Raw genomic sequence first — 144,179 nt, 5'->3', positions numbered from 1 at the left:
ATCTAGACTCAATCTCGTAGTTGAATTCAGATTGGAATCTGTTTTCTGCACTGTTTAGTAAAATAGGCATAACTTTCTCATACAACGTCCGTTTTTGCTCCGCGGGTACTCAAATGAAATCTATCTAGACTCAATCTTGTAGTTGAATTCGGATTGGAATCTGTTTTGTGCATTGTTTAGTAAAATAGGCATAACTTTCTCATACGACGTCCGTTTTTGCTCCGCAGGTACTCAAATGAAATCTAGCGACGAGACGCACCTGAATAGTTGCAAAAGCTAGTTCAATATTTGGCGTCTCAAAATCGGCTTCTAAATAGGTCTTTTTGCATTTCGAAGTACGCACATACAGTTTGTTCCAGTTTTTCAGGCCAGTTTCAGAACTCTTTAACTCCTCATATCATTTCTGAATTGAGTGATTCTTTTTGCATAGGAAAGCTTGAGTTAGTATCATTATTTGAAAAAAATTATCAGAAACTTGGCCTAAACTTTTCAAGAGGAAAATTGGAGAGAGAGTTGTTGTATATCCTGCTTGGCAGTTGTTTTTCATCATTATCTTTACTGCTGTTGTGATCTTCACTTATATCTTGTTGTCCAGAGCTACTTAATATCCTTCATTGATGCTAGTTGTGCTACGCCGTGACCTCATTAGTGTTCTAGGCTCGCGTCTCTAGTCCGGTCTAGCCTAGGACCAGCACAGTACCGTCGTTGAGCGTTTATTCAACATTGCATCTTTGAATTGATTATTGCTAAAAAAAATTGCTACCATATATAGCCAACCCATCTCTACATATTGCTACACCGTGTATACATACGTTCCGCTGGCAATCACTTTACACAATCTTCGGAGTTAGTTGACACCGCTGGTTGCCTGTCACCACCTGCTGCATGGTAAGAACTTGTAAGATATTGATATTTGCTATACTATGAGTGTTTTACCATCACATCCTAGTAGTTCATAGGAACATTATTCTCGGATTTTGTTTCTTGTTTTCTACTAACTATGGCAGGTTTCGGAGTTGTTAGTTCTTGGGCTTCATCTATCGTGGGAGATTTGCCATCACCTAAGAAAATACAACAACCATCACAAGAGGAGCAACAACATCAGAATGCACATGAGGTTAATGTTTCAATGCCACCATTTACTGATCATTTTAGGCCTGATTTATATACTGAATGGGAGTACGAAATAAATGTTCTATTTGCTTCCCACACTTTTGATGAGCATGGAAAATTTCAAGTTGCGGTTAGTACTTTCAGTAGCTTCGCTTTAGTTTGGTGGAGTGAATAATGTCGGTTAAACCATGATTATATACCTACTACTTGGTATTGTTTAAAACATGTCATGAGAGATAGATTCGTCGATGTTTATTATACTCGTGGCATGATTAAAAAACTAGAACATTTAAAACAAGGTAGTGACACTGTAACAAAATATTACGATGATTTACAAACTACCTTGTTGCACTCATTTTTAGAAGAAAGTGAAGACGATTTTATGCATAGATTTTGGAGAGGATTAAACCGTGATATTCAAGAGATACTAATTCATGAAGAGTGTTATCCTATGGACCATTTGTTTCGTCTTGCTTGCAAAGTTAAACAGGAAATAAAACCACGTGTTGCCCAAAAGGAGAACAAGCGCACGGTGCACATTCCAAGTCTGGATACAGATGTTTCTTCAACTACTAGGCATACTATGACAACCTCATTTGTTGTTGCGATGACTACATCATCTCCACCATGTGACACATCACCACCGAGAGTGCCTACGTCATCTGAGTTGATCATAAGAGGTAATGACAAAGGTACGAATTTTCCACTTTCACATGAGAATGATGCATGCCTAGTTAACTTGAATACATCATGTGTTGAGTTACCTATTGATTTTGGCACACCACCTATTTTAGAGAATTGTGTTACTGTAATGAATGCGTCATGTGATCAAACAACTAAAATACCAACAATTTTGAGTGCACCCATTGAATTAAGTGTTGATGCAAAAGAACCAATGTTTAATCATTTTGATATGACCTCTAATCTTGGTGATGATTCCGTCAACAATGACTTATTGCAAGTTTGCTTATTTAAGCATGTTGTAGCATGTAAATTTGATGCAAGTAAGGTTTATTCACCAATGTTAGGATGGTTTAATGATGAATATTGTCAACCTTTTGAGATGAATAAGAGCTTCTCTTATATGTGCAAACTGAGTTACAATGTTTTCATGCCTTCTATTTCTTGTGATAATATTTTGGCTTTAGATTTTATGAACTATGAAGGTTACTCATGTATACATGTGTCATATATGCAAAAACCAAGGGAAGTAAAAATGGATGACATATACATATACAATATATACACATTGTCTCTTTTGTTAGCCACATTTCAGATTAAGCAACGCCGAGGATGGCTTTGTTTTCAAGAAGGGGAGGATGATGAGGACATGACGACCATGGATAAGACCAAAAATATTGCATACATGTGTATTTGTGAGGTGATTTCTAATGCAAACTATGAAATAATTTATTTATGTCATCCAGGACAAAAATACTTCACAAACCTTTATGTCATTTCCAATTGCAGGTGTATGGTACATTTGTACAATCCTCATATGAAGATAAGGGGAAAAGAGATGTTTAAGTGTTGTTCAAAAAGTCCTCTCACGTCACTTTTGGGCCAAGAGAAGATAGAGTCCAAGTCTCTCACGTTCTGGATTCAGATTCGGACTGCACATACACACGTGATTTAAAACGTCAATAAATCTTTCATACGGACTCCAAATTGGGTGATTCTTTTTTTGTTGAAAAGTAGATTTCGTGCTCTTTCCAACCCAATTGGAATCACCTTAAAATACATCCGGAGCGTTGAGTTATCAACGAAATAATATGACGCTGCAGCAGAATCCGAGTCAAACTACAAGTCCAAAGGTGTTGCATCACCTCCACTTGGGCCCATGAGCCTTGTACGACCTAGAATTAGTTTTAGGCTGCCTTGGGACGTCCTCCCACCTCCTTGGCCGCCCCCCTACTCCTGTATAAGTAGATCCATCTAGTAGCTTTCCCCTTGGGATTTGTTTAGTTAAAAGTTAGACATTGCAACTTCGTGTACTTCGTTTGTGTCCAACGACCAGACCAAGACCGCTTACGGATCCCCACCTTTATCAATACTTTATATATACTCGCAATATTCAGATTGCTTTTATCATATTCTTGCTTGTTCTTCGATTGCTTGCAGGAATAGACCTTCGTGGTCAGGTTGATTTTCTCCGGCATGGTCAATAACCTCTCGGAATTGGTTTAGCGATTGCCAAGGCGCAATGTCGTGCACGTTTGTAGTCGGATCGTCAAAGTCATCTTCACCAAATCGATAGTTATCATCTCATCGAAAGATCGGGACACCTCTGCCTCTATCACATGTGTTGTCATTTGATGAACGGGATCACATCATTAGAGAATGATGTGATGGACAAGACCCATCCGTTAGCTTAGCATTATGATCGTTACAGTTTTATTGCTACTACTTTCTTCATGACTTATACATGTTCCTCTGACTATGAGATTATGCAACTCCCGAATACCGGAGGAACACCTTTTGTGCTATCAAACATCACAACGTAACTGGGTGATTATAAAGATGCTCTACAGGTGTCTTTGAAGGTGTTTGTTGGGTTGGCATAGATCGAGATTAGGATTTACCACTCCGTGTATCAGAGAGGTATCTCTGGGCTCTCTCGATAATGCTCATCACTATAAGCCTTGCAAGCAATGTGAATAATGAGTTAGTTGCAGAATGAAGCATTACAGAACGAATAAAGAGAGTTGCCAGTGACGAGATTGAACTAGGTATGATGATACCGACGATCGAATCTCGGGCAAGTAACATACCGATGACAAAGGGAACAACGTATGTTGTTGTGCGGTTTGACCGATAAAGATCTTCATAGAATAAGTAGGAGCCAATATGAGCATCCACGTTCCGCTATTGGTTACTGATCGAGATGTGTCTCGATCATGTCTACATAGTTCTCGAAACCGTAGGGTCCGCACGCTTAACGTTCGATGACGATTTGTATTATGAGTTATGTGTTTTTGATGACCGAAGTTTGTTTGAAGTCCCGGATGAGATCACGGACATGACGAGGAGTCTCAAAATGGCCGAGACATAAAGAATGATATATTGTATGATGTTATTCAGACACCGGAAGAGTTCCGAGAGGTACCGGGTAAAAACGGAGTGCCGAAGGGGTTATCGGAACCCCCCGGGGAAGCAATGGGCCATCATGGGCCATAGGGGAAAGAGAGGACAACCCACAAGGGGGTGGCGCCCCCCATGGGGAGTCCGAATAGGACTAGGGGAGGGGGCGCGGCCCCCCTTTATCTCTCCCTCTCCCTTCCTTCTTCCCCCTTCCACCCAAGGGAATCCTACTAGGACTTGGAGTCCTAGTAGGACTCTTCTCTCTTGGCGCGCCCTACAGGGGCCGGCCGGCCTCCCCCTCTCCTCCTTTATATACGGGGGCAGGGGGCACCCCAAAGCACATCGATTGTTCTCTTTGCCGTGTGCGGTGCCCCTCTCCACAGTTTAGTCGTCCGGTCATAACATCGTAGTGCTTAGGCGAAGCCCTGCACGGATCACATCATCAACACCGTCGCCACGCCGTCGTGCTGACGGAACTCTCCCTCGACCATCTACTAGATCAAGAGTTCGAGGGACGTCATCGAGTTGAACGTGTGCTGAACATGGAGGTGCCGTACGTTCGGTACTTGGATCGGTTAGATCAAGAAGACGTTCGACTACATCAACTGCGTTAACTAACACTTCCGCTTTCGGTCTACGAGGGTAGGTGGTACACTCCCCCTCTCGTTGCTATGCATCTCCTAGATAGATCTTGCGTGATCGTAGGATTTTTTTTAAATTACATGCTACATTTCCCAACATGAGGTGCGTTTAATCTTGAGACGGATATGAAAGTAGGTGGGTTTGTTCGTCGGCCACCCATAACAGTACGTAGTGAGAGGTCGATGAAGACGGCAGGATGGCGATGCAAAAGCCGGCACAAATCAGTGAGGGGCCGACGTGGACGATTCGTTGCGTCGCGAGCACCCTGGCCCGCGCCAGGCGGCGGCTCGGGCGCGATGGACGGGCTCGGCGGCGGCTCCCGCGGTGAAGGGGCTCCCGCGGCGGCTCGGGCGCGATGGACGGGCTCGGCGGCGGCCCCTGCGGCGAAGGGCGTGGCGGACGGTTCCGGCGGCTAACGGCTGCGGGAGGAATGGCATGGGAGGAGGACGAGTGGGCGAGAGGTCGAGGTCGTGCAGGCGGGGCGAGAGGACGTGGGGTGTGCGTTGTTTTCTTTTTTCTGAACGGCGGAGCGGTGGTTGAACAGAGGACGTGCGGGGTGAGATGAAGCGGGGTTTAGCGTTTCGTTAACTAAGACTATTTTGTTAATGACGTATTTAGGCCGTTGATGATGTGATTAGACAGTTTAGATATTAAGTTGGATCTGCCATCTCTTCCTTTTATAGGGTATATATAGTACGGAAATGCCTTTTGGAGGCCGAGCACCATGCAGGCCGTAATCTGGCTCGTTAGTCGTTGTGGGATCAGCTGCCGTCCCGTATTATTCCGATGTATTTTAATCTGACACCTTTTTACACCACACAGTATCCTTAAATTATGCACAGTGTTATCCCATGCATCGTCTCACACATCTTGTCCACACAGTGCAAGGAGTTGACGAACATGGGCAGGATTTATATGTCAGTCTACTATGTGTGAGACGCTAGAACATAGGCAACAACTGCACCATCTAGTGATGTGCCAATTAATCTTGCTAGCCGCTTTACGAACGTTATAATTTATGCCCAGAATTACTTGAGTCCACCAATTAAGTTATTCATTACTGCCGGATGAACGTCGGGTTTATGCCCAGAATTACTAGAATGGAACATGTGAATCTTTTTTTAAAATATGAACCAGTTGTTCTCAAACCAGTTATGCTATTAGTTTGACTCTTGCTAAAAAATATTCTGATTGTCCAAAAGAAAAGTCCATGTATTTAAAAAAATAATTTGTTCATTTGTGTAATAAAATCTTGATCTATTTTTCAATAATGTTCTTCTCCGTGAAAAACTGTTCATGTGTTTCAACAAAAAAAAAATGTTCGCTCGTAATGTACTAACATGCGTTACAACAAAAATGTTCATTTTTATTAATTTTTCCCATTTTGTTTCTTTTATTTTTTTCGTTCTTTCACCTCTTTTTATGCATATTTTAAAAATGCTCATGGTGTTTTAGAAAATGTATGGCTTGAATTTCTAAAATGTTCGTCTCACACTTTTACAAAATGTTCATTTTGTTGTTAAAAGTATTCATTTTTGTGGCAAAAAATGTACATCGCATTTTTCAAAAAAATTCAACATGTATTTTTAAAAATGGTTCATCTTGTATTGAAAAAAGAAATTGAACGCATTTTGAAAAATGTTCATTTTGCAGTTTGAAAAATGGTCATCACATTCTTAATAATTGTTTACTGTGTATTTAGAATAATGTATAGCATCAAGAAATTGTTAACTGTGTACACAGTGTTCATAGTGTATTTTAGTAATATGTGACCAATTCTTCAAAATTTGAAGAATAACATCATATATACTCAACACTTTTATCCTTGTGATATGTGTCCGTCTTCAAATTTTGAAGAATAACTAGTGAAATGTTTTTTCTACAAAAGATATATATGGGAAAGAAATTTATACAAGCACATTTTCCCCCCTTTTCACTTGTGCACATATACACGTGTGGTGTGCTACGAGAAATAAAAACAGCACATTTCCCATAAAAAAAGAGAAACAGAGCGAACTCAGAAAAGAACAGAACAGAAACAACATATGGTGTGCTATTTTTTTTACCAGCTTATGGTGTGTTAGTAGGCGCTGAAGATTCTAAAAGAAAATTAGTTAGGCGCTAACGTGAGGCGCGGCGAACAACAAATGTAAGTAGAGATTCTAAAAAAAATGTAAGCGGAACGTTCTCCAAATGCGCCCAGAAAGCACATGATGTTCATGTAAACATCAGCCGTAATGGAGGCCCACGTAGAAATCAAGAACAGGAAAGACTGGCACGGGTGTATTTCTCCTAAATACCTGGGTATAGCGCTTGAATAGTCTGAAGACACGGATCCTAACGTGACAATGCTCGATCCAGATAACGGCCACCATGCAGCTCGGCCACCAAAACATCTCTCTCATATATAGTAGATAGATAGATAGAAAGATAGATAGGGGTAATAGATACGAAACCTCCTACATGCCGCCCATTGCAGCAAGGAGTCGTCCTTTGGGATTCGAACACGCGACCACAAAGCAGGTTGCTCATCGAGCTAGCCACTGCGACAGACAGATTGTCATGTTGGATTAGCAACGCCACACTTCACCAAGAAATAAAAGCTAGAGGGAAATCTTAAACACCCAATAGCACAAATTCGAATAAACGAGAGTATGTTTGAGGGATTGAACCCAGGACCTATTGCTACACACACCGAGGCCCTATAGCCACCTAAGTACCGAGATAAGGTGTCCAAAATGGCAGCCAAGTGTGTATGAACTATCAAACGCAAACATGTTAAACCTGATTTCATTTTGAAAAAAGTAAAATATTTTTTGAAACACGAACATTTTCTAATTTCTGAACAAACTTCGAAAAAGTAGAACATTTTTTGAAACCCAAAGATTTTCTGAAAAACGAAGAAAATTTCAAAGGAAGAACATTTTTTTAGATTACGATTTTTTTTTGAAACGTAAACTTTTTTGACAAACAAGAACAAAAATTAATATTGCATTTTTTTCCAAATTATTAACAATTTTCTGAAAATGCAAACTCTTTTTGACAAACAAGAAAAAAATGAATAATGCAAACATTTTTTGAAATTACGAACAAATTTTTCAAAATGCAAACACTTCCTGAAATTCCCTGAACTTTTTCTGAATTCATAAACACATTTTGAAAACATGAATTTTTTATTCATGAACATATTTGGAAAGTAAAATTCCAGAACATTTTTTAAATTTTCGAACAAAAAATGCAAGGGGAACATTTTTTAGATCACCTGAACATTTTTTGATTTTGCGAAAGAATTTTGAAAATATGATTTTTTTTGAATTTGTGATTCTTTTTTTGAAAATCCCACACATTTCCAGAATTTGTAAACCAAAAATTAAAATGTGACCATTTTTGAAATTTGAAATTCTAAACTTTTTTTTCAATTTTGGAAAGCTTGTTGCAAATTGAGATTTTTTTAAAATTCTAGGATTTTTGAGAGTATGTAAAAAAACTTCAAAACAGGAACATTTTGGAAAAAAGGAACAATTTTTTGAAAATACGAACATTTTTAAATTTCTGAAGATTTGTTGAAGAAAAAACGAAATTAAAAAGGAAAGAAAAGAGGAAATGAAACAAATAAATAAAAACGAAAAAAGAAAAACCAAAAAAGGATAGAAAAGAAAAAAAGAAACGGAAAAAAAACTAAACCGAAAAAAAGACCTAAAACCTGTCCAGGAACTTCCCTTACGTTCTAGAAGGTTCCTAAAACCAGAAAGCCCGACTGGAATCTCCTAGAATCTTTACTAATTTAGAATATTTAAATATATTACGTATTCAAATATATTACGCATTAGAGAAAACAAAATCAAATATATTACAAAAAAACTTTACGTAAAAAATTAGAATAAAAATATTAAGCAAGCATTTATAAAATGTTAAATATGTATACAGAAAATGTTTCTAGTGTATACAAAAAATATACAATGTGTGTGAAAAAAGTTGATCATGTATTTAAAAAATATTAATAAACATTTTTATTTTTTAATAAAAGTCATTTGGAAATGTTAATCAAGAATTTTAAAATAAGAAATATGTATGGTTAAATTTTGAACATTTCATCATAAAAATGTTGAACATTTTATTAAAAAACTGTTAATCATGCATTTTAAAAACTGTTAATCATGCGTTTTTAAAACAGTTAATCAAGCATATGAAAAATCATAAGTTTATAGAAAAACTGTTCACCATGTATCAAAGAAAATGTTAATCTTGTATCTAAATTTTTTAATCAAGCATTCGCAAAAGGTTATAGATGTGTATAAATATTGATCATATATTAAAAAATTAATATTTTATTTGAAAATGCTATTCAAAGCATTTGGAAAATGTTAAAATGTGTATAAAAATATGAAACATGTATTAAAAAAACCTTGTATTTTGAAAGGTAAAATATGTGTAGAAAAAATGTTGACTATGTACTAAAAAATTATTAAATTTGATTTAGAAAATGGTAAACATGTATTAGAAAAAAGTTCTTGACGTATACAGTATATGTAGTATGAAAACCAAAGTAAATATTAGACATGTGTTGAAAGAAAAAATTATGAGAACTGAGAAAAGAACATAAAGAAAACCAAGAAACAACAAAAGCAAACCGAAGCATAAAGAAGAAAATCGGTAAAAACAAAGAAAAATAGAAAACTGAAGACAACTAATAAAGAAACCTAGAAAACCGGAGAAGATACAAATAATGAAGAGGAAAGGAAAACCGCAGCAAATACAAGCAGCGGGAAATCCCTATTGGACGCTCGATGCGTCATAATGTCGAGCAAACGCACACAGGCATCGAGCGGGATCGCTGCACTGGGCTGGCCCAATTATACGTGATTCGGTTTTAGGAACCTTCTAGCAGTTCTGTCTGGTTTATGCGTTTTGGGAACCTTCCAGAAGGTTCTCTGAACCGGTTTTTGTCTTTTTTTTCCTTTTTACACTTGTGTTTTCTTTTTTGTTTTTCCCTTTTATGTTTCTCTTTTAATTTTCTTTTTCAACAAATGTTCAGAAATTTGAAAAATGTTCGCATTTTAAGTTTTTGTTCACAAATTTCAGAAATTTGGGAAATTTCAAAAAATGTTCCTGTTTAGAAAAGTTGTTTGCAAATTTTGAATATGTTCATATTTTGGAAATTTGTCCGCAATTTCAAAAAATGTTCAGAAACTTGAGAAAATGTTCCGGGTTTGTAATTTCATTCTAGAGTTTCTAAATTGCTCATGTTTTGAAAATTCATTCTGACACTCAAAATAGTATGAGAATTTAAAAAATGTTTGCATTTTTCATAAATCTAAAAAATCTTTGGGAATTTCAGTTAATGTTTCAGCCTTCCAAATTTGTTCACAAATTAAAAATATCACGTTTTCAAATTTTGTTCGCAAACTCAAAAAATGTTCGTGATTTGGCGAAAATGTTTGTTGTTCTAAAAAATGTTCACAATTTGGATACAAATTGTTCGTTATTCTCAAAAAGTGTTCAACTTTTCAAGTCTTTTCCCGTTTTTAAAAAAATGTTCACCTTTCGAAAAAAATGTTCATAAAGTCAGAAAATGTTAATTTATTATATTTTGTTTCTCTTTCTTCAAAAAATATTGGTGTTGCTGGAGAAATTTATTTTTTCGAAGAAATCACGTAGGAAATTTGAAAATAAGTTGAAATCTATGGCGGCTCATTGTTCACATCAACTCGGATGCTATCTTGGACACGAAGTTGAATGTATTATAGTGGCTAGGGATGGAGTAAGTTGTTGCAAGGTCCTGGGTTCGATCCCTTGCGTGCGCTTATTACGTTTTTTGGAATTGTCACATGTGTTCCCTCGTACTTGCTCTAAGCTGGGCTGGACCAGTAGGGTGACCCTCCTGTGCGGCGCGCTTCTGTTGGACGCAACGAGCGTCACGTAGGAGGTCCCTAACCAGCGAACCAAAGAAAACCGCAGCAAATACCTACCACAAGCGAACGAACGAACGCGCAACCAGCGAATACGTGCTCAGAGAATGGGCCGGCCAAGTACTGTGCGAACGCAGGAAATTGTCTTCAGCGAGACGGAAATGTAGCCTCGCTACATTATGGATCTTCTTCTTAAAAAGGAAAGGAAGCAAGATATAGATCTGGCGCACTTGGCCCGTAACGTACACGCTGCTGCAATGCATCGCCGTGTGTAAACTGAAAATCCCTGCATTCTCAATAATAAAAAAAAACTGAAAACCCGTTGCAATTTGCGAGTGAATATTTAAAGTCAACAGAGATCCTCGCTTTCACGGAAGAATTTGGCTGTTCAGTACTCTCGACACTGATGACTAGCTAGCTTAATTATATCAAACGGTGCTTTTCATGAGGGTACTCTCAGCTTTGTTTTAGTATATTTATTTACACGGTGATTAGTCTGTACGTCAGCTTCCGTTATCTTTTTTTTTTCCGAAACGGAGGCACCTCATGCATTAATTAAGCAGAAGAGAATTGCCCAGTTAATCAACGGAAAACCGGGCGAAAACCGTCACAAACCGCTGAGCGGCACACCAAGATATCCCACGCACACCTTTACAAGAGTGCCTCGTCAAGCTAGCACACAAGCGTCATCGTTATCGCTTCTCCCCAAACAGGCGTCATCGCCATCCCTAATCCCCGAGCAAGCGACTTCGACTTCTCCGTGGACGAACGTCGAACCAACACTCACCGCAGGGGCTGTGTAGGAAAACATGCAGATCCATGCCAGAACTCAACCACCCGCATCGAGGGCTACGCAGCTCCGACTCTGAAGCAAAGATCCAAAAGAGAACTATGCAAGACTGGCGTCGTGGAAGACCACCGAACGGACCACGTGCTGCCTGTCATCGTTGCCACAGGGGCCCCGCCGCCGCAGCTTCGACTTCACCGCAACAACCAAACCGAGGTAATCCCACGAACACGCCGAAGAAGAGCCGACTACCACTGCAATGTCTTCGACTTCACTTGCCCTGTCGTCGTTGCCACAGAAGCCTCGATGCCACACCAATGCATACCACCAACCTCCCAACACACCAGCTGGTCCCTCTGACCGGATTGAACTCCAAAATCGATGCCCTCGAGAGGGAAACGACGCCAACACGCCGCCAACGACTGACCCTCCGGGTCTGGGGTTTCCCCCGGAGCTGTCCCTCGCAGAGGAAGAGAGAGCATCCTGACGACGCCTTCAAGAAGGTTACGGCGTCCACAAACGCCACCGTCACAGGCTCCGGCCATGGCCAGAGACGGGTTTTCACCCAGCCCTCGTGATCCTCCGGTCGACAGCCAAACCGGCAGCCCAACTTCCCTCGCTGCATCTCCACACGTCCTCCACCTTGGCAGCCAAAAACTGCAGCCTCTTCACCACATCAGGAAGAGATACCTCGTCTGTAGGTCGCTGCCTAGAGCCGCCGGACCTGATGCAGAGAGGCCGACGGAGTCCGCCCCTAGCCGCCAGCCCAAAATGCGCGCCTGTCGCATCCGCACCTCGCCTCGCCGGCGCCCTTGCCAGAGCGCCTGAAACCGCGCCGCCGCCAACGCGCACTGCGCGACCTCGCCACACCTGCGCCGCGAACCGCCGCCCCTTGTCACATCGCACGATCCGCGCGGCAGCCTCTGTAGATCTGCGTGCACCACGCTTTGGCGCCTCCGTCGCGGCCTCGAGTGACCACGACGCTCCTGCCGTCGTCAGATCGACGAACCCCTTGACGGCGTCCCTGAATGCCAGATCCCGCGTTGCTTGAGGCCCCCACGAGCCAACCGACGCGCCGCCCCTCCGCTCGGACCACCGGAGCCTCGTCAGCCCGCGCAGGAACTTCGCCAGCCCGCGCCGGAGCCACGCTCGCCCGCCCGCCCAAGGCCGCCACGCCAGATGCGCCCTTGCGCCTTGAGGAGAGATGCCCCGCCGCCGCCCTCCCTGGAGCCTGACCGGGCTTTGCCGGCGGCCTCCTCAGGCGGCGGCGAGGTGAGGGGCTGGAGGGAGGTGGGAAGGAGGCGGCGGCAGAGGGGTTCCCCCGTGCCGCTAGAGAGAGGCGACGCGGAGGAGAAATTTTGGTTTTTAGCTTCCGTTATCTTAAGCTCCAACCTCCTGCTTTTTAGTTAGCAGCAGAGTTATCAACCGTTCAAGTCGTAAAGTAACCTTTAACCATGTTTCACTATCTTCTGAGCTATACGCACGCTCTCGTGATGGCATAACCGAGGAATTTTTGGATGGCAAGCTGTGTGCTCCTTTTCTGCATATGTGCTCCGTCGGCTCCTCCTTTACACTTCCACTACTTCCTTCCTTGTCCTCGAAATGGAACTTTTGGCATTTAGATTAGGACATGCTCCTACCTTGTCTTCCTTGTAGAAAAAACATGTGTGTCTGTCACGTAAAACCATTGCCGTTCCTAGTTTTTTTTTTGTTTTTTTTGAACGTGACTATGCTACTTTCGTCCCAACACCTCGTTGGTTGTATCGAAGGTTGGCTATAGCTATATAGCGAGGCGCAAGCCTGTTTCGTCATCAGTAACGGGACGCATGGATTTGAATCACTCAAAGTACTGGGAGTACTCTTTCAATCTGTACTGCTATTGCAGTAGCAGCAATAAGCTAAAAGAAAAAAAAGGTAGTAACAACAATAGTATGTACTCCTATGTAGACGAAGTTGAAACCTTTTTTTTTCTTTGCGGGGCACGAAGTTGAAAGTTAATTCAACGAACGAACTCAGTGTTAGGCAGATTGAAGAACGAACTGCTAGCTGGTGCATACCTGTACCTGAACAGCCCGAAGGCGCGCCTTACTAGTACACCTATTCAAAGCTACACAAATTGACTATCTTGGCAGAGCAAAAATGCTTTTCATCTACTGCCCGTGTCCAGGGCAGGGCAGGTAGATGCCAAACTAAATTTGGCAAGACGAGGAGACGAAGGAAAGCGAGCAGAAGATGAGAGCATCTACACACGGACTCAAATCCGGACCTTCAGCCCGCGGACGCGCCTGAATGTGTCGGCGCATACTGATCGGACATCCCTTAAATGTTGCGTTGCACATTCACATACTATAAAATTTGATCCTTAAATTCATACAATCCATCCACGTCGATCATATGATACAAACTGTTTTTGAATGTCCAAGTTCGAAACAAATCAAAGCAAATCATAGTTCAACAAACCGGACATGACAAAATGAAACCAATGTCCGAGCGTGACGGATGGCCTTGGTCACTGGTTGGGCGTGTGCTTCGAGCGGAATGCGTCCTGGCCGTCCTACTCCGCCTGCATCCGGGTTGCCTGCTCTGACTGCATCCGGGCTGCATCCTCTGCATCCGGGCTGCAGCCGCCCTCGCCACCTCGTACTTCCTACGGTCGTTGATCTTCATCTTTTTGTCCACAAGCCACTTCTTCAAATGCTCATCATAGAGGGTCTCGTCCACCGAATATGATCCTCGCATCTTTCGCGTCCCGTGCGAGTTGCAACATCTCCTTCTCAAACTCTATGTCGCCAAATGTCTTGGCCTTCTTGAGCTCCCATTTGATCGCTGCTTGTTGCTTCTCCAACTCGATCTTCTCCCGCTCAATTTCCAACTTCTTCTCCATCCTCTTCCGGTCCCACTTCATCCTTTCTTTTTGCGCATCCAACATGAGCTTGTGCCTCTCCTCCTTGTCCCTCACCGGAAAAAATCCCATCCATGTTGACGACATTTTCGTAGCCGCGGCATCACGGGCGGCACGTGCCTTCTCCCACTTGTTTCCCATGACTTGGCGATTGTCCTTTGGCACGATGGCATTTCCATTCTCCACGACAACATCATCCTCTTCATCGTCCAACCCAATTGATTGGTTGGAGCTTGAGCCATCATTCCTCTTCTTGCCGGGCTTGAGGTCGGCCACAACTTGATTCCAGTTCGGCTTGCCCTTTAATATGACCAAACAATGGCTAAAAGCAAATGGCTTCTTCTCCACCTCGTGATACAAAGTGGCCACTACCACCGTCTAGCAAACAACATATGTATGAGCACGAGAATGCAAACATAAGAAGCATATGCAATGGACGACAAGATGAGGCAATCGAGCTTACGTGAGTTGTGACTCCCATCCCGCTTTGAGGGCGTTTGGTCACTTGTGAGTAGTAGCCGCCGTACTTGTTCACTTCCCCTTGAATGACCCCCCAACGATGTTGGAGAGATGACACATTGCGAGCGATCACGATAGGATGCGGCTCCACATACTCCTTTTGCTCGTGATACTCCTTCCAAATCTTGGTCCAATAGGTGTTCCCCTTTTGCTCGGTGCCGCATATTGGATTCATCGTTGTGGCCAACCAAGATTTGACCAACAAGATGTCCTCAAATCTTGAGAATGTTGGACCTCTTGCCTTCGACGTCTTGGTCTTATTCTTCTTGCTCGGACTGGGATCGAATGTTGTCCCAACTTCAAATGCGATGGTGGCCTCATATTCATAGTCCATTTCGGTCAGTTCTTCATTGTCGTCGATCATGTTCGACAAGAATGCTTCCTACATGATTAAGATTTGCAAGCATTCTTCATGAGCGAAATGAACTAGTGGTTTATGCTAAAATATGATCGAACAAGAGTAATGAAAATGCACCGACTCTTGTTCGGTCATTCCGTCGAACATGTTGAGGGCAGCCCGAGCACTGCTGGAGGCCGTGCTCATCCGCGCCCGAACGAGCTGCGGCGAGTCACACACGTCAACCGTCGGCATCTGTGTGGGCAGAAAGCTTTCCGAAATGGCCCTGCCGGTGATCGGATCATCCTGTGTCCCAAGGGGGTCGGTGAAGGAAACATGCCCAAGAGGTAACAATAAAGTTGTTATTTTATATTTACTTATTCATGATAAAGGTTTATTATTCATGCTAGAATCATATTGATCAGAAACTTAAATACATGTGTGAATACATAAACAAATATTGTGTCCCTAGTAAGCCTCAACTAGGCTAGCTCGTTGATCAAAGATGGTTAGGTTTCCTAACCATAGACATGTGTTGTCATTTGATAACGGGATCACATCATTAGGCGAATGATGTGATGGACAAGACCCATCTGTTAGCTTACCATATGATCGTTCAATTTATTGCTACTGCTTTCTTGAATGCCAAATACAATGTTCCTTCAACTATGAGATCATGCAACTCCCGGATACCGGAGGAATACCTGCTGTGCTATCAAGTGTCACACGTAACTGGGTGATCATAGAGATGCTCTACAGGTATCTCCGAAAGTGTTTGTTGAGTTGGCATGGATCGAGATTGGGATTTGTCACTCCGAGTATTGGAGAGGTATTTCTGGGCCCTCTCGGTAATACACATCATTATAAGCCTTGCAAGCAAATGGCTAATGAGTTAGTTATGAGATAATGTATTACAGAACGAGTAAAGAGACTTGCTGGTAACGAGATTGAACTAGGTATGAAGATACGGATGATCGAATCTTGGGTAAGTAGCATACCAATGGATGATACGTCCCCAACATATCTATAATTTATGAAGTATTCATGCTGTTATATTATCATTCTTGAATGTTTTACAATCATTTTTTAGCAACTTTATATCATTTTTTAGGACTCACCTATTAACCCAGTGCCCAGTGCCAGTTGTTGTTTTTTGCTTGGTTTTTACATCGCACGAAATCAATATCAAACGGAGTCCAAACACCGCGAAACTTTTTATGGACCCGAAGACATCCAATGGGCCAGAGCAGCACCTGGGGGGTGCCTTGAGGGGGGCACAACCCACCAGGGCGCGCCTGGGCCCCCAGGCACGCCCCGGTGGGCTGTGTCCTCCTCGGTGGCCTCCCGCACCCCCTCTTCGCCCTATAAATTCTCAAATATTCCAAAAACCCTCAAGGAGAATCTAGATCGGAAGTTCTTCCGCCGCAAGCCTCTATAGCCACTGAAAACTAATCGGGAGCCCGTTCCGGCACCCTGCCGGAGGGGGAGATCATCACCGGTGGTCATCTTCATCATCCTAGCGGCCACCACGATGAGGAGGGAGTAGTCCACCCTCGGGGCTGAGGGTTTGTACCGGTAGCTATGTGTTTAATCTCTCTCTCCCGTGATCTTAAGATGTCACGATCTTGATGTATCATGGGCTTTGTTAACATTGATGGATTGAATTGAATCTTTACCCTTTGAAGTTTTATCTTGTCGGATTGAATGTTCAGATCTGAGAACACATGATGTATGTCTTGCAGTATGAATACTTGAGGTGATAATGGGGTATCATATTGATTCACTTGACGTATGTTATGGCACTCAACTTGCGGATTCCCGAGGTGACATTGGGGTAATCTATGCATAGGGGTTGATGCACATTTTTATTATCTTTTCTCCGATAGAAACTCTGGGGTCTCTTTGTAGTTCTTTGTGTGGATTGAATATTATGATCATGAAGTTGTTTGATGCATATCGTTGAATTAACTCTCGGATACTTGTGGTGACATTGGAGTATCTAGGTGACATTAGAGTTGGTTGATGTGTGTCATATGGTGTTATTTTAGTACGAACTCTTGATAGATCGATTGGAAAGAATAGCTTTGTGCTATTTTAGTACGAACTCTGGAATAGATTGATCAAAAAGAATAACTTTGAGGTAGTTTCGTATCCTACAAACAATTTTTATCTTTCGTTCTTCGCTAATAGGAATTCGGGAGTGATTCTTTATTATACTTTGAGGGATAATCATATGATCCAACTATATTAGCATTGTTGAGAGGTTGCACTAGTGAAAGTATGCACCATAGGCCTCATTTTCCATTATTGCAATATCATTTGTGCTCCGTTTTACTATTTTATTACCTTGTTGTTTTTATTGTTCGCACTACAAAAACTCATATCTACTATTCATACTACACTTTTATCACCATCTCTTCCCCAAACTAGTGCACCTATACAATTTGCCACTGTATTGGGTGTGTTGGGGTCACAAGAGATTCCTTGTATTTGATTGCAGGGTTACTTGAGAGAGACTATCTTCATCCTACGTCTCCCATAGATTGATAAACCTTGGGTCATCCACTTGAGGGAAAATTGCTACTGTCCTACAAAACTCTGCGCTTGGAGGCCCAACACGAGTCTACAAGAATAAAGTTGCGTAGTAGACATCAATGGACAAAGGGAATTACGTATGTTGTCATACGGTTCGACTGATAAAGATCTTTATAGAATATGTAGGAACCAATATGGGCATCCAGGTTCTGCTATTGGTTACTGACCGGAGAGGTGTCTCGGTCATGTCTACATAGTTCTCGAACCCGTAGGGTCCGCACGCTTAACGTCCGTTGACGATATAGTGTTATATGAGTTATATGATTTGATGACCGATGTTGTTCGGTGTCCTGGATGAGATCACGGACATGGCAAGAAGCTTCGGAGATAAAGACTAATATATAGGATGATGATATTCGGACACCGGCAGAGTTTCGGAGTGCACCGACCAGTCAACGGGGCACCGGAAGGGGTTTCAAACACCCACAGGAGGTCTATGGGCCTAATGGGCAAGAGGAAAGACACACAAACCCACAAGGGGCTGGCGCGCCCCTCTCCCTGGCTGCCAGCCCTAGGTAAGGAAAGGGGGAGGGCTAGCCCCTCTTGCCTTCCCTTCCACATGAAAGAAAGGAAAGGGAGGGGGCACCACCCTCCCCCGCTCGCCTAGAAAGGCAAGGCGGGGAGGGGGGCGGCAAGGGGTAGGACCCCAAGTGGGATTTGGCCCCACCTGGGGAGCCTCCTTGGTCGCTCCTCCCTCACCCCAACCTATATATATGTGGGAGGGGCGCCACACAAGACGACGGTAATCTCTTAGCCGTGTGCGGTGCCCCCTCCATAGTTTTGTCCGTCGGTCATATGTAGTACTTAGGTGAAGCCCTGCGGAGATAGCATCACCATCATCGTCACCACGCCGTCGTGCTGCCGGAACTCATCCACTACTTCGTTGTCTTGCTGGATCAAGAACGCGAGGACGTCACCGAGCTGAACGTGTGCGGAACGCGGAGTTGCCGTATGTTCGGTACTTGCTCGGTTGGATCGCGAAGAAGTTCGACTACATCAACCGCGTTACTACACGCTTCCGCTTCGGTCTACGCGAGTACGTAAATACTCTCTCCTCTCGTTGCTATGCATCTCGTTGATAGATCTTGCGTGTGCGTAGATTTTTTTTTGCTTTCCATGCAACGCTTCCCAACAATCGGACAACGTAATCCGCGTAGGCGCTCGGAGGGAAGGGGTGCGGGGATCCGAGTACGGAGGAGGAGACAACTATTCCACCATGTCCGAACCTCCCTGCAATGCCGCCGCCGCCTTCCTCTCTCGCTGTCGTCGTCGCCGCAACTTGCGGGCGACGTTCTTCGCCTTGCAAGTCACCGCCGACGAAATCACGCCTCCGACAGACGAGGAGGATCGCGTCTCCGTCGCGGCGGTGCGGGTCGGGCTGGACGACATCTTCGATGGTGGATCGGGACCAGAGGTGAAGATTGAGAGTAAGGGTGGAGGCTCGCGAGGGTTCCGGACGTGACAATGGTTGGTACAATTTTGGGTGGGGTCGGGTAGTCGGGTCCAACGTGGGGTGTGTCCGAACGCCTCATATCCGTTCCATATTTAGGTTGAATAAAAAGGATGCCGGTCAACCCGAGCATTTTAGGCACATTTGAAGGGCCCGTGTGGGTTAAAAAATCATGACTAAACTGACCGGACAGCCGCATGTATGAGATGAGTTTGAGAGGTCCGGTCGAAGATGCTCTGTCACCCGACCGACATCTCGCCACCTTGGTTCAGGCTTGAGGGAGAGTAAGTCCAAAGCAAAGCCAGCTCCAAAGCCGTGTATCGACCAGCAGAATTGCACGAAACGACTCGAAACCGTGTAGCTTTTTCGGGGGAAATCACAAGGGACGAACCGATCGACGCGCTTTTCTTACCGATAGGCCACAAGGGGCGGTGGAAGGGGGCAGGGCCAGGTGCTGCCGGCCGGAGTCGGAGCCGACCGGTTTGACGCGCGGGCGACACGTTTGGGCACAGCTACTATGTCGGCACGACCCGCCGCGCGTATGGAGATTCACCGGCCTGCATGTTCGTTTTATTCAGATGCCCTGCTCTGCGATCTGCGGCAATGTTCAGTGCATCATCCGTTCGTTGTTAGTCCCATGTTATGCTGGACCTAAATTAATTTTGTCTGATGCATGTGGGTCCATGTGCAATATGCACGTCATAGCTAGGCGCGATGATATTAATACCGAATGGCTTGTCTTTTAAATTTGTCTAAATACCAATATATCTAAATATATTTTAATTTTAGATACATCTGTATCTAGACAAATGTAAAACAAATAATTTGAGACGGAGGTAAATGTTATGGAGCAAATTTAAAGAAACCCAATAACTATTTTTTAGTAACCGATAATTTTCTTTTTTTGTGAAAAGGACGAGATGTATTACAAAAGTGCATCAACAATACAAAGCATCTCAAACATAATAGAAATTACATTAAGATTTCGAGACCACCGAACGATCACTACTGCCGCAACGAGCCACAGACACGCCGCTGACGCCACTCCCCTATCATAGCCGGCTTGACCTTGTCGATGACAGTGGGAAAGTCTTTGTGCACGTTCCCCTAAGGACCGACGCTCTAGAGTTGCAGTCATCCGCTGGACCCTTGCATAGATTTGAAACACCCGACACCAAATCTCGCCACATGACGAGAAATTATAACCTCACCACCCCAAAGAGATATCGGGAATCTACGTCGGATCTCCGTCTATCACGTCTAGACCGACGAACTTGAGGAAGATTGAAGCCCGGAAGACACTCGAAGAAGAAGCTCTGCCATCCACCTGAGCGCAATACCTGCGAGGACTAAAAAACCCTAACCTAAACTGCTTACCGGACCAGAAATACCTGGATTCACCTCTCCGCCACCGATCGTCAAAGCAGTAGGCAGAGGAGAGGCGAATCCACGAGCCCCGGTAAATCTGGAGGTGAGAGTTTGTCCTAGTCGCCTAGGGTTATGAGAGGAAAGCGATGACACACTCTACTCAGTGGTAGCAACTGATGAAGTTAATTGTAACATATCTAATCTAGGACAGTGTTAAAGATCAGAAGGTCAGGGTATCTACAAAGTGACATTCACCTGTCATGTACAATTGTTGACACGGAGGCGAGTTAGGAAAGAGAATCAAATCATATCTACCTAAATAGATGATCCTCGCTACTTTTATTTCAATCCACATGCACACTTGTCAACTCATCAATTTCTTATATTTCTCTCGACATGCATGAGAAATGAATAACATAAGCCTAAATGTCAATCTACTTTGTTTTTTAAGTCGTCACATTTAGTGTAAAAATTCTATGTGGGTAGTCAGATTATGAGGCACACCCATGGTGTGAGTAGTTTTACAATTAGTACGGCTTGACATGGAATACCAAATAGCTACTCACTAACTCTTTTTCTCATGATCCATTTGGTGTAGTCCCTTGTGAATTATAGATATCACAAAAAACAAGGCTTGGTCTTGCAGAAATGATATATTTATTAGGTAGGAAAGATAAGTAACCTAGTGTTTTTATATCAACTGGGATTTTGTATTTAATTGACCAGGAAATTCTATTTGCCAGATCATGCATGATCAACCTAGGTCACTTGATCTCTTGTGTATCATCAAATAGGGCGTTTCGGGGGGGGGGGGGGGGGGGGGGGGGGGGGCACGGTGTCATAACAATATGATCCACAACAAGCGGCGATGACTATCATTGTGCTTGTTGTAAACTTTCCAAACCAAACAAAGAAGTTTGATATGTCGAAAAATGATGTATTTTCATTATAATTTCATTCAATTTATTATCTCAATTGGTACTACTTTACAATAGTAGCCAAATGTGCACAATTTTTTGATTTCCCTTTATGTGATTAGAAACTTCATGGGAATAGGTAATTTAGAGTTTGATAGAGAAAAAGGATTGTGTTAATGGCAATGAGCGAGTCTATCCCTAGATGATAGGTTCCAGGGTTCACCCGTTTGAGTCTCGAAGGGCATATACAAATGAGAAAAATAATATCAAAACATCAAAGTTGATCCCCTCATCCTCAGATAGAAAATATTTATTTAATCATCATCTTTATTTATGAGATCTGCTACTTTCGGGATCCCTAGAGGGAGTGACAGGATTGACTCTAACGCTTCTGTACTTGATGGAGTTGGACGTAATTTCATCCAATATAATATGGACTCTTAAGGAGACATCGCGACAAAAAATGCTTACCATTGACTAGCCCGAAAGCTGACTGTACAGATCGGTTTCAGGTCCATCAATGAGTTAAGGTCAATGGATACCAAATGTTACCATTCACAGGGAAACTCCTCATGTTAGTTGTGACAAATTTTGGAAAAAAGATCACAATGTTGTTTCTAAGTGTTTGTCTTGCGGAGGCCACATCACCCCTCTCAAGCATTTTCGTCGACTGGGGAGGCTTGTTATGGTCGAAGGAAAAGTAGTAGTGAGGGGCATATAGGTACTCGTTAAATCCTCCAACACCGAAGTGTCTTCATCTCCTTGGAATATGCAGTGGCGACCGTTGCTGACTCTCCTCAATCATAAGGAAAAAATCAAGATATTTGATTAATCCAGGAGAAATGGAAGCAAACAACCCTAGCTAAAGAATCGCAAGTGGCAGGGTAGATCATATTAGGTCTACTAAGGAGATTATCCACCACAACTCCTCCTCCTCCTCCTCATCCCCGTGATCCATAGCACTACCACATAGTATTGCCTCAGGTGATGTTTCTTTCCACGTGATGTTCTCTATATTATCCGTCATGACAAACTCAAACTTGAATCGAGGGTTGGCACAGCTGGACAACCAACAATGAACCATGTGACCTGGGCCTCTGTTCGGTAGATTTTAAGTCATGGTGGAATCATGAACATCCCCCACTACTCGATCTTCATCTAGCCTGCAAGCCCCAAGACACTCTTCCTTGTCTTTGTGTTCCATATGATGTGTATCGTGTATGCCCTCTTGAACCCTGCAATGTTTACACACTCTTTGCCACTGTTGGGTCACCTTTATAATCATGGGAAGAGTGTGAGTGGAGGGAGACAAGAGTGGATGCATGATGGTGGATCGTGAGGGGAGCATTCAGGAGGGTTGATTAGGACACAAGGTAAAACTGCTGAGAAACTGGATAGTCAAAATTGATTAAATAAATCTCAACAATGAACTCTCGGTTCAAATGGCCATAGACTTGCATATATGTCCTACATATAGTAGTACCTTCTAATGAGTCTAAAATTGTGACCAACTGTGTACATATGACCTGATTACAAACCATATCAAGGAAAAGCATCAGGCAACCCCAAAATGTTATCCCTTCAACACACAATCTTTCTAATGTAACAAAGGCATGTATACTAGAGGTAAATATGTTGTGTATTATTGAATTGTGTTGGGAACTGGCCATATGTAAACGATTAGTCGATCATTTAGAATTAGAAAAAAGAAAGTTGTGCTTATATAAGGCCCATGTAGCTTCTTGAGGTGGTTCATAATGGACGAGTGCCTCAGATAGGTTCAGCATGCGAGAGTCTGTCAGTAGGCTCACCTCAACCAAGACGAGTCTTTTTTATAGACCAGTCTCAGAAACCCTATCTTTATGATGTGGTCATTTCTCAATGTCTGGTATGGGTATTTGTGGGAAAATATATATTCTTTTGAAATGAATATTTGAGGGAGACCCCAACCATACAATCAAACATGGGCCAAAATTGGAGTTTATCAGGATACAAACTCATGTGAAGAAATGTGGAAATTTTTAAAGTTTGGCGGGCTGGGGTGGTGGTGAGGGATTCCCCAACTATTTTTGTATTTCAAAAGGGGTAGGCCCCAAAGTGGTTTTACAGGAGGGGGAAATGGGGAACATAGATAGGTTTACAATGGCCTCTCACGAAAGTAGCTTGGCCATTGGTTGACCTCGTCCGGTCTAGCAAGCACACGAAGGCGCCTGGTAACCCACAATTATAGGGGATCGCAACAATTTTCGAGGGTACAATATTCAACCCAAATTTATAGATTCAACACAAGGGGAGCCAAAGAATATTTGCAAGTATTAGCAACTGAGTTGTCAATTCAACCACACCTGGAGATTAATTATCTGCAGCAAAGTGACCAGTAACAAAGTAGTATAATAGTTTTGACAGTAGTAGCAACAACAATAGTAACAGTAACAGTGATAGCAATAATTTTGTAGCAAGTGTAATAGTGACAGTAGCAGTAGTAACTTAGGAGAAACAATATAAGATAAATTTGTAGGAATTGGATCGGTGAATTCGTTGGATGATATTCATCATATAAAAGTCATAACCTAGGGTGATACGACACCAGCTCCAGTTCATAAATATAATGTAGGCATGTATTCCGTAAATTGTCATACATGCTTATGGAAAGAACTTGCATGACACCTTTTGTCCTACCCTCTCATGGCAGCGGGGTCCAATTGGAAACTAAGGGATATTAAGGCCTCCTTTTAATAGAGAACTTGAACAAAGCATTAGCACATAGTGAATACATGAACTCCTCAAACTAGGGTCATCACCGGAAAGTATCCCGACTTCTGTCACTCTGGGGTTTGCGGATCATAACACATATTAGGTGACTATAACTTGCAAGATCGGATCTAGAACATAGATATAATGGTGATAACATAAACGGTTCAGATCTGAAATCATGGCACCCGGGCCCAAAGTGACAAGCATTAAGCATGGCAAAGTCATAGAAACATCAATCTCAGAACATAATGGATACTAGGGATCAAGCCCTAACAAAACTAACTCGATTACGTGATGAATCTCATCCAACTCCTCACCAACCAGCGAGCCTACGAAGGAATTACTCACTCCCGGTGGGGAGCATAATGGAATTGGCGATGGAGAAGGGTTGGTGATGACGAAGATCGAAGATCCCCCTCTCCGGAGCACCAAACGGACTCCAGATCTGGCCTCTCGATAAAGAACAAGAGGTGGCGGTGGCTCCATCTCGTGAAACATGATAATTCTTTGTCCCTGATTTTTTTCTCCAAAAATGTGATTTTATAGTATGAGGGTTGAGGTCTGCTGGGCCACCAAGTGGGGACAACCCACCTGGGTGCGCTTGGGGGGGGGGGGCGCCCTGGTGGGTTGTGCCCATCCAGGTGCCCCCCTCCGGTGGTTCTTGGCTCCAGAAATTATCTTTTATTGTATAAAAATTCCTCACAAAGTTTTGTTCCAATCCAAGAACTTTTATTTCTGCACAAAAGCAACACCATGGTCGTTCTGCTGAAAACAGCGTCAGTCCGGGTTAGTTTCATTCAAATCATGCAAATTAGAGTCCAAAACAAGAGGAAAAGCGTTAGGAAAAGTAGATACGACGGAGACGTATCAACTCCCCCAAGCTTAAACCTTTGCTTGTCCTCAAGCAATTCAGTTGATAAACTGAAAGTGAAAAAGAAAAAACTTTTACGAACTCTTTTTCTCTTGTTTACATAAATAAGCTTAACTAGCACCCAAGTTTTCAGCAAAGATTATGGCTAACCATCTTGACAATAACTCTTAAAAATTATATTAACTCATATCGATGGCATAATCAACTAGCGAGCAATAATAAGACATCTCAAATGACAACACTTTGTCAAAACAACCATGATATAATATGACAATAGTGGTATCTCGCTAGCCCTTTTTGAGACCGGAAAACATAAATGCAGAGCACCTCCAAAGTTCAAGCAACGACTAAACATTGTAATTCATGGTAGAGAAGATCCAGTCATGATACACCCAACATTAGCTACACACAATGCATGAGGATGACAATAGTGCTCCCAGGTTCTGGCGCTTATTTGAGAAGGTGATGACACAATATAAAAGTAAATAGATAGTCCCTTCACAGAGGGAAGCAGTGATTTGCAGAGGTGCCAGAGCTCAAGTTTTTAAAACAGAGGTAAATGAAAGTTTGAGAAATGCATCCTTCTTGCTTACTTCGCGACCATTAGTTATTTGTATCTTTCGTTGAGGGAGTCCTGGATAAGGGGGTATCCAGATAGCCGGACTATACAATTTGGCCAGACTGTTGGACTGTGAAGATACAAGACTCAAGACTTCGTCCCGTGTCCGGATGGGACTCTCCTTTGCGTGGAAGACAAGCTTGGCGATCCGGATGTTAGATCTCCTTCTTTGTAACCGACTCTGTATAACCCTAGCCCCCTCCAGTGTCTATATAAACCAGAGGGTTTAGTCCGTAGGACAGGAACAATCATAATCATAGGCTAGCTTCTAGGGTTTAGCCTCTACGAGCTCGTGGTAGATCAACTCTTGTAATACTCATATCATCAAGATCAATCAAGCAGGAAGTAGGGTATTACCTCCATCGAGAGGGCCCGAACCTGGGTAAAACATCGTGTCCCCTGCCTCCTGTTACCATTAGCCTTAGACGCACAGTTCGGGACCCCCTACCCGAGATCCGCCGTTTTGACACCGACATTGGTGCTTTCATTAAGAGTTCCTCTGTGTCATCACAGCAAGGCTCGATGGCTCCTTCAATTATCAACAACAACGCGGTCCGGGGGGATACTTTTCTCCCCGGACAAATCTTCGTGTTCGACGGCTTCACACTGTGGGCCAATTCGCTTGGCCATCTGGAGCAGATCGACAACTGCGCCCCTGGCCATCAGGTCAGGTTCGGAAGCTTGAACTACACGGCCGATATCCATGAAAACTTGATCTTCGACAGATTCGGTCCTACGCCAGGAGCACCGAACAGTCACGACGAGCACGGCTTAGATCTGCTGTCAGACAATATTCGGGATATCACACCTGCAATGGCCCCGGACCTAAATCCAGGGCAGATAGCGTCGTCCGAGGACGGGTGGATGGACCCCGCCCCGGAGGCCGCATACTCATTGGCTGTAAAGCTGAACACAGACTCGACCCCCAATAAGGTCTGTGTCACTGACCCTCGGACTTGTGTCCGACTGTAGGTTCCAGACCGTACTCACCCGGGTGCATCGAATCTGATTGGGCTCCGGTAACGGAGTTCACTGCTGCGGATATCTTTCAGCACCCACCCTTTGGCGACGTGCTAAACTCTTTAAGGTCTCTCTCTTTGTCAGAGGACTCTTGGCCGAACTATGTCCGGCTCAATGGGGATTTGGACGATGAAGAAAATCTCCGCCCACCCACCACCCACTTAATAGACACTGTCGATGACGTAACATACATGCTTGACTTCGACTCCGACGACACCGACGGTATGGACGTCGGCGCAGGGGACGATTTGGAACCACCGCCCACGGGGCGCTGGACTGCCACCTCATCATATGATATATACATGGTGGACACGCCTAAGGTGGACAACGGTGGCAAAAAGGACACAACGGAGGATAAAACCCCCGGACAAAGGCCAAAACGACGGCGCAGACGCCGCTCTAAGTCCAACCATAGCAAAAATAGAGCTAACAGCACTAGAAAAATCGACACCCCAATCAACTCCAAAAGCAACAACGACCATATGGACCCAGCGATGGAGCAGGATGAGCCAGGTCACGCCGAACACAGCCCGAAGCAGACGCCCGATCACAACGATCCTGAGGGCCGAACTCATCAACCTGCCTCGGGAGAAGAGCACAGTCCGGACGACGATGCATTCATCATCCCGGACAAACGTTTGGAACGAGATAACCTCCACAGAAGGCTTCTGGCCACTGCGAGAAGCCTAAAGAAGCAGAAGCAAAGGCTTAAGGCCGTGCAAGAAACACTCAACCACAGATGGAATAACGTGCTAGACACTGAAGAAAAATATGGCGACGAACGCCACACTAAGAGCTGAAACAAGAAAGAAAGTCCGGACAACACGACAGTCAACGCCAGATTCAGGGGCTCTCAACCCGGTCAACAAAAGAAGCCATTTAAAGGCAGCAAAGAGGGACCATCCGGCCTGAACAAAGTCCTGGCCAGATTATGCCAAATTCATGGCACCCCCGAAAAACCTGTGAACCACACTCACAGAGAATGTTGGGTCTTTAAGCAGGCCGGCAAGTTAAATGCCGAACACAAGGGAAGGGAAACACCAAGTGAAGACGAGGATGAGCCTCGCCAGCCGAACACTGGGGGACAGAAAAAATTCCCACCAGAGGTAAAAACAGTAAACATGATCTACGCGACTCACATACCAAAGAGAAGGTGCAAACGCGTGCTCAGAGACGCACACTCTGTAGAGCCCGTCGCCCCCAAACTCAACCCTTGGCCGGCCTGCCCAATCACCTTCGATCAGAAGGACCACCCGACTAGTATCCGGCACGGAGGATCGGCTGCCTTGGTGCTCGACCCAATAATCGATGGATACCATCTCACTCGTGTCCTCATGGACGGTGGCAACAGTCTCAATCTAATATATCAGGACACTATCCGCAAGATGGGGATAGACCCATCCAGAATCAACCAAAGTAACACCAACTTTAAAGGGGCGATACCAGGCGTTGAGGCCCGCTGCAGGGGCTCCCTCGTATTAGAGGTGACATTCGGTTCTCCAGACAACTTCAGAAGCGAAGAATTACTCTTCACCATCGCTCCCCTCCGAAGTGGTTACCATGCATTGCTCGAAAGAACGGCCTTCGCTCGCTTCAACGCAGTACTAATGTCACATCCCTAGTCCTGGTATGCAGTAGGCTAGCCCTTCATGTGTGCATCATGTTTAACTTCTCAAATGAACTCGAAATGGGGGATGTTCAAACCCTAGCACCAGATCAAACCAACTAGGTTCAAATAAAAATATTCTCAATGAACCCAAAATGCTCTTCAAAAAAGTTCATTATTTTTGGGTTGGTCTAGAACCTCTCCCAAAATGGTGCACATTTTTCTAGGCCATTCTGGATTTCTGAATTAAATCTATAGTATTTGCATTTGGGCATTTAAATGCTATTAAATATTTTAAATGCTCAAATAATCATAAACTAAAATGTTTACTGTTGGATATATTCCAAACAGTAGTCATGATTAGTTTCATGATTTTTGGAAATGCCCTGACATTTTTAATAAAGCCCTGAAGTTACAGAAATAATAGAAAACATGAATTAATAAAAAGAAAGGAACTTACCTCGCAAGGCTCACCTGGCCTGGCAGTGTAGCAGCCCAGCTGGGCAAAGCCAGCCCAGCCCACCTGTCCCCTCCCCTGTCGTCTTCCTCGTGACAGAAGGACGCCGGGCGTGTGCCCCGTGCGCGGCGCCACGCGCCCCGGCCACCTCCTGCTTGCCGCTCCCCCTCGATGCTCTGGACGCCCTGGACGTCGACACGCACCCCCGACCCCTCTCACTCTTCCTCGAGGCCCCCCGCCCCTCTGCTCCCTCTCTCTCGCCCGAACCCGAGCGCAGCCATCGCCGCCGACTAGAACCACCGCAGCCACACGCCCTCCCTTGCCTCGCCGACGTGTCCATGGCCTCCGCCTCGACGCCCTCGTCCTCCCCGTCGACTCACTCGACGCCGGACGCCTCAAAACGCCGTCACCGACCTCTTCTTCATCGTCGGCCATCGCGGATCCCCATCGTCGACTCGTCGCCGTCCGGCCTTCCCTGAGCCCGCTTTGACGTCTGCTGCAACCGCCGTGAGCCACCGAACCTTTTCCCCCTCTCTGTTCTCGCTCTCGTGCGCCATAGCCGCCGCACCTTGCTCGCCCGCACGCGCCGCCGCCTGTGACCGTCGCCGACGAGCCTCCGGCCACCTAGCGGTCCGGCCGTCGTGCTCAACTCCCTTCCCGCGCTATGTAGAGCACATAGGTGCCCCGCACGAGCCTCCCCGGCCACCATAGCATCGACCCCGAGCTCACCCGAGCTCCGGCGACCGCCAGGGTCGACGCCGGCGACAACTCCGGCCACCCCAGGCCCAACCGCCACCACCACTCGATGCGCGAGTTCACCAGTAGTCCATAGCGCGTCTCCGCCGTCAATTTGGTCGACGGAGGACCAAATCCGAAGCCCGCCGCCGCATCTGGCCTCGCCGGCGGCTAAACGCCAGCGGGTTGACCACTTTGACCACCGGTGGTTTAGCCCCGGTTGACCAGGGGATTTGACCTCCCCTGGGTCCATGACATGCGGGCCCCGCCCGACTAATTAATCCAGTTAAGTTTAAACTTAATTAGAATGACCCAGGTTAGTACTAACTAAACTAGATTAGTTTAGCTAACCACTAGCACGCGGGCCCCACCAGTAAGATTTGACCTGGACCGGCTCTGTTGACCTGCTGATGTCATACTGACGTCAGGCTGACGCAGTAAATCATTTTCTGGATTTATTCTTTTAGGAAATTCCAGAAAATAGTTAAAACTTCAAAAATTCATATTAATTCAACTGTAACTCAGAATGAAATAATTTATATATGAAAAATGATCAGAAAAATCCAATCTATCCATCTGTACTATTTTCATGCATGTTAGAACAACTTATAGCTACTGTTTAGGACAAATCATATAAATGGCATTTGATTATCCACATATAGAGTTTGAATTTGAATCCTGGATTCAAACCAACTCCATTTAACTTGCTGCTAGTTGCATTAGCTCAAACCACAGCATATTGCCATGTCATGATCATGCATCATATTGTGCATTGCATTGATTGTGTTTCTTCTTTGTTTGTCGGTGCTTGTCCCCTCTCGGTAGACGATGTTCCGACGTTGTGATCGTTGACACTGATGAAGACTCAATGCTATCTTCAGAAGTGACAGGCAAGCAAAACCCCCTTGTTCATTCCAATACAATCCCACTCTCTCGCTCCTGCTCTCTTTTACTGCATTAGGACAACAACAATTCAACTGTTACATGCTGCGGTAGTTGAACCCCTTTCCTCTGCATGACCTGTCATTGCCACAGTAAATAGATGAAACCCACTAGCATGAGTAGGAGTTGTTTGAGCCCTGATGTGCCTACTCATTCATGCTTGTTTGTCATGCCTGCTATTGCTTAGAGTTGTGTCAGGTCTGATTCATCGGGGATGAATTGGAATGTGATGAACATGTCCTACTGTTGAGAGCTAAGTGTGTGAACATGATTTGGTAAAGGTAGCGGTGAGAGGCCATGTAGGAGTACATGGTGGGTTGTCTCATTGCAGCCGTCCTCAGGAACTGAGTCCTGTGTTTGTGATCCATGAACAACTACTACCACACATTGGGATCCTTAATTGACTCTCTCGACTTATTAATCAACTTGATCTCTGTCCAGGAGTTGCAACTAGTTTCTGGTGTTTGTAGGTAGTGTTAGTAGTCTACCAAGTGGCACCCGGTACAGGTGGGCTTGGGACAGACTAGGCACAGTGGCCCGGTGTACCAAGTGGCACCCGGATGGTGGGCTTGGGAACCCTGCACACATCGTTTGGGGCCGTGAGCGACACCCCGGCCGGATCTCCTTGCGGATGGAACCCAAATAGGTGATAAACCTGGACGAGAGACTTATGTGGTTAGTCAGGTCGTGGCCGACACCCTCGCTGGGCTTCCGCTTGAAGGTTGCCGAGTACATGTCGTGTAAACGGCGGTAAGTGGTGAGAGCGTGTGTGAAGAAGTACACCCCTGCAGGGTTAATATGATCTATTCGAATAGCCGCGTCCGCGGTAAAGGACTTCTGGGTTGCCTGTACAGTTCATAGACAAGTGAAAGTGGATACTCTAAAATACGCAAGATAAGCGTGAGTGCTATGGATGGCGTTCTCGTAGGGAGACGGGAACAGATCCATAGTGGTGTATTGATATGGTGAATATGTGGACTCGTGTGCGCTACCCCAAAAGAGTTACTTGCAGTCGTAGTTCAGGATAGCCACCGAGTCAAAGCTGGCTTGCTGCAGTTAAACCCCACCACCCCCTTTGTTGATAATGATGCATATGTAGTTAGTTTTGATGTAAGTCTTGCTGGGTACATTTGTACTCACGTTTGCCTATTTTACGTTTTTGCAGAGAGACTTCAGTCTCACTAGTAGTACCGCGTGGACTTCGATGTTTAGCTTGTTACCTCAGCTACGATCTTGTGCCCTTGGCAGGATCTGGTAGATAGTCAGGCTTCTCAGCCTTTTTCATTTGTAGATGTCTATACTCAGACATGTTAAGCTTCCGCTTGTGCTTTGACTTGTATGCTCTGAATGTTGGGTCGTGATACCCATGTTTGTAATATCTCGCTCCTCGGAGCCTATTGAATAAAATACTTGAGTCGTAGAGTATTGTTGTGATTCCATGTTGTATTTCCACATATCGAGCATATTGTGTGTATGTTATTGAAATGCTTGGTATGTGTGGGATCTGACTATCTAGTTGTTTATCCTTGGTAGCCTCTCTTACCGGGAAATGTCTCCTAGTGCTTCCACTGAGCCCTGGTAGCTTGCTACTGCTCCGAAACACTTAGGTTGGCCGGCATGTGTCCTTCTTCGTTCCTGTGTCTGTCCCTTCAGGGAAATGTCACGCGGTGTCTACCGAAGTCCTGTTAGCCTGCTACAGCCCGGTTTACCAGAGTCCTGCTAGCCCAGTTGCTACAGCCCGGATTCACTCGCTGATGACCGACACGTTCGTTGTTGGGTCATGTATGCCTGTCCGTGTAAGTTAGTGCCACTTTGGGTTCACGACTAGCCATGTCAGCCCGGGTTCTTTGTCATATGGATGCTAGCGGCAATATCATATACGTGAGCCAAAAGGCGCAAACGGTCCCGGACCAGGTAAGGTGGCACCCGTGGGAATACCGTGTGTGAGGCCGCAAAGTGATATGATGTGTTACATGCTAGACCGGTGTGACTTAGGATCGGGGTCCTGACAACTAATACGTCTCCAACATATCTACTTTTCCAAACACTTTTGCCCTTGTTTTGGACTCTAACTTGCATGATTTGAATAAAACTAACCCGGACTGACGCTGTTTTCAGCAGAACTAACATGATGTTGTTTTATGTGTAGAAAGAAAAAGTTTTCGGAATGTCCTGAAAATCCACGGAGGGACTTTTTGGAAAATATAAAAAATACTGGCGAAAGAATCAAGACCAGGGGGCCCACACCCTGTCCATGAGGGTGGGGGGAGCGCCCCCTCCCCCTGGGCGCGCCCCCTATCTCGTGGGCCCCCTGGACCTTCACCGACCCCAACTCCAACTCCATATATTCACGTTCGGGGAGAAAAAAATCAGAGAGAAAGTTTCATCGCGTTTTACGGTACAGAGCCGCCGCCAAACCCTAATATCTCTCGGGAGGGCTGATCTGGAGTCCGTTCGGGGCTCCGGAGAGGGGATTCGTCGCCGTTGTCATCATCAACCATCCTCCATCACCAATTTCATGATGCTCACCGCCGTGCGTGAGTAATTCCATCATAGGCTTGCTGGATAGTGATGGGTTGGATGAGATTTACCATGTAATCAAGTTAGTTTTGTTAGGGTTTGATCCCTAGTATCCACTATGTTCTGAGATTGATGTTGCTATGACTTTGCTATGCTTAATGCTTGTCACTAGGGCCCGTGTGCCATGATTTCAGATATGAACCTATTATGTTTTCATGAATATATGTGTGTTTTTGATCCTATCTTGCAAGTCTATAGTCACCTATTATGTGTTATGATCCGACAACCCCAAAGTGACAATAATCGGGATACTTCTCGGTGATGACCATAGTTTGAGGAGTCCATGTATTCACTATGTGCTAATGCTTTGTTCCAGTTCTCTATTAAAAGGAGGCCTTAATATCCCTTAGTTTCCGCTAGGACCCCGCTGCCACAGGAGGGTCGGCCAAAAGATGTCATGCAAGTTCTTTTCCATAAGCACGTATGACTATTTATGGAATACATGCCTACATTACATTGATTAATTGGAGCTAGTTCTGTGCCACCCTATGTTATTGCTATTACATGAGGAATCGCATCCGACATAATTATCCATCACTGATCCATTGCCTACGAGCTTTTTTGACATCTTGTGTTTCGCTTATTTACTTTTCCGTTGCTACTGTTACAATCACTACAAAACCCAAAAATATTACTTTTGCTACCGTTACCTTTATTATTATACTACTTTGCTACTAAATACTTTGCTGCAGATACTAAGTTATCCAGGTGTGGTTGAATTGACAACTCAACTGCTAATACTCAAGAATACTCTTTGGCTCCCCTTGTGTCGTAAATTTGGGTTGAATACTTTACCCTTGAAAGCTGTTGCGATCCCCTACACTTGTGGGTTATGAAGACTAATTTCTGGCGTCGTTGCCGGGGACCATAGCTCTATTCTCTAAGTCACTTGGGATTTATATCTATTGATCACTATGAATAACTTGAAAGACGGCAAAACTATGATTTTTCCCTCAACTACGAGGGGAGGTGATACGTCTCCAACTTATCTATAATTTTTTATTGTTCCATGCTATTATACTACCCCTTTTGGATGTTTATGGGCTTTATTTTACACATTTATATCATTTTTGGGACTAATCTACTAACCGGAGGCCCACCCCATATTGCTGTTTTTTTGCCTATTTCAGTATTTCGAAGAAAAGGAATAACAGACGGAGTCCAAACGGAATGAAACCTTCAGGAGCATGGTTTTTGGAATGAACATGATCCAGAGGACTTGGAGTGCAAGTCAAGAAGCAGCCGAGGCGGCCACGAGAGGGTAGGGCGCCCCCCCTATAGGGCACGCCCCCTATCTCGTGGGCCCCTTGGGCGGCCACCGACGTATTTCTTCCTCCTATATAAGCCTACGTACCCCGAAAACATCCAGGGAGCCAACGAAACACAATTTCCACCGTCGTAACCTTCTATATCCACGAGATCCCATCTTGGAGCCTTTGCTGGCGCTCCACCGGAGGGGGAATCAACCACGGAGGGCTTCTACATCAACATCATAGCCCCTCCGATGAGTTGTGAGTAGTTTACCATAGACCTTCGGGTCCATAGTAATTAGCTAGATGGCTTCTTCTCTCTTTTTGGATCTCAATACAATGTTCTCCCCCTCTCTTGTGGAGATCTATTCGATGTAAACTCTTTTTGCGGTGTGTTTATCGAGATCCAATGAATTGTGGGTTTATGATCAAGTTTATCTCTGAGAAATATTTGAATCTCCTCTGAATTATTTTATGCATGATTGAGTTATCTTTGCAAGTCTCTTCGAATTATCAGTTTGGTTTGTCCTACTAGATTGATCTTTCTTGCCATGGGAGAAGTGCTTAGCTTTGGGTCCAATCTTGCGGTGTCCTTACCCAGTGACAGAAAGGGTTGCAAGGCACGTAAAAAGATGGGGTTTATATCATATTGCATGAGTTTATCCCTCTACATCATGTCATCTTGCTTAAGGCGTTACTCTGTTCTTATGAACTTAATACTCTAGATGCAGGCAGGAGTTGGTCGATGTGTGGAGTAATAGTAGTAGATGCAGGCAGGAGTCGGTCTACTTGTTGCGGACGTGATGCCTATATACATGATCATGCCTAGATAATCTCATAATTATTCGCTTTTCTATCAATTGCTCGACAGTAATTTGTTCACCCACCGTAATACTTATGCTATCTTGAGAGAAGCCTCTAGTGAAACCTATGGCCCCCGGGTCTATCTCTTATCATATTTGCTTCCAATCTACTTTTATTTGCATCTTTACTTTTTGCATCTATATTATAAAATACCAAAAATATATTTATCTTATCATACTATCTCTATTAGATGTCACTTTCGCAAGTGGTCATGAAGGGATTGACAACCCCATTATTGCGTTGGTTGCGAGTTCTTTGTTTGTTTGTGTAGGTGCGTGGGACTTTTGAGGAGCCTGCTACTGGATTGATACCTTGGTTCTCACAAATTGAGGGAAATACTTACGCTACTATTGCTGCATCACCCTTTTCTCTTCAAGGAAAACCAACGCTGAAAGATCGAGGATGTCGCCTAGAGGGGGGGGGGGGTTGAATAGGCGCTTTAAAATAATTACGGTTTAGGCTTGAACAAATGCGGAATAAACCTAGCGGTTAATTTGTCAAGCACAAAACCTAAAACAACCAGGCTCACCTATGTGCACCAACAAATTATGCTAAGCAAGATAAGAAACTATGTGATAGCAAGATATATGACAAAGAACAATACGGCTATCACAAAGTAAAGTGCATAAGTAAAAGGCTCGGGTAAGAGATAACCGAGGCACACGAAGACGACAATGTATCCCGAAGTTCACACCCTTGCGGATGCTAATCTCTGTTTGGAACAGTGTGGAGGCACAATGCTCCCCAAGAAGCCACTAGGGCCACCGTAATCTCCTCACGCCCTCGCACAATGCAAGATGCCGTGATTCCACTAAGGGACCCTTGAGGGCGGTCACCGAACCCGTACAAATGAAGGGGCGGTCACCGAACCAGTACACTTTGGCAACCCTTGGGGGCGGTCACTGGTACCCATCAAATTGCTCGGGGCGATCTCCACAACCTAATTGGAGACCCCGACGCTTGCCCGGAGCTTTACACCACAATGATTGAGCTCCGAACAACACCAACCGTCTAGGGCGCCAAGGCACCCAAGAGGAACAAGCTCTAGGGTGTCCAAAACACCCAAGAGTAACAAGCTCAAGGGTACCAAGCACCCAAGAGTAATAAGCTTCTCAACTTGTAACTTCCACGTATCACGTGGAGAACTCAAATCGATGCACCAAATGCAATGGCAAGGGCACACAGAGTGCCCAAGTCCTTCTCTCTCAAATCCTACCGAAGCAACTAATGCTAGGGAGGAAGATGAGAGGAATAACAAGAAGGAGAACACCAAGAACTCCAAGATCTAGATCCAAGGGGTTCCCCTCACATAGAGGAGAAAGTGATTGGTGGAAATGTGGATCTAGATCTCCTCTCTCTTTTCCCTCAAAAACTAGCAAGAATACATGAAGGGATTGAGAGTTAGCAAGCTCGAAGAAGGTCAACAATGGGGAAAGAACACGGGATTAAAGGATAAGGTTCATTGGGGAAGAAGACCCCCTTTTATAGGTGGGGAAAAAATCCAACCGTTATGCTCACAGCCCGCACAGAGCGGTACTACCGCTCCAAGGAGCAGTACTACAGCTAGGGCAGTAGTACCCCTTTGAAACACAACAGCGAGGAGGCAAAAAGGCCAGGGGTAGCGGTACTACTACTAAGGGTAGCAGTACTACTGCTTGCGAGCGGTACTAAAAAATTACATCCGGGCCCCACCGCAGGACTTGGGACGAGTTTTTGGTCCGGAGCGGTACTACCGCTGTAGGAGCCGCGGTAGTACCGCTCTGGAGCGGTAGTAAAAAATTACATCCGCTCCAATTCGCGGTAGTACCGCTGCAGCCTTTTCAGAACACCAAAACTGCCACAACTTTTGCAAACGGACTCCGAATTCGATGAAACCAAGTTTGTTGGAAAGCTAGCGACAAGGGCTAACATAATCTTGAAAGAAATATCAATAAGAAGCAAATTAGAAAAGTCCCATAAGAAAATGGTGAGAACCCTTCCTCGGATAAGACCGATAAAACCTCCAACACCGAAAACATCATAGAAGACACATGCGAACTCCGTTTTCGATGAACTCAAGCTTGTCATCAAGATGACCATAAGATCTAAGACTCACAAAGAGAACCAAAGAAGAACCAAGAAACATGATGCAAGGATGCAATGGTTTGAGCTCTCTACTAATGATACGATCAAGCTACCAACTTGAGAGCCCCCCTTGATAGTACGACAAACGATCCTATAACCCGGTCTCCCAACTACCACCATGAGACCGGTAAAATAGAAAACCTATCAAGGGAAAACCTTTGCCTTGCACATGGTCCACTTCAGCTAGATGATGACGATCTTGACTCCCTCAAGTTGGACCACCTTTCTTGATTGCGTTGGCTCGATGAAGACTAAATGATTGCTCCCCCATAGTCCACTATGGGTGAGCCACTCTTCGGCACATCTTCACAAGTCCATTGACACCACAATGGATGGCAAGATTCAAGCACTTGATCTCTTCGTGATGCTCCACTTGAACTTGCACATGGCAATCTTGATGACGATCACCACTTGATGCCATCCTTTCCATGGGTTGTATGATATCTTCCTCTTGACGCAAGCCCATGGACACGTACCTAACCCCACATAGAACTCTCACATAGACCATGGGTTAGTACACAAAGTGCAATGGACAATGCTTACCATACCATGGGATCACTTGACCTCTCTCAGTACATTTTCTACGCTTTGTGAGTTGATCAACTTGATTCACTCTTGACTTAGTCTTGATCAACCTTGAATCTTTCCAACTCTCTTCATTTGGATGATGTCTTGAAGGTAAACATGAATGATCACACAATCTTCTTCTTCAAGACATGCTTGCAATAAGCTCAACACTCACATGACCAATCTTTGGATAATTCCTTAATAGCACCTTGGTCAACTCATAAACTCCTTGAAACCAACACATGGACTTCAAGAAAAGCCTATGGACAAATCCTTAAAATATAACTCAAGACAACCATTAGTCCATAGAGATTGTCATCAATTACTAAAACCGAACATGGGGGCACCGCATGTTCTTTCAAACGCAAGCTCAAGACGTAGCAGGAGGTAAGGAACTGCCATCTAGCTCTGCACTAGATTCTCCTTCTGTTTTGAGTAAGCCTGCGACACCTAAACCTGCTACTGCTATGAATTCTGATATGTCGCATGTTATTGATGATGCCACTTCTGCTATGCATGATACTTATGATGAAACTACTTCTGTGCGTGATACTACTTTTCCATTAGGTGAATTTCTTGATGAACAACTTGCTAGAGTTAGGGGGAATGAAATTATTGAAGATGCTATTATTGATGATAGTGATGATGAAAGTTCTCAAAATGATTATGAATTGCCTGTTGTTCCTGAGAGTTATGTTATGAATGAAGAAGCTGCTAGAGCTATCTTTGCTTGCAATGATAGATATGATCTTAAGAAATTATTAGCTAAATGGAAGTAGTAGTCTCTTAATGCTAGAATGAAACCTGACCCTGCTTTTGCTACTTCACCTATCTGTGTTACTGATAAGGATTATGAATTCTCTGTTGATCCTGAGATTATTACTTTAGTTGAATCTGATCCTTTTTATGGCCTTGAATCTGAAACTATTGTGGCACATCTTACCAAGTTGAATGATATAGCCACCCTGTTCACTCATGATGATTAATCTTGCTATTATTATATCCTTAAGATATTTCCGTTCTCGTTAAAGGGTGATGCTAAGACTTGGTACAATTCTCTTGCTCCTGGTTGTGTGCGTAGTCCCCAGGATATGATTTATTACTTCTCTGCTAAATATTTTCCTGCTCATAAGAAACAAGCTACCTTGCAGGAAATATATAATTTTGTGCAAATCAAAGAAGAGAGTCTCCCACAAGCTTGGGGGAGGCTTCTCCGATTACTTAATGCTTTGACTGATCATCCTCTTAAGAAAAATGAAATACTTGATATCTTTTATAATGGACTAACCGATGCTTCCAAGGACTACTTGGATAATTGTGCTGGTTGTGTTTTCAGGGAAAGAACAGTCGACGAAGCTGAATTACTATTGAATAATATGTTAACTAATGAAAATAATTGGACTCTTCCTGAGCCAGTTCCTGAGGCAATTCCTGAACCAATTAAGCCAACTCCTGAGCCTATTCCTAAACCCACTCCGAAGAAGAGAGGTGTTTTATTTCTTAGTCCTGAATATATGCAAGAGGCAAAGAAATCAATGAAATAAAAAGGTATTAAAGCTGAATATGTTAAGAATTTACCCCCTATTGAAGAAATACATGGTCTTAATATACCGCCTATTGAAGAACCACATTGTCTTGATAACCCGACATAGGTAGTAAAGGTAAACTCTCTCTATAGATATGATAAAGTTGAAATCCCCTCTACTAAATTTCATAGCCCTTGCTTAGATGACTTGGTGACTTTATGGCTAGATAAGAAAGTTTTAATGCTTATGTTGGTAGAGAGTTAAAGAATAATGCTTTCGAGATAGGACGCGTGAGCGATAATATGGCTAGAGTCAAAGGTGAACTAAAACTCGTTAGCAAATATGCTTCTATGGTTGCTACTCAAGATGAGCAAGTACTTAAAGCTCTAAATGATTTGCTTGATGAATTAAATAATAAAAATGACTTTGCTGTTAGAGTGGCTACTAGAACTGGTAGAATGACTCAGGAACCTTTGTATCCTGAAGGCCACCCTAAGAGAATCGAGCAAGATTCTCAGAGAAATAATTTAGAGGCACCTAGTTCTTCCAAAAAGAAGAAAAAGAAAAATGATAGAACTTTGCATGCTTCTAGTGAACCTACTATAGACACACCTGAGAATCCCAATGATATTTCTATTTCTGATGCTGAAACTCAATCAGGTGATGAACATGAACCTAGCGATAATGTTAATGATAATGTTCATGTTGATGCTCAACCTAGCAAAAACAATGAAGTAGAGGTTGAACCTGCTGTTGATCTTGATAACCCACAATCAAAGAATCAACGTTATGATAAGAGAGATTTTGTTGCTAGGAAGCACGGTAGAGAAAGAGAACCATGGGTTCAGAAACCCATGCCCTTTCCTCCTAAACCATCCAAGACAAAGGATGATGAGGATTTTGAGCGTTTTGCTGAAATGATTAGACCTATCTTCTTACGTATGCGCTTAACTGATATGCTCAAAGTAAATCCTTATGCTAAATATATGAAGGATATCATTACAAACAAAAGAAAGATACCGGAAGCTGAAATTTCCACCATGCTTGCTAATTACACTTTTAAGGATGGAATACCAAAGAAACTTGGATATCCGGGTGTACCAACTATATCATGCTCCATTAAAAGAAATTATGTTAGAACTGCTTTATGTGATCTTGGAGCCGGTGTTAGTGTTATGCCTCTCTCTTTATATTGTAGACTTGAATTGAATAAGTTGACACCTACTGAAATATCTTTGCAAATGGCTGATAAATCAACTGCAATACCTGTCGGTATTTGTGAGGATGTGCCTGTTGTGGTTGCAAATGTCACTATCTTAACGGACTTTGTTATTCTTGATATTCCCGAGGATGATAGTATGTCTATTATCCTTGGTAGACCCTTTTTGAATACTGCAGGGGCTGTTATTGATTGCAACAAAGGCAATGTCACTTTTCATGTTAATGGTAATGTGCATACGGTACACTTTCCGAGGAAACAATCTCAAGTTCATTGCATCAATTCTATTGGAAAAGTTCCAACTATCATTATTGGAGGTTTTGAATTTCCTCTCCCTACTGTCAAGAAAAAGTATGATATTCTTATTGTTGGGGATTTTCATATCCCCGTTGAGGTAACTTAGTGTTATTCAAAATTTCTCCGGTTCCGTGTTATTCGGAATGAGTTTGTTAACAAGACTTGATCAACCTTGTTAGTGGATTCATTTTGATGATCATGAGATGGATGAAACTAGAAGGCACAACCTTCTGTACCTTTTTTTTACTTTCTGTTATTTAGAATAAATAATCAAAAATAGTATTATCTGTCTGTTTTCTGAATTATCCATGCATTAAAAAATATCCCGAAAATAAAAGTGCTCCAAATGCCCTGCAAATTTAGTATGATTTTTTATGGAATATTTGAGGATTTTAGGCACTGAAATCACTGCAGGAGGGGCAACCACCAGGCCACGAGAGTGGAGGGCGCGCCCACCCCCCCTGGGCGTGCCCCTGTCTCGTGGGCCCCTGGTGGCCCCCCTCCACTTATGCCAGCATCCACACACTTCATCTTCTACCCAAAAAAAATCCCCATCCAGCTCAAACACGAGTTCTAGCTCTTTTTGCTGCGATTTTCGATCTCCTTGCTCAAAGCTCCATTCACAAAACTGCTTTGGGAGATTGTTGCTTGGTATGTGACTCCTCCATTGGTCCAATTAGTTTTTGTTCTAGTGCTTTATTCATTGCAAATTTTTGCTGCATAGGTGACCATGTTCTTGAGCTTGCATATTAAATTTATGAGGTCCCAAGCAATTATAATGCATGATATAGGCTCTACCAATCTTGTCTAGTTTTATTCACTTTTATTTTGAAGTTACTAAAATTTCAGAAATTTTCAGAAAATGTTAAGGAAACTTTTGAGGGGCTCTTCTAGCCAAGGCTCTCAGGAAAAACAAGCCAAAGAGAAGGAAAAAAGACAAGTATAATCTTCCTCGCTTAGCGGAAGTACGGTCGTGTGAATGACCATGCAATGATTTCTTGAAAGAAGCTGGAATTCATGAAGATTTTTACTCTTTGATCGAGAACGCAGGCCTCACAGGTTTCCTCCACGACCGGATCGATTAGTACCTCTTACTCACCATAACTTTTGTGCAAATTTTTTATTATTATCCCAAGAAGTCACCGCCTGCAGTATCATTTCATTTATATGATGAATTTAGAGAAATGTCTCTACGTAATTTTTGCGCGGTGTGTAGGATACTCTATGAGGGAGAATTAGAGGAACCCCATCGTAAAGATGTGGATGGCTTTGTTAACACTATCGCTGTAGAGGAGCCAAAGAAGGGTTCTGAGGCGAAAATCTCTAGCATACACTTTCCTGATTTACGCTACTTTGCCATATTTGCTAGTAGATGCTTGATTGGTCGTGGAAATAGTGGAAACTTTAGTGTTCCTGATATTATCATTCTTCAACATGCCTTGCTTGGAGATAATAGTTTTAGTATGGGTGCCGTCATTGCTAAACGGCTAGGCCTGAATCATACAAAAGGCCCCATATTTGGAGGTATCTATGCTTCACGTCTTGCTAGAAATTTTCAGATACCTATTAGGCACCATGAGAAAGAGGAGACAAAATTGCCTCCTCACAATATCTCTATTACAAGAGCATGGTAGCACACATGTTTATTGTTGACAACAAAGAGAAGATGCTCTTGTATAACCTTAGATTTAATAAGAAACACAATGAGACTATTATTTTGCCCGCGCCTCTGTTGTTTGATTTGGCTATAGATAATTTTCTTGTTACACCGGAAACAGTATACACTCATCGAGCCCAAGCATCCACTCCGGAACCTGAACCTGAGCCGGAACCTGCACTGGACCCTTATCGTGCATCATCTTTCCAGTGGGATCCGGAGATGACCAGCCAGTGGTATCCTGATTACACCTCCCAGTACACCGGGGAGAGTAGCAGCGGTCCTTGGTATTAGACCAACTTAGGCCAAAATCCTAAGCTTGGGGGAGTACGTATTTCTCACCGACTTTACATTCATGTTCACACACTAGTCGTCGGTGCTCATACTCTTTCATTGTATTATCCATGTTAGTTTAATTTTCTTTTTCACCTTTTTCTTGTGAGTTTGATAAACCTTAAGAAAAACCAAAAAAATTTAGTTAGTTTAATTCCCTTGCCAGTAGTAGAAATTAAAATGAAAACCCAAAAAGATTTCTCGTTCTTCTTCTTACTTATTGGGAGCTTTCCCGTGTAAATAGTTTTATTTTCTTTTCTTTTCTTTGGGGGTCGAGAAGACCATATTGAAAATGTTTAGTGGCTCTCATATGCATGATTGTTTATTTAACTTAGAGCCCATATTACCTGTCTTCTCTCTTGAGTTGAATGCCTGCAGATTCCAGCTTAGTCCAATGCACGCACACTATTATTATTATACACACCGTTCGGTCGTGCAAGTGAAAGGCAATAATGACGAAATATGATGGACTTATTGAGATGAGAAAAGCTGGTATGAACTCGACCTCTCTTCTTTTTGTAAATATGATGAGTTCATCATTTCTGATTCAGCTTATTATGAAGTAAACATATTTGCAATGACATTTAGAGATTATAGTTGCTTGTGCCATGCTTGATTAGCTATGAGTTATAATGGTTTACCTTGCGTGCCAACATGCTATTAGAATGGTTATGATGTGGTATGATGGGATGGTATCCTCCTTTGAATGAATTGAGTGACTCGACTTGGCACATGTTCACGCATGTAGTTGAAACAAATCAACACAGCCTTCATGATATTTATGTTCATGGTGGATTATATCTTACTCATGCTTGTATTCGGTGCGAATTAATTTTAATGCATGTTCATGACTGTTGTCGCTCTCTCAGTTGGTCGCTTCCCAGTCTTTTGCTAGCCTTCACCTGTACTAAGCGGGAATACTGCTTGTGCATCCAAAATCCTTAAACCCCAAAGTTGTTCCATATGAGTCCACCATACCTTCCTATATGCGGTATTTACCTGTCGTTCCAAGTAAATTTGTATGTGCCAAACTCCAAACCTTCAAATAAAATTCTGTTTTGTATGCTCAAGCAGCTCATGTTCCAACTAGGGCTGCCTATATCTTCCATGCTAGGTGGGTTATTCTCAAGAGTAGTGGACTCCGCTCCTCATTCACGAGAAAGGGCCGGTAACTGGGATGCCCAGTCCCATGATCCAAAAAGATCAAAGCAAATCAAAATAACTAAACAAAACTCCACCAGGGCTGTTGTTAGTTGGAGGCACTCGTTGATTCGAGCAAGCCATGGATTGATGCTTGTTGGTGGTTGGGGGAGCATAAACCTTTACCATTCTGTTTGGGAACTGCCTATAATGCATGTAGTATGGAAGATACATCCATCTCATAGTTGTTGCATTGACAGTGAAAGTATGCCGCTCAAAATGTTATTCAGTCTCTATTTTAAAATCGAGCTCTGGCACCTCTACAAATCCCTGCTTCCCTTTGCGAAGGGCCTATCTATTTACTTTTATGTTGAGTCATCACCCTTCTTATTAAAAAGCACCCGCTGGAGAGCACACAGTCATTTGCATTCATTACTATTGATTTATATTGGGTATGACTTGACTAGATCTCTTTTACCATGAATTACAATGTTTAGTCAGTCCTTGATCTTTAAAGGTGCTCTGCATTTATGTTTTGCGGTCTTTTACCATGAGTTTTATTATTATGGCTCGCTAGCTGATTATGCTATTGATATGAGTAATTGTGAGACCTGGGTGTTATTATGAGTATGGTTAGTTCATAATATCTGCTGAAACCTGAATGATGGCTTTGCATGTTTACAACAACAAGAGCAAACAGAGTTTGTAAAAGTTTTTTCTTTATCACTTTCAGTTTATCAACTGAATTGCTTGAGGACAAGCAAAGGTTTGAGCTTGGGGGAGTTGATACGTCTTCAATGTATCTACTTTTCCAAACACTTTTGCCCTTGTTTTGGACTCTACCTTGCATGATTTGAATGAAACTAACCTGGACTGACGTTGTTTTCAGCAGAACTGCCATGATGTTGTTTTATGTGTAGAAAGCAAAAGTTCTCGGAATGTCCTGAAAATCCACGAAGGGACTTTTTGGAAAATATAAAAATACTGGTGAAAGAATAAAGATCAGGGGGCCCACACCTTGTCCACGAGGGTGGGGGGCGCGCCCCCTCCCCCTGGGTGCATCCCCCTGTCTCGTGGGCCCCCTCGACCTCCACCGACCTCAACTCCAACTCCATATATTCACGTTCGGGGAGAAAAAAATCAGAGAGAAAGTTTCATCGCATTTTACGATACGAAGCCGCCGCCAAGCCCTAATCTCTCTCGGGAGGGCTGATCTGGAGTCCGTTCGGGGCTCCGGAGAGGGGGATTCGTCGCTGTCGTCATCATCAACCATCCTCCATCACCAATTTCATGATGCTCACCGCCGTGCGTGAGTACTTCCATCATAGGCTTGCTGGACGGTGATGGGTTGGATGAGATTTACCATGTAATCAAGTTAGTTTTGTTAGGGTTTGGTCCCTAGTATCCACTATATTATGAGATTGATGTTGCTATGACTTTGCTATGTTTAATGCTTGTCACTAGGGCCCGAATGCCATGATTTAAGATCTAAACCTATTATGTTTTCATGAATATATGTGTGTTCTTGATCCTATCTTGCAAGTCTATAGTCACCTATTATGTGTTATGATCCGACAACCCCGAAGTGACAATAATCGGGATACTTCTCGGTGATGACCATAGTTTGAGGAGTCCATGTATTCACTATGTGCTAATGCTTTGTTCCGGTTCTCTATTAAAAGGATGCCTTAATATCCCTTAGTTTCCGCTAGGACCCCGCTGCCACGGGAGGGTAGGACAAAAGATGTCATGCAAGTTCTTTTCCATAAGCACGTATGACTATTTACGGAATACATGCCTACATTACATTGATGAATTGGAACTAGTTCTGTGTCACCCTATGTTATAGCTATTACATGAGGAATCGCACCCGACATAATTATCCATCACTGATCCACTGCCTACGATCTTTTCACATCTTGTGTTTCGCTTATTTACTTTTCCGTTGCTACTGTTACAATCACTACAAAACCCAAAAATATTACTTTTGCTACCGTTACCTTTATTATCATACTACTTTGCTACTAAATACTTCTCTACAGATACTAAGTTATCCAGGTGTGGTTGAATTGACAACTCAACTGCTAATACTCAAGAATACTCTTTGGCTCCCCTTGTGTTGAATCAATAAATTTGGGTTGAATACTTTACCCTCGAAAGCTGTTGCGATCCCCTACACTTGTGGGTTATCAAGTACCGCACTACGCCTACCTTAAACTCAAGATGCCCGGTCCATGTGGCGTCATCACCGTTAGCGGAAATACAGAGTGTTCCTTACGGTCGAAAGAGTATGCGGCAGCTCTAGAAGCCGGACACTAAGCGGCCTCTCCTATCAGAACGCATGATCGGTCGTTAAGACCACGGACACGGTTAGACGAGTCCGACGCACCACCGTCGGTAGCAGCCCAGATAAACCTGAGCTGGGTGCTATACACGAAATCCCATAGAGGGCATCAGGGGCTGCAAACATGCAATAAAGCCCACCTTTTGGCTTGACCTTATTAACAGGCCAATGTCTTACACTTCTACTACCCATTTATAATAACCAAATCTTCGCACGCTTACGCCATATTCTTTTACATGAGTTTTCCTTTTTACAGACACCATTCATGCAACACCCTACTAGGACACGGCACAACAGAGACAAAGGCGCAGACGTGCAGCAGGGCCCTGCTCAAAGGTTTCTCTTTAGGTTAAGCCCCTGTGTAAACCTTTTTATTGTCTCTTGTTGCTTGACATGCCATGGGTACTCAATACACCCACAGGGGATACTGGCGTTATTGGCATTTCACCACGACAAACTAACGCACATACCTGGAAATACAGGGTTCATAATCAAGGGCGCTACTCAGCCCAGTATATGTTATACAGTCCGAATACCTTCGGGAGTGTTCGGCGTCGCGAGTTTGGCCTTATATGCATCAGCTCCGAATCATGTCTTTGGTCAAATGTTGGGTTTGCCCGGCTCCTGGGTTTGCTGCATTACGTTCCGCTTCTATCGGCTAAGGCGGCCAAAGAAGAACTACTGCGATTATGCCCTGGTTATTCCGAATGAGCACCTCAGTAGAGAAAGCCGAAAACTGACTGTCATGATATAGCAAGATACTGGTCAACCACTCGAGGACTCATCGGAATCTTTAGGATTCCTCCGCATTAACGAAGGGCCGTTACCCGGTCATGTACACACGCGCCCATATCCGGATGCATGCGAAGGTACCAGGGGCTACATAGTAGCCCCACCGTCAAACTCCTATGGCTAAGTGAAAGTGTTAAAGCTTTATAGTCTGGTTGCCTAGTTCGACATGCGATCACCTCATTAATGGACCAAGACGTTGGATCAAGTGTGATTACGCACATTTTTCTGAACACCCCCGCATTGTATGCGTGGGGGCTGAAGCCAACAGCTGCTAACTTTCAGGTTATATATACATCAGACGGCCGCACAGGAGGCACAATAACACTTTCAGGCGAAAGTACAAACATAGCCTCTATAATTACAATACAGTTGTTTTTACAATGGAACGATCCGTCACTCGAACATGACACTCTTCAAGCACTGAGCCTCTATTAAACGAGCACCTTCTGTTACCTGCTTGAAATAGTGCTCGGCTGGATCCTGGCTTCCCGCCGGATTCAGAGTTGCAATGATGGTGGCCTCCATATCTGCCCAATATGTTTTGACACGGGCAAGAGCCATCCGCGCACCTTCTATGCACGCCGACGTCCTCATGGCATCGATTCGTGATACATCGCCAAGGAATTGTTGCACTAAACCAAAATAACCGTTCGGCTTCGGTCCCTTCGGCCATAGATGGTCTATTACAGACCTCATTGCAAGACCGGACAACCTATGGAGCTCGGCCATAGCGGCCATCCTTTCACTTAATGGCAACGGGCACATTGGAGCACTGAATTGCGACCAGAAGAACCTTTCTACTTCACTATCTTTTTGATCATCGAAAAACTTGGTCGCATCAGCCGTACTTTTCGCCAGATCCGCGTACGCATCTGCAGCGCTCCAGCTCCGATCTAGAGGAGCATACTTTGGATCTAAGAACTTCATCCGCAACAAATAGTGGCTTCCTGCCGTGATTTCTCCGGCCTGTCGAAGCTCCTCCCGCACATCTCTAATTTTGGAACGCGTCTCCTTCGCCGCATCAAGGGCCTTCTTCAGGTCAGTCGACTTTGCCTGATTCTCCTTTTCAAGGAGCTCATACCGGCCGGCGGCATCTCTCAGCTCCACAGACATCTCGGCTATTTTCTCTTCGCTTTAGCGATGAGCAGCCTGTTCGGCTCTCAAATCTTTGTCCGCCTTTAGGGCAGCTGCATTGCTAGTCTAGGCTTGTTCCTTGGCTAGGGCAAGCTCCGCCCTCAGGTCCTCCACGGCAGCAGCTCTACCTGCAGCCGAAGCATATCAAATTAACATTATGCTCCTCTTAGTATTTCCTGTAACAAATAAGGAAAATAGAGCACATACTCTATGACTCGTTAAGCCCGCTCATTCACAAGCGTGATGTCGGCATCCACAACCTCAATCTGTCACCTTAGTTCGGCGAATTCAGCGGTCCGGTCTACCGCCGGACCCTTAGCCACCTGCGCATGAACGCAGTGTGATCATTAATTAAGAGTGTGATCCTCCGTTTGCCGCCTAGGGCTGGCAACCAGAGTCTTAGGGGCTACTATCTGTACGGAGCACACCTAGCGCGTGCGGTACAACCAAAAAATTATGTATTTCATTACGTACCTCAAAGCCTTTGAGCAGACTCATAAAAGCTTCATTCAACCCGCTTGTGGTGGATGAAATCTTCTCAAGCACCATGCCCATTAATGAACGGCGATCCTCCGAGAGAGAAGCTTGCTCCAGAAGGCCCGTCAGCGTGTCCGGCCGGTCGCCGGACTGTGTTGGACCCTTCTTATTGCCCCCCGTGGGAGCCAAACGCTCTGGGCTCAGGGCGGCCGAAGTATTAACTTCTGGCCTCGGCGAATCTGGACTCCTCCGTGACGACACCTCGGGGTCGCCCGCCCCATGAGGCGGAGAGGCAGGTGGGGTTTCACTCTCCATCATCTCCGGAAGAAGATCCCCCGAAGATGAACTATGTCGAGAAGAGCTACTAGCCGGACAGCAAAGAATGGATCCTGGTTATTGTTCTCGGAGGAGGAAGCAGTAGCTTTGTATTTACGATTAACTTACAGCTCGGCGGAGGTCTGGCCCGTTTGCAGGCATGGCACGGTGAGGACGCCCTTGGGGCAGGGACCCCTGGTGAAGTTTTCTTCCCTTGTCTAGGCACCTCCGTCTCCAAGTCTTCGGAGGCGGCCCTCTTCTTCCCGTGGGGGGAGGAGACCTTAGATTCCCCTCCCCAACTATCCTCCTTCATGAAAATAGCAATTTAAGCTCTGCTTCTCTGTTCTTCCCTTCGTCTTTCCCCGAGGGCACTTGACTTAGCACACGGCTAAGCATCCTGGCTATTGCAGGACTAGGCGAGCCTTCAGGAAGTGATGCCAGACACCCGATTCTCTCCGCCTTGCTGAGCCAATCCTGGCCGCGGATGGTTTTCAGAATAATGTTGTGATAAATATAAACGAAGTGTTCGGTTTCTAGGTTACTTACTTGGGTATTTGGGCAGTTGCAGCTCAGGCCCGCATCCTCGGTGGTGTCCGGACACTTTACTTGTGGTCCGAAGAATAACCTACACATCCCTTCGAGTGTCATGACAAAGAAGTGCTGGATAGTTCGCGGACTTTCCAGGTTGAACTCCCACATCCGGAGAGGCCGACGTTTGCATGGCGAGATCCCTTGGACTAGCATTACCTGAATTACGCTGACAAGACTGATGTCCCTCTCAACAAGCTCTCGAATGCAGCTCTGCAATGTCGGCACATCATTAGCAGGCCCCCAATCCAGCCCCATGTTGGCCCACAACGTTAGTTGAGGCGGAGGGCCCGAGCGGAAGTCAGGGGCAGCCACCCACTTTGTGCCTCTGGGAGCGGTGACGTAGAACCACCTCCGCTGCCATAGATCGGACACCTCCGGGAAGAATCCCTCTAGCCATGGGTCATCGGCGTTTCTTCTTATTGCAGCGCCTCCGCACTCCGCATGTCGCCCCTCAATCTCTTTCGGCTTTACATTGAAGGTCTTGAGCCATAAGCCGAAGTGCAGAGTGATGTGGAGGAAGGCTTCGCACACGATGATAAACGACGAGATGTGAAGGATGGAGTCCAGAGCTAGATCATGAAAATCTAGCCCGTAATAGAACATGAGCCCTCTCACAAAGGGATCGAGGGTGAAGCCTAAGCCACGGAGGAAGTGAGAAACAAATACGACGCTCTCGTCAGGCTCGGGAGTAGGGATGACCTGCCCTGGAGCAGGAAGCATGTGCTTGATGTCAGCGGTCAGATATCTGACCTCCCTAAGCTTCGCAATGTCCTCCTCTGCCATCCACCGGCCTTGAAGGTTGGATCCGGACATGATTGAAGATCCGAAGTGCCTAAGCTTGGGCTTCGGGTGTTGGAACTCGAGATGCGGAAAGGCGCAAGCATGGTAGGAAAGAGGGACAGGCCTCGGTCCCTCTACAAAGGGGGTGAATATCAAGCGTCCTCAGCATAACCGCTTGGAACTTGCCTAAAAACACAGAGTCATACCAACAAGCGTAGTGGGGTTGCCCGCGCCCGTATTGATGGGAATCCCGCAATAAGGGGAACACGATCTCTACTTCGACAAGGCGTGCCAATAAAACCGCCTTGTAGTGCGTGTCATGGCAGGCCGAGAAAAACCGGTTCGTATTGAGCCAGGCCGTGGCGTAATGGCACGCCTTGAAAAATTGTCAGCAGATTAGATTTGTAAAGTGTTATGCTCTCTACGGTGGTGTGCGGAAATTATCTTACAGAGCCGGACACGATCCTTAATCTACTTTGGAGTATTTGGAGATGGAACCCGCCTTGCAATGTCGAAGACAATCTCTACGCGCCGGACTCATCGCCATTGAAGCCTGGTTCAGGGGCTACTGAGGGAGTCCTGGATAAGGGGGTATCCGGACAGCCGGACTATACACTTTGGCCGGACTGTTGGACCGTGAAGATACAAGACTCAAGACTTCGTCCCGTGTCCGGATGTGACTCTCCTTTGCATGGAAGACAAGCTTGGCGATCCGGATGTTAGATCTCCTTCTTTGTAACTGACTCTGTACAACCCTAGCCCCCTCCGGTGTCTATATAAACCGGAGGGTTTAGTCCGTAGGACAGGAACAATCATAATCATAGGCTAGCTTCTAGGGTTTAGCCTCTACGATCTCGTGGTAGATCAACTCTTGTAATACTCATATCATCAAGATCAATCAAGCAGGAAGTAGGGTATTACCTCCATCGAGAGGGCCCGAACCTGGGTAAAACATTGTGTCCCCTGCCTCCTGTTACCATTAGCCTTAGACACACAGTTCGGGAGCCCCTACCCAAGATCCGCCGGTTTTGACACTGACATCCATGCTAAACACATTAGTGGCGGTTCTCAAGCGATAAAAGTAAAAGTGTACTCCCCCTCCACGAACAATCACACTCCATGGCTGGTCCGAAGCAACGGATACCTTCCATACCAACAACAATCCTAGGGGAGTTTTGTTTAATTATTTGCAATTTGAATTCGGGACTGGGAATCCCTATTACCGCCCCTCTCGTGCAAGGACGAGTGAATCAACACTCATCATGAGAATAACCTGCTTAGCCTGGAAGATACTAACTAGCTCCTGTCGCTCTATGAACAATCCAGGCACACAAAAACGGATATTTATGTGAAGTTTTTAGAGGTGGCACATGCAAATTTACTTAGGACGGCCAAGTAATACCGCATATAAGTAGGTATGGTGGACTCATCTGGAATAACTTGGGTTTCAAAATTTTGATGCACAAGCAACAATTCCGCTTAGTACAGGCGAAGGCTAGCAATTAGGTTGAGAAGCGGCCAGCTAGAGAGCGAAAACGGTCATGAACATGCATTATGCGTAAGTAACATTGAATACTAGCATGAGTAGGATATGATCACCATGAACATAAATATCATAGAGGCTATGTTGGTTTCGATTAAACTACATGCATGAACATGTGCCAAGTCAAGCCACTCGAACATTCAGAGGAGGATACCATTTCATCATACTACATCACAATCATTTTAACGCAATGTTGACATCCAAGATAAATCATTATCCACTCCTAGCTACTTAAGCATGGCATGAGAAACTATAATCTCTAAGTGTCATTGCAAACATGTTTAATCATAATAGGATGAATCATGGATACTAGGTTAAACATATTTACAAAAATAGAACAAGTTGAGTTCATATCCGTTTCTCTCTGCCACGACCACTTCATCAAATATCGTCATTATTGCCTTTCACTTGCATGGCCAAATGATATGAAAATGATAATAGTGCAAGAGTGCCATGGACTAAGCTGGAATATCCAAACACTTTATTCTAGAGGAGAAGACAAAGCAATTTGAGCTCTTTGTTAGATCAACAATAATGCATATGAGAGCCACTCAACATTTTCATCGTGGTCTTCTCTTCGGTATGGCTCAGTAAAAATGGAAAAAGAAATTCGGAGAAACACAATGAAATATTTTTGGAGTTTTTAGTTTTTCTAGAAGAAAGCAAACTAAAGAAAGGAGGAAAAACAAAAACGAGAAAAAAAATTTACACGGGAAAGCTCCCAATAAGTAAAATAAGAACAAAAAATCTTTTGGGGTTTTCTTTTAATACTACAACTAATAAAACTAGAAAGAAAAACCAAAAAGAAGCAAGAGATTTTTTTGGATTTTCTCAAAGTTTTTCAAACACACAAGAAGAAAGCGAGAAAATAAATCTAACATGGATAATACAATGAAAAAGTGTGGACACTGACAACTGGAATGAAATGTGTAAACATGAATGTCATGTCGGTGGGAATATGTACTCCCCCAAGCTTAGGCTTTTGTCCTAACTTGGTAATCACCACTCGAAGAAACCGTCAGGTCCCATGTCAAAGTGTTGGGGAGCGAGCACCAGAGGGTCCCACTCCTGAGGCTTCTCCCCTGCTGCCGCCTGGTTGTTCCGGTAGGCGACAATGTCCTTAGGCATGATCCTGTATCTGCCCCTGGCAATAGAGTCAAACAAAGCAGGTGCAGGCAATGGAATAATATCACAAGTGTTCTCACAAAAAACCAGGTTATATGGAATATCAATAATAGTGTTCTCCCTATCAATAAATTAATGGTGTGCCATAGCCTGACGATCTAAGTAAACCTTGGGCAAGGGATAGTCATGATGGCGTATCTGAACATTGAAGTGACTCGCTAAGCGAGTAACATAAATACCACCATGTATTTTACCCTTGGATCTATTATTGTGGAGACGATGTGCCACAATAACTCCCAAGCTATAAGTGTTGTCATCGTAAAGTGCACAATGTAAGACATTGAAGTCTGGGGCACTGAGTGCACCTACCTTTTCTCTAGCAAGCAAACACTTCGCAATAAATAGAGCGAAATAATGCATGACAGGAAAGTGTAAGCTAGTGGCGATGACAGCCGACACGCCTATCTCATCCCTTACCGTCAGAGTGCGGTAAAAACCATCAAACTCTGCGGGCCTAGGCTCTCTCAATTCCTCGTCAGAAGGGATCAAGCATATGTCACAAAATTTAGTAAGTGGTATGTGACGGGTTTCAGCATATAAATTAAACTGCACCTCAGGAGGATTATTCCTACTTATGAAATGAAAACTTTGCACAAAGGAATTTGTGAGGAGATGATATTGTTCACACTCAGCTGCGATGAAATTAGCGAGGCCGACATTAGCAGCATATTGTGCAAACTCTTGACGGATTCCGGCTCTGTCCATGAATGGGGTGTGCGGCCATTCGCACGGTCGTACCTCCACCATCCTCAGGGTGCGGAGGTCATTATCCAACGACTCCCCAATGACTCCCTTAGAGTTCTTATTGGAAGCAAACTTCCTAAAGATACTCATCATTTTCCTAAGAACAAAATTCTGAAATTTTTAGTCCAATTTTTTTTATTATCATCAACAAAGATTCAACCAAAGTAATTAACTTTGGGTCAACAGAGAATTCATAATCCTTATCATCAACAAAGATAGGTGAAGTAGCAAACTTAGGATCACACTTAATTCTAGCATTCAAAGATTTCTCTTTCAGTTTGCATAATAATTTCTTAAGATCATCCCTATCATTGCAAGCAAGAAAGTCGCTACTTGTCTCCTCATCCATAACATAACCTTCCGGTACCTTTGGCAATTCACATCTAGGAGAACTAGGTCTAATAGGTGTTTCAAGATTTTCAGTTTCAAGCTCTTCATCAGTTTCTACAATTTCATCAGTTTTAGCACTCTCAAAAGCTTTAGTTCTAGCAAGTTGTTCATCAAGAAATTCACCTAGTGGCACATTATCATCAAGCAAGGTACTAGCATCATCATGAGTATCATTCATAGCAGAAGTAGCATCATCAATAACTTGCGACATATAAGGATTAATAGCATCTGGTGGTGTTGCAAGTCTACTCATAACATAAGGTGAATCAAGTGCAGAGCTAGATGGTAGTTCCTTACCTCCCCTTGTCTTAGAGGAAAAAAATCTTAGTCTTAGCATCCTTTAGATTCTTCATAGTGATAATTTTATAATAATCCCAAGTGACTCAACAAATATAGCTACGCTCCCCGGAAATGGCGCTAGAAAAAGGTCTTGATAACCCACAAGTATAGGGGATCGCAACCGTTTTCGAGGGTAGAGTATTCAACCCAAATTTATAGATTCGACACAAGGGGAGCCAAAGAGTATTTGCAAGTATTAGCAGCTGATTTTTGATACATCTCCAATGTATATACTTTTCCAAACTCTTTTGCCCTTGTTTTGGACTCTAATTTGCATGATTTGACATTTTGAATGGAACTAACCCGGACTGACGCTGTTTTCAGCAGAACTCCCATGGTGTTATTTTTGTGCAGAAATAAAAGTTCTCAGAATGACATGAAACTTCATGGAGATAACTTTTGGAATAAATAAAATATATTGGCGAAAGAATCAGCCGAAGGGGACCCACACCCTATCCACAAGGGCGGGGGCGTGCCCTACCCCCTGGGCGCGCCTCCTGTCTTGTGGGCCCCCTGGAGCTCCATCGACCTCAACTCCAACTCCATATATTCACGTTCAGGCAGAAAAACATAAGAGAGAAGGATTCATCAAGTTTTACAATACGGAGCGCCGCCAAGCCCTGTTCATCCCCGGGAGGGCAGATCTGGAGCCCATTCAGGGCTCCAGAGAGGGGAATCCGTCGCCATCATCATCATCAACCATCCTCCATCACTAATTTCATGATGCTCACCGCCGTGCGTGCGTAATCCCATCGTAGGCTTGCTGGACGGTGATGGGTTGGATGAGATTTACCATTAATCCAGATAGTTTTGTTAGGGTTTGATCCCTAGTATCCATTATGTTCTAAGACTGATGTTGCTATAACTTTGCCATGCTTAATGCTTGTCACTAGGGATCGAGTGCTATGATTTCAGATCTGAACCTATTATGTTTTCATGAATATATGTGAGTTCTTGATCCTATCTTGCAAGTTATAGTCACCTACTATGTGTTATGATCCGGCAAACCCCGGAGTGACAATAGTCGGGACACTTCCCGGTGATGACCGTAGTTTGAGGAGTTCATGTATTCACTAAGTGCTAATGCTTTGTCCCGGTACTCTATTAAAAGGAGGCATTAACACCCCTTAGTTTCCAATAGGACCTCGCTGCCACGGGAGGATAGGACAAAAGATGTCATGCAAGTTCTTTTCCATAATCTCGCATTACTATATTCAAAATAATTGCCTACATTATATTGATGAATTGGAGCTAGTTCTGTGTCACCCTATGTTATAACAGTTGCATGATGAATGCCATTCGACATAATTATCCATCATTTATCCATTGCCTACGAGCTCATTTCATATTCATCTTTGCTAAGTTACTTTTCCGTTGCCACTGTTATGATAACAACAAAACTGCCACTATTACTACCATACTACTTTGCTACTAAATACTTTGCTGGAGATATTATGTCTTTCAGGTGTGGTTGAATTGACAATTCAGCTTCTAATACTCAGGAATATTCTTTCGCTCCCCTTGTGTCGAATCAATAAATTTGGGTTGAATACTCTACCCTCAAAAACTGTTGCGATCCCCTATACTTGTGGGTTATCATGACCTTTTTCTGGCGCCGTTGCCGGTGAGCATAGCTCTATTCTCTGAGTCACTTGGGATTTATATCTGTTGATAACTATGAGGAATTTGAAAGATCAAAGAACCAAGTTTTTTCCCTCAACTACGAGGGGAGGTAAGGAACTGCCATCTAGCTCCGCACTTGATTCACCTTCTGTTCTGAGTAAACTGCGACACCTACACCTGCTATTGATTCTGATATGTCGCATGTTATTGATGATGCCACTTCTGCTATGCATGATGCTTATGATGATACTACTTCTATGCTTTATAATACTGTGCCACTAGGTCAATTACTAGATGAACAACTTGCTAGGATTAGAGAGAATGAAATTGCTGAAACTGATGATATGATTGAATCTGATGATGATGATTCTCCCCCTAGATATGAATTGCCTTTTGTACCTGAGGGTTATATTATGGATGAAGAAACTGCTAGAGACCTTTTTGCTTGCAATGATAGATATGATCTTAAGAAACTGTTAGCTAAGCCGAAAGAAAAGTCTTTGAATGCTAGAATGCAATATGATCTTGCGTTTGCTACTTCACCTATCTGTGTTACTGATAAGGATTACAAATTCTCTATTGATCCTGAGTTAATTAGGTTTGTTGAATATGATCCTTTCCATGGTTATGAAACTAAAACTATTGTGGCACATCTTACTAAATTGAATGATATAGCCACCCTATTTACTCATGAGAAAAAAATTTGCTATTACTTTATTCTTAAATTGTTTCCTTTCTTGTTAAAGTGTGTTGCTAAGTTATGGTTTAATTCTCTTGCTCCTGGTTGTGTGCGCAGTCCCATGATTCTGCAAAATATTTTCTTGCTCATAAGAAACAAGCTGCCTTAAGGGAAGTATTTAACTTTGTGAAAATTGAAGAAGAGTGTCTCCCACAAGCTTGGGGGAGGCTTCTCCAATTACTCAATGCTTTATCTGATCATCCTCTCAAGAAAAATGAAATACTTGATATCTTTTATAATGGACTAACCGATGCTTCCAGAGACCACCTGGATAGTTGTGCTGGTTGTGTTTTCAGGGAAAGAACTGTTGAGCAAGCTTATTTGCTATTGAATAATATATTGAGTAATGATAATGATTGGATACTTCCTGAACCAACTCCTAAGCCAACTCTGAAGAAAAGGGATATTCTATTTCTCAGTCCTAAACATATGCAAGAGGAAAAGAAATCTATGAAAGAAAAAGGTATTAAAGCTGAAGATGTTAAGAATTTACCACCTATTGAAGAAATACACTGTCTTTATAACCCGAGACAGGTAGTAAAGGTAAATTCTCTCTATAGATTTGATGAAGGAGATATCCCTCATAATAAGTCTGCTAGTCAATTCTTGGATGAGTTTGATAATTTTATTGTTAAACAAGAAAACTTCATTGCTTATGTTTGTAGACAATTGAAACATAATGCTTATATGGCTGAACACTTGAGTGATTATATGTCTAGAGTTAAAAGTGATCTTAAGCTTATTATTAAACATGCTTCCATGGTTACGACTCAAGTAGAACAAGTACTTAAAGCACAAAATGATTTGCTCAATGAGTTGAATAGTAAGAATAATGATAATGCTGTTAGAGTTATGACTAGAGGTGGTAAAATGACTCGGGAACCTCTGTATCCTAAGGGCCATCCTAAGAGAGTTGAGCAAGATTCTCAAAGAATTAATAATGATACACCTAGTCCTTCTAATAAAAAGAAAAAGAACACTTATAGGACTTTGCATGCTTCCCGTGAACCTGTTATAGACACACATGAGAATCCCAATGATATTTCTATTTCTGATGCTAAGACACAATCAGGTGATGAGCATGAACCTAGTGATAATGTTAACGATGATTTTCATGTTGATGCTCAACCTAATAATGATAATGATGTAGATATTGAACCTGCTGTTGATCTCGATAACCCACAATCAAAGAATCAACGTTATGACAAGAGGGACTTAGTTGCTACGAAGCACGATAAAGAAAGAGAACCATTGGTTCATAAACCCATGCCTTTTCCTCCTAAGCCATCCAAGAAAAGGACCATGACGGTTTTGAGCGCTTTGCTGAAATGATTAGACCTATCTTTTTGAGTATGTGTTTGACCGATATGCTTAAAATGCCTCCTTATGCTAAGTATATGATGTCACTAATAAAAGAAAGATACCGGAAGCTGAAATTTCCACCATGCTTGCTAATTATACTTTTAAGGGTGGAATACCAAAGAAACTAGGAGATCCAGGAGTACCAACTATACCATGCTCCATTAAAATAAACTATGTTAAAACTGCTTTATGTGATCTTGGAGCCAGTGTTAGTGTTATGCCTTTCTCTTTATATCGTAGACTTGATTTGAATAAGTTGACACCTACTGAAATCTCTTAGCAAATGGCTGATAAATCAACTGCTATACCCATCGGTATTTGTGAGGATGTGCCTGTTGTGGTTGCAAACATTACTATCTTAACGGACTTTGTTATTCTTGATATTCCCGAGGACGATAGTATGTCAATCATCCTGGGTAGGCCCTTTTTGAACATTGCAGGGGCTGTTATTGATTGCAACAAACACAATGTCACTTTTCATGCTAATGGTAATGAGCATACGGTACACTTTCCGAAGAAACAACCTCAAGTTCATAGTATCAATTCTATTGGAAAATTTCAACTATTACTATTGGAGGTTTTGAGTTCCCTCTTCCCACTGTCAAAAAGAAATATGATATTCTTATTGTTGGGGACATGCATATCCCCGTTGAGGTAACCTAGTGCTATTCGAAAATTCTCCGGTTTCATGTTATTCGAAAGAGGTTTGTTAACAAGACTTGATCAACCTTGTTAGTGGATTCCTTTTGATGAGCATGAGATGGATGAATTAAGGAAGCACAACTTTCTGTACCCTCCTTTTACTTTCTGTTATTTAGATTAAACAAAGAAAAAACAGTATTTTATGTCTGCTTTTTGAATTATCCATGCAATAAAAAATACCCCAAAAATAAAAGTTCTTCAAATGCGCTGAAAATTTAGTATGATTTTTTATAGAATATTTGAGAATTTCTGGCACCGAGAACACACCAGGGGGATGCACCAGCTGGCCACAACGGTGGAGGGCATGCCCCCCTGTCTTGTGGGCCCCACGTGGCTCCCCTCCACTCATTACAGCACCCATCCACTTCGTCTTCCTCCCGAAAAAATCACCCCGTAGCTCAAACCCGTGTTCTTGCTCATTTTGCTGCCATTTTCGATCTCCTTTCTCAAATCTCCATTCATAAAACTGCTTTGGGGGATTGTTCTTCGGTATGTGACTCCTCCAATGGTCCAATTAGTTTTTGTTCTAGTGTTTTATTTATTGCAAAGTTTTGCTGCTGTGGTGACCCTGTTCTTCAGCTTGCATGTCAAAGTTATATGGTCCAAAGTAGTTTTGATGCATGATATAGTCTCTAGGAACTAGTAGGAGTAGTTACTATCAATTTTATTGAGTTTAGTTCACTTTTATTTTGAGTCACTAAAAATTTCAGAAATTTTTCAGAGGAAGAACAATGTTTAGGAAAATTTACCAAGGTGGTTTTTCAAGGAAGCAAGTACCGAGGCTCGCGATACGTGAGCCGGACCTTGAACCACCAAGGGAAGCTCAAGTGCGGCCTTGTGAATGGCCGCCGGATGAATTTATGGTCCATGTTGGCTTCAAGGATGAAATTGATGCATATGTACGTAACGCTGATCTTGAGCACTTCGTATCAGATAAGTGCCGACAATACTATTACCTCACTGATTCCTTTGTGCGGAGGCTTGAATTTTCATCTAAGCGCAATACTCATACTGTTATATTTGATCTTTGTGATAAATCATATACCATGGACCTTTAATATTTTAATACTGCTTGCAAGATCCCATAGTGGGGCGTTCTTAGTGAGCCTCACAAATCTGAATATAATGATTTCCTTTCTAGCATCACTGTGGGAGAAACTAGAAATGTCACACAAGCTACCATAGGGAGCATTCACTTTCCTGCCATACATTACTTCGCTCTCTTCATAGGTAGATGCATTAATGGTAAGCATGATCATAGCCACTTTTGCATTCCAGATCTTAGTGTCCTCAAATGTGCGGTGTTAGGTGATAAGCGATATAACTTGGGGACCATTGTTGTGAGGAGGTTACATCTTAATGCTACAGATGGAGATTTATTTGGTGGGATTTATGCAACTCGTTTAGCTAATTATCTTGGTGTATCCATAAGAGAGAATGACATTGAGTTGCCACCTACTTTTCCAGATTATAATGCTATGGTTCGTTACCAGTTTCTTGAGAGGAACGACCAGTCCCTCCAGTACCGACTAATCTTTGACAGACAACATGCTGTCCATATTACCCTTCTTGCTCCTGCCTTCTTTAACTTTCACGTAAATGGGAGATATTTTATGACCAGAGAGGAGGCAAACGAGTATGAGAGAACAGCAGAGGCCGCTCGCCTCCAGGAAGCAGCTCGACAGGTGGTAGCTGCCGCAGCACAGTATGACCCCAACTATGATGTTGGAAATCATCCGGGCCAGTGGTAGACTTAGACCAACTTAGGCCAAAATCCTAAGCTTGGGAGAGTACGTATTTCTCATTGTATTATCCATGCTAGCTTATTTTATTTTCTTGATTTCTTCTTGTGTTTTTGAAAAACTTTGAGAAAAAAACCAAAAAAAATTAGTTGTAGTTTCTAGCTAGTTTACTTTCCATGTCTATGTAGTAGTATTAAAAGGAAAATCTAAAAAGATTTCTCGTTCTTCTTTTGCTTGTTGGGAGCTTTCCCGTGTAAATAGTTTTTCTTGTTATTGTTTTACTTTCCTTAGAAAAACAAAAACTCCAAAAACATTTCAGTGTGTTTCTTTGAAATTCTTTTCTTTTCTTTGGGGGTCGAGAGGAGAAGACCACGATGAAAATGATGAGTGGCTCTCATATGCATTACAGTTGATCTAACAAAGAGCCCATATTACCTTGTCTTATCCTTTGAATAAATGTTTGCAGATTCTAGCTTAGTCCAATGAACATGCACTATTATTATTATCCACACCATTCGGTCGTGCAAGTGAAAGGCAATAATGATGATATATGATGAAATGATTGAGATGAGGAAAAGCTGGTATGAACTCGACCTATCTTGTTTTTGTAAATATGATTAGTTCATCATTTCTGATTCAGCCTATTATGAATGAAACATTTTTGCAATGACAATTAGAGATTATAGTTACTCATGCCATGCTTAATTAGCTGGGAGTTTATAATGGTTTACCTTGCGTGCCAACATGCTATTAAAATGGTTGTGATGTAGTATGATAGGATGGTATCTTCCTTTGAATGATTCGAGTGACTTGACTTGGCACATGTTCACACATGTAGTTGAAACAGAATCAACATAGCCTCCACGATATTTATGTTCATGGTGATTTATATCCTACTCATGCTTGCCCCCAGTGTTGGTTAATCTTAATGCATGTTTATGACTGTTGTCGCTCTCTAGTTGGTCGCTTCCCAGTCTTTTTCTAGCCTTTACTTATACTAAGCGGGAATACTGCTTGTGCATCCACTTCCATAAACCCCAAAGTTGTTCCATATGAGTCCACCATACCTACCTATATGCGGTATTTACCTGCCATTCCAAGTAAATTTGCATGTGCCAAACTCTAAACCTTCAAATGAAATTCTATTTTGTATGCTCGAATCGCACATGTAGCAAGTAGGGTTGTATGTATCTTCCATGCTAGGTGGGTTATTCTCACGATGAGTGGACTCTGCTCATCAATCACGAGAAAATGGACGGTAACCGGGATGCCCAATCCCATGCTCAAATCAAATGAAAATAATTGCAAACAAAACTCCCCCAGGATTGTTTTTAGTTGGACGGTACCCGTTGTTTCGGACCAGCTGTTGAATGTTCTTGTTGGTGGTGGGGGAGTATAAACTTTACCATTCTGTTTGGGAACCACCTATAATGTATGTAGCATGGAAGATACCGAGATCTCTTGGTTGTTATGTGGAAAATTAAAGCATACTGCTCAAAATATTATTTATCTCTGTTTCAAAAACTCGAGCTCTGACACCTCTATAAATCCCTGCTTCCCTCTGCGAAGGGCCTATATATTTACTTTTATGTTGAGTCATCATCCTCTTATAAAAAGCACCAGTTAGAGAGCACCACTGTCATTTGTATGCGTTGTTATTAATTGATATTGAGTATGACTGTGACTGGATCTTTTTCACCATGAATTACAATGTCTAGTCAGTCCTTGATCTTCAAGGGTGCTCTGCATTTATGTTTTGCAGTCTCAGAAAGGGCTAGCGAGATACCATCTTGTTATATCATATCATGATTGTTTTGAGAAAGTGTTGTCATCCGAGATTTATTATTATTACTCGCTAGTTGATTATGCCATTGATATGAGTAAACGTGAGACCTAAATGTTATTGCGAATATGGCTAGTTCATAATCTTTGCTGAAAACTCGAATCTTGGCTTTACATATTTGCAACAACAAGATCAAACAGAGTTTATAGAAGTTTTTCTTTATCACTTTCAGTTTATCAACTGAATTGCTTGCGGACAAGCAATGGGTTAAGCTTGGGGGAGTTGATACGTCTCCAACGTATCTACTCTTCCAAACTCGTTTGCCTTGTTTTGGACTCTAATTTGCATGATTTGAATGGAACTAACCTGGACTGACACTGTTTTTAGCAGAACTGCCATGGTGTTATTTTTGTGTAGAAATAAAATTTCTCGGAATGACCTCAAACTTCAGGGAGATAACTTTTGGAATAAATAAAAAATATTGGCGAAAGAATCAACTGAAGGGGACCCACACCCTATCCACAAGGGTGGGGGAGCGCCCTACCCCCTGGGCGCGCCCCCCTTGTCTTGAGGTACCCCTGGACCTCCACCGACCTCAACTTCAACTCCATATATTCACGCTCGGGGAAAAAAATAAGAGAGAAGGATTCATCGCGTTTTATGATACGGAGCCGCCGCCAAGCCCCGTTCTTCCTCGGGAGGGCAGATCTGGAGTCCGTTCGGGGCTCCGGAGTGGGGAATCCATCGCCATCGTCATCATCAACCATCCTCCATCACCAATTTCATGATGCTCACCATCGTGCGTTAGTAATCCCATCTCAGTCTTGCTGGACGATGATGGGTTGGATGAGATTTACCATGTAATCAAGTTAGTTTTGTTAGGGTTTGATCCCTAGTATCCATGATGTTCTAAGATTGATGTTGCTATGACCTTGCCATGCTTAATGCTTGTCACTAGGGCCCGAGTGCCATGATTTCATATCTCAACCTATTATGTTTTCATGAACATATGTGAGTTCTTGATCCTATATTGCAAGTTATAGTCACCTACTACGTGTTATGATCCGGCAACCCCAGAGTGACAATAGTCGGGACACTTCCCGGTGATGAGCGTAGTTTGAGGAGTTCATGTATTCACTAAGTGCTAATGCTTTGGTCTGGTACTCTATTAAAAGGAGGCCTTAATATCCCTTAGTTTCCAATAGGACCCCACTGCCACGGGAAGGTAGGACAAAAGATGTCATGCAAGTTCTTTTCCATAAACACATAAGATTATATTCAGAATAATTGCCTACATTATATTGATGAATTGGAGCTAGTTCTGTGTCACCCTATGTTATAGCTGTAGCATGATGAATATCATTCGACATAATTATCCATCATTGATCAATTGCCTACGAGCTCATTTCATATTCATCTTTGCTAAGTTACTTTTTCGTTGCCACTGTTATGATTGCTACAAAACTGCTACTATTACTTCCATACTACTTTGCTACTAAATACTTTGCTGGAGATATTAAGTCTTTTAGGTGTGGTTGAATTGACAACTCAGCTGCTAATACTTTAGAATATTCTTGGCTCCCCTAGTGTCGAATCAATAAATTTGGGTTGAATACTCTACCCTCGAAAACTATTGCGATCCCCTATACTTGTGGGTTATCAAGTTTTCAATTCAACCACACTAGGCGATTAATTATCTACAGCAAAGTGATCAGTAGCAAAGTAGTATAATAGTTTTGACAGTAGTAGCAACAACAATAGTAATGGTAACAGTGATAGCAATAATTTTGTAGCAAGTGTAATAGTGACAGTAGGAGTAGTAACTTAGCAGAAACAATATAAGAGAAATTCGTAGGCATTGGATCGGTGAATTCGTTGGATGATACTCATCATATAACAGTCACAACCTAGGGCGACACATCACTAGCTGTAGTTCATAAATATAATGTAGGCATGTATTCCGTAAATTGTCATATGTGCTTATGGAAAGAACTTGCATGCCACCTTTTGTCCTACCCTCCTGTGGCAGCGGGGTCCAATTGGAAACTAAGGGATATTAAGGCCTCCTTTTAATAGAGAACCAAACGGACTCCAGATGTGGCCTCCCGAGAAAGAACAGGAGGTGGCGGTGGCTCCATCTCGTGAAACGTGATAGTTCTTTCTCCCTGTTTTTTCTCCGAAAATGTGATTTTATAGTATCAGGGTTGAGGTCTGTTGGGCCACCAAGTGGGGACAACCCACTTGGGTGAGTCTGAGGGGGGCGCCCTAGTGGGTTGTGCCCATTCAGGTGCCCCCTTTCAAAAGGGGTAGGCCCCAAAGTGGTTTTACAGGAGGGGGAATTGGGGAACATAGAGAGGTTTACAATGGCCTCTCACGAAAGTAGCTTGGCCATTGGTTGACCTTGTCCGGTCTAGCAAGCATGCGAAGGCGCCTGATAACCCACAATTATAGGGGATCGCAACAATTTTTGAGGGTAGAGTATTCAACCCAAATTTATAGATTTGACACACGGGGAGCCAAACAATATTTACAAGTATTAGCAGCTGAGTTGTCAATTCAATCACACCTGGAAATTAATTATCGGCAGCAAAGTGACCAGTAGCAAAATAGTATAATAGTTTTGATAGTAGTAGCAACAACAATAGTAACGGTAACAGTGATAGCAATAATTTTGTAGCAAGTGTAATAGTGACAGTAGCAGTAGTAACTTAGGAGAAACAATATAAGAGAAATTTGTAGGAATTGGATTGGTGAATTCATTGGATGATATTCATCATATAATAGTCATAACCTAGGGCGATACGGCACTAGCTCCAGTTCATAAATATAATGTAGGCATGTATTTCGTAAATTGTCATACATGCTTATGGAAAGAACTTGCATGACACCTTTTGTCCTACCCTCCCGTGGCAGCGGGGTCCAATTGGAAACTAAGGGATATTAAGGCCTCCTTTTAATAGAGAACTAGAACAAAGCGTTAACACATAGTGAATACATGAACTCCTCAAACTACAGTCATCACCGGAAAGTATCCCGACTTCTGTCACTCTGGGGTTTGCGGATCATAACACATAGTAGGTGACTATAACTTGCAAGATCGGATCTAGAACATAGATATAATGGTGATAACATAAACTGTTCAGATCTGAAATCATGGCATCCAGGCCCAAAGTGACAAGCATTAAGCATGGCAAAGTCATAGCAACATCAATCTCAGAACATAATGGATACTAGGGATCAAGCCCTAACAAAACTAACTCGATTACATGATGAATCTCATCCAACTCCTCACCGAGCAGCAAGCCTACGAAGGAATTACTCACTCCAAGTGGGGAGCATCATGGAATTGGCGATGGAGAACGGTTGGTGATGACGAAGATCGAAGATTCCCTCTCAGGAGCCCCAAACGGACTCGAGACCTGGCCTCCCGATGAAGAACAGGAGGTGGCTACGGCTCCGTCTCGTGAAACGTGATAATTCTTTCTCCCTGATTTTTTTCTCCGAAAATGTGATTTTGTAGTATCAGGGTTGAGTTATGCGGGGCCACCAGGTGGGGACAACCCACCTGGGCACGCCTGAGGGGGGGAGGGGGCGCCCTTGTGGGTTGTGCCCACCTAGGTGCCCCCCTCCGGTGGTTCTTGGCTCCAGAAATTATCTTTTACTGTATAAGAATCCCTCGCAAAGTTTCGTTCCAATCCAAGAACTTTTATTTTTTCACAAAACAACACCATGGTAGTTCTACTGAAAACATCGTCAATTTGGGTTAGTTTCATTCAAATCATGCAAATTAGAGTCCAAAACAAGAGGAAAAGCGTTAGTAGAAGTAGATACGACGGAGACGTATCAGCGCTAGATAGCCGCATCATCGTGAACAATTTTGAAGAGAAGAGGGAGCGATGGTCGTAGGCCGCAGAACACCACCCCTCCTTTCATTTTGAAAGCGCCCTTCCTTCTCAGTGCCCGGGCATCCATCCAATGCATGATTTTTGATAGCATTGAACATGAGCGGACACCCCACACATTCTATATTTGTTTCTAGGGGTGATCCAAATTGGTAAGTTCACTTGCTTTTTTTGATAAGGAGGATGACCCCCGGACTCCTGGACTCTGCATCAGGGAGATGCATAACAATTTTATTAATTATTTACCAACACCTTACAAAGCAATACATCAAATACGTATGAAACCACCATCTTGGCAACATCTATCGCTACTCCTACCAACTTGATAAAGGGGTGCATATTGTCGGGGCCGCCTACCTAGACCTCACACCAAAGCCCAACATCTAAAACTGGAGGCCTCAACCAAGCCAGCCATCATCGGGTTTGGGGCACACACCAGTTCGGCGTGCTCATAGCGGGCACCGCATGCGCACGCTGCAGAGGCCACCGCCACCATTTTCCACCGATCCATCTTTAGAGCAGGTACCGGCGCATCAACCTTGCCAGGCCTGTTGTCGACGCCACCACAGCGGTAGAAAACGCCACCACACCTCCCAGCATCGCTTGTCCATCATCACACATCTGTCGCCGAGACCCTGCACCACGCCTCCTAAACTCCACTTTGTTGATGTGTGACATGAAACAACACTCCACCGATGAAATCGTCCACTGGTCCCTCGAGTCAATGCACACCTCCAAGAATGCGTCACATGACACATGAGCACCACCATCATTCAATCGACTAATCTAGGGTAGTAGAAAGAGGTCTGGAGGTTCTCCACGGCAATGCCTTCAAGAAGGGGATGACACAGAAGAGCACCACCATCGCCGGCCTTGGCAACTGGTCGTGAGCGGGGTTTTCACCCGGATCTACTCGACGAACCTCCATCCAGCATTGTGTGCACGGGATGACCCCTGATATCTGTCGCCGTGCAACGAGCAGGCTGCACCGGCCAAATCAGATCTAATCGGAGGCAAGACCACACATGCAGCCGACCTGTCCAACAAGCCCTCCACGGCATGGCCGCCGTAGAACCGACCGCCGCCGCCTACGTCTCCAACGTATCTACTTTCCCAAACACTTTTGCCCTTGTCTTGGACTCTAACTTGCATGATTTGAATGGAACTAACCCGGACTGACGCTATTTTCAACAGAATTGCCATGATGTTATTTTTGTGCAGAAATAAAAGTTCCCGGAATGATCTGAAACTTCACGGAGTCATGTTTTGGAATTAATAAAAAATATTGGCGAAAGAATCAACAGAAGGGGGCCCACACCCTAGCCATGAGGGTGCGGTGCCCCCTGGACCTCCACCGACCTCAACTCCAACTCCATATATTCACGTTCAGGGAGAAAAAAAATTAGAGAGAAGGATTCATCACGTTTTACGATACGGAGCCACCGCCAAGCCTTGTTCTTCCTCGGAGGGCTGATATGGAGTCCGTTCGGGGCTTCGGAGAGGGGAATCCATCGCCATCGTCATCATCAACCATCCTCCATCACCAATTTCATGATGCTCACCATCGTGCGTTAGTAATCCCATCTCAGTCTTGCTGGACGGTGATGGGTTGGATGAGATTTACCATGTAATCAAGTTAGTTTTGTTAGGGTTTGATCCCTAGTATCCATGATGTTCTAAGATTGATGTTGCTATGACTTTGCCATGCTTAATGCTTGTCACTAGGGCCAGAGTGCCATGATTTCAGATCTGAACCTATTATGTTTTCATGAATATATGTGAGTTCTGGATCCTATATTGCAAGTTATAGTCACCTACTACGTGTTATGATCCGGCAACCCCAGAGTGACAATAGTCGGGACACTTCCCGGTGATGACCGTAGTTTGAGGAGTTCATGTATTCACTAAGTGCTAATGCTTTGGTCCGGTACTCTATTAAAAGGAGGCCTTAATATCCCTTAGTTTCCAATAGGACCCCACTGCCACGGGAGGGTAGGACAAAAGATGTCATGCAAGTTCTTTTCCATAAGCATGTATGACTATATTCAGAATACATGCCTACATTACATTGATGAACTAGAGCTAGTTCTGTGTCACCCTATGTTATAACTGTTGCATGATGCATTACATCCGACATAATTATCCATCACTGATCCATTGCCTATGATCTTTTCACATATTGATCTTTGCTACGTTACTTCTCAGTTGCCACTATTACGATTGCTACAAAACCGCTACTGTTACTTTTACCACCGTTACCGTTACTTCCATACTACTTTGCTACTAAATACTTTGTTGCAGATATTAAGTCTTTCAGATGTGGTTGAATTGACAACTCAGCTGCTAATACTTGAGAACATTCTTTGGCTCCCCTTGTGTCGAATCAATAAATTTGGGTTGAATACTCTACCCTCGAAAACTGTTGTGATCCCCTATACTTGCTCGAAGCAAGGCCAACCGTCACACCGACAAGACCTGAACAACCACGCCTCCTAACACCAAGGGGGCCTGCACCACCCCCATGCCACGGGATTGAGCGAGACCCCCGCCACCGCCGTTGGCCCCAGGATTAGTCCAACGACAACATCCCCCAATGGTGACGAAGGGAGGGGAAGAAGGAAGTAATGCCCCGGGCGGTGGCTACGGTTGTGGCACCACCCACGCCGCTCAAGCGGGGGCGACGTCGGGGTCAGAGGGAGGGAGGATATATCCAAATGGGGGGAGAATTTCACTTCCCCGGCCTCTACACCAACTAGTGGTGCACACTGCCTTTTAAGTATGAGTACTAGGACATTTAATCTCGGTTACGCACCAAGCCTAGTCCTCAAGGATAAATGCGTGAGTACCAGGAAAGCCTGGTCCTCAAGAATAAATAGGAACCTAAATTTTCCTCCGTGAATATTTGAACCCTGGTGTTGGGCTTATACATCCACCCCCAACTAGTTGATCTAGATTTGTTGTATCCATAATATTTAATTCATCAATAAGATCTGCACTATATTTGGCGACCTGAGCAATAGATCAAGCACACAAAGAAGATACAAAAAAAGTGCGAACAAACACATGTATAATCATAATTTATACTCCCTCAATCCCGAATTACTTGTGGCGAAAATGGATGTATCTACTATACATATGTTTATTCTAGATACATCTATTTCTATCCATTTCTGCAGCAAGTAATTTGGGAGGAGGGAGTAGTTGAATATCTCCACGCAGACAGACAAACGATCCAAGCGTATATGGCTGACACATAGAGCACTAGGGCATATCCAAGGCGGACCCTCAAACCGCCTGCAATTGTCCAAACCATGCGGTTCGGACGCAGTTTGCCATCCAACACGGGCATGTATCGGTCCGCCGAGCGGTCCAAACGTACTTCTTCTAGCAAACCCTAGACAAATGTGTGGGGGCTTTGCGGTAGTCCGGACAGCAGCCACGTAGGCCTCCGACACCCTCGACCCACCCAAAACCCTTCTTGGACCCCGCGACTCCATCCTCCCCATTTTCTCTCCTTCCTTCTTTCTCTCTTGCCTTCACCGTCGGTCCACCACCCCAGGTGCCATGCCACCACCCCTGTTGGAACTCTATGTCTTCGTCACCTCTAGTGTTCTATCCGGGCTCCACCGTGCTTCTCCTCCATCGTTGTTCAATCGCTCTCCTCCAACCATCTCACCAGGTACCGTCCGCTACTTCTATACTTGCCATGCCCGACAATTGTTTGATGAATCGTTGGACTAAAAAAGTTGTCCCTTCTTCTTTCAAGCAATGGATTCTGATTTAGAGTACATAAACGAGCACTATGTTGAGTCATCCAACTGGTCATCCAATGAGGAGGACTACACGGATGAGAAATCAATGATGCAGGCGGTCCTTGAAGACGCGGCACATGCTGAGGAGCATGTTCTCAATTTCAAGGGATCGATCAAGGGTCATCGAGTGCTCAAATGCAACAGCGCGCACGGCCATTTGACACTGATGGCCAACTACTTTGCTCCCGATGCACTCTTCGCCGACATTTTTGGATGCGCAAGACTGTGTTCATTCATTTTTACCATGAGGTATGTTCCTATGATGACTACTTCATCTTGAAGAAGGACGTTGTGGGAACGATTGGGTTCTCTATTTACCAGAAGTGCACGACCGCACTCTGGATTCTTGCATACGGCACGACCGCTTATTCATGGGACGAGTACCTACGGATGTATGAGAGCACACAGAGATTCCATGGTCAGGTTTGCAACTGCCGTGATGGAGGTGTTTGGACCTCAGTGCCTGACAACCAACTGTGGCAGGCACCGAGCGACTCTTGGCAATCTTAGAAGAAAGAGGGTGGGCTGGTTTAGAAGAACTGCCCGAAGGCTTTACAAGGGCAATATCAGGGCCATGTTAAGAAGGCCACCATCATTCTTGAAGCAGTTGCATCACACGATCATTGGATTTGGCACATTTTCTTTGACATGCTCAGGTCTCACAATGACATCAATATGTTGTAGCGATCACCATTGTTTGCGAGGCTGGCTGAAGGAAAAGCTCCTCCTTGCCACTATACTATCAATGGACATGAGTACAACATGGGCAACTATCTGGTCGATGGTATCTAACCTCCATGGGCTACCTTTGTCAACACCACCTCTAACTCAATTGGCCAGAAAAAGACTCACTTTGCCCAAAGACAAGAACCGACTAGAAATGATGTCAAGTTGGCTTTTGGAGTTCTGCCGGCACATTTTGCAGTTGTTCGTGGACCTGCTAAACAATGGGATCCGGAGACCTTATGGGAGGTGATGACATGTTGTGTGATCATGCACAAAATGATCGTCGAGGATGAGGGTGAGGATCCTGTCGCGGCTCTAGAATTTGACAACATTAGTGATCCTTTCGAACTTTCAGACCAGAATCCGGGCACATTTAAAGAGTTTGTTCAAATGCATTAACAAATTCAGCATTGACCAACTCACAAGCAGCTGAAGGAAGACCTGATAGAGCATCCGTGGGCGGTTAAATGGGACAATAATGTTGGAATATAATATCTGAATTTTTTAAATTTGAACTACTGCTGCCTGCGGCTATTTGAATGTTTGTACTCTTTGTATGCGACTATTTGAACGTCTGTACTCTATGTATGTGGCTATTTGAACGTGCGGACTTAAGTAAAAAAATAAAGAGGGAGGATGTATGCAGGTAGCGTTAGATGACGGTCTTCCGCATCTGTGTCCGTGGACTGATTGTTGGGGAACGTAGCAGAAATTCAAAATTTTCTACGCATCACCAAGATCAATCTATGGAGTAATCTAGCAACGAGGGGAAGGAGAGTGCATCTACATACCCTTGTAGATCGCTAAGCGGAAGCGTTCAAGTGAACGGGGTTGATGGAGTCGTACTCGTCGTGATCCAAATCACCGATGATCCTAGTGCCGAATAGACGGCACCTCCGCATTCAACACACATGCAGCCCGGTCACGTCTCCCATGCCTTGATCCAGCAAGGAGAGAGGGAGAGGTTGGGGAAGACTCCGTCCAGCAGCAGCATGATGGCGTGGTGGTGGTGGAGGAGCGTGGCAATCATGCAGGGCTTCGCCAAGCACCGCGGGAGAGGAGGAGGGCTGTGCCAGAACTTGGGTGCGGCTGCCCTCCCACCCCCCACATATATATAGGGGCGAGGGAGAGGGGGTCCGGCCCCCTCAGATCCAATCTGAGGAGGGGGCGGCGGCCAGGGGGGTTGCCTTGCCCCCCAAGGCAAGGGGGGCCCTTTTAGGGTTCCCCCAAACCCTAGGCACCTTGGGCCCTGGTGGGGGGGCGCACCAGCCCACCTGGGGCTGGTCCCCTCCCACACTTGGCCCACACAGCCCTTTGGGGCCAGTGGCCCCACCTGGTGGACCCCTGGGACCCTCCCGGTGGTCCCGGTACGTTACCGATAGGACCCGAAATTTTTCCGGTGACCAAAACAGGACTTCCCATATATAAATCTTTAACTCCGGACCATTCTGAAACTCCTCGTGATGTACGGGATCTCATCCGGGACTCCGAACAACATTCGGTAACCACATACAAGCTTCCTTTATAACCCTAGCGTCATTGAACCTTAAGTGTGTAGACCCTACGGGTTCGGGAGACACGTAGACATGACCGAGACAACTCGCCTGCCAATAACCAACAGCGGGATCTGGATACCCATGTTGGCTCCCACATGTACCACGATGATCTCATCGGATGAACCACTATGTCGAGGATTCAATCAATCTCGTATTCAATTCCCTTTGTCTAGCGGCATAGTACTTGCCCGAGATTCAATCGCCGGTATCTCGATACTGTTGGGGAACGTTGCAGAAAATTAAAATTTTTCCTACGGTTTCACCAAGATCCATCTATGAGTTCATCAAAGCAACGAGTCATGGGAGAGAGATTGCATCTACATACCACTTGTAGATCGCGTACGGAAGCGTTCGAGGGAACGGTGATGATGGAGTCGTACTCGCCGTGATTTAGATCACCGATGACCAAGTGCTGAACGGACATCACCTCCGCGTTCAACACACGTACGGTACGGACGACGTCTCCTCCTTCTTGATCCAGCAAGAGGGAAGGAGAGGTTGAGGAAGAAGGCTCCAGCAGCAGCACGACGGCGTGATGATGGTGGAGAGGCAGTACTCTGATAGGGCTTCGCCAAGCGCACAACGGAGGAGGAGAGGTGTTGGGGAGGGGAGGGGCTGCACCTTGGATCAGGTGTTCAGCCCTCCCCTCGCTCCTCTATTTATAGGGGAAGGGGGAAGGGGGCCGGCCCCCTCTAGATGAGATCTAGAGAGGGGGCGGCGGCCAAGGAGGGGGCTTGCCCCCCAAGCAAGGGGGTGCGCCCCCCTTAGGGTTCCCCCCCCCCCAACCCTAGGCGCATGGGCCCAAGGGGGGGGCGCCCAGCCCTCCAGGGGCTGGTGCCCTGCCCCACGCGGCCCAGGTGGCCCACCAAGAGGGGTGGCCCCTCCCGGTGGACCCCCGGAACCCCTCCGGTGGCCCCGGTACAATACTGATATGCCCCCGAAACTTTCCGGTGTCCGCATGACAACTTCCCATATATAAATCTTTACCTCCGGACCATTCCGGAACTCCTCGTGACGTCCGGGATCTCATCCGGGACTCCGAACAACATTCGGTAATCACATACAAGTCTTCCTAATAACCCTAGTGTCACCGAACCTTAAGTGTGTAGACCCTACGGGTTCGGGAGACACGCAGACATGACCGAGACGGCTCTCCGGTCAATAACCAACAGCGGGATCTGGATACCCATGTTGGCTCCCACATGCTCCTCGATGATGTCATCGGATGAACCACAATGTCGAGGATTCAATCAACCCCGTATTCAATTCCCTTTGTCAGACGGTATGTTACTTGCCCGAGACTCGATCGTCGGTATCCCAATACCTCGTTCAATCTCGTTACCGGCAAGTCACTTTACTCGTACCGTAATGCATGATCTCGTGACCAGACACTTGGTCACTTTGAGCTCATTATGATGATGCACTACCGAGTGGGCCCAGTGATACCTCTCCGTCATACGGAGTGACAAATCCCAGTCCCGATCCATGTCAACCCAACAGACACTTTCGGAGATACCTGTAGTGCACCTTTATAGTCACCCAGTTACGCTGTGACGTTTGGTACACCCAAAGCACTCCTACGGTATCCGGGAGTTACACGATCTCATGGTCTAAGGAAGAGATACTTGACATTGGAAAAGCTCTAGCAAAACGAACTACACGATCTTGTGCTATGCTTAGGATTGGGTGTTGTCCATCACATCATTCTCCTAATGATGTGATCCCGTTGTCAACGACATCTAATGTCCATAGTCAGGAAACCATGACTATCTGTTGACCAACGAGCTAGTCAACTAGAGGCTTACTAGGGACGTATTGTGGTCTATGTATTCACACGTGTATTACGATTTCCGGATAATACAATTATAGCATGAATAAAAGACAATTATCATGAACAAGGAAATATAATAATAATGCTTTTATTATTGCCTCTAGGGCATATTTCCAACAGTCTCCCACTTGCACTAGAGTCAATAATCTAGTTACATTGTGATGAATCGAACACCCATAGAGTTCTGGTGTTGATCATGTTTTGCTCGCGAGAGAGGTTTAGTCAACGGATCTGCTACATTCAGATCCGTATGTACTTTGCAAATATCTATGTCTCCATCTTGAACATTTTCACGCATGGAGTTGAAACGACGCTTGATGTGCCTGGTCTTCTTGTGAAACCTGGGCTCCTTGGCAAGGGCAATAGCTCTAGTGTTGTCACAGAAGAGTTTGATCGGCCCCGACGCATTGGGTATGACTCCTAGGTCAGTGATGAACTTCTTCACCCAAATAGCTTCATGCGCTGCCTCCGAGGCTGCCATGTACTCCGCTTCACATGTAGATCCCGCCATGACGCTCTGCTTGCAGCTGCACCAGCTTACTGCTCCACCATTCAACATATACACGTATCCAGTTTGTGACTTAGAGTCATCCAGATCTATGTCGAAGCTAGCGTCGACGTAACCCTTTACGGCGAGCTCTTTGTCACCTCCATAAACGAGAAACATGTCCTTTGTCCTTTTCAGGTACTTCAGGATATTCTTGACCGCTGTCCAGTGTTCCTTGCCGGGATTACTTTGGTACCTTCCTACCAAACTTACGGCAAGGTTTACATCAGGTCTGGTACACAACATGGCATACATAATAGATCCTATGGCTGAGGCATAGGGGATGACGCTCATATCTTCTTTATCTTTTGCCGTGGTCGGGCATTGAGCCGAGCTCAATCTCACACCTTGCAGTACAGGCAAGAACCCTTTCTTGGACTGATCCATTTTGAACTTCTTCAAAATCCTATCAAGGTATGTGCTTTGTGAAATACCTATGAGGCGTCTCGATCTATCCCTATAGATCTTGATGCCTAATATGTAAGAAGCTTCTCCAAGGTCCTTCATTGAAAAACACTTATTCAAGTAGGCCTTAATGCTGTCCAAAAGTTCTATATCATTTCCCATCAAAAGTATGTCATCTACATATAATATGAGAAATGCTACAGAGCTCCCACTCACTTTCTTGTAAACGCAGGCTTCTCCATAAGTCTGCATAAACCCAAACACTTTGATCATCTCATCAAAACGAATGTTCCAACTCTGAGATGCTTGCACCAGCCCATAAATGGATCGCTGGAGCTTGCATACTTTGTTAGCATTCTTAGGATCGACAAAACCCTCCGGCTGCATCATATACAGTTCTTCCTTAAGATGCCCGTTAAGGAATGCCGTTTGGAAATACAAGTTTCTCATAAACTTTGTATAAACCCAAAATCTTTGATCATCTCATCAAAGCGCACATTCCAACTCCGAGATGCTTACTCCAGTCCTTAGAAGGATTGCTGGAGCTTTGCATATTTGTTAGCGTCTTTCAGGATTGTCAAAACCTTCTGGTTGTATCACATACAACCTTTCCTCAAGAAAAACATCGAGGAAACAATGTTTTGACATCCTATCTGCAAGATTTTATAAATAATGCAGTAACTGCTAATATAATTCCAACAGACTCTTAGCATCGCTACGAGTGAGAAAGTCTCATCGTAGTCAACTCCTTGAACTTGTCGGAAAATATCTTAACGACAAGTCGAGCTTTCTTAATGGTGACACTTACCATCATTGTCTGTCTTCCTTCTAAAATCCATCTATACTCAACAGCTTACGACCATCGGGTAGTTCTGCCAAAGTCTACACTTTGTTTTCATACATGGATCCTCTCTCGGATTTTATGGCCTCGAGCCATTTGTCGGAATTCGGGCCCACCATCGCTTCTCCATAGCTCGTAGGTTCATTGTTGTATATCAACATGACCTCCATGACAGGATTACCGTACCACTCTGAAGCAGTACGCGTCCTTGTCATCCTACGAGGTTCGGCAGTGACTTGATCTGAGGCTTCATGATCACTATCATCAGCTTCCACTTCAATTGGTGTAGGTGCCACAGGAACAACTTCCCGTTCCCTGCTACACACTAGTTGTAGTGACGGTTCAATAACCATATCAAGTCTCCACCATCCTCCCACTCAACTTTCCGAGACAAACTTTTCCTCGAGAAAGGACCAGATTCAAGAAACAATCCCTATTGCTTTCGAATCTGAATTAGGAGGTATACCCAACTGTTTTGGGTGTCCTATGAAGATGCATTTTATCCGCTTTGGGTTCGAGCTTATCAACCTAAAACTTTTTCACATAAGCGTTGCAACCCCAAACTTTTAAGAAACGACAACTTAGGTTTCTCCAAACCATAGTTCAAACGGTGTCGTCTCAATGGAATTACGTGGTGCCCTATTAAAGTGAGTTTGATTGTCTCTAATGCCTAACCCATGAACGATAGTGGTAATTCGATAAGAGACATCATGGTACGCACCATATCCAATAGGGTGCAACTATGATGTTCGGACACACCATCACACTATGGTGTTCCAGGCGGTATTAATTGTGAAACAATTTCCACAATGTCTTAATTGCGTGCCAAAGCTCGTAACTCGGATACTCATCTCTATGATCATATCATAGACACTTTATCCTCTTGTCACGATGATCTTCAACTTCACTCTGAAATTACTTGAACCATTCAATAATTCAGACTTGTGTTTCATCAAGTAAATATACTCAGTATCTACTCAAATCATCCATGAAGTAAGAACATAGCGATATCCACTGCGTGCCTCAGCACTCATTGGACTGCACACATCAAAATGTATCACTTCCAACAAGTTGCTTTCTTGTTCCATTTTACTGAAAACGAGGCTTTCAGTCATCTTGCCCATGTGGTATGATTTGCATGTCTCAAGTGATTCAAAATCAAGTGAGTCCAAACGGTCCATTTGCATGGAGTTTCTTCATGCATATACACCAATAGACATGGTTCACATGTCTCAAACTTTTCAAAACAAGTGAGTCCAAAGATCCATCAACATGGAGCTTCTTCATGCATTTTATACCAATATGACTTACATGGCAGTGCCACAAGTAGGTGGTACTATCATTACTATTTTATATCTTTTGGCATGAACATGTGTATCACTACGATCGAGATTCAATAAACCATTCATTTTAGGTGCAAGACCATTGAAGGTATTATTCAAATGAACAGAGTAACCATTGTTCTCCTTAAATGAATAACCGTATTGCGATAGACATAATCCAATCATGTCTATGCTCAACGCAAACACCAAATAACAATTATTTAGGTTTAACACCAATCTGGATGGTAGAGGGAGCGTGTGATGCTTGATCACATCAAGCTTGGAAAAACTTCCAACACATATCGCCAGCTCACCTTTAGCTAGTCTCCGTTTACTCCGCAACCTTTTATTTTGAGTTACTAACACTTAGCAACCGAACCGGTATCTAATACCTTGGTGCTACTAGGAGTACTAGTAAAGTACACATTAACATAATGTATATCCAATATACTTCTATCGACCTTGCCTGCCTTCTCATCTACCAAGTATCTAGGGTAATTCCGCTCTAGTGACTGTTCCCCTTATCACAGAAGCACTTAGTCTCGGGTTTGGGTTCAACCTTGGGTTTCTTCACTAGAGCAGCAGCTGATTTGCCGTTTCATGAAGTATCCCTTCTTGCCCATGCCCTTCTTGAAACTAGTGGTTTCACCAACATCAACAATTGATGCTCCTTCTTGATTTCTACTTTCGCGGTGTCAAACATCGTGAATATCTCAAGGATCATCATATCTATCCCTGCTATGTTATAGTTCATCACGAAGCTCTAGTAGCTTGGTGGCAATGACTTTGGAGAAACATCACTATCTCATCTGGAAGATCAACTCCCACTTGATTCAAGTGATTGTTGTACTCAAACAATCTGAGCACAAGCTCAACGATTGAGCTTTTCTCCCTTAGTTTGTAGGCTAAGAAAATCGTCGGAGGTCTTATACCTCTTGACGTGGGCACGAGCCTGAAATCCCAATTTCAGCCTTCGAAACATCTCATATGTTCCGCGATGTTTTGAAATTGTCTTTGGTGCCTCAACTCTAAACCGTTTAACTGAACTATCACGTAGTTATCAAAACGTGTATGTCAGATGTTCGCAACATCCACAGATGACGTTCGAGGTTCAGCACACTGAGCGGTGCATTAAGGACATGAGCCTTCTAGGAAGCAACAAGGACAATCCTTAGTTTACAAACCTAGTCTGTATAATCGCTACTATCAACTTTCAACTAAATTTTTCTCTAGGAACATATCTAAAAGCAGTAGAACTAAAGTGCAAGCTTATGACATAATTTGCAAAGGCCTTTTGACTATGTTCGGGATAATTAAGTTCATCTTATGAACTCCCACTCAGATAGACATCCCTCTAGTCATCTAAGTGATTACATGATCCGAGTCAACTAGGCCGTGTCCGATCATCACGTGAGACGAACTAGTCACCATCGGTGAACATCTTCATGTTGATCGTATCACCATACAACTCATGCTCGACCTTTCGGTCTCTTGTGTCCCGAGGCCATGTCTATACATGCTAGGCTCGTCAAGTTAACCTAAATGTTTCGCGTGTGTAAATCTAGCTTACACCCATTGTATGTGAACGTTAGAATCTATCACACCTGATCATCACGTGGTGCTTCGAAACAACGAACTTTCGCAATGGTGCACAGTTAGGGGGAACACTTTTCTTTGACATTATTGTGAGGGATCATCTTATTTAAGCTAACGTCGTTCTAAGCAAATAAGATGCATAAACATGATAAACATCACATGCAATCAAAAAAGTGACATGATATGGCCAATATCATTTTGCTCCTTTTGATCTCCATCTTCGGGGCTCCATGATCATCATCGTCACCGGCATGACACCATGATCTCCATCATCGTGTCTCCATGAAGTTGTCTCGCCAACTATTACTTCTACTACTATGGCTAACGGTTTAGCAATAAAGTAAAGTAATTACATGGCGTTGTTCATTGACACGCAGGTCCTACAATAAATTAAGACAACTCCTATGGCTCCTGCCGGTTGTCATACTCATCGACATGCAAGTCGTGATTCCTATTACAAGAACATGATCAATCTCATACATCACATATATCATTCATCACATTCTTTTGGCCATATCACATCACATAGCATACCCTGCAAAAACAAGTTAGACGTCCTCTAATTGTTGTTTGCATGTTTTACGTGGCTGCTATGGGTTTCTAGTAAGAACGTTTCTTACCTACGCAAAAAACACAACGTGATATGTCAATTGCTATTTACCCTTCATAAGGACCCTTTTCATCGAATCCGATCCGACTAAAGTGGGAGAGACTGGCACCCGCTAGCCACCTTATGCAACAAGTGCATGTCAATCGGTGGAACCTGTCTCACGTAAGTGTACGTGTAAGGTCGGTCCGGGCCGCTTCATCCCACAATACCGTCGAAACAAGATTGGACTAGTAACGGTAAGCATATTAAACAAAAATCAACGCCCACAACAACTTGTGTTCTACTCGTGCATAGAAACTACGCATAGACCTAGCTCATGATGCCACTGTTGGGGAACGTAGCAGAAATTCAAGATTTTCTACGCATCACCAAGATCAATCTATGGAGTAATCTAGCAACAAGGGGAAGGAGAGTGCATCTACATACCCTTGTAGATCGCTAAGCGGAAGCGTTCAAGTGAACGGGGTTGATGGAGTCGTACTCATCGTGATCCAAATCACCGATGATCCTAGTGCCGAACGCACGGCACCTCTGCGTTCAACACACATGCAGCCCGGTGACGTCTCCCATGCCTTGATCCAGCAAGGAGAGAGGGAGAGGTTGGGGAAGACTCCGTCCAGCAGCAGCACGACGGTGTGGTGGTGGAGGAGGACCGTGGCAATCCTGCAGGGCTTCGCCAAGCACCGCGGGAGACGAGGAGGACTTGGGAGAGGGGGAGGGCTGTGCCAGAACTTGGGTGCGGCTGCCCTCCCACCCCCCACATATATATAGGGGCAAGGGAGAGGGGGGGCGGCCCCCTCAAATCCAATCTGAGGAGGGGGCGGCGGCCAGGGGGGTTGCCTTGCCCCCCAAGGCAAGGGGGGGCCTTTTTAGGGTTCCCCCAAACCCTAGGCGCCTTGGGCCCTGTTGGGGGGGGGGGGTGCACCAGCCCACCTAGGGCTGGTCCCCTCCCACACTTGGCCCACGCAGCCCTCTGGGGCCGGTGGCCCCACCTGGTGGACCCACGGGACCCTCCCGGTGGTCCCGGTACGTTACCGGTAGCACCCGAAACTTTTCCGGTGACCAAAACAGGACTTCCCATATATAAATCTTTACCTCCAGACCATTCCGGAACTTCTCGTGACGTCCAGGATCTCAGCCGAGACTCCGAACAACATTCGGTAACCACATACAAACTTCCTTTATAACCCTAGCGTCATCGAACCTTAAGTGTGTAGACCCTACGGGTTCGGGAGACACGTAGACATGACCGAGACAACTCTCCGGCCAATAACCAACAGCGGGATCTGGACACCCATGTTGGCTCCCACATGTTCCACGATGATCTCATCGGATGAACCACGATGTCGAGGATTCAATCAATCCCGTATTCAATTCCCTTTGTCTAGCGGCATAGTACTTGCCCGAGATTCGATCGTCGGTATCTCGATACCTTGTTCAATCTCGTTAACGGAAAGTCTCTTTACTCGTTCCATAACACATCATCCCGTGATCAACCCCTTGGTCACATTGTGCACATTATGATGATGTCCTACCGAGTGGGCCCAAAGATACCTCTCCGTCACACGGAGTGACAAATCCCAGTCTCAATTTGTGCCAACCCAACAGACACTTTCGGAGATACCCGTAGTGTACCTTTATAGCCACCCAGTTACGTTGTGACATTTAGTACACCCAAAGCATTCCTATGGTATCCGGAAGTTGCACAATCTCATGGTCTAAGGAAATGATATTTGACATTAGAAAAGCTTTAGCATACGAACTACACGATCTTTGTGCTAGGCTTAGAATTGGGTCTTGTCCATCACATCATTCTCCTAATGATGTGATCCCATTATCAACGACATCCAATGTCCATGGTCAGGAAACTGTAACCATCTATTGATCAACGAGCTAGTCAACTAGAGGCTTACTAGGGACATGGTGTTGTCTATGTATCCACACATGTATCTGAGTTTCCTATCAATACAATTATAACATGGATAATAAACTATTATCATGAACAAGGAAAATATAATAATAATAACTAATTTATTATTGCCTCTAGGGCATATTTCCAACACTGATGTCCCCTGTCCATGAATGGATGCGGGACAAAATTTGTAGGTCGCCCGTTGGGATGGCCTTACATCACTGATAGTATGATACTAGGTACTCCTGCCTGATAGTAGCTGAAATCAATATTTAGCTCGACTGTCAATGGCCTGCCTGCATGCATGCATGCATGCACACACATATCCTTGTGTACTACTCCCTCCATTCCTAAATATAATTCTTTGTAGAGATTTCATTATGGACTACATACGGAGCAAAATGAATGAATCTACACTCTAAAATGCATCTACATACATCTGTATGTTGTTCATAGTGAAATCTCTTCAAAGACTTATATTTAGGAATGCTACATACATCCATATGTGGTTCATAGTAAAATCTCTTCAAAGACTTATATTTAGGAACGGAGGGACTAGTAGTAACATGCATGCATGCACACACATATCCTTGTGTACTAGTAGTAACGGAAATGATCGGTGTGAAGACAATCCATTGTAATTTGTAATCTAATAAGAAACTGAACCGCCCACGCCATGGTATGTTTCAATGGCATATAAGTAGGTACGTAGCACTTGGCTGATCTTTTTGATAAAGAGATTTTCATTCAATTGAAATATCGAGTTGATACAATCGCATCATAGAACACCCGGCCTCTGCATAACAAGATGCACACAGCCAACAAGTCCAAAAAGTCGAAAAGGAAAAAGAGAAGGCTCAAACAGCCACTACGACAAACTCAAAATAAAGCCAGCCTATGATGTGGCCAATCCTATCCGAAGATCACACCGCCATCCATGGGCGTAGAAAACCTCCCTGGCTGAACGCTCCAGCCGAGTAGACGCCATCATAAAAAGGTCTCTGTCCTCCGGCCTCTGCAGGATAGACCACATACGGAGCCATCGCGAACATATATGAATAACCTGCATGGGAGATGAAACACATTTATGGTTAAAAACAATGTCATTCCTGGTGAGCCACAGAGCCCAACATAAGGCGGCCGCCCACACAAGAATGTGAGCGGAAAATTGTTTATCTATTCTGCTCAACCAGTTATCGAATATATTCCGTGCACTACGTGGGGGATAAAGATTCGAAGCTATTTGGACAATGGCCCAGACAGACCGAGCAAACTTGCATTCAAAAAATAAGTGTTTAATGGACTCATCATGATGGCAGAAAACATATTTTTTACATCCTTGCCAGTTTCATCGTGCCAAATTATCCCTAGTTAAGATCACCCCTCTATTGAGAAACCATAAGAATATCTTCACGAGGGATTTTTAGCTTCCACAATTTTCTGTTATCTATAGGAACCTCGTCATGGACCATTGCATCATACATCGACTTGACCGAAAACTTGTCATTCTGATGCAATTTCCATCTAAAGATATTTGGTTCCTCCGACAACTGGATGGCTCCCAGACGAATGAGCAATTCATTCCATGCTGCCAAGCGTGGTCCTATAAGGTCCATACGAAAAGAAATATTCGGATTTTCCTGACCCAAAACTTTCTTGATCGTGACAAACTTATGTCTAACTATCCGGTGCAAGCTTGGGTATTACACACTTAAGGGATTAGTCCCCAACCAGGTATCTTCCCAGAAATGGATTTGGGAGCTGTCCCTAACCGAGAACGTTCCAAATTGAAAAAAGAAATCTTTAGCTTTCATCACCCCACTCCAGAAATGAGAATCGCCAGGTTTCCAGTACACTTGGGATATTGCTTTGGAACCCACGTATTTATTACGAATGATTTCATGCCAAACACCATTCTCAGTGTGTAGTTTATACACCCATTTGCTGAGAAGTGCAATGTTTTTGATCTCAAGGTCCTGGATTCCAAGTCCCCTTGGCTTTTAGGACGACATAATACGTTCCACCTTGCCAGACGATATTTCTTGGTTTCATTATCACTCTGCCAAAAAAACCTTGATCTAAAGTAATCTAGACACTGAAGCACTCTTTTTGGTAAATGGAAGAATGATAGCATGTAAAGCACCATATTGGTGAGGACTGAGTTGATCAAAATTAATCGACCCCCATAGGACAAGAGTTTGGCCTTCCAACTGGCCAGGCGTTTCTCCAGTCTCTCTTCTAGATGCTTCCATGCAGCTATAGTCTAGCGCCGATAATGGATGGGGATACCCAGGTAATGAATCAGAAATTGTCCGAGTTGACAGCCAAAGATTTCAGCATAATCGTATGCTACTTCTGCGGCCTCGCCGAAGCAGAAGAGTTCACTCTTATAAAAATTAATTTTGAGTCTAGAGAGTTCCTCAAAAGCACATAACAACAATTTAAGGTTTCTAGCTTTTTCTAAATCATCATCCAAGAACAGAATGGTATCATCCGCATATTATAAAATAGATAGGCCTCCTTCTACCAAATGAGGAATGACACCGGTGACTTGACCAGCTATCTTGGCCCGCTCAACAAGAGTAGCTAGCATATCAGCCACAATGTTGAACAAAATTGGGGGTGCAGGGTCCCCTTGATGAAGCCCCTTCCTAGTCTGAAAGTAGTTGCCCACATCATCATTTACCTTGATGGCCACACTACCTCCAGACACGAAACTCTCTACCCATCGACACCATGTATCAGAAAACCCCTTCATGCGTAAAGTTTGCAATAGAAAGGGCCATCTCACTTTATCATAAGCTTTTTCGAAGTCAATTTTAAATATAACTCCATTCAACTTTTTATGATGAAGCTCGTGGACTGTTTCATGTAGAATAGCAACACCATCCAATATGTTCCGTCCTTGCATGAAAGCTGTTTGGGTGGGTTTGACTACATGGTCTGCCACCCCGTTCAGCCGGTTAGTCGCAACCTTGGTGAAGATTTTAAAGCTTACGTTTAGTAAGCAAAAATCGGTCTATATTGTTGAATCCGACTAGCATCTTTCGTCTTAGGTAGAAGAATAATTTCCCCAAAATTTAAACGGGAGATGTCTAGTTTGTGAGCATGCATTTCATTAAACAGCTGAACCAAATCTATTTTATCATTTCCCAAAACTTTGATAGAACTCCACCGGAAAACCATCCGGACCCGGAGACTTGTTATGTTCCATCTGAAACACCGCAGTCTGAATTTCCTCCTCAGAGAATGCAGAGGTTAGGAAATCATTTTCCGCAGCTAAAACTTGATGAATGTCATGACAAATAGACTCATCCATCTCGAGCATTGTCTCCGCTGATGGACCAAAAAGTTCTTTGTAATACTTAGTAATGAAGTTCTTTAGTGAGGCGTCCCCCTCGATCCGACCCTCCTCCAGATCTAGAGCGAAGATACGTTTCTTTCTATGTCTGCCGTTGGCCAACATTTGAAAGTATTTCATATTATCATCACCTAGGACAAGCGAGTCCGTCTTACACCTTTGGTACCATTTAATTTCCTCCTCGCGTAAGAGACGGGCTAACTGCTCATTGAGATGACTTTTTGCTCAATCTCCATAACAAAAAGGGGCCTAGCCTCCGCGATTTTATCAAGAGTGTCAATTAAGGAAGGAAGTCACAACTTCTCTTTCTTATAGATGCCAGTGGTGTGTTTGGCCCAACCACGAAGGAATCGGCGCAGCGCACGGATACGATTATTTCATCGTTGAATTGGCGTGTCACCACAAGGTTGGCGCTGCCACACTTTTTTAACCAACTCATGGAAACCCTCCCTAGTGAGCCAGCCACTAGTGCAGAACTGGGCAATAGCACCGGTTCGTAAGGCCCTTTAGTGCCGGTTCCATAACCGGCACTAAAGTGTGGGCACTAAAGGCCCCCCCTTTAGTACTGGTTCAGCACGAACCGGTGCTAAAGGGAAACCACGTGGCACGAGCCAGCTCCAGGGGCCTGGAGCCCTTTAGTACCGGTTGGTAAGACCAACCGGTACTATACGGTTTGGGGGGTTTTAGTTTTATGATTTCTTTTTCATTTAATTTTGTGTTTCCATTTTAATTCTTTTTCGTTTGCTGGTATTTTACGATACTACACATTGTACACGTTATGCATATATATATATATATATATATATATATATATATATATATAAATAGAATTTCTAGTAGAACCAATCATGCATATATATATCATCAATGTCTCACAAACCATCATATTAATTAATTCACACATACACACATGTATAGCTATATACAATTTCTCCTACATATGCATGTTGCCTTCGGAGCCAGTGGCATTATAGCCTAATTGGTGCCTTCGGAGCACGATGACAATTGGAAGTGGTTTTCATGGGGGCGGTAGCGGGTAATAGTATTCTTCCTTCGGATTTATGACCTGGTCGAGCAAAAATCCCGCTATTTCCTCTTGAAGTGCTTCTACACGCTCCGTTTCTAGGAGCTTCGCCCGCACCTCTCTGAACTGTTAAGAAGGAGATCAATATGCATGTGTATTAGTTGTGTGACTAGATATCGATAATGGTGTAAAAATTGTGAATAGTGTTTTGACAAGCGTACCCATTCCTGTCTTTGAGATCTGCTCCTTTCGGACGCCATCATGCGAATGTTCTCGCAAACGCAGAATGCACACAGATCAGTCCCCTGCGCCTGCTTCAGGGCCTTTACGAGAATGGAATTTGATCAGATAATAATTAATCAAGCATGATAATTAAAGAGATGGCAGCTAGCTAGCTAGCTAGTACTACTTAATTACTTACCTTGGGTCTTCCCCATTTAAGCTTTTCTTTTCATTCGCCTTCCGTGACCCTGATGAACCTTGCCCAAGCCCTGCCCGCCGACAAAGAAAATGAATAAAGGGGTTATTAAATAGTTCATATCATGAAATGACGAACTAAATAGGCCGAGATATATAATTAATAATGATTGAAATTACCTGTTGACTATCCCAAACAAGATGTTATAGTCAGTTTTTTCTTTAAGTAGTGAGTCCAGTATTTCAACTGTTCCGGCATCAACTTTAATGATACACAAGACCCAGTGATATCTGCATGCACACACGTTTGCATGTCTTAATAAAGCGGGCATATGTAAGCAAAAACATGTAGCTAGCTAGTAGGAAAAAATAGAGAATTTATAGTACAAGACAGTGTGACTCACTGGAAGTTGTAAGGAAGTAGTATATCTTCATTGTATTTGAGGCGCTTCAAGAACTCTAGCATGCTGTCCTCTATGGCCTTTTGATGACGTTCATCTATTTTCCATGTGTATTCATTAACGGTGTTTGGGTCAATGAACCCAATGCCATAGCGTCCACCTTTTCTCATTTCATAGATCTTCATCCTGCATATAATACCACAGAAAAGAATATAGTGAGGATAAGTACAGGTAATGATTGATCAAAAGGATCACTATAGCTAGCTTGAGACTTAAATTACAGAAAGAAATCACTTACAGACAATAGCAACTGACGATAGATTTGTCGAGTGCGTCTTGATTGTATAAGTGAAACAGTTCAGAATACTCAACGGACACAGCTTTCTCATGGTAGTAATGCTCCTCCTTGACATTCACCATGAGGGACAATCGATCGGAAATCTTGGTAATGTTCATGTACCATTGATGCAATTCATACATTCTCGTTGGGAGGTTCTTGACCTTGTCTGGCTCGACCAAAGGTTGGCCCCGGACATATTTCCGTTTTACTTCATCCTCTCTAAGCACAGGCATGGGCTCGATCTCGAGGAGTTGTCCAACAGTGATTTTGAGAACTTCAGCCTGCATTATACGATCCTCCGTTATTACCACATTGCCCACCTCAGGAACGTAAACTGTTTGCCCACAATAATATTGGGCGCGCGTACTGTCACGTGTTGTTGGCACAACAAGCTAGGGGATGGATTGCGCCGCCTGTTCTCCCAGCTAGGGAATGGTTTTCCCGCATTTTTTGACAGCTGCTTCTTGTTTGCTCGATCCCGAGCTCGCCTCCTTACGTAGACATTCTCGATTTAACTTCCTGATGTGGCGCTCATAGTCTGTGTCAACAGGCTTGGGAGCTGGTGGTTGAGCCATACGAATGAAGTGGTCAATCGTTTCCTCAGGCACTTTCTCCCTTGGCGGCGTTGGCGGTTTCGGTGCAAAATGGGCTTCCACCTCGGACTTCGATATGGCTGCGATTTCCTCCTCGGACATGTCATAAGCCTTGTGCGGAAGAGGCGTGAGGCTTGGACCATATTTATATCGCTTGCCTCCGCCTGTACTTCCTGTACTACCTCGACTCGTACCGCTACGCACCATAGCTGCGGGGTGTCTCTTCTGTGATTGCTGAGGCGGCGGAGACGACTGACGGGGCTGAGTTGGATGAGGAGGAGTGGCCGCCTGAAGCTGTGCCGGACTTGGAGGAGGAGTGGCCTGAGGTTGTGCCGGACTTGGAGGAGGAGTGGATGTCTGACGCTGTGGCGGACTTGGAGGAGGAGGAGTGGCCTGACACTTTGCCGGACTTGGTGGACTTGCAGGAGCGGGAGACTGCTGACTCGGTGGCGGACTTCGACGAGGAGTCGGCTGACGCGGTGTCGGTGGCCTTCGAAAGATGATGCAATCCTTTTTCCATAGGATGATACGATGTTTGGCGTCTCCGAGAAAGCGCTCGTCGTCACCTCCAGGATAGTCAAGCTCTAGCTCCGAATATGGGTCCACCACCTCATCAACCAAGACACGAGCATAGCCCGCTGGAATCGGGTTGCAATGGAAGGTTGCCTCGGGGGGATTTGTAAAAGCAACAGCGTCCGCCACCTTCATGGATATGTTCTTCATTTTGACGTGTAGCTCGCAGTTAGTGTTCTCTGTGATGTCATCCACGGGGTATCTACCCAGCATTGCGTCGTCCGGGGCGGAACCCACGCTGCTTCTCGGCATGGATGGGGCGGTGCTATCCAATGCTGGATCATTCGCTAGCTGCTGCAGCTGCTGAGACCCCCTTTGCTGGGTAAGTGAGTCGATCTGCTCCTGCTGTCGCTGGAATTTGACTACCAATTCCGCTTGACTTGCTTCTAGGCCTTGAAGGCGTTCATAGTCCCGCTTCCTCTGCTCCTCCTCCATCTTCCTCTTCTTCTCCTCCGCAATCTTCTTTCTTGCACGGGTTCTGTAGTCGGTGTTCCAGTCTGAAAACCCCTCATACCACGGAATAGCGCCCTTGCCTCGTGTTCTTCCCGGGTGTTCAGGATTTCCCAGGGCACGCGTAAGCTCGTCGTTCTCTCTGTTGGGCTGGAACACCCCCGATTGTGCCTCTTCTATTGCAACAAGTATCGCATCGTTGGCTCCCTTCAGACTTGCCCTCGTCGAAACATTGCCTGTCTTCGGGTCCAACTCCCCCCCATGCGCATAGAACCAAGTCCTGACCCTGGGGGGCCAGCTCTTAGTAACCGGAGTGGCACCTGCATCCTCCTTCTCTTTCTCAGACTTATCCCACTTAGGCATTGCCACCGCATAGCCACCTAGCCCCAGCTTATGGAACTTATCCTTTTTTTTCGGCATTCTTCTTGTTTATTCTCGACCGTTCCTTAGCTAATTCCGAATCCTTGAATTTCACGAAATCGTCCCAATGAGCACGTTGGTTCTCTAGTGTTCCCTCGAATACTGGAGTCCTTCCTCCCTTGACGTACTTGTCCCATTCATGATTCTTGTGGTTCTTGAATGCAACCGCCATCTTCCTAAGAGCAGCGTCCTTGACTTTCTGCACATCTGCTTCTGTGAAATGATCTGGTAGGGTGAAATGTTCCATGAGAGTATCCCAAAGCAGATCTTTTTGATTCTTGTCGACAAAAGTAACATCTGGACGTGGAGCAGCGTCCTCTTTGCCTTTTTGTCTTTTGTCTTTTGCTGGCTCTCTCCATTCTTGAAGGGAGATCGGGAGTTGGTCCTTCACAAGAACTCCGCACTGACGAATGAACTTGTCCGCAATCTTTTTAGGCGCTAATGGTTCGCCATTAGGTTTGACTGCCTCGATATTGTACTTTACGCCCTCCTTCAACTTTTTGTTTGGGCCTCGCTTCGTCCTTTTGCCTGAAGATTTGCTCGATCCGGATGGCTGAAAGAACAAAGATCGATTCGTTAATATATCTTCAAGTCATTTAAAACATGTGATGATCACCAGATACCTGCTTATATAAATATATATACCTTGCCGGTCTTTGTTGTTTCAGGATCAACATGTTCTTCGTCATCGTCATAATCGTAGTTCATGACTTCATCAATCCGGTCGTCGTGATCGAATATCATATCACCCTCTCCGGTGTTGTTTAGAAATTCGGAGCCATCATAATCTTCTTCATTCTGATCATCATCTGGCCCGCGTATCATATCGAACATGGTCTGTTCTCCCTCTCTGTCGGTATTGTCTGCCATAGCTTTTATTTAACTAATTCAAAAGAAATATAAAACAATTTAGTATTCAAATTACATCGTTCGAATAATAGATATAATCTCGAATAATATAAAACAATTTAGTATTCAAATTACATCGTCTCGAATAATAGATATAATCTCGAATAATATAAAACAATTTAGTATTCAAATTACATCGTCTCGAATAGTAGATATAATCTCGAATACTTCGTCTAGAATAATAGATATAATCTCGAATACATCGTCTCGAATAATATATAATATTGAATAGTACATCACTGGCTAGCTAATTAAAGATCGAATACTACAGAAGAATCTAGGACACTCGCGGTTCCTGCGGCACGGGCGGTGGACACCCAAAGAGAAGGATCATAGCTGAAGTGAGATCCCCGAAGATACTGCCAGGTATTGGAGAACCTGCCACCCTCTAACGCAACCATGTAGCGATGGACGTGCTCGTCCTCCTCCCTGACATGGCGACGTACCACCTCCGGCGGGGCCGGGTCCCTCCGCACCGAAACTGGCCCACGCGAACGCCACCAAATGAGATCAGGGTCGACGACGGGACCCGGGGCCGGGTTCCTCATCAAGCGGCGCACCCCTCCAGGCAGCACCTCCCAGTGCCAGCCCGACGGAGCCCAGTCCCAGACATGGGTCGGCTGGACGTCGTCGCAGACGGGTCGACGGCGAGGATGCGGGCCGGGCATCGTCGAGAACAAATACTAGCTATATGCCCGCAAAAAGTAATATTTTTTTAATGATTGGATTTTGATAACTAAAATTTCTAACATTTCTACTATTTCAAAAATCTATATACTATTTCATACTAATTAAGCATCTAACACTAAAAACAGAAAACACAACTTCTATACATCCATTAAAAAACTGAAAAACAACATTATATAAAAAAATTCCATTCTAATTAAACACTAATTATATCCATCTAACATGCATTCATACATATATAATAGTGAAAAAATAATAATCTAAATAATCTAAACTAATTAAAAATACAAAATAAGTATATGCTAATTAAACACTAAATAATCTAAACTAATTAAACATACAAAATACATATGTACGTGTGTATGTGTGTTCATGCATGCTTGTGTGTGTGTGTGTGCGCTCGGGGAGGGGCGGCGCCCATGGTGGCCGCCGGGGGCGAGGGAGAGGGGTTAGAGGGGGAGAGCTCACAGCGGGCGACGGCGACGGCGAGGCGACGGCCGGGGCGGCGACGGCGGGAACGGCGCGACGGGGACGGGGACGGCGCGACGGGGACGGGCCCAGGGCGGCGACGGAGACGAGGGCGGCGACGGGGACGGGCGGCGGCGACGGGGACGGGGGCGGCGACGAAGACGAGCGGCGACGGAGACGATCGAGGGCGGCGGCGACGGCGACGGAGACGGAAACAGAGGAACAAACAAAGATGAAAACTGAAATTTTCGTAGTTGTTGTATATATAGAAGGCACCTTTAGTACCGGTTGGAGCCACCAACCGGTACTAAAGGCCTGTTTTGGCCAGGCCAAGCGGCGGGAAGCGACCCCTTTAGTACCGGGTGGTGGCACAAACTGGTACTAAAGGCCCCCCCTTTAGTACCGGTTTGTGCCACCACCCGGTACTAAAGGGGTCGCGCTGCCACCCTAAAGTTTAGTCCCACCTCGCCGCGCGAAGGGCAGGCGCACTGGTTTATAAACCCAGCCACGGCTACCACTTCGAACTCCTCTATATAGCTAGCAGGCTTGTGGGCCTAAACTCTGCGCGCTGTCCTGTGAGTCTGCTGGGCCTTTAAGGCCTGTAATTACACACCTCTGGCCTATCAGGCTCACAGGGCAGCGCCCCAATTTTTTTATAGTTTTTTTATTTTCTTCTATTTATTTTTGCATAGTTTTTTATATGGTTTTTTCTTTTCTATTATATTTATTTTCTTCTATTTATTTGTGAGTAGTTTTTCATCTAGTTGCCAAAATTCAACATTTTCAGAGTTCATTTTGTAGTGATTTTCAATTTCACGGTCATTTTGTAAATGATTGAAAAATAGCAAATATAATTTTTTTTCTTTTCTGCTTTATTTTTCTTTTATTTATTTCTGAGTAGTTTTTTCTTTTCTGCTATATTTATTTTCTTCTATTTATTTTTGAGTAGTTTTTTATATAGTTTTTTTCTTTTCAGCTATAGTTTCTTTCTTTTCTGCTATTTTTTCTGTTAGTGCCCGTACTTTTCAAATTTGAATAGTTTAAATTTTGAATTATTTGAAATTAGTGTGAATTTGTTTGCACATAAAATTTCTTCGCGTTTCAAATGCCAAAACACATAACTACCCTAACTATTACAGAGATTCCCCTCTCGGTGCGAAACACAGAAGAAAGTGATGATAGCTAGTGAAGCCGATCACATCCCAGATCTTTGGGTGTGAAACTTTTTCTTCGCGTGTGTCCCCTTTGCGCCGTAACCATGGAAAATCTTCATCATTTAACGGGATGCTCGGGTCAATATTCACTGTGAATGGAGCAATTTCATCAAACTTTTCATAATCTTCTGACTTGTCTGTCTTGTCATCCACTCCCACGATGTTTCTCTTCCCAGAAAGAACTATGTGCCGCTTTGGCTCATCGTACGATGCATTCGCTTCCTTATCTTTTCTTTTTCTTGGCTTGGTAGACATGTCCTTCACATAGAAAACTTGTGCCACATCATTGGCTAGGACGAATGGTTCGTCTGCATACGCAAGATTGTTGAGATCCACTGTTGTCATTCCGTACTGCGGGTCTTCCGTTACCCCGCCTCGTGTCATATTGACCCATTTGCACCGAAACAAAGGGACCTTTAAACCACGTCGATAGTCAAGTTCCCATATGTCCTGTATATAACCATAATATGTTTCCTTTCCCGTCTTGGTTTCTGCATCAAAGCGGACACCACTGTTTTGGTTGGTGCTCTTCTTATCTTGGGCGATCGTGTAAAATGTATTACCATTTATCTCGTACCCTTTGAAAGTCATTATATTCGAAGATGGTAACTGGGACAGCAAGTACAGGTCATCTTCAATAGAGGTGTCATGCATGGTACGTGTCTGCAACCAGCTGGCGAAACTCCTGGTTTGTTCATGTGTAATCCAGTCATCAGACCGCTCCGGGTGTTTGGAGCGTAGCAAATTCTTGTGTTCATCCATATACGGAGCCACCAAGGCGGAATTCTGTAGAACTGTGTAGTGTGCTTCAGTGAGAGAATGTCCGTCCATACATATTATTTGTTCCCCTCCTAGCGTGCCTTTTCCATCCAGTCTGCCCTTATGCCGCGATTCAGGAACACCAATCGGCTTAAGGTCAGGAATAAAGTCAATACAAAACTCAATGACCTCCTCATTTTGATGGCCCTTGGAGATGCTTCCTTCTGGCCTAGCACGGTTATGAACATATTTCTTTAAGACTCCCATGAACCTCTCAAAGGGGAACATATTGTGTAGAAATACAGGACCCAAAATGTTAATCTCTTCGCACAGGTGAACTAGGACGTGTGTCATGATGTTGAAGAAGGATGGTGGGAACACCAACTCGAAACTGACAAGACATTGCACCAAATCATTCTGTAACCTTGGTATGATTTCTGGATCGATTACCTTCTGAGAGATTGCATTGAGAAATGCACATAGCTTCACAATGGCTAATCGAACGTTTTCCGGTAGAAGCCCCCTCAATGCAACCGGAAGCAGTTGCGTCATAATCACGTGGCAGTCATGAGACTTTAGGTTCTGGAACTTTTTCTCTGCCATGTTTATTATTCCCTTTATATTCGACGAGAAGCCAGACGGTACCTTAATACTGAGCAGGCATTCAAAGGAGATTTCCTTCTCTTCTTTGGTAAGAGCGTAGCTTGCATGACCCTGATGTATGCCGTCTTCTCCGTGCATACGTTGCTGGTCCTCCCGTGCCTCAGGTGTATCTTTTGTCTTCCCATACACGCCCAAGAAGCCAAGCAGGGTCACGCAAAGATTCTTCGTCACGTGCATCACGTCGATTGCGGAGCGGACCTCTAGGTCTTTCCAATATGGCAGGTCCCAAAATATAGATTTCTTCTTCCACATGGGTGCGCGTCCGTCAGCGTCCTTTGGAACAGGTTGTCCGCCAGGACCCTTTCCAAATATCACCTTCAAATCCTTGACCATATCATGTACATCAGCACCAATACGGTGGCGAGGCTTCCTCCGATGATCCGCCTTACCTTTGAAATGCTTGCCTTTCTTTCTTACGGGATGCCTGCTCGGAAGAAATCGACGATGTCCCAGGTACACATTCTTCTTACAACTATTCAAATATATACTGTCGGTATCATCCAAACAGTGCGTGCATCCGTGGTATCCCTTGTTTGTCTGTCCTGAAAGGTTACTGAGAGCAGGCCAATCATTGATGGTCACGAACAGCAATGCCTTTAGGTCAAATTCTTCCTGTTTGTGCTCATCCCATGCACGTACACCTGTTCCATTCCACAGTTGTAAGAGTTATTCAACTAATTGCCTTAGGTACACATCAATGTCGTTGTCGGGTTGTTTAGGGCCTTGGATGAGCACTGGCATCATAATGAACTTCCGCTTCATGCACAACCAAGGAGGAAGGTTATACAAACATAGAGTCACAGGCCAGGTGCTATGGTTGCTGCTCTGCTCCCCAAAAGGATTAATGCCATCTGCGCTTAGACCAAACCATACGCTCCTTGCGTCATCTGCAAACTCCTTCCCGTACTTTCTTTCGATTTTTCTCCACCGCGACCCGTCAGCGGGTACTCTCAACTTTCCGTCTTTCTTACGGTCTTCTCTGTGCCATCGCATCGCCTTGGCATGCTCTTTGTTTTGGAACAAACGTTTCAACCGTGGTATTATAGGAGAATACCACATCACCTTGGCAGGAATCTTCTTCCTGGGGCGCTCGCCCTCGACATCACCATGCTCATCGCGGCTGATCTTATAGCGCAATGCACCACATACCGGGCAAGCGTTCAAATCCTCGTACTCACCGCGGTAGAGGATGCAATCATTAGGGCATGCATGTATCTTCTGCACCTCTAACCCTAGAGGGCAGACAACCTTCTTTGCTTCGTACGTACTCTCGGGCAATTCGTTGTCCTTTGGAAGCATATCCTTTATCATTACCAGCAACTTTCCAAATCCCTTGTCAGATACACCATTCTCTGCCTTCCATGGCAGCAATTCCAGTGTGGTGCCCAGCTTTTTCTTGTCACCTACGCAATTCGGGTACAACAATTTTTTGTGATCCTCTAACATGCGCTGCAACTTCTTCTTCTCCAAATCACTTGCGCAGTTTCTCTTTGCATCGGCAATGGCCCGACCTAGATCATCAACGGGCTCATCTGATGCCTCTTCTTCAGCTTCTTCCCGCATTGCCGGCTCAGCTTCTTCCCGCATTACCGGCTCAGCTTCTTCCCCCATTGTTGTATCATCGTATTCAGGGAACCCATGGCCAGGATAGCTGTCGTCGTCCTCTTCTTCTTCATTGTCTTCCATCATAACCCCTCTTTCTCCGTGCTTGGTCCAAACATTATAGTGGGGCATGAAACCGGACTCAAACAGGTGGACGTGAATGGTTCTTGACGTAGAGTAATTGCGACCATTCTTACAGCCAGCACATGGACAAGGCATAAAACCATCCGCCCGCTTGTTTGCCTCAGCCGCAAGCAGAAAAGTATGCACGCCCTCAACGAACTGGGGAGAGCATCGGTCATCGTACATCCATTGCCGACTCATCTTCATTACACAACACCGAATAGACCAAATTAATACAAGTTCATACATAAAGTTCATACAACACTTAAATGCAACAAACAAATAACTCTCTAGCTAAAGCATTTAAATGCAACAACAAATGCGATCAAGATCGCAACTAAGGTAACAATTGATCCAACAGCATAATGATACCAAGCCTCACTATCGATGGCATATTTTCTAATCTTTCTAATCTTCAAGCGCATTTCTCCTTCTTGATCTTGTGATCATCGACGACATCGGCAACATGCAACTCCAATTCCATCTTCTCCCCCTCAATTCTTTTCAATTTTTCTTTCAAGTACTCGTTTTCTCTTTCAACTATATTTAACCTCTCGACAATAGGGTCGGTTGGAATTTCCGGTTCACATACCTCCTAGATAAAAATATCTATGTCAACTTGATGGGCATAATTTGTCATAAACATGAAATGCAACAAATAGTTTTAAAAGAGAATATACCACATCCGAATCATAACAAGGACGAGGGCCGACGGGGACGGATATCAAAACCATGGCACTATGTATAACAAATAACGTACGGGTAAGATAATTATTATACGAGTAACTATATATCCAAATCACACAAACATCAATTTTTTATATAAAATTTCATGAACAAGAGGCTCACCACAAGGTGGTGCCGGCGACGGGACGGTGCGGGCGATCGACGGTGGTTACGACGGAGATTTAGAAGGCACTAAGTAAACCACACCTACATATGCAAACTAAGTGTTATTTTAACCTCAAATTGCATATAAATCAAATACTAGCACATATATATATATATTTCCTCCCAAATTACTAAACTCACAAATTAATAACTATATAAAGCATTGCAAGAGCTAATCTAGCAATGAGAGATGAAAGGACAAAGTTGCTAACCTTTGTGATCATTTGAATGGATGGGGGCCTTCAAATCTTGACAAATTTTGGGCAAAATGTGTGATGAGCTCGAGAGGAAGAGGGGAAGAACATAGAGGAGAGGGGAAAGGGGAAGAACAGAGCGAGCTCGGGTGGACGAAGGGTTTATGTAGGACGACCTTTAGTACCGGTTCGTGCCAAGAACCGATACTAAAGGTGCTGGAGGGGGCCCAGACTGACAACATCCTGCCACCACTCTCATTAGTACCGGTTCGTGGCACGAACCTGTGCTAAAGGTTAGCCACGAACCGGTACTAATGAGAGCGGCCCGGCTAGCCGTTGGAACCGGCACTAATGTATACATTTGTGCCGGCTCAAATACAAACCGACACTAATGTGCTTCACGTTTGACCCTTTTTCTACTAGTGAGCCCAGTTCAAATTTGAACTGATGACGGTTCACACCTGGAGCCGCCTGACCAAAATCGGTAAGCAATGGAGCGTGATCCGATAAGGCTTCGATTCTTAGTGCCCGTACCAAAGCTAGGGGGTACTTAAATTCCCAGTCGGTGGTAACTAGTACCCGGTCAAGTTTCTCAAAGGTTGGGATTGCTCTGCTATTGGCCCAAGTGTATTGGCGACCAAACATACTGAGTTCCCGCAAATCGAGATTGTCAATAACAGCATTAAAAAGAAACGGCCATCTCGTGTCAAACCGGTCATTGTTTTTTTCCTGCTGATATTGAAGAATATTGAAATCCCCCCCCCCCCCGATTAACATAGGGTGGGGATTCTCTCGGCAGGTATTGACGAGTTCTTTGAGAAAGGCTGACTTAAACTCCTCTTGAGCGGCGCCATAAACAGCAACCAAGCTCCAAATGAAGTTATCAGATTTATTTCGAAGGTGGAATTTGATATGATATTCCCCCTTCGATGCAGAGAGAAGTTTCAAGTATGTGAAGTGTATACCTAATAGAATACCCCCAGACCTCCTAGAAGGTGATAGAATATGCCATTCATAATCATTACCACATGAAAAATGGTTAAGATCACGTGTTGGGAAGTCACGCTTGCCACACTCAGAAATAGCCACAAAGTCCAAAGAATGATCCCTAACACAATCGGAAATATGTTTATGTTTAGCCAAGTCACCAAGACCTCTGCTATTTCAAAACATTCCTCTCATGATGAATCTTTTTTGTGTTTGGAGACATTTGCCTTCTTAGATGGACGTCCCTTTTTGTTTCCTGAATTAGACTTGTTCTTATGTACCGACGCGACGAGCTCACATAGCATAGTGTCACGCGCGGTATCTTCCAAGTCTACTTCAGTTGTGTCTTTAATCAGATGGGAAAGGAGCTTGCCTTCATGGTTGGCATCAGACTCCTCATCCTCCTCATCTGACACTAAGGGGTCCACAAATATAGGCGATTTAGGAGCAACCGTAAGCCGGTCGAACTCCACTTGCTTAAGAGCCTTAACAGAAAAGTCTACCGCTTTTTCACGTAGAACTTGGCTGATGGTGCAATACAAATATACTACCACTGTTTTGAAATTTTTAATTACTTGATTGTCCTAGCCAGGTACTACGCCCGTCCGGGTTTATTAGGCCCTCCAACCTTGACTATGTAGCTAGCTTGCTTCACGGTGGATATATGATTTGCATGCAACAGATCATCCCGTTATGATGGTTGAAGAACTGCACCCTGTCGCCCCATGCATCGATCTGATCCAGTGAGGCTTGAGTAGAGATCTCTATCTATCTATTATATACTGGACTTTTAAGTTTGCCTCGAGACCTACATGGGTCATGGCGGAAAAAAAGACAATGTAAGATGATCATATATGTGCATACGTGAAATTGACATGCTAATTTCATGAAGAAGAATGGACTTGAGAGGCGATATGGATGGTTACCAGAAAATAGCTTTCTCCCATTTGCAAGCTCTGAATCAGAATGCCATAGTCGTTGACTGGGAGGAGGGTCCCGGTGGAGTGGAGGAGCACCACGTCCTGGCCAAACATGGCTCGCAAGTCTATTGGACCCCTCGGGACCTCCATTGGGACTCCGTTGATGAACACCGTGATCGTCGCTGGAATTAACATGCAATCAGCCAGTCAATCAGAGGCGGCATACAACCCACTCAGAATAAGAATTCAATAGATCATTTGACGACAGTATTATTAACAAATAAAGATGCATGCATAAGCTAGCCAACCAAATTCTGATCGGTATTATACGGTGGTTCGGTAGTACCGTTTACTCATGGTTGGGACCTCTCTATCATATGGAAAAAATTGCTTATAGGCCTAGTTTATGTGATTTGATGATATCGTTATGTCATGAGAGCATGAGAATGCATCGTCCTAATGCAGAGGCCAGGCTAATCCTCCTTTCCGAATTTCCCGCAAAAAAAAAATCCTCCTTTCCGAAACAAAAAAATGAGAGTATGAGAAAACGATGAAAGGATATGTAAGCCGTGCGCTTTTTGTGGCATATGCTTATAAGCTGAGCATATTTTTTGTCACGCTGGGCTTACGGTCATACAAGCCGAGGTCAATTTCGTTGCCGTGTTTTCTTCTTTTAATACTCGGTGTATATGCTTATATCAGCCGAGTATTATGTGTGAATCTACGCTCGGCTTGCATCTAGATTCAGATACACGGTAACTTACAGTTTTGCTGTAGTGTATTATCTGCTAGCGTGCATGGACACTTTAGCATATCTCTGCATGCATGCAAGCAAACATGAAGAGGCTGTCCAGCGCAATTACCATTCCTTGTTTTAAACTAGAAGTAAGCTATGTAATGGTAGTATTACGGTGAAGAGAAAAAATAAGAAAAATCACGATCAAGTACATGTGCATGCATGCAGGAAATCCCAAAGTTTTAACCCATGCATGTTCACTATAAACGTTCTGTTCAACAAAGTGGGCATCACGTCCAACTGTATTATGCATAAACATGTGTTGATTCCATCCGATGCATGTGACACATGGAAGCTTAAGTGGATATACAAACGAGACACAGGGAAATAAAGATGACGATGCATGAATGCAGAAATTTAAAAATTGCCCGATGAACCTCCACAGGATTGAGAACAGACGTATGTCATGGTGGAGAGGACAACAGATGTATCAGGTACTATGATCTTATGCATGCACAGGTAGACTAGGAAGTTGTAACTGAACTATATCCAAGGACTAAAGAACAAGTAGCTGAACTATATCTCAAGGAAGACCAAATAAAGTATGTCTCCAGAAGATCCAAGCTAGATCTCCTTGAATTCTGCATCTCACATAAATATAGACAAACGAAACTGTAGGGTGAAATCAGCATTTCCATCGTCAAAAGTTCTTTTGGATGTTTCATGCATATCCACTAGCAATTCTTTCTCATAAGAAGTTCATAAATTAGAGTCTTTCAATGAAAGTATTTGTAGAGTTGAGGGGAATTGTTACATGCATGAGATGGATCACATGAACCAACCAATTGAAGGGAGCAACCACGTACTACTACGTAACTAAAATGATCGACAGTACTCAACTCACCTGCCGGTAACTGGCACGAGTAGTACTGCTGCTGCACAGCGGTGCTCGGCGCCGAGGAGGAGGGTCCGGCGGGGCTCCCAACGAATCCCATCTGACGCGAGATGGCGAAGAGATCGTCGCTGCCGCCGGTGTCGACGTCCGCCATCAGCCCTGACGCCAGCGGCGACGATGTCCCGCACGATGCCTGCAGGTACCCAACGCCGGCACCCGGCACCCCCGCGCCGTGCGCCGCGAAAGGCCCCAGCGACGAGCCTCCCGTGCTTCCAGACGAGGACGACGAGGTCGCCTGCTGCTCGTACTGGCTCGCGCACCCACCGATTGCCATGGGGTGAACGGAGCCGGTGCCGGATGGAAGACCGATGGTGGCGCTAGCAGCCGGCAAGCTATTGGCGGTGGCGGAGGAGGCTGCTGCTGCTGCTGCTGCGGCCGCGGCGGCTGCGGCCTGCATCTGGCGCTGGCGGCGGCGTGAGCGGGAACGACGGTTCTGGAACCAGTAGAAGACGTTGGCGTCGCCGACGGCGCCGAAGCGCTCGAGCAGCTTGCGGATGCGGACGGTCTCGTCCTTGGGCGGGTTGACCATGCCGCTGTTGAAGATGGACTCGAGGATGAGTATCTGCTCCGGCTTGGGCGTCCACCGCGAGCGCACCGGCTCCCCCGCCCCCCTCCCTCCGCTGCGGCGCTCGTCCGGGCTGCCGCCCGACGACTGCCTGTCCGGGCTGTTGCTGCCCCCCTCCATGGATCAATCGAATTGTTGGGTATGCCGGGGGGAGAACCCGTTGGTTAATCACACTAGCTCTAGCTAGGTGTGAAGAGGGCAGTAGGTTTCTGGGCGGTTTCGTGCTTGGATCGATGGAGGAGATGAGAGAGAGTGACGAGGAAAGGCAGCAATTCAAGGGGACAACCAACCTTGCACCCTCATGTCTCTGTTGAGGGGTTGTACTTATAGATAGGTGCAAGGGGGGCTGGCTGGCTGGCTGGTTACGGGTTAGTGAAGAAGAGGAAGAATGTCCTGGAGAAGTTCCAGTAGTAGCGGTGCCTATATATCTATAGACTCGAGGGGTTTGTACAACGAGTCTTTGTACAACCCCAACCGCGACATGATTATTTATTTACTGCTACGTACAGCCAAATTACTGTTTTTATGACATATTAGTGTTGGGCCTGATCAGTGATTCTGTGAGGGATTCTAATCTTTACAATTCTTGGTTTATCTGGAAGACCATTTTCAGAAACCACTACTCAACTTCTTACTGGGAGATGATTGTATATTACCAACATTCTCTATGACACGTTCTTTTCTTACTTATATTTTGTATACAAGTGATAATTCTGGTTCTAACCAGCATTAATAATTGTGTAGTCAGACAACACTGCATTTTTTTTATTGTCCAAATTCATGTTGTGACCAACACTTGTCCTATAACATCAAGTTTTGATCAAATGTTGTACTGATGTAATTTAAAGGAATTTCATAGGATTTCTAGAGGATTATAATCCTTAGGAACTTTTACTAAGGTGGTTGTTTGATTCGTATGATTGAATCCTATAGGAATTTTTCATACAGAACATTTGTACTACATTTCATAAAAAATCTAGCATCCACAACTTTTTGGAAAAGAAACACTTTGGTTTTCCTGTAAAGCAATGAAGCACACTTAACTCCCGTAGGATTCTAATTGGCATGACATTCTAATCATGTGCTTTTCTTATTTCTATATTTTTACAATCCTGCTAATCAAATAGGCCCTTTTTTGAAGCACCAACCGTCCAACAATTGTTCTGTTGTAATTTCTATTAATAATAAGTATATTTTACAAAGAAGAAAACAAAAGTAATGATCTAAAAGGATCTATCCTACTCCGTTTTTTCTAACATAATGGCAGTAAAAGGTGTAGCCACTTCTTAAGGTATCATTCTAGATGATCCCTTATCCACTTCTACAAGGTATTTTAAGTGCTTCACTTTTATTCTATGAGCCAGTAAGCTCAAATCCTCTTTTAGCCTGAACTTCCAACATCTCACACTGTGTGCTTCATTTCTGAAAAAAAAAGACATTTCTTTGACACCAAGTTTCCCAGCATCCTTGAATAATAATCTCCATTGTCGTACCTTTGGGAAGTAGTTGGTAGATGAGTTGAATGTCGCCTGATGAAGATATTCCAGGTTTTCTCCTTGGCAACACACAGTGCCAACCGTTATTTACGCAGTAACACCCCTTAGATTTTAGAATGGATGGGGGAACTAACAATGCCTAGCTCATCCATGTTTTCTACTGCTAATATTCGTGTGTATTTGGTGATGATCCCGATGCATATTTTCAAACAAGTCATGTTCACAGGCGCGAGACTTGTGCTTCTAGCTCCAATTGGTCTCCACCGCCGACGGGTACTGCTTGATCTTCTGTGATGTAGTTGTATTTGCTAGTCTTAACAAGGCTGTATTGGGTGTGGTGGAGCTGGATCATGAAGGGTAGTGCAAGCTCTCATGCTGTGAGCCCCTCGCTGGAGCTTACGAATTGAAGATGGCCGAAGCCTTGGCACTTCGCCGTGCGGTCCTTTTGGCTCGGAATGAATGTCTTATGCATGTGACATTCGACTCTGATTGCCTCTCTCTGGTGAAACAAATCAACTACAAGGTTCGGGACCGTTCGGGTGTGGGCTATGTTGTTATGGACATCAAACATGTGGTTCTAGCTTTCACTTCATCGACCTTCAAGCATGTCGTCAGCATTAATGTAGTCGCCCATGTTTTGGCCTATTCTTATAAGAATTCTCGTTTGCTTTGCGTTTCACACTTCTGCTTCGGATTGTATCTAGGAGACCTTGTATGGCTTCATTGTTGAATCAATAAAATACTGATGTTCCTAAAAAGAAAACTATGCTAGCTTCGTCTATATGAGAGACTCGGAGGGAGTAGGTGGCATGATGACCACTTAATTAAGATGCCAGGCCACCAATTAGTACTAGTTAGTTTTAATGGATAGGATTATGTTTCTAGTGATTGGCATGTCAAGATGACTAGCCTGCACCATTCCGCATGAGTGGTTAGCTATCGCGAAATTAAAAAATCTACAAAAGATGACTAGCCTGCTGAAGGGGATCAAAATTATCTTAGTTTACCTAGCCAGTGCTATGCACCTAGCCATCACTTGCTGCCTAAGCGAGCTAGTACTTGACTACCCCCTTCAAAGATTATTACTTTTTAAATGTGGCTCATGTATATCTTCATATACTCCCTCTGTTTTCAAATATAAGACGTATTTAAACTGACAAACCATCTTATATTTGTGAATAGAGGTAGTATATCATAATCTATTATGATATGCAGAGTATTGTTCTACGAGCTAGATTCGTCCAAGCCTCTTTTATATCGGCATGCTCATTTGGCTCTGCATCAATGTCAATTGTCATCTTATCGACGAGATAACCCTTAGGACAAAGATTATTTCTTGAGTAAATTCATCCGGTATCCTGTGCATGCATTTTATTTCATCGCTACATGTTGTACATCGAGTATTTATACATAGATAATGAACATATTCCTGTTTTTCAACTGCTTTTAAATTTTCCCGGAGAAAAGAAAAGACAGATTAAAATAAATAAAGTTTGGTGCTAAAAAGCTTTTTAAAGCACTTAATTTTTCTCGGCAAAAGTTTACATGAGGTTAGAAAACCCTTAATGTTTATTATAATAAGTAAGTTGGTTTATTTTACCATTTCTTTATTTTAGTGCTCATCGGCGCACATGAGCCTGAGCTCCAAGACGGCTCCCCCTTCGTTTGACTCTGGTCAATTACTCTCTTCAAATGTTACTTTCTCGAAACATACTTTCATCCCGCTTTATTATATATAAAGCAACAGTCGAACAAAATACACGATCGAACGAATACAAGGAGATGAGGTAGCCCTGCTGACTTGACAAATACAAGGGGTATATGATTGGTGTTAGTTATTAACCGACGTTCCCGTCGTTGGTCTTAAATATTCGTTTTGTACTCGACGACCATCATATATGTGTATGACATTCCAATAAAAAAAGTGTATGACATATTAGGTTCCTCTCCAATCAAATCGTGACTTGCACCAATCAACGTCAACAAAGGGCAGAGCTCGTGGCCATCAAATCAGGCAGCCTATATACGTAAATAAATAAGAGCAGGCGTCAGTGATTGCACAATTTTTTGTTTCAACGATGGAAAGAGAAGTGCACCTCAGTTTCCACTAATGCCGTCGTCAAACTGCTTGATCTGTACGAAAAACGAATCATTAGCGAAAAGTGTCTTACCGGTAGAATTGTATCAACAGAGTCATCCAACCACCACTCATTTTCACGGAAATTCACAGGGATAAGTAAGTGCGGCGCACTCACAAAGGCCTGTCACCCATTTGATTTGCCTCGCAATTAGCGGAGCAGTTAAATTCCGCACGAGGGCACAGTAAAAAAAAGGTCTGACTGTATAACACCTAAGTTATGAAAAGTTTTCTTAATTGTTTCTTTTTTTACTAGCGTGCGACAAATAAATTGAAAGTGACGCAGTTCGCTCAATAGGAATTGAACTTGTGGTAGAAGCCGCTGCTGATTCTGGAGACGGACTGTGTTGAAATGCTGCACATGATCCACACAAGAGGAGTTGATAGATCCAAGTATACATATCACATTAGTAAGATCAAAGAGATTCTATCTCACGAAAGGTACATAAGTCTAGCTAAAATAAGCTGCCATGCTAATGTGGCGAGCCATACCCTAGCAAGCATGGGGCGTTCGCAGCAACGAACCGCCTGTTGGCTTCGGAACTCGCCTGATGAGATAGCGAGCATAGTAAAGTCTGAATGTAATCATTATGGTTGATTAATGAAAGTTCCTTTCCCACAAAAAAAAATACTAGGTAACGACAGATCCTACCACTCCAATAGCTGATGTTGACTTTCAGGAAAGAAATATTTAAGAACATAGCACAACGCCAAGATTAGAAGACATGTTTGAAACCTTCTTTACACAGACTTTGCTTTTTTTAAATAGCGAATACTTTTGAAAACACAAATAATTTTTAAATTTCCAAAATTATTGTTCAAATGTGAATAACCTTCATAATTCTGATTTTTTTAAAAAAATATTAACAAAATTTTGGTATTCTGGACAATTTCTTCTCGATTTTTTTTGAAACACAGGAAACTTTTTAAAAGCATATAAAAGTTTTTAGAGTGTGTACATTTTAATGATAATGTTTTAATAAAGGGATAAGTATATTTTTCGTCCTTGGACTTTCGTGATAGTTTAGAAATCGTCCCTCAACTTTAAAACCACTAAAGCTAAGTCCCTCAACTATTTAAACCGGATAAGTTTCGTCCCTTCAAGTGGTTTCAGTATGATGTGAAACCGGTTTTGATTAAACTGGCCACGTGGCCTGGTTTTTACCCCAACTCGATCCACTTCCAGAGTGGGGGCGCTTGCCTCTGTCAGTCACCACTACCAACCTGCTCAACGCTGCCCCCGAGATCGCCAAGCAGGTCGCCGACGCCCACCCCGTCCTCGCTTTCACCAATCGCGATCTCTTACCAATCTCCTCTACTCCGCCGACGGCCTCTGCTCGTGATCCTCCAATCCTTCCCTGCTGACGCCTCCAATCCGCGGATTGTCGCCACCATCGAGGAGATCTCCGCCACGACACCTGAACCCCCGCTGCTAGGATCGCATCATGCAGGACTTGGCACACGTCTTTAGGACCTCCTCCTCCCATGCACGCACGTTCTGTTGTGCGCTCAACTGCACAGGATCGGCAGCGCTAGCTAGTAGGGCTGGGCGCTGGGCGTTCGTGTCGTGCGTGTGCGTCAACGACGAGTTTGGGTCGCTGCCTGCTAGCTCGGTTGTGCTTCGTGGCCCAGCTAAGTGTGCGTGGCCCATTTGCGGCATCTCTTGATTTTTCCAGTGAGGCACGACAAGACCTAGCCTTGGTTGTGTAGCCAGTCTACAGACTAGGCCGAGGAGAGCCGCCGATGCGGCGCGGCCGGCCTCCAGGCCGACCAACACTGAGGCCAAGTCGCCAAGATTGACGGCCCAGGGAATGCTATGTCATAAAACCAGGCCACATGGCCACTTTTAATCAAAACCGGATCCACATCATACTAAAACCACCTAAGGAACGAAACATATCCGGTTTTAATAGTTGAGGGACTGAGTTTTCGTGGTTTTAGAGTTGAGGGACGATTTCTAAACTATCACGAAAGTTCAAGGACGAAAAATATATTTTTTCCCTTTAATAAAAATATTATTCGCACCATTTAAAAATTATTGATATTTTAAAAATGTTCATACATTTCAAAAAATGTTGGTGATGTTTAAAAAATGTATTATACAATGGAAATAACCATAACATTCAAAGAAATATTTGTGACAATTTCTTAAGATAAACTTCATGCATTTAAAAAAAATCATCACATTTTCTAGGATTTTTTTATGCAATGTAAATAAAATTTTCGCATAAATTTAAAAAACATTCATACTATTTAGACAAATGATTAGTAGGAATTTGAATTTTTTTTACCATGTATTATAAAAAAATGCTCAGTGTATTTGAAAAATATGCATAATGTATTTCAATGTGTGATAAAAAATGCTCCCCATGTGTACAGAAAAATATACAGTGTGTAATATAAAAGTGGACATGTATTTGCAAAAAAATACAACTATATAGGGGTACTGGGTTGGGAACGAGTTGCGTGCTGAGAGTGGATATGCAACTATGTCGGGCATGAATTGCATGTTTGGCTTAGACATGCAACTCGATCGGGAGGGTCTACATGTTGGGGTTGGGCATGCAACTAGATAGGGGTCGGGGCAAGTTGCGAGTGGATGGACTTACAACTGCGGCAACTACAAACTATGAGAGCAGTTACGAGTCAAGGGTCGACCTGCAACTGGGATAAAACAAACTGTGGTCCCGGTTGCGAGTGAAGGATGGACTTACAATTAGGATGAAAGACAAATACACATGCCTAGTTGTGAGTCAAGGGTGGACTTGCAACTGGTATAAAACAAACTACGAGCCTAGTTGTGAGTTGAGGGTGGACTTTTAACAGAGACAAGTATATAAAACTATGATAGAGTTGCGAGTTGAGGATGGACTTGCAACTGAGATGAAAAAGGGTGGACTTGCAATTGGGACAACAACAAATTATGGGCCCGGCTACGAGTAATTGATGTACTTGTAACTTGGACAACAACAAACTATGATCCCAGTTGCGAGTCGTGGATGGACTTGCAATTAAGACAACTACGAAAGAATGAGCCCAGTTGTGAGCTAAGGGTCGACTTGCAACTAGGATGAAACAAATTACGGTCTCAGTTGCGAGTAAAGGATGGATTTGCAACGAGGTGAAAAACAAAACCCGTTCCTAGTTTTGAGTCGAGGGTGGCTTGCAACTGGGAGAACTATGGGCCCAGTTGCGAGTCGAAGGTGGACTTGCAACTGGGACAACTACGAATCTACGAGCCCAGTAGTGAGTCAAGGATGGACTTACAACCAGGATGAAACAAACTACAGTCCTAGTTGCGAGTCGATGGTGGACTTGTTACTAGGATGAAAGACAAAACACATGCCCATCTACGATTCAAGGGTGGCCTTGCAACTGGGATGAAAGAAACTACGGGTCTAGTTTTGAGTTGAGGGTGGACTTGTAACTGGGACAACTATATAACACTAGGATACGAGTTGCGAGTTGAGGGTGGACTTGCAACTAAGATGAAAACAAAATACATCCCAATTGCAAGTCCGAGGGTGGAATTGCAACCGGGGCAACAAAAAACTATGGGCCCAGTTGCGAGGGTGGACTTGCAACTGGGACAACAACAAACTATGATCCCAACTGCGAGTCAAGGATGGACTTCCAATTAAGACAACTAAGAAACTATGAGCCGAGTTGCGAGTCAAGGGCCGACTTGCAACTGGGATGAAACAAACTATAGTTCCAGTTGCGAGCCAAGGGTGGACTTGCAACTGGGATGAAAAACAAAACACATGCCTAGTTGCGAGTTGAGCGTGGGCTTGTAACTGCGAGAATTATGAGCCCAATTGCGAGACAAAAGTGGACCTGCAACTGAGACAACTACTAAATTATGAGCCTAGTCCCGAGTCAAGGTTCGACTTGCAATTGGAATGAAACAAACTATAGTCTCAGTTGCGAGTCAATGGTTGATTGCAACTCGGATGAAAGACAAAACACAGGCCCAGTTATGAGTCAAGGGTGGGCTAGCAAATGGGAGAAATCAAACTATGGGCCTAGTTGCGATTTAAGGGTGGACTTGTAACTAAGATAACTATATAAAACTATTATATGAGTTGCAAGCAGAAGGCGGAATTGCAAAAAGGACAAGTACAAATTATGAGCCCACTTGCGAGTCATTGGTGCACTTGCAACTGGGATGAAAAACGAACCACGGGCCGAGTTGTGAGTCAATGGCGAGCTTGTAGTTGGGATTAAAGAAACTACATGCCAGTTGTGAGTAAAATGACGAGTCAAAGACCTTACTTTTCTACCTCTCTTGAAATCCAAATCCTAACTCACTGTCCTTCATAGCAAGAATATAAAATAAAACCAAATGAAACAAAATTGATGAAAAAAGTTAAAGTGAGTGAGAAACTAATTAATTGGAGATAAGAAAAAATATGAGAAGAAGAGAGAATGGATAATGATTAAACCTCACAAATAACGCGTCTGCCACTACTCTCTCCCTCTCATTTGTTTCCACCAACTTTGCGAAAAACACAAAATGAAAATGGCAGTTCACACTATATATATATATATATATATATATATATATATATATATATATATATATATTGCAACCCACACGAAGGTAAGCACATCCCACCCATGGAACGGATAGAAAGGGACAACAATCCAGACACTATAGGGGATGGGGGGCCTCATGCAATGTGGGACCTGGCACACCACTAAAAGACACAAAAATTGGATGTCTGAATTTTATATTTTTGGAATTAGCCTAGACTTCACTATTTCACATTTAATGAGAAATAGTAAATCTGATGTTCAGAATTCACTATGATTTATACACCTCGTTTTTGGCGTAGAAAAATTAATAAAATACAAGCGAAAAGTAACCAAAAAATCAAAAGGAAAAGGACAAAATATCCACATCAAGAAATGAGTTAGAGCCAGTTGTATATTGAAGGATGAACTTATAACTTATGGGGAAATGTGAGCTCAATTTATATAGGGATGGACTTGCAACTGGAAATCCAGTTTACACTAATAAAAAATAAAATAAATTCATAAAATTAAAATAATGAATAAATAAAATAAAAACATGCTTGCCTCCTTTAATTTTTTCCACGCCCACATGAAAAACTACACAGAAATACCTATGCCCAGACAAAAATAGATCAAAAAGCAGTGAGGTAGCAACGCACATGACAAAAAGATCCGTATACCCACACTTGTACAAACACAGGTACAAAATACAATCCACTTCAATAAAATAACCCGACAGAGGTTCACCAGCATGAGACTAGGCACGGCGTCAACACGAATTTACAACCTCTAATTATGTGACTGACTATTTAAATGAGATATAGCTAAAAATATCTAGATGACAATTAGTAAATCCATAGAAAAAACAAAAACACCATATTCTGCATACACAAAGCATAAAATTGCAAAAAAAAGACAAACACACTCATAAGTGCTGCAGCCGATCAACACTAGTCATCAAATAATAGAAAAGATAATGAAAAGTTTAAGGGAAAAGGGCCAACCACATTTCACGAGCCCATGCTAAAAATACATGAATCTTGAAACTATTCTATGGTTTAAAACTTAGATGTGAGATACTCTTGAGATGATGTCGTGCTCACAATCTGAGGTGTGGCTGCTCTAGATGATGAACTGGAATAATAGTTGTTGTAGTCACCCAACGCATCCTCCTGTATCTGTCTCTCAAAGGTACAAGCACGAACATACATACCAGTAGTGCAACGAAGAATATACTAAAATCTTGCACGAATATCATGGTAAAAACCATCAAAACATCTATTCATTGTATCATCCTCAGATTCTTCTATGTCACAATGATGCATATAAGATTTAAACTCTTAGTAGTAATCATGAACAGTGTTATTGACTTGTTTTAATTGTTCCAATTTGCGAAGCAATTCACGACGATGGTAAGGAGGAAAAAATTGTCGTCCCATTGCAGCTTTCAAATCTTTCCAAGTTGTGGGGTGGTTATCAATGTTTTTCGTACAATGTACACTCCACCAAACAGAAGCAAAACCAGTAAATGCTCTAGTGGCAGCTCGTACTCTCTCAAGTTCAGAAAAATCATGGTGACTAAAAACTTGTTCTACTTCAAGTTTCCAAACTAGATAAATATCGTGATTAAATCTACCCTCAAATGACGGTAAAGAGATAACCTGACCATGTGCTTGTGTGTGTTGTCCCACCTCTTGTGATGGTGAAGATGTATCCGTCGTCCAAGAACTTCTACCTTCGGAACCTATCATGATTAGTAGAAACAAGCAACAAAATTCGAGAATAATGTTCCTATGAACTACTAGGATATGATGGTAAAGCGCTCATAGTAAAGCAAATATCAATATCTTACAAGTTCTTACCATGCAGCGGGTGGTCACAGGCAACCAGCAGTGTCAAATAACTCTGAATATTGAGTAAAGCGATTGCCAGGGGAACGTATGTGTACATGGTGTAGAAATATGTGGAGTTTGGAAGGCTTAAATATATGGCAGCAAAAGATTAGCAATAATCAATTCAGAGATGCAATATTGAATAAACACTCAACGACGGTACTGTGCTGGTCCTAGGCTAGACCGGACTAGAGACGCGAGCCAAGAGAATAATGAGGTCACAGCGTAGCACAACTAGCATCAATAAAGGATATGAAGTAGCTCCCGATAGCAAGATAAAAGTGAAGGTCACAATAGCAGTAAAGATAATGATGTGAAACAACTGCCAAGCAGGATATACCAACAACTTTCTCTCCAACTTTCCTCCGGAAATTTTGTGCCAATTTTCGGATAATTTTTCTCAAGAATGGCACTGACTCAAGCTTTCGAACACAAAAAGAATAACTCAAGTCTGAGTTGATACGAGGAGTCAAAAAATTCTAAAACTGGCCTGAAAAATTGAACAAGGTGCGTTCATGATCTTTAGAGGGCAAAAAGACCTATTTAGAAGCCAATATTGAGGTGTCAAATATTGAACTAGCTTCTGCAACTACTTAGATGTGGCTCATCGCTAACTTTAATTTGAGTACTCACGGAGTCAAAACGGACTTCGTATGAGGAAGATACGCCTGTTTTACTAAATAGTGCACAAAACAGATTCGTATCTGAATTCAGGTACAAGATTGTGTCTAGATATATCCGAATTTTGTGTTCTTTTTTCTGCTCTCTTTTTTTTCTCTCACTTTTTTTTCTTTTTTTATGACTTTTTCCTTTGTTTTCTCTGTCATTTTTATCTCTCTTTCCAAAACAAACTAGACAAGACGTAAATTGGATCAAGCAAAGATGCGAATGACCTCAACTATGATTATGACAATGAACGATGGGTGGCACGTGATGGAAATTGATGGATGGAGGTGGTGGACAGTGGAAGAGATAATGATGCAGCGACGACGTGATTAATATGAACAGAACTCGAAACTCTAAAGGAATTAGACACTAAGACCAGCAACTTGACACGACGATGTAACCACAAACTCAACAATGCAAAACCCTAAAAAGATTATGCAAAGACTCGGATTGGTTCAGATATGATGAACTAACCCTAATTTTTTTGGCTTTTTCATGGACTGTAGGTATGAAGAATAGACGCGATCTAAACTACGAACAACTGTAAAATCTCACCGAGCAACCTGAAAACTGATACCACTTGATAGAGGCGAGGGTTCCGATTTTTCGATGAGATGATAACTATCGATTTGGTGGAGCTGACTTTGACGACCGACTACAAACGTGCATGACGTTGCGCCTTAGCAATCGCTAAACCAACTGCGAGAGGTTATTGACCATGCTGGAGCATGATCAACCTGACCACGAAGGTCTATTCCTGCAAGCAACCGAAGAACAAGCAATAATATGATAAAGCAATCTGAATATTGTGAATATAGATGAAGTATTGACAAAGGTGGGGATCCCAAAGCGGTCTTGGTCTGGTCGTTGGACACAAACGAAGTACACGAAGTTGCAATGGCTAACTTTTAACTAAACAAATCCCGAGGAAAAGCTACTAGATGGATCTACTTATTGTGACGCCCCCGATTCAATCGTACACTAATCATGCACGCAAATGTGTATGATCAAGATCAGGGACTCACGGGAAGATATCACAACACAACTCTAAAACATAAATAAGTCATACAAGCATCATAATACAAGCCAGGGGCCTCGAGGGCTCGAATACAAGTGCTCGATCATAGACGAGTCAGCGGAAGCAACAACATCTGAGTACAGACATAAGTTAAACAAGTTTGCCTTAAGAAGGCTAGCACAAACTGGAATACATATCGAAAGAGGCGCAGGCCTCCTGCCTGGGATCCTCCTAAACTACTCCTGGTCGTCGACAGCGGGCTGCACGTAGTAGTAGGCACCTCCAGGTAGTAGGAGTCGTCGTCAAAGGTGGCGTCTGGCTCCTGGGCTCCAGCATCTGGTTGTGGCAACCAGGTAGAAGGGAAAGGGGGAAAAGGGGGAGAAAAGCAACCGTGAGTACTCATCCAAAGTACTCGCAAGCAAGGAGCTACACTACATATGCATGGGTATATGTGTAAAGGGCCATATCAGTGGACTGAACTGCAGAATGCCAGAATAAGAGGGGGATAACTAATCCTGTCGAAGACTACGCTTCTGGGAGCCTCCGTCTTGCAGCATGTAGAAGAGAGTAGATTGAAGTCCTCCAAATAGCATCGCATAGCATAATCCTACCCGGCGATCCTCTCCTTGTCGCCCTATTAGAGAGCGATCACCGGGTTGTATCTGGCACTTGGAAGGGTGTGTTTTATTAAGTATCTGGTTCTAGTTGTCATAAGGTCAAGGTACAACTCCAAGTCGTCCTGTTACCGAAGATCACGGCTATTCGAATAGATTAACTTCCCTGCAGGGGTGCACCACATAACCCAACACGCTCGATCCTATTTGGCCGGACACACTTTCCTGGGTCATGCCCGGCCTCGGAAGATCAACACGTCGCAGCCCCACCTAGGCACAACAGAGAGGTCAGCCCGCCGGTCTAAATCCTATGCGCGCAGGGGTCTGGGCCCATCGCCCATTGCACACCTGCACATTGCGAGGGCGGCCGGAAGCAGACCTAGCAACCTCCATTACAAAGGAAGTCACGTTACGCGGTCCAATCCGGCGCGCGCCGCTCCGTCGCTGGCGTCAAGAAGGCTTCGGCTGATACCACGACGTCGACTGCCCATAACTGTTCCCGCGTAGTTGGTTAGTGCGTATAGGCCAGTAGCCGGACTCAGATCAAATACCAAAATCTCGTTAAGCATGTTAAGTATCCGCGAACGCCGAACAGGGCCAGGCCCACCTGTCTCCTAGGTGGTCTCAACCTGCCCTGTCGCTCCGCCACAAAATAACAGTCGGGGGTCGTCGGGAACCCAGGCCCACCTCTACCTGGATGGAGCCGCCTGTCCTTTCAGCCCCCTCATCAGAATCACTTGCGGGTACTCATCGAGCTGACCCGACTTTAGTCACCATCTGTATAGTATGTATGTATGTATAGCATATACCCGTGATCACCTCCCGAGTGATCACGGCCCAATAGTATAGCAAGGCAGACTAACAAGAATGTAGGGCCAATGATGATAAACTAGCATCCTATACTAAGTATTTAGGATTGCAGGTAAGGTATCAACAGATGTAGCAACAATGTTAGGCTATGCATCAGAATAGGATTAACGGAAAGCAGTAACATGCTACACTACTCTAATGCAAGCAGTATAGAGGAGAATAGGCGATATCTGGTGATCAAGGGGGGGCTTGCCTGGTTGCTCTGGCAAGTAGGAGGGGTCGTCAACTCCGTAGTCGAACTGGGCAGCAGCAGCGTCGGTCTCGTGGTCTACCGGAGAGGAGAGGGGGGAGAAACAGTAAATACAAAGCAAACATATCATCACAAAGCGTAACATGGCAATATGTTGTGCCGGGTGTGACCTAACGCATGGCTACACGATATAGGTGAAGGTGGAATTCAACCGGGAATGTATTCCTGGTTCCGAACCTGTGTCAGACAGATGACCGGAGGGGAAATGTTCCATGTTCAGCATGCTAGAGGCATGTGACAGATGAACGGACCGCATATTCGGATTCGTTGGATTTTTCTGAGCAATTTAAGTGTAGAAAACGTTTTCATCCGAGCTACGGTTTAATTTTGATGAATTAACGAAGTTCAAAGCATTTTCTGGAATTACTGAAATTCTGCTAAGTCCTCAGTTTTAAACATCACTTGGCTGTTTTCAAAAGGCTATAACTATTGTTCTGTCCAACCTATGGGTTAGTGCCTTATATCAATCTTGAGCAATTTTCTGTGATCTACATGACAGAATCAAGTCCATCTACATTAGTGTCCATTTTCTTGCTCAAATCTTTGTTTGAAAAGTGCTACTGGAAGTCAATTCCAGAATCTGTTTTTCGGTTCTTCCAGTTAATCTAGGCGGCTTTTGAATTTGGTTCAATGGAAAGAATTGAACCCTGCCAAGTGTACTACACGCACATACGATTTTACTCATATTAAATTTTGTTTAGGTGCTGTTTAAGGGCCGTGAAGAGGGCTAGTTAGTGTGAAAATTGCAAAGCTGACTATTGCTATAGTAACTGAATGTTACTGTAGCAGGGGAGCAGCAGCCGAGCGCAGCGGGAAGAGCAGCAGCAAGGAGCAACAACGGCGGCGTGGCGAGGCCGGCCGAAGGCGGGCGAGGCCAGAGGTGGGCGCGGCCACACATTCAGAGCACACACACACACCGCACGCACCCATCGCGCACACACACTACACGCACGCACAACACGTACACACGCGCACCGGCGCTCGGCCATGGCCAGCCGTAGCAGGCTAGCAGCAGCCGGCTGCAACAGCTAGCGGCAGCATGCGCGCATGGGGGCGGCCTGGTCAGAGGTGGAGCGGGGCACGGCCACGCGCAGGCAGTGCGCGCCGGGGCGTGGCTGGTCGAGCAGCGGGAGAGGAAGGCTGGGGGCGAGGCCACGATAAGGAAGGCGTGGGGAGCCCGCGGCTGAGCCGGGAGTTGAGCTCCATCCGGCTAACGTGGCGGAGCGCGGCGACGAGTGGCAGAAATAGCAATAACAGCAGCATCACGCAGGGCAAGTAGCAACGACAGTAGCATCGCAAGGAACTACAGGAGCACGTACGCAGACGCTGAACTACGGCCATGGAAGCTACCTGCTCGTACAGGCGACTACGATGAGGGATCCGAGACCGGGGTGAGGGGGATTCGGAGGAGAAGCTCACCGGGGAGGCACAATGGGGCCCGGTGACGGCTTAGTAGCTGCAGGCTTGCCGGAATCGCCGAGATTTTCCGGCGACCCGAGGAAGAAGAGGGTGGCGTCAAGGGCGATGCAGGGGCTCCGGGCTCGAGGTCGTGGACGAAGAGGAAGCAGAAGACGATGTCGATTCTCCTGGTGCATTCCTAGCCAGCGGGGAGGTCAGTGGCCGCGCGATGACGATGGCCATGGCAGCAGCAGCGCTCGACGTCGAACAAATCGAGAGAATGAATGAGAGGGAGAGCGATTTGGCGGCTAGGGATTGTCAAGGGAGGGAGGAGGGCGTCGGGGCGTCCTCTTATCCACAGGGAGAGAGCGGGGATGACCGCCACGGGACCAGGGGTGCCATGGGATGGCCGCCACGATCCCCCCGCCTCCTGTAGCGAGGTTGGGGATGAGGTGGAGGTGGGCTGCCCAATGTTGTTAGACGGGCCAAAGTGCACAAAGGCACTAGAGCCCATTAACACATAGTAGTTAGGCCTTTCCCTTTTATTTTATTTTACACTGATTGCAGAATCTGTTTGTAATAGTTTGAGTTGTTAATTGGTCTTTGTAAAAATGTGGAACTTGGCCACATAAATACATTACAATATTTGGCACTACCACAAAAAGTTTGGTAGGAGTTTGAATTGATTTGGATTTTTCACAAATGGAAAAGTATAAGAAAAGGGTGACTTGGAACTATTTTAATTCCCAAGGGAAATTAAATATCTCAAATGATGTTGAATCATTCATGACAATTAGTTGGCAAATATTTTCAACCCACCAAACATTTTTACTTGACAGTTTGAAGAAATAAGAATTTGACTTGTTTTCGGAATTTGAATTTGACATGTGTTTGAAACAAGTGGGTTTAGCAAGAGTAATAGTGGTGACATGGCATCATTACCAGAGGATTATTGTAGCTTAATTATCTGGGCGTCACACTTATATAGGAGCAAAGGGTGGCGGCCAAGGAGGTGGGAGAACGTCTCAAGGCAGCCTAAAACTAACCCTAGGTCGTACAAGGCTCATGGGCCCAAATGGAGGTGATGCAACACCTTTGGACTTGTAGTTTGACTCAGATTCTGCTGCAGTGTCAGATTGTTTCGTCGGTAACTCAACACTCCGGAAGAATTTGAAAGTGAATCCAACTGGGTTGGAAAGAGCATGAAATCTACTTTGCAAGAAAAAAAAGGACACCAATTCGGAGTCCGTATGAAAAAGTTCTTGGCGTTTTGAGTCAGGTATGTCTGTGTAGTCCGAATCTGAATCCAGAACGTCAGAGACTTGGACTCTATCTTATCTTGGCACAAAAGTGGCGTGAGAGGACTTTTTGAACAACACCTAAACATCTATTTTCTCCTTATCTTCATATGTGGATTGTACAAATGTCCCATACACCTGCAATTAAAAATGACACAAAAGTTTGTGAAGTATTTTTGTCCTAGATGACATAAATAAATTATTGCATAGTTTGCATTAGAAATCACCTCACAGATATACATGTATGCAATATTGTGGTTGTATCCAAGGTACTCATATCCTCATCATAGCACGAATAATAAACCCTTATCATGAATAAGGAAATATAATAATAACAACTTTATTATTGCCTCTAGGGCATATTTCCATCAAATTGATCATCCTCTCATGAGGTGTCCTATATCTAGGATGCTTTGGAACATTTTGAAATGTGATTTTAACCTTCTTGATATACCTCACAATACTCATGCATTGTTTGATAACTGGGCTGTCAAGTTTAAATCAAATTAGAAGAGTCTGGTGATGGTAGGGGTGTGTGCTACTTTCTGGACAGTTTGGAAATTGAGAAATACTGTGGTTTTTTATAATCTAGAGATCACGGGTCCTTGCATCCATGTTAATATGATTGCAAGATTCCTTAAAGATTGGATTATTCTACAAAGAAAACAAGAAGACTAAGAAATGCTGAAGTGGGGAGTAGGAATCACTAGTAGAAAAACACCTAATAGTCCCGGTTCGTGAGGGCCTTTAGTCCCGGTTCATGAACCGGGACTAATGGGCCGTTACTAATACCTCCACCCATTAGTCCCAGTTCAAACAAGAACCGGGACTAATGTGCCTCCACGTGGCTCTATGTGCCAAGCCCAGTCAGGGGGCCTTTGGTCCCGGTTGGTGGCACCAACCGGGACCAAAAGTCCATGTTTTTTTTGGAAAGTGGCTGCTTTAGGGTGTTGGGGGTTATTTTTAGGTTGTTATATTAGCTAGCTAATAGTGAGAAGTGTCCTCTCTTATATCTTCGTCCTTGGTTTACCAACGCTACTGCTATATATGTTCATTTTACCCGCTGATATAATAACTCATGCATGCTCGCATACATCAGCATATATAATAACAAGTACTCGTCCTACTAATCATGCATCTGAAGGAAATATGCCCTAGAGGCAATAACAAAGTTATTATTTATTTCCTTATTTCATGATAAATGTTTATTATTCATGCTAGAATTGTATTAACCGGAAACATGATACATGTGTGAATACATAGACAAACATATAGTCACTAGTATGCCTCTACTTGACTAACTCATTAATCAAAGATGGTTATGTTTCCTAACCATAGACATGTGTTGTCATTTGATTAATGGGATCACATCATTAGGAGAATGATGTGATTGACATGACCCATTCCGTTAGCCTAGCACTTGATCGTTTAGTATGTTGATATTGCTTTCTTCATGACTTATACATGTTCCTGTAACTATGAGATTATGCAACTCCCGTTTACCGGAGGAACACTTTGGGTGCTACCAAACGTCACAACGTAACTGGGTGATTATAAAGGAGTACTACAGGTGTCTCCAAAGGTACATGTTGGGTTGGCGTATTTCGAGATTAGGTTTTGTCACTCCGATTGTCGGAGAGGTATCTCTGGGCCCTCTCGGTAATGCACATCACTATAAGCCTTGCAAGCAATGTGACCAATGAGTTGGTTACGGGATGATGCATTACGTAACGAGTAAAGAGACTTGCCGGTAATGAGATTGAACTAGCTATTGGATACTGACGATCAAATCTCGGGCAAGTAACATACCGATGACAAAGGGAACAACGTATGTTGTTATGCGGTTTGACCGATAAAGATCTTCGTAGAATATGTAGGAACCAATATGGGCATCCAGGTTCCGCTATTGGTTATTGACCGAGAATAGTTCTAGGTCATGTCTACATAGTTCTCGAACCCGTAGGGTCCGCATGCTTAACGTTACGATGACAGTTTTATTATGAGTTTATAAGTTTTGATGTACCGAAGTTTGTTCGGAGTCCCGGATGTGATCACGGACATGACGAGGAGTCTCGAAATGGTCGAGACATAAAGATTGATATATTGGACGACTATATTCGGACACCGGAAGTGTTCCGGGTGATTTCGGAGAAAACCGGAGTGCCGGAGGGTTACCAGAACCCCCCCGGGAGAGTTAATGGGCCACATGGGCCTTGGTGGGAAGAGAGAGGGGCGGCCAGGGTGGGACGCGCGCCCCCTCTCCCTCTGGTCTGAATTGGACTAGGAGGGGGGCGGCGCCCCCCTCTTTCCTTCCCCCTCTCCCCCTTCCTTTCCCCCTCCTAGTAGGAGTAGGAAAGGGGGAGTCCTACTCCTACTAGGAGGAGGACTCCTCCTCCTTGGCGCGCCCCAAGGGGCCGGCCGGCCTCCCCCCTTGCTCCTTTATATACGGGGGCAGGGGGCACCCTAGGAGACACAAGTTGATCTACGGATCGTTCCTTAGCCGTGTGCGGTGCCCCCCTCCACCATATTCCACCTCGGTCATATCGTCGCGGAGTTTAGGAGAAGCCCTGCGCCGGTAGAGCATCATCATCGTTACCACGCCGTCGTGCTGACGGAAACTCATCCCCGAAGCTTTGCTGGATCGGAGCCCGGGGATCGTCATCGAGCTGAACGTGTGCTGAACTCGGAGGTGTCGTACGTTCGGTACTTGGATCGGTTGGATGGTGAAGACGTACAACTACATCAACCGCGTTGTCATAATGCTTCCGCTTACGGTCTACAGGGTACGTGGACAACACTCTCTCCCCTCGTTGCTATGCCATCACCATGATCTTGCGTGTACGTAGGAAATTTTTTGAAATTACTACGTTCCCCAACAGTGGCATCCGAGCCTGGTTTTATGCGTAGATGTCATATGCACAAGTAGAACACAAGTGAGTTGTGGGCGATACAAGTCATACTGCTTACCAGCATGTCATACTTTGGTTCGGCGGTATTGTGAGATGAAGCGGCCCGGACCGACATTACGCGTCCGCTTACGCGAGACTGGTTTCACCGTTACGAGCACTCGTGCTTAAAGGTGGCTGGCGGGTGTCTGTCTCTCTCACTTTAGCTGAATCGAGTGTGGCTACGCCCGGTCCTTGCGAAGGTTAAAACAGCACTAACTTGACGAACTATCGTTGTGGTTTTGATGCGTAGGTAAGAACGGTTCTTGCTAAGCCCGTAGCAGCCACGTAAAATTTGCAACAACAAAGTAGAGGTCGTCTAACTTGTTTTTGCAGGGCATGTTGTGATGTGATATGGTCAAGACGTGATGCTATATTTTATTGTATGAGATGATCATGTTTTGTAACCGAAGTTATCGGCAACTGGCAGGAGCCATATGGTTGTCGCTTTATTGTATGAAATGCAAATGCCCTGTAATTGCTTTACTTTATCACTAAGCGGTAGCGATAGTCGTAGAAGCAATAGATGGCGTAACGACAAGGATGCTACGATGGAGATCAAGGTGTCGCGCCGGTGACGATGGTGATCACGACGGTGCTTCGAAGATGGAGATCACAAGCACAAGATGATGATGGCCATATCATATCACTTATATTGATTGCATGTGATGTTTATCCTTTATGCATCTTATCTTGCTTTGATTGACGGTAGCATTTTAAGATGATCTCTCACTAATTATCAAGAAGTGTTCTCCCTGAGTATGCACCGTTGCGAAAGTTCTTCGTGCTGAGACACCACGTGATGATCGGGTGTGATAGGCTCTACGTTCAAATACAACGGGTGCAAAACAGTTGCACACGCGGAATACTCGGGTTAAACTTGACGAGCCTAGCATATACAGATATGGCCTCGGAACACGGAGACCGAAAGGTCGAGCGTGAATCATATAGTAGATATGATCAACATAATGATGTTCACCATTGAAACTACTCCATCTCACGTGATGATCGGACATGGTTTAGTTGATTTGGATCACGTGATCACTTAGATGACTAGAGAGATGTCTGTCTAAGTGGGAGTTCTTAAGAAATATGATTAATTGAACTTAAATTTATCATGAACTTAGTCCTGGTAGTATTTTGCAAATTATGTTGTAGATCAATAGCTTGCGTTGTTGCTTTCATATGTTTATTTTGATATGTTCCTAGAGAAAATTGTGTTGAAAGATGTTAGTAGCAATGATGCGGATTGGATCCGTGATCTGAGGTTTATCCTCATTGCTGCACAGAAGAATTATGTCCTTAATGCACCGCTAGGTGACAGACCTAGCAGATGCAGACGTTATGAACGTTTGGCTAGCTCAATATGATGACTACTTGATAGTTTTGTGCACCCTGCTTTACGGCTTAGAATCGGGACTTCAAAGACGTTTTTGAACGTCATGGACCATATGAGATGTTCCAGGAGTTGAAGTTAATATTTCTAGTAAATACCCGAGTTGAGAGATATGAAGTCTCCAACAAGTTCTATAGCTAAAAGATGGAGGAGAATCGCTCAACTAGTGAGCATGTGCTCAGATTGTCTGGGTACTTCAATCGCTTGAATCAAGTGGGAGTTAATCTTCCAGATAAGATAGTGATTGACAGAATTCTCTAGTCACCATCACTAAGTTACTAGAACTTTGTGATGAAGTATAGTATGCAAGGGATGATGAAAATGATTCCCGAAGATGTTGAAATTGACGAAGGTAGAAATCAAGAAAGAGCATCAAGTGTTGATGGTTGACAAGATCACTATTTTCAAGAAAAGGGCAAAGGGAAAGAAAGGGAACTTCAAGTAGAATGACAAGCAAGTTGTCAGTCCCGCGAAGAAGCCCAAAGCTGGACCAAAGCCTGAAACTGAGTGATTATATTGCAAAGGAAATGGTCACTAGAAGCGGAAATGCCCTGAATATTTGGTGGATAAGCAGGATGGCAAAGTGAACAAGGGTATATTTGATATACATGTTATTAATGTATACTTTATAGTGTTTATAGTAGCCCCTGGGTATTTGATACTTGTTCGGTTGCTAAATATTAGTAACTCAAAACAGGAGTTACAGAATAAACAGAAACTAGTTGAGGGAGAAGTGACGATGTGTGTTGGAAGTGGTTCCAAGATTGATATGATCATCATCGCACACTCCCTATACTTTCGGGATTAGTGTTAAACCTAAATAAATGTTATTTGGCGTTTGCGTTGAGCATGAATATGATTTGATCATGTTTATTGCAATACGGTTATTCATTTAAAGTCAGAGAATAATTGTTGTTCTTTTTACATGAATAAAACCTTCAATGGTCATACACCCAATGAAAATAGTTTGTTGGATCTCGATCGTAGTGATACACATATTCATAATATTGATGCCAAAAGATGCAAAGTTAATAATGATAGTGCAACTTATTTGTGGCACTGCCGTTTGGGTCATATCGGTGTAAAGCGCATGAAGAAACTCCATAAAGATGGATTTTTGGAATCACTTGGTTATGAATCATTTGATGCTTGTGAACCGTGCCTTTTGGGCAAGATGACTAAAACTCTGTTCTCTGGAACAATGGAACGAGCTAGTGACTTATTGGAAATAATACATACCGATGTATGTGGTCCAATGAGTGTTGATGCTCGTGGCGGGTATCGTTATTTTCTGACCTTCACGAGATGATTTGAGCAGATATAAGTATATCTTCTTAATGAAACACAAGTCTGAAACATTTGAAAAGTTTAAAGAATTTCAGAGTGAAGTGGAGAATCATCATAACAAGAAAATAAAGTTTCTACGATCTGATCGTGGAGGAGAATATTTTGAGTTACGAGTTTGGTCTTCAATTAAAACAATGTGGAATAGTTTCACAAACTCATGCCACCTGGAACACCACAGCTTAATGGTGTGTCCGAATGTCATAATCGTACTTTACTAGATATGATGCGATCTATGATGTCTCTTATCGATTTACCACTATCGTTTGGGGTTATGCATTAGAGACAGCTGCATTCACTTTAAATAGGGCACCATCAAAATCCGTTGAGACGACGCCTTATGAACTGTGGTTTGGCAAGAAACCAAAGTTGTCGTTTCTTAAAGTTTGGGGTTGCGATGCTCATGTGAAAAAGTTTCAACCTGATAAGCTTGAACCTAAATCGGAGAAGTGCATCTTCATAGAATACCCAAAGGAAACCGTTGGGTACACCTTCTATCACAGATCCGAAGGCAAGTTATTCGTTGCAAAGAATGGATCCTTTCTAGAGAAGAAGTCTCTCTCGAAAGAAGTGAGTGGGAGGAAAGTAGAACTTGATGAGATAACTGTATTTACTCCCTTATTGGAAATTAGTTCATCACAGAAATCTGTTCCTGTGACTACTACACCAATTAGTGAGGAAGTTAATGATGATGATCATGAAACTTCAGATTAAGTTACTACAGAACCTCGTAGGTCTTACAGAGTAAGATCCGCACCAGAGTGGTACGGTAATCCTGTTCTGGAAGTTATGTTACTAGACCATGACGAACCTACGAACTATGAAGAAGCGATGGTGAGCCCAGATTCCGCAAAATGGCTTGAGGCCATGAGATCTGAGATAAGATCCATGTATGAAAACAAAGTATGGACTTTGATTGACTTGCCCAATGATCAGCGAGACATTGAGATTAAATGGATCTTCAAGAGGAAGACGGACGCTGATAGTGTTACTATCTACAAAGCTAGAATTGTCGCAAAAGGTTTTCGACAAGTTCAAGATGTTGACTACGATGAGAGTTTTTCACTCGTATCTATGCTTAAGTCTGTCTGAATCATGTTAGCAATTGCCGCATTTTATGAAATCTGGCAAATGGATAAACAAAACTGCATTCCTTAATGGTTTTCTTAAAGAAGAGTTGTATATGATGCAACCAGAAGGTTTTGTCAATCCTAAAGGTGCTAACAAATTGTGCAAGCTCCAGCGATCCATCTATGGACTGGTGCAAGCATCTCGGAGTTGGAATATATGCTTTGATGAGTTGATCAAAACATATGGTTTTATACAGACTTTTGAAGAAGCCTGTATTTACAAGAAAGTGAGTGGGAGCTCTGTAGCATTTCTAATATTATATGTGGATGACATATTGTTAATTGGAAATGATATGGAAATTTTGGATAGCATGAAAGGATACTTGAATAAGAGTTTTTCAAAGCAAGACCTCGGTGAAGCTACTTACACATTGAGCATCAAGATCTATATAGATAGATCAAGACGCTTGATAAGATTTTTCAATGAGTACATACCTTGATAAATTTTTGGAATAGTTCAAAATGGAACAGTCAAAGAAGGAGTTCTTGCCTGTGTTACAAGGTGTGAAGTTGAGTAAGACTCAAGACCCGACCATTGCAGAAAATAGAAAGAGAATGAAAAGTCATTCCCTATGCCTCGGTCATAGGTTCTATAAAGTATGCTATGCTGTGAACCAGGCCTATTGTATACCTTGCTCTGTGTTTGGCAAAGGAATACAATTTTGATCTAATAAGTAGATCACTGGGCATGGGTCAAGAATATCCTTAGTGAGGACTAAGGAGATGTTTCTCGATTATGGAGGTGATAAAAGAGCCCATCGTAAAAGTTACAACGATGCAAGTTTTTACACCAATCCAGATGACTCTAAGTCTCAATCTGGATACATATTGAAAGTGGGAGCAATTAGCTAGAGTAGCTCCATGCAGAGCATTGTGGACATAGAATATTTGCGAAATACATACGGCTCTGAATATGACAGACCCGTTGACTAAGCTTCTCTCACGAGCAAAACATGATCATACCTTAGTACTCTTTTGGGTGTTAATCACATAGCGATGTGAACTAGATTATTGACTCTAGTAAACCCTTTGGGTGTTGATCACATGATGATGTGAACTATGGGTATTAATCACATGCAGATGTGAATATTGGTGTTAAATCACATAGCGATGTGAACTAGATTATTGACTCTAGTGCAAGTGGGAGACTGAAGGAAATATGCCCTAGAGGCAATAATAAAGTTATTATTTATTTCCTTATTTCATGATAAATGTTTATTATTCATGCTAGAATTGTATTAACCGGAAACATGATACATGTGTGAATACATAGACAAACATATAGTCACTAGTATGCCTCTACTTGACTAGCTCATTAATCAAAGATGGTTATGTTTCCTAACCATAGACATGTGTTGTCATTTGATTAATGGGATCACATCATTAGGAGAATGATGTGATTGACATGACCCATTCCGTTAGCCTAGCACTTGATCGTTTAGTATGTTGCTATTGCTTTCTTCATGACTTATACATGTTCCTGTAACTATGAGATTATGCAACTCCCGTTTACCGGAGGAACACTTTGGGTGCTACCAAACGTCACAACGTAATTGGGTGATTATAAAGGAGTACTACAGGTGTCTCCAAAGGTACATGTTGGGTTGGCTTATTTCGAGATTAGGTTTTGTCACTCCGATTGTCGGAGAGGTATCTCTGGGCCCTCTCAGTAATGCACATCACTATAAGCCTTGCAAGCAATGTGACCAATGAGTTGGTTACAGGATGATGCATTACGTAACGAGTAAAGAGACTTGCCGGTAACGAGATTGAACTAGGTATTGGATACCGACGATCAAATCTCGGGCAAGTAACATACCGATGACAAAGGGAACAACGTATGTTGTTATGCGGTTTGACCGATAAAGATCTTCGTAGAATATGTAGGAACCAATATGGGCATCCAGGTTCCGCTATTGGTTATTGACCGAGAATAGTTCTAGGTCATGTCTACATAGTTCTCGAACCCGTAGGGTCCGCACGCTTAACGTTACGATGACAGTTTTATTATGAGTTTATAAGTTTTGATGTACCGAAGTTTGTTCGGAGTCCCGGATGTGATCACGGACATGACGAGGAGTCTCGAAATGGTCGAGACATAAAGATTGATATATTGTACGACTATATTCAGACACCGGAAGTGTTCCGGGTGATTTCGGAGAAAACCGGAGTGCCGGAGGGTTACCGGAACCCCCCCCCCCCGAGAGAGTTAATGGGCCACATGGGCCTTGGTGGGAAGAGAGAGGGGCGGCCAGGGTGGGACGCGCGCCCCCTCTCCCTCTGGTCCGAATTGGACTAGGAGGGGCGGCGGCGCCCCCCACTTTCCTTCACCCTCTCCCCCTTCCTTTCCCCCTCCTAGTAGGAGTAGGAAAGGGGAGTCCTACTCCTACTAGGAGGAGGACTCCTCCTCCTTGGCGCGCCCCAAGGGGCCGGCCGGCCTCCCCCCTTGCTCCTTTATATACGGGGGCAGGGGGGCACCCTAGGAGACACAAGTTGATCTACGGATCGTTCCTTAGCCGTGTGCGGTGCCCCCCTCCACCATATTCCACCTCGGTCATATCGTCGCGGAGTTTAGGCGAAGCCCTGCGCCGGTAGAGCATCATCATCGTCACCACGCCGTCGTACTGATGGAAACTCATCCCCGAAGCTTTGCTGGATCGGAGCCCAGGGATCGTCATCGAGCTGAACGTGTGCTGAACTCGGAGGTGTCGTACGTTCGGTACTTGGATCGGTCGGATCGTGAAGACGTACGACTACATAAACCGCGTTGTCATAACGCTTCCGCTTACGGTCTACGAGGGTACGTGGACAACACTCTCTCCCCTTGTTGCTATGCCATCGCCATGATCTTGCGTGTACGTAGGAATTTTTTTGAAATTACTACGTTCCCCAACAGCATCATCATACAACTTCTACTCGTTATTAATAATAAGTCATATGATCATCATCCTCATAGTCATCGAACCCAACCCTACATAATTGTTCTTAACACATGATCATCAGTATCAGGTAGGACCTAAACACCCTTAAGGTAAAATAGCATAAAACAATATAGACCCTGACTCTCCATTATGAAGAATGGCGATCATCCTGTCTCCAATTTTTGCCCTTCGCTGAATGTTGCTTCCAAGAATCTCCTTACGACTGTCCATACATTTTTTCCATTCTTTAATTGTCATGTCTCCACTTCTTTTAGAAACCCTGTATGGACAGTTCAGATTCGTAGGAAGACCTGGTTGTATGTTCAAAACATGTAGGGTACCGTGTGTATACATCAGATGAGGCACACAATCATTCGGGATTATCTGTTGAAAAACATAGTAATAACTTCGTAGTTAGCAATGATATGATGTACTAGTTTGAGAAGTGTGCAAAAAGATGCACAGATGTCGTAATAGTAAAAAATCTTACCAGGGTATCTCCATGGTAGTTACCGTAGTTCAACACGTGCACTAGTGGCACGTATTGACCATAATGTTGAGGAGTTCGATTGTAGACATTGTAATTCTCAAGATCAGTACAAAATGCGACCAGATGATTTTTCTCCTGATAAGTTAGTTCGGAGCCTTCGGTGTAGTAGGTTCTGTCTACCATCTTTCACACATTCTTTGAAGAATGAAAATAAGCTGTCAATGGAGAATAAGTTGTCAACTATTTTGAAATAAACAATATAAATTACTTAATAACTATGTTAAGCTCACATGGGGGAAGAATTGGAGGTGTATCCACAAGGACGAAAATCGTAGGTCTCTCTTGCTCGATTGTAGGATCACCAAGATCCATGGTAACAAGCATACCCTCATCAAAACCATACATCTTGCAAAGTGCTTCCCAATTTTTGCAACCAAAATGGGTTACACTCTGAGCATTGTACAACTTTACTTGAAAATCCACACCATGATGGGTACTTAGGATAATTTTTTTGGTTTCGAAACTTTCATGGTCTTCAAAACCCATCCTCTCCAAGACATAGCGTCTTGCAAAGCATGGGATAAGCTAGTCGAATTGGAAAAGATGAAAAATATTGTCATGATTAAAATAGTTGAAGTCATGAGTAATTACGAAAAAAAACTATTATCGTCGGTTGCGTACCGTATGAACATCGAAGGTCTCCTCGAGCTTAATGCTGAAGCGACGATCTTCGTCCAGCTCAATGAACCTGTCACAGATACCTCGGTCGTCGTGGCACCAGTCGCACTCCCCCGAGCGGTTTTCGTCGGCCGAGTACGACATTTCCGGCCTATGTTCATAATTCAAATATTAAACTAGATTATTAATCACGGGTTGACTATCGGTGATGTACGTAGCTCCTCCTTTCATTCCCGAGTGCATTATTACGTCAAATTGTCTAGCACACGGAAATGAAGGAGAACTTATCCAATATGAGCATTCAGTAAGCAAAACCAAATCATAAAATAAGCAAAACCAAATCATAAAATAAAGTAGTATTCAAATTAACATGCATTCAATAATTATAAGCAAAAGTACATCATCTCTTGGTGTCCGTACATCGTCGAATATTATCACTAATATAGCATCACTAATACAACTAGAACCGTAGCGCCCGACGGGTATCGACACGGGCGGTGGACACCCAAAGATAAGGAACCATCACAGGATCATAGCTCCAGTGAGATCCCTGGAGAACCTGCCAGGTATTGTCGAACCTGCCCTCCAATGCAACCATGTAGCGACGGACGTGCTCGTCCTCCTCGCTGACAGGGTGACGTACCACCTCCGCGGTGTCCGGAAGCCTCGGCACCATCACTGGACCACGCGACCGCCACCAAACAAGGATCGGGTCAACAATGGGCTGCCTCCTCACCAACCTACGTCCCCCGGAAGGTAGCACCTTCTAATACCAGCCCGGCGGAGCTTAGTCCCGAACATGGCCCTGATTTAGCAAGCCTCCACCGCCGAGTCGACGACGATGAGGATGCGGGATAGGCATCGCCGATGTCGATGCGGAACTACTTCTATATATAGTTAAATAAAGTAGTTTTATTAATTAAATCAACTAGCTAGTTCAACTACTAAACACTTACTACAAATAAATAAAGTACTACTTACTAAAAACAAACTACTTCTATATATAGTAAAATAAAGTAGTTTATTAAATCAACTAGCTAGTTCAACTATATATGAAGCACTTACTATACATAAAATAAAGTAGAATTACTAAAAATAAACTAGTAAATTTCTAACTAATTATATTAAACACTTTCTCTTCTTATTTTTTTCATTTTTCTAAATACGTACTTTGAACAAAAAAATCATTAAAATTCTATAAACAAAATTACAACAGAAAAAAAATCATAAAGATTCTATGAATAGAAAATTTATGAACTACACATCTAAATTACTACACATCCAACAAAAAAATCTATGAACTACAAAAAAATCTAAAAAAATCTAACAAAATCTAACAAAAATCATAAAAAATCTAACAAAATCTAACAAAAAAATCTACTAACAGAAAAAAATCTAACATAATATGAACAAATTAATTACACAATCTAAATTACACAATATGAACTACATATCTAAATTACACCACATCTAATCTAACAAATAAATCTATGAACTAACAAAAAAATCTAAAAAAATCTAACATAATATGAACAAATTAATTACACAATCTAAATTACACAATATGAACTACATATCCAAATTACAACAAATCTAATCTAACAAATAAATCTATGAACTAACAAAAAATCTAAAAAATCTAACAAAAATAAAATAAAGTTGCTCAAGGCCGGCGACGGCGACGGCTACGGCGACGGCGAGGTGCAGTAGGGCGGGCGGCGACGTCAGGGACGACAGCGGGGCGGGGCGGCAGGGCGAGCGGCGACGGCAGCGGGGCGGGGCAGCGACGGCGCGCGTCGGGGCGGCAAGGGACGGCGTCGGGGCGGGGCGGCGACGGCGTCGGGGCGGGGCCGTCGTGGGGCGGGGCGGCGACGGCGTCGGGGCGGGGCCGTCGTCGGGGCGGGGCGGCGACGGCGTCGGGGCGGGGCGGCGACGGCGAGGTGGCGGCAGGGGACGACGCGCGGCGTCGGGAGAGATCGAACTCGGGGCGGGGCGGCAGTGCTACTTATATAGCAAAAGCTTTAGTCCCGATTCGTACGGCAAACCGGTACCAATGCATGCCTTTTGTCCCGGTTGGAGCCACCAACCGGGACCAAAGACCTCTTTTCGGCACCGCAAAGGGCGGGAAACGAGGACCTTTGGTCTCGGTTGGTGGCACCAACCGGGACAAAAGGAGGGCATTGGTACCGGTTGGTGGCACCAACCGGTACCAAAGAGGAGTATTCGTACCGGTTGGCTCCACCAACCGGTACCAATGGACCCGTCTAATTTTTTATTTTCTGCAACTGTTTTTTAGTGGATTCTTTCTGCAGCTGTTTTTTAGTCCCACCTCGCCCAGCAAGAGACACTCGCAGCTGTTTATAAGCCCTGAGTGCAGAGACGATGAAGAAGAGGCTCAATGCTCACCTGCACGTTGGTTAGCTTCAAGCCTTGAGGAATAGGGGTAGACTGCACAGAGCTATGTGTAGTGCAGTTGACACTATTTCGAAAGGCTTGAAGCAAATTAACGAGCATTGCGCCTCTTTTTTATTTTTAATGACTTATTTTTAATAGTTGTGATTAACTTAACTAAAAATGAGCATAGATGCTTATTTTTAATGACTTATTACAACTCAGAAATAAGAAGAAAAAAATAAATATAGCAGAAAAAAAACTATATGAAAAACTACTCATAAATAAATAGAAGCAAAAATAGTTGTGATCAGAAATAAATAGAAAAAATAGTTGTGATTAACTTAACTAAAAAATGAGCATAGATGCTTATTTTTAATGACTTGTTACAATTCAGAAATAAATACAAAAAAATAAATATAGCAGAAAAGAAAAAAAATCTATATAAAAAACTACTCAGAAATAAATAGAAGAAAAAATAGTTGTGATTAACTTTACTTAAAAAATGAGCATAGATGCTTATTTTTAATGACTTATTACAATTCAGAAATAAATAGAAAAAAAATAGTTGTGATTAACTTAACTAAAAAATGAGCATAGATGCTTATTTTTAATGACTTATTACAACTCAGAAATAAAAAGAAAAAAATAAATATAGCAGAAAAGAAAAAAACTATATAAAAAACTACTCAGAAATAAATAGAAGCAAAAATAGTTGTGATTAACTTTACTTAAAAATGAGCATAGATGCTTATTTTTAATGACTTATTACAATTCAGAAATAAATAGAAAAAAATATAGCAGAAAATAAAAAAACTATATAAAAAACTACTCAGAAATAAATAGAAAAAATAGTTGTGATTAAATTAACTAAAAAATGAGCATAGATTCTTATTTTTAATGACTTATTACAACTCAGAAATAAAAAGAAAAAAATAAATATAGCAGAAAAGAAAAAAAATTATATAAAAAACTGCTCAGAAATGAGCATAGATGCGCTTATAGAGAAAATTCAACCTAAATTCATAATGAATTTCTACTAATTTCAGAGAAATTCATATGAATTTAGATTAAATTTCCTGTATAAGGGCATCTATTTTCATTTTGAGAGGAGCTCAACAAAGGGAGAGAGGGAGGGGCTTATAAACCGGTCTGATTCCCCTTCGGTTGGCGAGGTGGGACTAAACTCTGACCGCAACGAGGGCCAACCCTTTAGTCCCGGTTGGTGGCTTGAGCCGGGACTAAAGGGCAGACTTTGGTCCCGGTTCGTCCCACCAACCGGGACCAATGGTGGTGGGCCAGGAGCGAGGCGCATTGGTCCCGGTTCGTCCAACCAACCGGGACCAAAAGGTCCAGACGAATCGGGACCAATGGCCCACGTGGCCCGGCCGGCCCCCAGGGCTCACGAACCGGGTCCAATGCCCCCATTGGTCCCGGTTCTAGGTTGAACCGGGACTAATGGGCTGACCTGGCCTGGACCATTGCCCCCTTTTCTACTAGTGAATGTTCAAACTTCTAACAAGTCAAGTTTTGCAGACAATCCATGGATGGAGTATTCGACTGAACATGATCCAACAGGGAAAGAGTAGTTGTTCTTTTGGTCTTGTTCTTGTCGAGTCTTTGGTTCTCGATTGTTTACAAGTCTAACTGGGTTCTTGTTAGTTCTTAGTTGGGTGTCTTGAGAGGTGTCGTCTGAATTGCTTTTTAAGATTTCGTAGGTCCTTTTCATATGGTGCTTTGAGGATTCGACTTGTGGATGCCCATAGATCAAGGTATATCCATGTGCCCTTTTGGTTATATTTAGCTTTGTTTTCGCTTCTCCTTTCTTTGTTGCTAGTTTGTAAGATAAAGACATTGTGGTTTCTGATATATGAGATTGAAGAGGAAGCTCTATTTTATTTAAAAAATGCTTTTTGTAAATATTTTTTCCCTTTTCAAAAAAAAAGCTTGACCTAACTAGACCTACATAGAGGGAAAAACATAATCTGTATTAGATAGACCGTGGAAGTATTGTGAATTGAGCGTAGCTCAGATGGTTAGGTACCTTATGGTGGAACCAACGCACTATAGTTCAAGTTCTAAACTTGGCATTGGTGGTCGCATTTTTTAAAATTTATTTTAGGCTTTTTGGCGATGTGCGTTCAATGAGAGGAGACGTTTTGATCGACTACGAAGGCATCTGTAAAGACCCTCGTAGGGTAGGGAGTGCATGCTTGCGTTCATAGGAGTGAGGGTGCATGCGTCTGCTCTCTTACTGAGGTTCATTCATAGAAAAGGGACATTACTGGCACAACTCATAGTAGTATTTGTGATGCAGCGAGAAAAAAACTCATAGTAGTATTTGTGATGCAGCGAGAATATGTGGTGCTTCGGGTGAGGTGCTCCCTTGCGAGCTTCACCGCTGCATGGTGATCAGCTGATCCAATTGTTACCCAACTGACGTGCTCTGGAAATTTGCAAAAAGCCCCTCAAGGAGTCCCTTAATTACGCACAACTCCAAGGGTTTTACAAATGTCGAGCGCATCAACCATCCATCGGTGGAGATCGATATTGTGCCCTGTGTAGCATGGATAATTCAGATTCCACAGAGGATCCGTGACTAGGGCTGGCGTGGGGTGGACGTGACAGGACCTGACCGAGGTGGTGGCACTCGCAGGAGCAGGCGGAAGGGCCAGTTGCAGCAGCAAGGCGGCAGAGAATACAACCCGGCGAAGGCAGTAGTAGGGGCGACTGAGGACAACGGCGAGAGAGCGGCACGCGGTTGGCCCCGTGGGTCGGTCGTGTTGGCGCTGCGCACGGCACGGCACGCAGCGACAGCTACATGTAATAAAGTTGTAAACAAACAGAAACTGCGAGCCTATAGCTAGGGAAAGCGACAGTGATCTGGCCCGAAAATGCTGTGCCACCCACGCGACGACGAGGCGGGGACTGCGCGGGGGCACTGCGTCACCCCTGTCGCCATGCTTGCCGCGAATGCATTCGCATACGCCCTTCTCTTCGTAGTACTCCTATACGCGAATTCTATCAAGCCTGTTGCACGGGAGTGGCATTGGTGACGCCAATTATTCGGGCACCAGGGTCTGCATGGATACCATGCCATGCACCGGGGATCTGCTGCGTGCTCCTCCAATGGTTGGCTCGGGTCCGATATGACGTTTCACTGCCGAGAGTCAGAAAAGATGCGGTCGTTTTTGCTTTCTTGGTTCGGGATCCCGATGCACGCACCGCTCATGCATATGCATGCATATAAGAAACCAATCGCATGGTGCTGCAGTAGATTCTTTTACGTTGCTGTAGTCTCAAACGATTGAAAACGACGAGTTACAACGACTGCCATGCATCCCATTGTGCTAACGTGACAGTACCTACGGCTACAATGTTCCCTGGGAACCTGGACCGTCGCTTTCCAGCATGACATTTTTCAGAGCGTTGCTGTAGCGGTGCAGTACTACTCCCCTTTTCCGCGTTAACCGGACGTCCCTTCTTTGAAGTTGACACGTACGTATCTCACGGGCTTTTTCTAAGACTGCTTCGCCAAACCAAGCACATCAGACAAAACTGTTTGATACAAGTTGAATCTTGCCATCGACATGGGTAGTACATGGAATTCCTGGATCCAAACATGCCTAGCTTCCACTTGGGATACTGCACCAAGGTAAATGACCACGGACCCCAAAATTCGGCACGGCCGGCTGGACAAACCGACCGCGACCAGGACGGGAATTCCATCGAGTGTCCTGCTTCTGTGCTACTACAGCTCACTGCCCCAACCAAACTACAATAATGCAAGCATGCATGCCTAACACACTTGACCTTCCTAGATGTTGGATTCCTAAAGTTGTTACTGGATGTGAAGCCCAAGGAATCTTGCGTTAAAAGGTTGATAAGGTTAAGCTAATGCAATGATCAAGTCGTCAACATAACCCTGGAAACGAGGGCACGAGGTAGGCTTGAATCATCCATGAACACCATTGCCTCTCAAGTCAACATCGGTAGATGTATTTAACCGGAAGACAGCAGTACTGTTACTAGAACATATGATTTTTTTTTCATTTTGGAATTTTACACTACATGACTTGTGTGTAACTAATGGCACTGTTGTAAAATTCGGTTTGCACATTCATCTTTAGTCTGTCATATGTGTATGGGTTATATATCGCCGTTGCGCTCCTTCTCCTGCTACTCTTTTTCAACCATGCACCAGCAATCAGTGGCGGAGACAGGCCCCAGGCAGCCCGGGCTCCTGGGGCGTGAGATGCATTTTCTTTGGACATTATAGCAGTACTGTAGCTACAGTGCTACAGTTCCCTGAAGATTGCCTGGGGCGTTCCTTTTTCCTGCCGCCGCTACTGCCAGCAATCCTTTCTCCCCTTGTCTTGCTTCTTGTTCGTCGTCTGGATTTTATGTATGTTCAATTACAAGGAAGTAGAAAGGATATGCAATAACATCACACCCCTTAATTTACTTCAGGGGCAAGATAAAAGTTCGCGCGCGAGTGACGAGCCTTGGCGAAATTGTGACTTCCTGTTGGATTGAAAAAATTAAATGATTTTCACTTGTATGAGAGCATTGCTTGGCAATTTTTTTCTACAGAGCAACAAGTAGCTACAAAACAAACTAAGCTAGAACTATTCAAAGGGGATTCCTATATTTGTTCAAACGTAGATCCTCATGTTGACCCCGACAAAAAAAGGCACTAGGGTTTCCTCCTAAGAACTCTGCCACCTTCGGGTGCCTTTTTGGCGCCAGTGAAATGGGGGAAGCATAGTCTGGGTTGTCAGTGTAGTCTCTGGTCACCCTAGCTTTAGTTAAGCTTAGGTCTGAGTGTGTGGCTGGCGCTGGTGAGGTAATGTTGTCATCGGCGCAAGGAATAATACCTACACACCATGGACTCGTTCCAGCAATGTTATTTGCCATGGGTGAAGGCATGCGGATTTTCAAGCTGCATATCTTTGGTCCCATTTTAGTCCTCGTTTTTTCTAGGTGAACGGCAGCGTCCTATGAAGGGGATGACAACGCGACATGTTTTTGTTCTTTAGTTCCTTCTCCAACCGATGAAGCTCCGAAAATTCAATAGGGGCACGTAGCACTAGTAGAAAAGGGGGCAATCGTCCAGGCTGGGTCAGCCCATTAGTCCCGATTCAATCCAGAACCGGGACCAATGGGGGCATTGGACCCGGTTCGTGAGCCTGGGAGGCCGGCCGGTCCATGTGGGCCATTGGTCCCGGTTCGGCTGGACCTATTGGTTCCGGTTGGTGGGACGAACCGGGACCAATGCGCCTCGCTTCTGGCCCACCACCATTGGTCCCGGTTGGTGGAGTGAACCGGGACCAAAGGCTGCCCTTTAGTCCCGGTTCGTGGCACGAACCGGGACCAATTAGTTGCCTATATCTACCCCTCGCCCGCGAGCAGAGCACTCCCAGTGCTCTGTTTTTCGTGGCCGGCGAGGGGAGAGCTTTGTGGTGCTCTAGCTCACCTCCTATGCACACTAGGTGTTCGATGGAATGTCCGAGCCACACTACTTAAGCTTTCTCCTCTCCAAGCTCGACCTCCAAGCTCCATTTTCCTCAATATTTGTCTAGGTTTAGCGGTCCGTCACGTCCCGTCCCCGTCTTCACCGCCGTCGATCGCCCGCGCCGATCTCGTCGCCGGCACCACCGTGGTGAGCCTCTTGTTCTTATCTTCTTTCTGAAAAAAAAATCTTACTTGTATATTTATATAGATACTTGTATAATTTTCTTACTTTTATTATTGCATCTTATATAGTGTGATGGTTTTGGTATCCGCCCCCGTCGGCCCTCGTCCTGTCTATGATTCGGATGTGGTATATATTATCTTTTCATAACTATTGGTTCATTTATTGTTTATGACAATTATGCCGACCAACATAACATAGATTTTATTTATCTAGGAGGTTGTTGAAACGGAAATTTCAACCGACCCTATTGTCGAGAAATTAAATTTAGTTGAAGAAAAAAACAATTTGTTGAAGGAAAAAATTAGAAAAATTGAGGAGGAGAAGATGATATTGGAGTTGCATGTTGCGGATGTCATCGATGATCACAAGATCAAGATGGATGTAATGCGCTTGAAGATTAGAAAGATTAGAAAATATGTCATTCATACCGAGGCTTGGTATCATTATGCCGTTGGACCAGTTGTTACATTGGTTGTGATTATGATCGTATTTGTTTTCGCATTGAAATGTTTTACATAGTTTCAGTGTATGGTTTAATTAATTTAGATGCTCTGCAGAGCTTTATGTTATTAGATGAGAACTATGTATGTACTTTGGTTTTAATGTGATGATGAACTTCTATTAATTTGGTCACTTAATTATCTATTCATGATGTTCTGTAATGATTTTTGACACACTTAATTATATATAATGCATGCAGATGAACCGACAATGGATGTACGGTTCAAGACACACCTCCGAGTACATTAAGGGTGTGCATGATTTTCTCGAAGTGGCTGAGGCAAACAAGCAGAATGGTTTTATGTGTTGTCCATGCCCTATATGTGGGAATACCAAGTCTTACTCTGACCGGAAAATCCTCCACACCCACCTGCTTTACAAGGGTTTCATGCCACACTATAATGTTTGGAAGAGGCACGAAGAAATAGGGGTTATGATGGAAGACGACGAAGAAGAAGAGTACAATGACAACTATGTGTCCCCTGAATACGGTGATGCTAATGAACATCAAGAGGAACCAGATGATGTGCACGATGCTGCTGCAATGGGCGAAGCTGCTGAAGATCAAGAGGAACCAGATGATGTGCCCGATGATGATGATCTCCGCCGGGTCATTGTCGATGCAAGGACGCAATGCGAAAGTCAAAAGGAGAAGCTGAAGTTCGATCGCATGTTAGAGGACCACAAAAAAGGGTTGTACCCCTTGTGAAGATGGCAACACAAAGCTCGGTACCGTACTGGAATTGCTGCAGTGGAAGGCAGAGAATGCTGTGCCTGACAAAGGATTTGAGAAGCTACTGAAAATATTGAAGAAGAAGCTTCCAAATGATAACGAATTGCCCGACAGTACATACGCATCAAAGAAGGTCGTATGCCCTCTAGGATTGGAGGTGCAGAAGATACATGCATGCCCTAATGACTGCATCCTCTTCCGCGGTGCGTACAAGGATCTGAACGCATGCCCGGTATGCGGTGCATTACGGTATAAGATCAAACGAGATGCCCCTGGTGATGTTGACGGCGAGCCCCCCAGGAAGAGGGTTCCTGCGAAGGTGATGTGGTATGCTCCTATAATACCACGGTTGAAACGTTTGTTCAGAAACAGAGAGCGTGCCAAGTTGATGCGATGGCACAGTGAGGACCGTAAGAAAGACGGGAAGTTGAGAGCACCCGCTGACGGGTCGCAGTGGAGAAAAATCAAGAGAAAGTACTGGAATGAGTTTGCAAGTGAGCCAAGGAACGTATGGTTTGCTTTAAGCGCGGATGGCATTAATCCTTTCGGGGAGCAGAGCAGCAATCACAGCACCTGGCCCGTGACTCTATGTATGTATAACCTTCCTCCTTGGATGTGCATGAAGCGGAAGTTCATTATGATGCCAGTTCTCATCCAAGGCCCTAAGCAACCCGGCAACGACATTGATGTGTACCTAAGGCCATTAGTTGAAGAACTTTTACATCTGTGGAATGAAAACGGTGTACGTACGTGGGATGAGCACAAATAGGAGGAATTTAACCTAAAGGCTTTGCTGTTCGTGACCATCAACGATTGACCCGCTCTCAGTAACCTTTCAGGACAGACAAACAAGGGATACCACGCATGCACGCACTGTTTACTTGACACCGATAGTATATATCTGGCAAGCTGCAGGAAGAATGTGTACCTGAGCCATCGTCGATTTCTTCCGACCAACCATCAATGTCGAAAGAAAGGCAAGCATTTCAAAGGCGAGGCAGATCACCGGAAGAAACCCGCCATGCGTACCGGTGATCACGTACTTGCTATGGTCAATGATTTACACGTAATCTTTGAAAAGGGTCCCGGCGCACTAGCTGTTCCGGGTGACGCTGGGGGACACGCACCCATGTGGAAGAAGAAATCTATATTTTGGGACCTACCCTACTGGAAAGACCTAGAGGTCCCCTCTTTGATCGACGTGATGCACGTGACGAAGAACCTTTGCGTGAATCTGCTAGGCTTCTTGGGCATGTATGGGAAGACAAAAGATACAACTGAGGCACGGGAGGACCTACAACGTTTGCACGAAAAAGACGGTATGCCTCCAAAGTAGTATGAAGGTCCTGCCAGCTATGCTCTTATCAAAGAAGAGAAGGAAATCTTTTTTGAATGCCTGCTTAGTATGAAGGTCCCGACTGGCTTCTCGTCTAATATAAAAGGAATAATAAATATGGCAGAGAAAAAGGTTCAGAACCTAAAGTCTCATGACTGCCACGTGATTATGACGCAACTGCTTCCGGTTGCATTGAGGGGGCTTCTACCGGAAAACGTCCGATTAGCCATTGTGAAGCTATGTGCATTCCTCAATGCAATCTCTCAGAAGGTGATCGATCCAGAAATCATACCAAGGCTAAGGAGTGATGTGGTGCAATGTCTTGTTAGTTTCGAGCAGGTGTTCCCACCATCCTTCTTCAATATCATGACGCACGTCCTAGTTCATCTAGTTGACGAGATTGTCATTCTGGGCCCCGTATTTCTACATAATATGTACCCCTTTGAGAGGTTCATGGGAGTTCTAAAGAAATATGTCTGTAACCGCGCTAGGCCAGAAGGAAGCATCTCCATGGGCCATCAAACAGAGGATGTCATCGGGTTTTGTGTTGACTTCATTCCTGGCCTTAAGAAGATAGGTCTCCCTAAATCGCGGTATGAGGGGAGACTGACTGGAAAAGGCACGCTTGGAAGGGACTCAATAATATGCAGGGATGGATATTCTTGGTCTCAAGCACACTACACAGTTCTACAGAACTCTCCTTGGTGACCCCGTATGTCGATGAACACAAGAACAGTCTGCGCTCCAAACACCCGGAGCAGTGCGACGACTGGATTACATGTGAACACATCATGACTTTCAGCAGTTGGTTGGAAGCACGTATCAGAGGTGACAACACTGTTTGTGATGAGTTGTACTTGTTGTCCAGGGGACCATCTTTGACTGTATTGATTTGGAAAGGATACGAGATAAACGGGAATACATTTTACACGATTGACCAAGATCAAAAGAGCACCAACCAAAACAGCGGTGTCCGCTTTGATGCAACAACCGAGAGGGGAAAGGACACATATTATGGTTACATAGTGGACATATGGGAACTTGACTACGGACATGATTTTAAGGTCCCTTTATTTAAGTGCAAATGGGTCAATCTGTCAGGAGGCGGGGTACAGGTAGACCCACAGTACGGAATGACAACAGTGGATCTGAAAAATCTTGGGTACACTGACGAACCGTTCGTCCTAGCCAATGATGTGGCATAGGTTATCTATGTGAAGGACATGTCTACCAGACCGAGAAAGAGAAAAGATAAGGAAGCGAGTACATCATACGATGAGCCAAAGCGCCACATAGTTCTTTCAGGAAAAAGGGACATCGTGGGAGTGGAGGACAAGACAGACATGTCTGAAGATTATGAAAAGTTTCATGAAATTCCTCCTTTCAAAGTCAAGGCTGACCCCAGCATCCTGATAAACAATGAAGATTATCATGGTTACAGCGCAATAAGCAAATGACACAAGCGAAGAAAAAGTGAAGACTTTCTCCCGCAACTATTATGTTGATACCATGCCAACTTTGTAACTGACGAGTATGATACCATTGTCCGTTTTGTACATGCACATGCTATGTGGGTCAATTTATGATACCATGCCAACTTTCAACTTTTTCAGAGTTCATTTGAAATGCTTTAATGTCTTATGGTTCGGCCCTCGTAATAATTAAAAATAGCAACAATAAGTATTTTGTTGTAAGTAGAAACAAAATAAAATAAATAAAGCAAGAAAGAAAACAAAATAACAAAAAAAGTGTTTTCAAATTTGAAAACTAATGGCACTAACAAAAATTTTATAATTTTTCTAAAACTAAAAGCAAAAACAATTAAAATATAAAGCAAAAAACAAAAGAAAATAAATAATGCAGAAAACAAAACAAAAAAGCAACAATAAGTATTTTGTTGTAAGTAGAAACAAAATAAAATAAATAAAGCAAGAAAGAAAACAAAAAAACAAAAAAAGTGTTTCCAAATTTGAAAACTAATGGCACTAACAGAAAGTTTATAATTTTTCTAAAACTAAAAGCAAAAACAATTAAAAAATAAAGCAAAAAACAAAAGAAAATAAATAATGCAGAAAACAAAACAAAAAAACTGAAAAAAAATAAATATAGCAACAATAAGTAAAGAAAACAAAAAAACAAAAAAAATGCCTCCTACTGGGGCCCCGCGGCCTGAATACGACATGAAACCCTACTATGGGCCAGGATTCAGGCCGGCAATAGGCCCAGAAGGCCCATCAGGCAAAGCAATAGCAAGTAGGCCCGAAAGCCTGCGGTGGAGAGGAGCTCGAGAGGGGTGCGGCAGTGGGGCTTATAAACCACTGCGTGCCCCTCTCAACTAGCAAGGTGGGACTAAACTTTGGCCCCGAGGCGGGCAACACAGAGGCCTTTGGTCCCGGTTGGTGGCACCAACCGAGACTAAAGTGGGAGGCATTAGTTCCGGTTGGTGCCACCAACCGGTACCAAAGGCCGCCGGTTCCCGCCCTTTGGGCTGCCGAAAAAGAGGCCTTTGGTCCCGGTTGGTGGCACCAACCGGGACTAAAGGGTGCATTAGTCCCGGTTGGTGCCACCAACCGGGACTAAAGGGTTTGCTATATAAGCAACACTTAGCAGTTTCCGGCCAAATCGCCCACTTCTCCCCCGACGCCCCCTGCTCCTCCTCGTCGCCGTCGCCGCCCGACGCTCCTGCTCCACCTTGCCGTCGCCGCCGCCACCGACGCCGTCAGGCTGCTCGCCTGTGCCGTCGCCACCGCCCCCTATAAGCACAGCCTGCTCCCGCGCCCCTCCCGTCCCGCGCCCCTGTGCGGCCGTCGCGCCGCTGCCCCTGCCCTGCGCGGCCGTCGCGCCGCCGCCCCTGCCCTGCAATTTTCATAGCAATTTTTTGCATTTTTTGTGTATATGTGTTTGTATGTGTATATATATGTGTGTACATGTTCATAGTATTTTTTTTCATAAGTGTATTTTTTTGTTCATTGCATTTTTTCCATATATATAATGTATATATGTATGTGGTAGCTATATGTATGATGAATGGACGTGGCTATATATATGTATGTATGAATATAATGTTCATAGCATTTTTTTGTTTATATGTGTTTTTTCATATATGTATTAATTTTTTATTTAGGTTGTTAGTAGATATCGATTTTAGGTTAGTGCATTTTAGGTTAGTGTAGAGGAGAAAGTAAAATAAGGAAAAGGAAGAAAAGAGGAAGAAGGAAGAAGGAAGAAAGAAGAAGAAAAAGAATGAGAGGAAAAAGGAAAATAAGAAGAGGAAGAAGAGGAGAGGAAGAAGAGGAGAAATAAATAAGAAGAGGACAAAAGAAGAAAAAGAAGAGGAAAAGAAGAAAAAATAGAATTTTTTTTCTATTTTTTCTTCTTCTCCTCTATTCGTTTCTTCTTTTCCTCCTTTTTTTCTTCTTCTTCTTCCTTCTTCCTTCTTCCTCTTTTCTTCCTTTTTCTTAATTATTTTCCTTTCTCGTCGTTGTCGCGTCGTTGTCGATATAACCCCCTCGAGATAACTTCGACATGAGGGGCGGTCGATATATATACCCCCCCGGGCCCTCTCGCTCAACCAAAACTCTTGAGGACACCCAAATCCTAGAGAGAAAACGATATTGGTCTCCTACCCCCTCCCGCCGCGCCCCTATCCGACAAATTAACTCTCTCGAGGCCACTCAAATTTACCAAGTTAAAAGAGCATTGTCTTCGAGGCCACCCCAAACCTTTGAAGCGTTGTTGTGTCGAGGCAACCCCAAACCCTAGAGAAGCAGCGTCGAGGCGACCCCAAACCCTAGAGAAACCGCCTCCTTCTCCGCCTGCGCCAGCGCTCCCGAGCAGCCAACAGCCTCCTCCTTCTCCTCCTCGCCAGCAAGGGCGGAAGAGACCCGCCGCCGCCCCGGCTGCTCCGGCGCGTCGTACTCCTTCTCCTCCGCCTCGTAAGCAAGCACGAAAGAAGACAGACGCTGCAGCCGCTCCGTCTGCTCCGGCATCTAGCAGCACAACCAGAGGCGGGAGGCAATATAAATACGGTCCATCTCTCAAGCCTCTAGAGAAGTTACCGTACGAGAGGTCCGAGGACGAAAATGATACGATTGTGCGGACCCACGTGAAGGAGTTCTTTGAAGGGGTGAAAGCAAAGAGACATCCACCTCCGGAGGAGAAGGTAGATCCGGTGAAAGCAAAGCGCACTATCGATGCCCTGAGGAAACCACCAAAGTCTCCGCCGAGAACCAACTATGAGCGCATTACTGAACAGACATATCTCCAAGCCCAGCGGTTGGGAACTACTGTCAGTGCTAAAAGGTCAAAAGAACGAGCAAAGGGGAAAAAAATTGCCCAGCTCGGCGAACAAGCACATCAATCGTGCCCCCCGCTCAATGTGTCTAATGCTCCGGGGACGGTGGCCGGTTATGGCAATCTTGAAGATTACCTGCCTGACGATGCACTTCCTGATTTCTTGGAGGTGGACGAACACAGATACGAGTACGGGAAGCCTCTCGTCAAAGATGAAAAATCTCTGACAACAATGATGCGAAGATTCCATAATTGGTACATGGAAACCTGCAGAGAGTCTGAGGGTACGAATGCTTTGTATCTGCATATTAAAGAGGAGCACGATCTCGTTGCAAATGATCTGTTGACTGTTCCATTTGATGAGTTCTTCGCGTTCTTCAATCAAAAGGCCCTCGATAAACTAATGGTCTTTTGCTACTGTCTGTAAGTACTATTTCTGTCATTAAGTCTCTATATATAGCTCGGCTCTTTCATTTCATGTATTTATAATTAATTATCCTCAATATATTATGCAGATTGAAGATCCTCGAGTGCAAAAAACAAGAAATTTATGATATTGGGTTCATTAACACAAATATCATAGATGAATTTCTGGTTAAAAAGGACATCAAAGAGGCCGAGGACAACGTGCTACAATCGTTGATCAAAAATCAAAACAAAGATACCATACTCTTTCCTTACAACGGCAAGTGAGTGTTACTGTCGTGTGCATATTCGGTTTCCCTTATTACTCGAGCGAGGTTATAGTAATGTAATTGATGAGTTATGCATGCGTGCGCAGGTACCACTATATTCTTCTGGAGATTAAGCTTGAGCGTGGACTAGTAACCGTCTTAGACTCAAGACGGAAAGATCGCAAATCCTATGCGGACATGACTGAAATGCTCAGCAGGTAAGTTCAATCGATCATTATCGCACCATATCGGCAACTTTTTGTTCATTTCCTGATATCTCAAGTAATAATAATTATTTTCTTTGTCTTGCAGGGTTTGGAAACAGTTCACCGCACAAGCTCTGGGACTGCCGAAGGAGCTGCGATATACATACCCGAAAGTAAGTACTACTGGCTAGCTAGTTGCGCGCATCTC

General features: G+C 43.9%; 1 protein-coding gene across 2 annotated transcripts; it reads right to left on the bottom strand.

Annotated features, from left to right (window-relative positions):
* Nucleotides 1-98,225: 98,225 nt before the first annotated feature.
* On the bottom strand, nucleotides 98,226-101,432 carry LOC123094858 (WUSCHEL-related homeobox 6). 2 transcript variants are annotated; one of them, XM_044516737.1, is made up of 3 exons: nucleotides 100,463-101,432; nucleotides 98,829-99,004; nucleotides 98,226-98,710 (listed from the first exon to the last, which is right to left on the bottom strand). In XM_044516737.1, the coding sequence occupies exons 1-3, from the start codon at nucleotides 101,196-101,198 to the stop codon at nucleotides 98,693-98,695; spliced, it is 930 nt and encodes a 309-aa protein (XP_044372672.1). In that variant the 5' UTR covers nucleotides 101,199-101,432; the 3' UTR covers nucleotides 98,226-98,692. The 2 variants fall into 2 exon arrangements, with proteins under 2 accessions (XP_044372672.1, XP_044372671.1); XM_044516736.1 differs by lacking the exon at nucleotides 98,226-98,710 and having other exon boundaries at nucleotides 98,787-99,004.
* Between the last annotated feature and the right edge of the window lie 42,747 nt (nucleotides 101,433-144,179).

This window comes from Triticum aestivum, chromosome 4B (genome assembly GCF_018294505.1).
Source record: "Triticum aestivum cultivar Chinese Spring chromosome 4B, IWGSC CS RefSeq v2.1, whole genome shotgun sequence".
Lineage (NCBI taxonomy): Eukaryota > Viridiplantae > Streptophyta > Magnoliopsida > Poales > Poaceae > Triticum > Triticum aestivum.
The sequence above is the reverse complement of the archived record's forward strand: the minus strand, read 5'-3'. Positions and strand labels throughout refer to the sequence as shown.

Coding starts and splice junctions, on each gene's coding strand:
- LOC123094858 (XM_044516736.1), bottom strand. CDS start 101,198: ATGGAGGGGGGCAGCAACAGCCCGGACAGGCAGTCGTCGGGCGGCAGC. Junction 99,005..100,462: donor CTCGTGCCAGTTACCGGCAG/GTGAGTTGAGTA, acceptor TGTTAATTCCAG/CGACGATCACGGTGTTCATC.